General features: G+C 47.2%; 2 protein-coding genes across 4 annotated transcripts in view; one reads left to right on the top strand and one right to left on the bottom strand.

The window, feature by feature from the left end:
- Window positions 1-28,074, bottom strand: part of uhmk1 (U2AF homology motif (UHM) kinase 1) — a 36,723-nt gene extending 8,649 nt beyond the window's left edge. The window contains exons 1-8 of the mRNA XM_038794906.1: window positions 27,648-28,074; window positions 17,322-17,614; window positions 16,021-16,212; window positions 12,331-12,425; window positions 10,063-10,139; window positions 9,314-9,409; window positions 9,064-9,152; window positions 1-25 (exon numbers count right to left, since the gene is read on the bottom strand). The exon at window positions 1-25 is cut by the window's left edge and continues 8,649 nt beyond it. Coding sequence (XP_038650834.1) covers window positions 1-25; window positions 9,064-9,152; window positions 9,314-9,409; window positions 10,063-10,139; window positions 12,331-12,425; window positions 16,021-16,212; window positions 17,322-17,614; window positions 27,648-28,053 — 1,273 coding nt within the window. The 5' untranslated portion in view covers window positions 28,054-28,074. The remainder of the gene's footprint in view (window positions 26-9,063; window positions 9,153-9,313; window positions 9,410-10,062; window positions 10,140-12,330; window positions 12,426-16,020; window positions 16,213-17,321; window positions 17,615-27,647) is intronic.
- A 24,352-nt stretch (window positions 28,075-52,426) lies between these two features.
- nuf2 (UF2 component of NDC80 kinetochore complex) lies at window positions 52,427-127,617 on the top strand. Of its 3 annotated transcripts, none has more exons than XM_038794903.1 (14): window positions 52,427-52,544; window positions 63,413-63,540; window positions 65,665-65,739; window positions 74,363-74,439; window positions 82,658-82,719; window positions 85,952-86,049; window positions 95,222-95,295; window positions 100,523-100,619; window positions 111,694-111,756; window positions 113,324-113,461; window positions 115,706-115,849; window positions 118,742-118,917; window positions 122,087-122,222; window positions 127,158-127,617. In XM_038794903.1, exons 2-14 carry the CDS (start codon window positions 63,418-63,420, stop codon window positions 127,287-127,289), a joined length of 1,395 nt encoding a protein of 464 aa, XP_038650831.1. In that variant the 5' UTR covers window positions 52,427-52,544; window positions 63,413-63,417; the 3' UTR covers window positions 127,290-127,617. The 3 variants fall into 3 exon arrangements, with proteins under 3 accessions (XP_038650831.1, XP_038650832.1, XP_038650833.1); XM_038794904.1 differs by lacking the exon at window positions 52,427-52,544 and adding an exon at window positions 52,892-53,245; XM_038794905.1 differs by lacking the exon at window positions 52,427-52,544 and adding an exon at window positions 52,992-53,010.
- Window positions 127,618-144,179: the final 16,562 nt, after the last annotated feature.

The raw sequence follows: 144,179 nt of genomic DNA, 5'->3' as shown, positions 1-144,179 counted from the left end.
CAGCACTTCTGAATTCAACAAAAACCTAGTTTTTAAAGAAGAAAGAGAAAAATAGTCCAACATTTCATATGAAAAAAAATCATGTATTTCTCACAGCATAGACAGGAGCTTCACAGCCAAATATTCTTAAGAAATGGCTTTCAACTGAAACTGAATATTGAGGCTTTGTCTTTCTGTTAACCTAGAGAACCTAGTAGTGTGGTGTAACGACAACAATCTGTCCTTCAACATCAGCAAAACGAAAGAGCTGTTCATTGACTTCAGGAAGCAAAGCATCATACACACCTCTGTCTGCATCAATAGTGCTGAGAGCAACACAGTAGCTAGCACAGTTGCTTCACAGCTCCAGGGTCCCGGCTTGGATCACTCTCTGTGCGGAGTCTGCACATTCTCCTCGGGTCTGCATGGGTTTCCTCCGGGTGCTCCTTTCCCACAGGCCAAAGATGTGCAGGTTAGGTGGATTGGCCATGCTAAATTGCCCTTAAGTGTTCAAAACGGTTAGGTTGGGTTACGGGGATAGGATGGAGGCGTGGGTTTAAGTAGGGTTTGCTTTCAAGGGCCAGTGCAGACTCGATGGGCCCAATTCTATGATTTGATGGAGAGGTTGACAGCTTCAAATTTCTAGGTGTGCACAACACCAATAATCTGTCCTGGTCCACTCATGCGATGCTACGACCAAGAAAGCACAGCAATGCCTACACTTCTTCAGGAAACTAAGGAAATATGACATGTCCACATTGACTCTTACCAATTTTTACAGATGCACCATAGAAAGTACCCTATTTGGCTGCACCACATCCTGGTATGGCAAATGCTTGGCCCAAGACCGTAAGAAGCTACAGAATCATGAACACAGCCCTGTCACACAAAACCGCTTTCCATCCATTGACTGTGTCTACACCTCCCGCTACCTTGGGAATGCGGGCAGCATAATCAAAGACCTCTCCCACCCGGGCTATTCGCTCTCCAATCGGGCAGGAGATACAAAAGTCTGAGAATATCCACAAACAGTTCAAAAACAGCTTCTTCCCCACCGTTACCAGACTCCTGAATGACACTCTGATCTCTTCACACATCTTCTGTACTGATTAATATTACACTCCGTATGTATCATCCGATGCACTGTGTATTTATGTGTGTCCTATGTTTTTTCATGTCTGGAGCGATCTGCCTGGAATTTACGCAGAACAATACTTTTCCCTGTACCTCGGTACACGCGACAATAAATCAAATCTAATCCAAATGGGTGGGTTTACAATGCATGTTATTCATCATCTTGTTGACAAACTTGATTGGGAGTTAAATTGTTCAAGTTATTTTATATTAAGTATGGTAACTGGAAAACATCACAAATCATTACAAGCCAATACAATTTTTTGCAGTCATGGAGTAAATGTGACAGCAAAACGTAACCCATAAGTATTATCCATCTAAAGTAACATCAATCCTGATTCTCTAACAAACGTGTTCCTTCTGGCTTAAGAAGGACCATGCGTCATATTTCATAAAACCTGAAATGCATATATTGATTTTTAAATGAACATGCAGTTGAGATTATCTATAATGAACCGCTGCCCCCTATTTTCTTGACCAGAATTGGTAGAAAACATTATCAGGGCACTCAGCATATTAAAGTTTAACAATTTACTTTATTGTCTACTTTATTGACTAACCAATTTTCTTTTAAAGCTGCAGTGAGAAATTATTCATAATATTAGTACTGTTCTCAATGCACATCATTTCTATGTTGTTTAAGTGCAAAAAGATCCTCTATTCCAGGAAATAATGCTTAAAGGATATGCAGGTGTGGTTGCCTTTTGGAACTAATTCTATGGATAACTGGCTTTGTGCTGTCCATATCCCTGGTATCCTCAAGTTCTCCTTGATTAAAGTTGAATGATTAATGACTATCCAGAATGCCCATGTGGATTTTTAAAAAGTGCTGTCCATGTACCATCATCTCTCCTACTAAGTTTCTGTACAAAAGATGTGAAGTACTGAATAACAGCTGCTCCATTGCCTGCAGAACATTTGGTTACATTAGTGGGGAAGAATGTGCATACAAACTGTTTCAGGTCATTAACTATGGATAGACAGGGGCACTGTAGGTAGAAGCATACTGCATTAGCCTCAGTTTAAATTCCATTGTTGTCCTCGGCCAGTTCCTGCTTTTTAAAAAAAATCTAATTAAGCGACAATTTAAAGTGGTCAATCCATCTACCTACACATCTTTAGTTCCTGCTTTATATGTAGTGTTCTGATTCCATGAGGTTAAAAAAAACACAGATCTGACAGCTGTATTGCAAGCTGGGTTTGTTAGGTGAAGTAATACTTCACTGCTTTGATTGCGTAGAGCGGAAATTCCTTCCCTTGCCCCAGGCTATTCCAATTTCACACCTATGCTCAGAATTCAAGATAACAAAAGAGGATTGTTGAACTGATTGGGTAATACCATGGCATATGGAGGCTCCTTCCATTGTAATAATGAAGATACAATAAATTAACTGTTTTAACTTCAAACATATTCAATATATTGTAGACCTACAGTAAATGTAAGATCGTGTTCTTTGGTCTACACAAAATCCTTAATTCCAAGAACAATAAATTCTGTTCAATAAATCAGAAGAACAGTCCTTTTTCAAACGGCACATTAAAAATGGATGCAGGAACAGAGATCTGGGGGATTATGTACATAAATGTTTGAAGGAGGCAGAGCAAATTAAGAACTTTTTTTAAAAAACAAAACGATACGTGATTGATCATTGGCTTGAGAATCAGAGGCATAAACTACAAAAGCAAAGAAGTTATGCCAAACCGTCAAAAATCACTGGTTTTTCACTAGATGGAATACGGTTTAATTTGCACCACTGTAATTTAGGGTGGATGGCAAGGCCTAAAAGAGGGTAAAAATCATTCTTTACTGGAATGGTATCAGGGTTGGGGTACTTCAGCTACATGGGATGACTAGAAGGGCTGGACTTAATTTAGATTTAGATTTATTGTCACATGTACTGAGGTACAGTGAATTATTGTTCTGCTTGCAGTCCAGGCAGATCGCTCCATACACGAAAAACATAGGCCATATAATAAATACATTATATAAATACAAAGACACCTGGTGAAGCAGAAGAAATATAGTGTTACAACTCAAGAGAAGATGCGGAGTGAGGTCAGTTGAGTCTATAAGAGGGCCATTCAGGAGTCTGGTAACAGTGGGGAAGAAGCGGTTTTTGAATCTGTTGGTGCGCGTTCTCAGATTTCCTCCATGGAGCACTGAAGGTTTAGGAGAGATTTCATCAAATTATTCTAAATCATGAAGGGTTCAAAAACTATTGGTAGTGTCCGAAGGCTCAGTAACCAATGGACAGATACTTAAGATAATTGGCAAAAGAAAAAGGGGGAAGGTGAGAATTTTTTAATGCAGCGAGTTATGATATGGAATGCACTGCCTGAGCGTAGTGGAAGGAAATTCAATAATTTTCAAAAGGGAACTGGAGAGCTCTGGTACAATGGGCCAAATGGTCATCTCCTGTGTTATCTAATTCTGCTCACTTATTGCAAAGAGCTCATGTTGTAAATATAGAATTAATAGAGCACCTCCTAAGTTTAAAGTTTTGTACCAATCTAATACAAAATACATTACTCTAATCCTACTGCCAATCTGCATTTTGATATGGTCATTTCTTGTCGGTCTGTATTTATTTCTGTGGTATGTGAAGGATACCAGAATTTTTTTTAAAAACGTTTTCATGGAACGGGGGTGTCACTGGAAAAGCCAGCATTTGTTTCCCATCCCTAACTGCCCTTGAGAAGGTGGTCATGAGCCACCTTGCACTACTGCAGTGCATCTGATGTAGTTACACCTACGAGTGTTGTTTAGAAGGGAGTTCCAGGTTTATCTCACATAGAGACAGTGAAGGAATGGTGATATTGATTTAAATCAGGATGGTGTGTGGCTTGGAGAGGAACATGCAGGTGGTGGTGCCTGCTGCCCTTACCCCACTAGGTGGTAGAAGTCACGGGTTGGAAGGTACTGTCAAAGGAACCTTGGTGAGCTGCTGAAATGCATCTGGGACGCTAAAGTTGTACAAGACATTAGTACGGCTACACTTGGAAAACTGTGTTCAGTTCTGGCCACCCTATTATAGAAAGGATATTACTAAAAAAGGAAGAGTGCAGAAAAGATTTACTAGGATGCTACCAGGACTTGACGGTTTTAGTTATAAAGAGGGGCTGGATAAACTGGGACTTTTTTCCCTGGAGCGTGGGAGGCTATAAAATAATAAGGGGCACAGATCAGATGGATTGTCAACATCTTTTCCCAAAGGTAGGGGAGTCTAAAACTAGAGAGCATAGGTTTAAGGTAAGAGGGGAGTTTCACACAGAGGGTGGTGAGTGTCTGGAACATGCTGCCAGAGGCAGTAGTAGAGGCGGGTACAATTTTGTCATTTAAAAAGCATTGAGACAGTTATATGGGAAAGATGGGTGCAGAGAGATATGGACCAAATGTGGGCAATTAGAACAAGCTTAGTTGTAAAAACTGGGTGGCATGGACAAGTTGGACCGAAGGACCTGTAATCCTCTATGACTTTATCTTGCATATAGTAAACATTACTGCCACTATGTGTTGGTGATGGAGGGAATTAATGCTTAAGGTGATGTATGGGGTGTAAATATAAGCGCTCTGCTGTTTCCTGACTGGTGTTGAGTTTTGAGAGTGTGCTTGGAACCATATTCATTCAGGCAAGTGAAGAGCATTCCATCACACTCCTGACCTGTAGGAGGTGGGCAAGCTTTGGGCGAGTTATCCTCTACACAACTCCCAGCCTCTGACCTGCACTTGTAGCCCCAGCATTTATATGGCTGGTCCAATTCAGTTTCTGGTGAATGGTAACCCATGGGATATGAATGGTGGGGGATTCAGCAATAATAAGGCTGTGGAATGTCAATGAGAGATGGTTAAATTATCTCATGTCGGAGATGGGTCATTGTCTAGCACTTGCGTGGAGTGAATGTGACTTGCCACTTCCAGCCCAAGCCCGAACTTTGTCCGGGTCTTGCTGCATTTTTAAATAGACCGCTTCAGTATCTGGGGAGTTGCAAATTGTACTGAACAACATCCCCACTTCTGACCTTGGAGTGAACTTATTGATGAAACAGCTGAAGATCGTTGGGCCTAGGACACTACCCTGAGTAACTCCTGCACTGATGTCCTGGAACAGAGATGATCGACCTCTAATAACCATAAGAATCTTCCTTTGTGCTAGCTATGACTCCAACCAGCAGAGTTTTCCCAGATTCCCATTGACATCTGTTTTGCTAGGATTCCTGGATGCCACACTCCCATCAAAAGTTGCCTTGATGTCATAGGGCAGTCACTCACTCCTCACAAATTTAGCTCTTTTGTTCATTTTTGCACTAAGACTCTAATGAGGTCAGGAGTCGAGTGGTTCTGGTGACAAACTGAGTCTAGGTGAGCAGGTTACTGCAGATTAAGTGCCACTTTATAGCGCCATGGAAGCACCTTCCATCACTTCTTGCTGATGCTAGAAAGTAGACTCATGGGCTGCTCATCAGTTGAATTAAGTTTGTCCTGCATTTGTGGAGACACATACCTGGGCATATTTCCACATTGTTGGGTAGGTTCCAAATGCTGTAATTGAACTGGAACAGCTTGGTTTGGATTTGTTTTATTGTCATGTGTACGGAGGTACAGTGTAAAGCATTGTTCTGCGTACAGTCCAGACAGATCATTCCATACATGAAAAAGAACATAGGGCATACATAAATACACGATGAAAATACATAGTCACAGGCAACGGGTGAGCATGCAGAGTGCAGTACTACTCAGTGGGAAGGTGTGTGAAGATATCAGATCAGTCCATAAGAAAGTCAGTCATTTAGGAGTCTGGTAACAGCGGGGGAAAAACTGTTTTTAAACTTGTTTATGAGTGTTCTCAGACTTTTGTATCTCCTGCCCGATGGAAGAAGTTGGAAGAGTAAATAACCCGGGTGGGAGAAGTCTTTGAATATGCTGCTCACTTTCTCAAAGTAGCAGGAGGTGTAGACAGAATCAATGGATGGAAGGCAGGTTCGCGTGATGGACTGGACTGTGTTCAAAACTATAATTTCTTATGGTCCTGGGCCGGGCAGTTGCCATGCCAGGCTGTAATGCAGCCAGATAGGATGGTTTCTATGGTGCATCTGTAAAAATTGGTAAGAGGCATTGTGGACATGCCGAATTCCCTTACGTTTCCTGAGGAAGTGTAGACGCTGTTGTGCTTTCTTGGTCGTAGCGTCGACGTGGGTGGACTAGGACAGATTATTGGTTATGTGCACACCTAGGAATTTGAAGCTGTCAACCATCTCCACCTCGGCATCATTGATGCAGAAAGGGGTGTGCATGATACTTTGCTTCCTGAAGTCAATGACCAGTTCTTTAATTTTGCAGACATTGTTGTTGTTACACCACTCCACTAGGTTCTATATTTCCCTCCTGTACTCTAACTCATCGTTGTTTGAGATCCAACCCACTACAGACGTGTCATTAGCAAACTTGTAGATGGAGTTGGAGCCAAATTTTGCCAAGCAGTCACCTGTGTATAAGGAGTATAGTAGGGGGCCAAGCATACAGCCTTGCGGGCCCAGTATTGAGGACTATCATGGAGGTGGTATTGTTGTGTATCCTCACTGATTGTAGTCGATGGATCAGATGTTGAGGATCCAGTTGCAGAGGGAGGAGCCAAGTCAGAGGTTTTGGATATGAGCTTGGCTGGGATTATGGGGTTGAAGGCGGAGCTGTAGTCAATGAATAGGAGTCTGGCATAGGAGTCCTTAATGCCGAGATGCTCTAGGGAGGAGTGTAGGGCTAGGGAGATGGTATCTGCTGTGGACCGGTTACGGCGGTATGCGAATTGCAGTAGATCAAAGCATTCTGGGAATATGAAGTTGTGTCTCATGACCAACCTCTCAAAGCACTTCATAATGATCAATGTAAAGGTCACCAGACGGTAGTCATGATTTAAAAAAAAAAAATTTTGAGTGCCCAATTAATTTTTTCCAATTAAGGGGCAATTTAGCATGGCCAATCCACCTAGCATGCACATCTTTGGGTTGTGGGGGTGAAACCCACGCAAACACAGGGAGACTGTGCAAACTCCACACGGACAGTGACCCAGAGCCAGGATTGAACCTGGGACCTCAGCGCCATGAGTCAGCAGTGCTAACAATTGCGCCACCATGCTGCTCGACGGTAGCCATTGATGCACATTGGCTGGTTCTTCTTTGGCACCAGTATGATGGTGGTCCTCTTGAAGCAGTTGGGAACCTCGAAATGGAGTAGGGAGAGGTTGAAGTCGTCCGTGAACACATCCGCCAGTTGGTCCGCACAGGATCAGAGTGCACGACCAGGGGCCCTGCCAGGACCCGGCTTTCCAAGGGTTCTCTTTCAAGAATGCCGAACTGACTTGTGATCCGAGGGTGTGTCTGAGGCTGCTGGGGCAAGTGACAACAGTTTGATGGTTTCCTGCTCAAACCGAGCATAGAATGCATTGAATTCATCGGGGAGGGGTACGCTACTGCCAGAAATAGTGCTCGGCTGTGCTTTGTAGCCCATTCTGTTGTTATCTTGGTTAGGGACACGGCAAGTTCTTAAGACTTGCGCTCTAGTGTAGATAGCACTGTTACTTAACAGATCCAGGGTCTCAGGTTCGATTCCTGACTTGGATCACTGTCTGTGTGAAGTCTTCATGTTCTCTCCTCAGTGGGTTTGCTCTGGGTGCTCCGGTTTCCTCCCATACGTCCCGAAAGACGTGCTGTTAGGAAATTTGGACATTCTGAATTCTCCCTCTGTGTACCCGAACAGGCGCCGGAATGTGGCGAATAGGGACTTTTCACAGTAACTTCACTGTGTAATGCAAGTCTATTGTGACAATAAAGATTATTATAACCAGTGCCTTCAACCACTTCTTGAATCCATGTGGACTGAACATGGGATTGTGTGGGCTCCTGAAGAGGCCCAAAGCCAGAATGAAGAGTAGGAAAATGCACACTGCTGAACGTAGGGCATACTATTTTCTTTGAGATTCATTCTATACAAGTGCTGACTTTAATAAACACAAAAATACATGAGGAGGAGGAAGAAATAAAAATCAAAGCTTTTTTAAAAATAAATTTAGTGTACCCAATTCATTTTTTTTCCAATTAAGGGGCAATTTAGCGCGTTCAATCCACCTACCTTGCACATCTTTGGGTTGTGGGGTGAAACCCATGCAAACATGGGGAGAATGTGCAAACTCCACACGGACAGTGGCCCAGAGCCGGGATCGAACCTGGGACCGTGAGGCAACAGGGATAACCCACTGCGCCACCGTGCTGCCCATAAAATCAAAGCTGAATTAATTTAATGGAGGAATGAAATAAACATCCAAAGATTAACATCCCACAGGTCCAGTTCGCTATTTAAACCTAACAAGTCACCTGCCTGAAGCGATAGAAAGTATCAAGGAAAACTGCTACAGTTTGCTCATTATACATCTCTTCTCATTCAAGAGTCACCTGTGACCTAGCTGCCTTTGAGTCACGTGGTTGCGGGTTCAAGTTTCACTCCAGGGTTTGAGCACAAACATCAAGGCTGACAGTCCAGTGTGGAACTAAGGGAGTGTGGAATTCTCAAAGGATTTTGGATGAGATGTTAAACCGTGGCCCTCTCGGGTGGATGTAAAAGGTCTCACGGCAGTGTTTTCTCCAATAATTATCCCTCAATCAACACCACAAAAAAGATTATTTGGTCATTATCACATTGCTGCTTTTGGGAGCTTGTTGTCCACAAATTGGTTGCCATGTTTCCTACATTACAGAAGTACTTCATAGGGTATAAAATGCCTGTGAAAGGTGCTATATTAATGCAGGTATTTTAAGTCCTCAACAAAACCTGTGCTGTTTTCATTAGTCTCTGGATCAAGCTGCTCTGATGTCTGATCAGATTACATTTTCCCCAAGGAAATAATACTACCTTACTTTGGAAATCAAGGAAAGACATATCAAAAATGAGGAAATGTTTACCTGGCCTTTACCAGGATTCTCCTTTGGGACAAGCAGAGATATAACTGGTCCAAACTTCTGGCATTCCTCTCTCACATCTTCCACAACATCTGTTTGAAAAAGCAAACTGAATTTTAAGTTAAATTCAAATTCTGTAATGTGTTTAAAAACAACACCTAGTCAAGCTATCCAAGCCAAACTTGCTTCCTTCCCAATAGTTAATTGCTTAGAAAATACAAGCCCTGAAGTGAAAAAGGTAACACCAACTGACCTTCATATTCCTCACACTGAAGATGGCTGTCATCGATAACATTAAGCAGTCTCAGCACTGGGGTTGGTAACATAACCAAATCTTCAATATGGGGTGCTGTTAGAGTAAATGAATGCAGTGAGCACTTCATTTCAATTGTCACAGTTTTAATTAAAAATGCAAGCATATGAAAACGTTATGTTTTTCTGACACGTCACATGTAAATAAGGAGTTATACTGCAGCTGAACAACGTTGGGTTTTGAGGGCTCTTCCCAAAAACAAAAAGGAAGGAATGCAAAATTCTCTCAAACACCAATGAAACTTTGCAAAGGAACTGGATGTTGATTTTTAGTGAGGGATGGTAGAGTTTTACATTTTTGCAGTAATATACTGATGTATATTGCATATGTTAAATATGTCAAATCAGTTCAGTACACTTTAGCCAGAAAATCTACTTATTTTATGTTTGGCATAGCATAGACGAACCAAATACATTTTTTGGCATCTGTTAACAGGAACAGATTTTCACATTCACTTTGCCACCGTTGTTCAATATTCCCATCAGGGCTAACTGTGGATAGTTAAGTTGCATACCCAAAACAAAAGAACAAGAAAGAGCAGATCCTCCAAGTCTCTTGGCTCCAATATAATTCACAATATAGTCATATTAAATGTAAACTAGAACACCATATCCCTCTCTAGAACATTGTAAAGTTTTGGACATTGTGCTCTTTATGACATGAAATAATATTTAGGATATTGAACTCACCAAAGGGAATGCTGAAGAAAGGGTTGTATAAAGCATGTTCTGCTGTAGTTCTTTGTGCTGGATCATCATGAAGCATGCTATAATTTAAATATCGGGAGAAAATATTGGCAAGTATTATAAAAGAGTGTAAATAATTTAATATGCAACCATCTACATATTTTTCAACTGGCAAGATTAAGTTGTATCCATAATGATATACTCATACAGATTTCTAATATCTCTTGTTTCATTACAAATGTCAGGACTGAAATATCTTCTTTAATATAGCACAATTACTCGAGGAGTATTGCTATATTGAATCACACTACATTAAGATTAAAATGCATTGGAAAGTTTTGCAGTTCAGACACATTGTCGAGTGAGCAGTGCTGTTGTTTCCAAGAAATATTTAAATGTGTGGTTTGCAGGGCAGCCCGGTGGCGCAGTGGTTAGCATTGCTGCCTCACGGCACCAAGGATCCAGGTTCAATCCCGGCCCTGGGTCACTGTCCATGTGGACTTTGCATATTCTCCCCATGTCTGAGTGGGTCTCACCCCCACTACCAAAATATGTTTGCAGGTTAAGTGGATTGACCACATTAAATTGCCCCTTAATTGGAAAAAAATAATTGGGTTTTTTTTTTTTTAAAAGTGTGGTTCGCTTACAACCGATAACACATCTTTTTTGTAAGGGATCTATTTTGATAATAAAAATATCTGCCAGAAGTCATATTTTAATGGTATATTACACATCAACGGCATATTACACATTCAAAACAAGTTGTTAATCAGTTGCTTTTGAAAATACCAGCAATTTGAAGTCTTCTGTTGCTTCATTAAATAATCACAACTGTAAAATTCATATATAAACCACTTTGAAGTGCAGTTAAATAACCAAATTTTTCAATAACTTGAGCCAATTTAAGGTGTAATAAAGGTGTCAAGCTCAGCAGTAGTACTCCTGACTTAGAGTTCGAAGTTTGTGGATTAAAGGCTCACTCCAGTGTAATGAGCACATAGTCTAAGCTGACAAGTGTAATACAGACAATGGTCCACCTTTCAAACAAGTTCATTTGAAGAGCAGGGAAGTTCTCCTCATAAAAAGCCAACACTTTGCATCGAGCTATTTTTTTTTTCATTAATGTTGATCATCTAGTAGTTATCTTACTGTTGTTTGTAGGAGCCTGCTCCGTACAAATTGATTGATACATTTACCTACATACAGCAATGAGTGTGCATCAAAATATTTTACTTGGGAAGCACTAGGATATTTTGTGGACAGGAAAAGGATACTTAAATAGCACTTTTAAAACTCCTATATTGTGGCACTTTTTTGCCCAACAATGAATGCCTGTAAATATTAACACTGGTTGGGACAAAGATCAGTAGTCATTCCATTAGGCTTTAGCACCCCGTTTACACAGCCATGTATAAGAATCCTAATGTAAGAATTAGAAGGAGTAGGCTATTTGGCTGCTCAAGCCTGATCTGCCATTCAATTATATTGTGGCTGATCGGATTCAGATCTACTTTCCTTCCTGTCCCTCCCAATAACCCTAGACTCACTTGTCAATCAAAAATCTGTCTAACTCAACTCATGTTCAATGACCCAGTTGCTACTGCTTGTCGGGAAGAGAATGCAAAAGACTAATGACCCCAAGAAGAAATTACTCATCTGTCTTAAGTGGGAGACACCGTATTTTTAAACTGTGCCTCTTACTTCTAGGTTTCCCCAGGAGACAACATCTACTGGCAAGCCCCTTCAGAATCTTGTGTTTCAATAAGATCACATCTCATTCTTCTAAACCACATTAAATGCAGGCCCATTCTGCTCAGCCTTTCCAGTGATAAAAATAGTGAACTTTTACTGAACTGCTCCATTGCAATTATATCCCTCCTTAAGGCAATCAAAACTGTTTACAGGACTCCAGTTGCTCATGTCCTCAGTTAGTCTAAAAATAGGGGGTCAGTTCGCTCAGATGGCTGGACGGCAGGTTCGTGATGTGGAGCGACGCCAAGAGCGCTGGTTCAATTCCTGTACTGAGTTTATTCACGAGTCTTCTCAACTTTGCCCCTCACCCAAGCTGCGGCACCCTCAGGTTAAATCATGACCAGTCAGCTCTCTCAAAGGAGAGAGTAGCCTATGGCCCCCTGGGACTGCAACGGCACTCAGTCTAAAAATAAATGCGCATACATTTATGTGCCTGTGAAGTGTAAGTCCATAACAAATATCAGATTTCAGACAGAACGCAAGCTGTAATGTTCAAGATGCTTAATGCGTATAATTAACCTTTTGATAACATCTCTGAGGTGATACACTGGGATAGCCGAGTAAACCATATCTTTACTTGCAAAAATGGAATCGATGATGGCAGAACTGTTTGCCTAGGTAGAATAAAATGGAAACATTTAGATCAGAGCAAAAATATCAAGTGCAATCAAAACGGTAAAGATTTAGATCGTTAATCTTTTTAAAATTGTGGAAGAATTTTTCTGGTCCCACATTTTGAGCTACAGAGATCACTTGACTTAAGTGTAGAAAAAGCCAATTTTGAGCGGTTTTGTAGGAAATGCAGAACACTGGCAGAATTAAATTTTGGATAATCCCCAAACAACATGAAATGTCAATCTAAACTTTATAGCCCAAAACTGAAAGTGCAAAATTGTCACATCAATGCTTGGCCACATATTCTTCAACTCTATCCCATAACATAATTAATTTTCTCTCCTCCATTCCAACCCTACCCTACGTGAGTCTCCCAATCGAATATAGTATTATGATGCAAGCCAATACAATTCGCCTTCAGCAGGTGAAAAGACTTTGCAGATAGCTCTGCTGAGCAAAATACACTTGTTACTAGAAAATAAATAACTTACAGTGCCATTTTCTAGCACGGAGGAGTGGGTTCGTTTACTTGCTCTGACACGGCATAAATGCAATTCTTTAGCACTGCTGCCTCACGGCACCGAGGACCCGGGTTTGATCCCAGCCCCGGGTCACTGTCCGTGTGGAGTTTGCACATTCTCCCCGTGTCTGCGTGGGTCTCACTCCCACAACCCAAAAGATGTGCAGGATAGGTGGAGTTGCCAGGCTAATTTGCCCCTTAATTGGAAAAATTAAAAAGGAGAAATTTTTTAATTCTAACAAGCTGCCAGCTTGGTGAATAGCAACAGTGACTTCTGCCTTTCTGGTAGAAGTATTTCAGTTCCCACGATGGTGGCACTGAGTTCAACAACTGGAGTAAATTTGGGGATACAAACTCCTTGCCTTAACACTTTGTCATATAGTGCAGGAGGGGATGTTATAGTTTGTAATGTTTGTTCAACATTAAAATGTACCTCAGGGATAGTGCTAGGGCGCCAGCTATTCACAACATATATTAATGATTTATATGAGGGAACTAAAGTAATATCGCCAACTTTGCAGATGACAAAATTAGGTGGAAGGGTGAGCTGTGAGGAGGGTGCAGAGATGCTTCAGGGGTGATTAGGACAAGTTGAGCGGACAAACTCATGGCAGATGCAGTTTCAATGTGTATAAATGTAAGGTTACCCACTTTTGGTAGCAAAAACAGGAAGGCAGATTATCTGAATAGCTATAGATTGACAGAGGGAAATGTGCAATGAGACCTGCATGTCCATGCATACCAGTCGCTGAAAGTAAGCAGGCAGGTGCAGCAGATGGTAAGAAGGCAAAATTACATGTTGGCCTTCACAGCGAGAGGATTCACGTACAGGAGCAGGGATGTCTTGCTGCAATTATACAGGGCCTTGGTGAGACCATACCTGCAATATTGTGCACAGTTTTGGTCTCCTTATCTCAGGAAGGATGTTCTTGCTATAGAGGGAGTGCAGCAAAGGTTTACCAGATTGATTCCTGGGATGGCGGGATGGACATATGCAGAGATTCAGTCGAATAGGATTAATATGCCAGAGATTAGAAGAATGGGGAAGGAGGGGAATCTCATAAAACCTGTAAAATTCTAACAGGATTACACAGGGTAGATGCAGGAAGGGTAGTCCCAATATCAGGGAGCCCAGAAAGTGCAGTCACAATCTAAGGATATGGGGTAGACCACTTAGACTGAGACGAGGAGAAATGTCTTCATCCAGAGAGTGTGGTACACCTGTGGAATTCACTACCACGGAAAACAGTTGAGGTCAAAACATTGTATGTTTTCAAGAATTAGTTAGATATAGCTCATGGGGCTAAAGGGATCAATTGGGGGATAGCAGCAACAGGTTACTGAGTTGGATGATCAGCCATGACCATAATGAATGGGGGAGCAGGCTCGAAGGGCTGAAAGCCCTACTCCTGCTCCTATTTTCTATATAAAATAAATGTGCTGGTAATGAGGAACGAATGCTATGGCCTGGATTTCAGAGCCAGACAAAGACCTAGCAATCATCATAACATGGATTTCTCCTTTCCCCATGCCAATTTGAATCATATGCCAAGTCAAGGGAACCTTTATATATCCACCAGGTAGTCAAAGAGCCAATTACACTGACATATTTTCTCCCAGACTGCAAACTAGGAGGTAAAATGCACCTAAATGTTTTAAATGAAACATTTTAAACAGATAAAAATGATTGGGGGATTTATTTGGCATTAACATACAAATTGAAATAGCATAAACTTAAAACTGACATCTCAATTTTTATAATGGAGAAATTTGAAATTCAAATACAATTAGTTTTTTATGGAGTAATGAGGCTATTCATTGATTTTATGTAATTCGAGATTAAAAACACTGTTTAACTTCACTGAATGAGGTATAACGTTTTCAAGGCTTGTTACATTGAGATCAATAGTACAAATAAGAAGATTTTAGTAATTTCAGTGATTTTTCTTTGATTGCAATCTGGCAGTCTTCAATAATGCACCCTATGCAGGCGCACATGAGTGCCAATGGCAACTGCTGGATTTTTGTGTTTAACTGAATATGTGGACTGTTTCAGAGAAGTTGGAATGGCAAATGCTGACAGTTAACCCCCACCCGACAACAAAATCCAGCCATTATTTTGAGGGAAGGAAAAGTGGTCTGTGCTGCAAAAGTGGGAGAATGAGATCCATGCTCGAATCCCTGACATAATTTTGTAGATCTCTAATTTTACAGCAGGACTATGTGTCACACTTTTCTGTATTTAGTGGATTCTTGGATGTTCTATTCCGTCTCAGCCTGGTGGATCATAAATTTTAATTCTGCAACTCTGATCAAGACTGCATTTCTTGATAGAGGTTTCTGGACGTAATGTTGAATTAGGTCACTTTGTAAACAAAGGTGCAAGGAAACATACTATTTTGCATCATTAAAATGAATAAGATCCATGTCTGTACAAAACATGCTTTTTATTTTGGTGGGGACCTGGATTGGATAAAGCACTTGCTTTTCTCTCCCGTCAAGCCATCAATTTTTCGCAATCACCCACTGCCTATTTTTGACATTAGAACAGTAAGGTCAATTTACTCAGGAAAACAACAGGATCACCTGTTAACGTTTAATGGGATCACCGGGAGAAAAAGCACTTAGATGGACGCTACGGCGGAGATTTTCTTTAAACGTACCCGAGTATGGAGCCAAAAGGAATGGACGTGCTCCTCGTAACTCCATATTCAAACAGCTGCTGCCCACAACTATTCACATAAATACGCCTCATCTGTTAACTTGTGGACATGTGCACAAAGGTGGCATGAAGTTACTTAAGGAAAATAAAGTACTTTCTCCCACCCAATTCCTAAATTTTCAATTAATCTATCCCTTGCTTTGTAAACTTAGCACACAATGGTAGATGAAGTTCCCCTTTTTGCATAAAATTTACCACATAAAAACTGGCTGTTTGATCCAACTGGCCTTTGCTGGTTTCTTTTCAATTTCGGAATGTATGTAAAGCACTATGATTTCAAAAATTGATATTTTCCCGCTTATTTTAAATGTTATCGCTTAATTACTTTCCCAGTAAATGTTTTGGTTCTTACCTTCCATTGTGGAGATTTGATTGTCTCCTTCAGTTTTATTCCTGAGAACATTTCCAGCAAAATTATTCCAAGGCTCCAAACATCAACTGCTGTTGTGCATTCCGTATTACTTTCCAAGCCCATCTGTGCTAAGATATTATGTAACTCTGCTTCGGGAGCTCTGTAGCCATCTGTCTGAATATATTTAACATCCTGTATGGAGTAGACAAAAGAGTGAATTTCTAAGAATTTTGATTGTCAGTTTAATTTCTTACCCTCAAGAAAGCAATGTCCAACCCTTTACTCATGTTATTACATTTATGCATTTTGATAATGATCCTTTGAAGCATCTTAGAACTTTTTCCTACGTTAAGGTGGTAATTAAATACAAGGTGGCATTGGAGGGTTTTCTTGGGGGGAAAAACGTATTGCGTCAGCAATTTCTATGGCACATGGACAATTACATTTTTGCAGGAAAAAAACATTTACTGGCTTCGGACCGACGTCCGCAACTTAAAGTTTAAACTGTGTTTGTATATTACAATTTATTTGGAGGATGCATTAGATCACATTTGCTGCATAATTGATTTGTAATTACTTAAAATATCTAGCCAGCAGAAGCCAAGTTGCTCACATTTTACCATTTAATTCATCGTGATGTCAAGTGATACAGTTTTAAGGGGAAATAATTTCTCAAATGATTAGTGCAGCAAACACCTGAAATCTCAGAATCTCATGCAATAACGTGAACACTGAATATTCTTGTTGAAACTTATTCAGTGCGCACACAGTTCTAAGTTCACACTGTTGAGTTGCTAAGTTCTAGAAATGTCAGCTCCTAACACCCTCCTCCTCTAGATAAATGCACATAGAAAAAACAACTTTTGTACCTGTCATTATCCCCACTATAAAATACTAAAATCATTGCTCAAAACATTTTTGGAGCTGCAACCTGATTTCTGACTTATACATGGCTTAAGATGCTACAGAAATGTAAAGTGCAATTCCGGAAATTCTACATTTTTCCTCATTGCTTATCATTTTGAAACTACGGATATTCCTGCATATCAGAGTAACATGTTCCCTGACATCCTGTAAATCAGTTCCTAAACCTCGTCCTACGTCGGCAGAAATGGAAACGACAGATCAGGCAGTTATCAGAAGTTACATGGAAATGAAGGCATTTTGTTTTTAATCAGTCTGGTAAGGTATTTGGTGTCAAGAGAACTGGAAAGTGATTTTTTTTCCCAATTATGTTTTTAGCACAAGTTCATACATTTATGCTCCATACCTACAGTAATGAATCTGGCCATACAATTTACCTGATTTCCTTCTTGAAAACTGAGCCCAAAGTCAATGAGTTTAAAGCATTCATCTTCCGCACTCCAGAGGATATTACATGGTTTGAGGTCTGCATGTACGTAACCCTCTCGATGAATAAAAGCTAGTGCATTCAGAACATCCCGAGCACAGTGCTGGATCATCCACATTGAGTGGCCTCGATTAATGGAGTGTAGCAGCAGCTCAGAGACACTGACGTCCAATAATTCCAGCAAAATGCAGTTAGAACGTTGATTCGTATAGGACACGTTAGAAAATCTCCCATATAAAGTCACTGAAAGTATAAAGAGGAAAATATAAATTAAATTTCATGGAACATCAGAAAATACAATTATGGCTTGTTGTTTGCAACTTGTGTTACAAGCTTTCTACTCATTAGAGCCAACATTGAGCATGTGAAATGTGAAACAACTCCAAAGCACCATTTACTCTGTACACTATCTGGAGATTAAAGCACGAGGCCTTTAGGTCTATGGTTACTTTGCCATGGTTTGGTAGCATGCTTGCTAACATCTGCATGAACTGGCAACATGATAAATATTTTATTTTTGTATGCCATGATTAATCTTGAACAATTAATATTTCATAGCAATCTTCCAAATTGAGTTTCTAAATAGGTGCACAATTATTAAGCTGCAAATCTTTCCAGAGTACTAGAAGGTCAGCCACTGAGCTGTCGGCAGGCGGCTGTGAGAGATTGTTCGGGTTCGGGATGGGGCAGGGGAGTTGGTGGTGGCACTGGAGCAGGTGAACGAGGCATTTCAGGAGTTTTATAAAAAATTATATAAATCAGTCTCTGGAAGATAAATCAGATATGAGGGAAGTTTGGGACAGTTGGAGTGTCCTAAAGTAGGAGAGGACACGATTGGAAGAGCCAGTGGGGATGGAAGAAATGCGGGCGGCGATAGGGAGGATGCAGACGGGTAAGGCACAGCGGCCAGATGGTTTCCCGGTGGAGTTTTAGAAGTTTTTGGGTAAGCTGGTGCCGCTGTTGGTGGAGATGTTTGAGGATACAGTGGCTAAAGGGGTGCTGCCAGAGACAATGGGACAGAGTGAGTTTATTTTTTAAAATAAATTTAGAGTACCCAATTCATTTTTTCGAATTAAGGGGCAATTTAGCATGTCCAATCCACCTACCTGCACATCGTTGGGTTGTGGGAGTGAAAGCCACACAAACATGGAGAGAATGTGCAAACTCCAGGGACAGAGTGAATTTTGCTGTCTATAGTACTTGCTTAAAAAATTTAACAGGTGAGTGCAGTTATGTATCCAATGAAGAATTGCTTGAAGAAAATGCTGAGCTACCGTGGGGCAGCACGGTAGCATGGTGGTTAGCATAAATGCTTCACAGCTCCAGGGTCCCAGGTTCGATTCCCGGCTGGGTCACTGTTTGTGCGGAGTCTGCACGTCCTCCCCGTGTGTGCGTGGGTTCCCTCCGGGTGCTCCGGTTTCCTCCCACAGTCCAAAGATGTGCGGGTTAGGTGGATTGGCCATGCTAAATTGCCCGTAGTGTCCTAAAAAAAGTAAGGTTGGGGGGGGCTGTTGGGTTACGGGTATAGGGTCGATACGTGGGTTTGAGTAGGGTGATCATTGCTCGGCTCAACATCGAGGGCCGAAGGGCCTGTTCTGTGCTGTACTGTTCTATATTCTATAATTATGCTGGGGAGATGAACTAATCGGAAAAGACCATAGTTGATTTAGGTTACTTCAATACTCTTAGTTATTTGCATTGTCTCTCTCAAAAGCTTTGACCCTATTTGAAGTGAGCAGAACAGTGGAGAAAGGCAACTAGCCATGCGTCTGCATGGTCCCAAGTCCAAGTAGAAAGAATTTTTTTTAAACAAAGCTCAACAAATCCACAATAGTCAGTGTTGTTGCTGGTTAAAATCAATAGTGAAGTTGGCACTTGGAGATTGCAATAAAAAAAATAAACCGCTCCCACATTTATCTATAAAAGTACATCTCCAATTCAGAGAGAAAAATAAATAGCCTTTAGTGCACTTTCATGTCCCTTGACCATCCCACATCATTTCAATTTGTTGGCAAATCCCGCAGCCAATTTGTACCAGGCAATGAGCTGAATACCAATTAATCTGTCAATGGATTCTGCAATGAGGATAGATTGTTGACCAACACAACTGTCCTGTGTCCTCTTCAATAGCACTGTGGAATCTTTTATACCCACCTAAATAGGTGTTAAATATCTTTGATGATGTAGCAATGCATCTGGACTGCTCAGGTTTCAATTCTGCAATGAGGTATTAACTAGGAACCTTTTGACTTCAAAGTAAGGGTATCACTGAGCTGATGTCCATTCCTTTTAATAAGTTCATTTATGAAAAATCTAAATATAAAAGTTATTACTAAGAATACTCATTTTGCAACCAAAATATGGTCATATCATCGGACCCCCTCTCATTTTAGAATTTCCATATCACATATTTAAAAATCAGATGGGTTTGAATAGGCACCAGAGAGGGTCGACTAGTGGATTTTCGCAGTAGCTTCATTGCAGTGTTAATATAAGCCTACTTGTGACACTAATAAAGATTATTATTAAATGTTGTCTGGTCATCTTTGAAATGATGAAATAGACCTATTCAAATCAGTACAATCTGGAGGCGATCAAGTCGTCCTCCTGATATCAGTCTCTCAACCAACATTTTGTTTTCTATATTATTTCATGGCATATGGATGTTGCTGGCTAGACCAGCATTTAATGCCCAACCGTGGGACGGTACCACCACCTTCCTGAACTGCTGCTGGAACACGCAAGTGCTGTTCGGAAGGTAGTTCCAGGATCTGACCCAGCAACAGGGACGGTATGGCAGTGATAAATAGTTCCAGGTTCAGGATGGTGCATGACTTGGAGGTGAACCCGGTGTTGACATGCATCTGCTGCCCATGACCTTCCAAGGTGGTGGAGGTCACAGGTCTGGAAGATGCTGTCAAAGGTGCCTTGGTGAGGTTCTGCAGCACATCTTGTACACACTGCTGTTACTGTGCGTCAATGGTGGAGTGAGTGAATGTTTATGATTGTTGACATACCAATAAACAGGCTGCTTTGTCCTGAATGTTGTCAAGCTTCTTGAGTGTTGTTGGAGCAGCACACAATCAGGCAAGTACAGAGTATGCAATCATTAATCAACGTTTGGTCCCTACTACTCTTGGATACATAATTACTTAGCATCCCTTGTGTTTTATGAACAATATCCAGTTGGCCCTATGTCTCAATTATGTTCCATTGCTTATTACTAAGTTCAACAGAGGTATAGATCAAGCAGTTTCTCATGCAGGGAGATGGCACAGATACAGCGGGCCAAATGGCTGCCTCCTGCGCTGTAACCATTCTATGATTCTATTCTATTGTGGTTTGAATACAGACCTATGGCAAGTCAGTGAAAGCTATTGTGCCATGATTATGACCATTGTGTAAATGCAACAGTATTTCATAGATTATAGAATTTAGTGAAGAAAGAGGCCATTCAGCCCATCGAGTCTGTACCAGCCCTTGGAAAGAGCACCCTACTTAAGCCCACGCCTCCACCATATCCCCGTAACACCACCTGACCTTTTGGACAGTAAGGGGCAATTTAACACAGCCAACCCACTTACTTAATCTGCAGTGCTGGGGACCCAGGTTCGACTCCCGGCCCTGGGTAACTGTCCGTGTGGAGTTTGCACATTCTCCCCATATCTGCATGGGTTTCACTCCCACAACCCAAAAAGATGTGGTTAGGTGGATTGGCCATACTAAATTGCCCCTTAATTGGAAAAACAAAATAATTGAGTACTCCAAATTTAAAAAAAAAATCTTTTGACTGTGGGAGGAAACCGGAGCACCCAGAGGTATCCCACACAGACACATAGAACATTACAGCACAGTACAGGCCCTTTGGCCCTCGATGTTGCGCCGACCTGTGAAACCACTCTAAAGCTCATCTAGACTATTCCCTTATCATCCATATGTTTATCCAATGACCATTTAAATGCCCTTAATGTTGGCGAGTCCACTACTGTTGCAGGCAGGTTATTCCACGCCCGTACTACTCTCTGAGTAAAGAACCCTCTGACATCTGTCGTATATCTATCTCCCCTCAATTTAAAGCTATGTCCCCTCGTGCGAGCCATCACCATCCGAAGAAAAAGGCTCTCACTGTCCACCCTATCTAATCCTCTGAGTGCAAAGTCCACACAGTCACTCGAGGCCAGAATTGAACCCAGGTCCCTGGAGCTGTGATGCAGCAGTGCTAACAGCTGTGTCACCGTGCCACTGTCTTACTACACTTGAAGTCTGCTGCAATTAGCTCAGTTTTTTTTAAAAAGGGATACGTAATCTGCATTCAGCTCAGTCTTGTAATAAAAGCCAAAGGACAAGTAGATGACCCTTTATTAAGAATACATTTAACATTTAATTGCAGTGTTTTCAGTTGTAAAGATTGGATATATTTATGAGAAAGTTGCTGTGAATAAGTGCTTGACTATCACCACAAACAGAGGTTGGTTTTCATTGCAAGTTTGACTGGAATTGCTTTCATAGATTGCCCTGCTATACTCTGTGAAAATGCGACTAATGCTCAAACTATCCCTGCTGCTGCCACCATGTGCTAAACTACACATATTGATGTGGTGTACCCACCAGACAAGGTCAGCACTCCAAGAACACTCAGCAACAGTCTGGAGACTAACACTGGCACCAACACTTTTTAACATCTATAACAGGGGCAGCACTGCAGCACAATGATTAGCACAGTTCAATTCCCAGTCCAAAGATGTGCAGGTTAGGTGGATTGGCCATGATAAATTGCCCTTAATGTCCAAAAAAGATTAAGCGGCGTTCCGGGGATAGGGTGGTGGAATGGGCTTAAATGAGATGCTCTTTCCAAGGGCCAGTGCAGACTCAATGGGCCGAATGGTCTCCTCCTTCCACACTGTAAATTCTATGATTCTATAAACGACTTACCCACCACATCATCACCAAAGTTTATTTACACTGACAATATTCCCATGACAACTTAGGCAAATTTTTTCTAGGATATGGAAGCCACGTCAAAGTTGGCAAAATGGCTGAATATTTCTACAAGTAGAGTACTGCCTAATGCATTGTTTCTCCGTTCCATATTAAATGATTTGGCACACAACATCGCAAATGACACCTCAGTGGAGAAAAACTACGACATGGCCCAGGTCCTACCCATCTTGGTTAGAGCCTTTCCCACTTCCCTAACTTTCCCTCACCACCTCTGAACGATGGCTGAAAAGAGTAAGACACAAGTGAATATTAACCCCAGCACTCTGGCACAAGCTGGGTGCAAAAAACAACTTTGTTCGCACTTCAGCTGCAGTTCTGGTCTGCGACAGTGGTGTACTGTGCATCTGTATGGGCCTCAAGTCTTCACACACAACTTTGTCAGTAATGAGGATAATTGTAGGACTCCAAGATCTGCTTCAGTTCAGTGGTTACCAACCCTCCCTCCATTTTACAGGGCACAGCAACACACCGTGAAATAACTCAACAGCAGCAACTTAAGATCTCTCCATCCATGGAGACCTTTAAGACCCCCCCCCCCCCCAACTTACCATGTGGTTCTACCAAACACGCCCTGGACACAAATTGAACATCTCCAATCCATAACATTGATCAAACCTGGAAAAAAGCTTGTACAGAAAATATCTTTCCAAATAAAATCACTGGGCTGGATTCTCCAATTTTGCAGCTAAGTGCCGACGCTGGCATGGGAACAATGGTGTTTTACGATGCCAAAATTGGCGCCAAACCCTCACCGATTCGGGACCAGTTAGGGGCTAGCAGCAGCACTGGGTAAAACTCCTGGCTCCCGCGCCAAAAGTGGTCAGAGAGTGGTCAGGTCCGTGGCTGCGTCTGCAAATGACCAGCAGCGGTTGCGCCGTACAACACAGTGCCAGCCGCGCGCGGACCCGACTTGCCAGATAGTGCCCCCCTGGACCACCCCCTACCAGTGCCCCCTTGGACCCACCCCCCAACCAGTGCCCCCCTGGGCCACCCTCCACCAGTGCCCCCCCCACAGTCCTTGCCAAATCCACCCCCCCCCCCCCCCCCGGCCAGCTGTACGTCACCCCCCCGCCCCTCGACTATGGTGGCTCTGGGAAGAATCCGCAGCCGCCACGTGAGGTTAACGAAAACTGAGAGCACAAGTTATCTGTGTACTCGACCCATCGGGTCGGAGCATCGCGGAGGGCCTCCAGGTGACATCCCGAGGTCATCCCAACAGCGTGCGATGTACTACCGATTATGCCGTTTTGGAGGGGGCAGAGGATACAAAAACAGGCGCCACCCCCCGATTCGGTAGTGAAAAGGAATTCTCCGCCCGATTGCCAATTACAATATCGTCGTTGGGCAACGGAGAATCCCGCCCAACGTCTCCAACTCAATATCTCAACAAGCAGGCTTCAATCTCCCTTGGGAATATGTGAACTCTGAATAAACTTCAGACCAGACATGACCTATGTGACACCTGATATACAAGTGGAACCTCAAATGCTCGACTAGCTACAACTGCACAAACTTGAACCAAACTACGGAGCATATAACACCTTATTCCCAAATCAAATTTAAGGGTGCCCTGGAGTTATACTTGCTCTCCAGTAGGGCATTGGACTGGTTAGGAACTTGACATTAAAACTGTGACAACAGCTTCTGCTCCAAAGAGCCATACGAAAGGGTAAGTAGGTGAATATGCACAATGGCCCTTGATGCAATTTACTATTCGATGTGAGAAAACTTAGCTTCAAGTATTTTACAACATGTGATAAAGGCAGCTTGAGCTCTTGCGTTACACCAGGGACAGGTTGGAAAGGGAATGTGCTAATTGGAAATTTTTTACCGGAATACGGTTCACCGGTAAGAATATATATCTTGCATTCAGAATGCAGAATCATAGGTTCTAAGTGGAAGTGCGGGGACCTGAATTCACTGTACATTTTTGAAAAAGTCAAATAAGAATGGGATTTGTACAATAGGGAGAGAGATTTCACTGAAATGCTGTTAGGTATCTGTGGTAAATCTAGATGCCAGTCCCCACACATTCAATTATTTAGGTAGCAGGAAAAAATATTTTTTTCACCATTACAGCTGCTGACTTCATTCTTTTAACTTTGAGTAAGCCTTTTAGACACGTCTACCACTTGTATGGGTACAATCCAAGTTCCCTGACTCACTAAGGATATTGGAGTTGTGTTCGCAAAACTCTTTTACAGCAAAAATATTTCTTTTACTTGACCTTGCATAGTTGCTTGGTATCATTGCTGCACAATTTGAAACATAGAAGATTAGAATATAATAGGCAACTTGTTACATTGAGCTTTCGTACAGGACTGCACAATTTTAGCGTTTTAGAAGTAGAGCAAAGATGCATTTTTTGGCTTGTATACTATTGGGAAGAAAAATCACGATTGCACAAATCAAGATGCAGTGTAGCAGTGGCTAGCACTGTTGCTTCAATGCCAGAGACCCGGGTTCAATTCCCAGCTTGGGTCACTGTCTGTGTGGAGTTTGCACATTCTCCCCGTGTCCCAGTAGGTTTCCCCCTGGTGCTCCGGTTTCCTCGCAGAAGTCCCGAAAGACGTGCTTGTTAGGTGAAATAGACATTCTGAATTCTCCCTCGGTGCACCTGAACAGGCACCATAGTGTGGTGACTAGGGATTTTCACAGTAACCCCATTGCAGTGTTAATGTAAGCCTACTTGTGATACTAATAAAGATTATTGAATTGGGTGAGTGAAGAGGTGGGCTCCACAACCACATATATAGACAGTCAATGATGCAAGATGATTCTTTGACTGCGAGTCTTCACAGGTAATTAAGTATTTAAAGGTCCAGACAAAGCGACTGGAGAGAAGAGGGATCTCTCTCTCCAGTCACTCCATCTGGACCTACAAAGACGTAATTACCTGTGAAGACTCGCATTCAAAGTATCATCTTGCATCATTGACTTTGTCTATATACGTGGTTGTGGAACCCACCTCTTCACTCAGCTGATGAAGGAGATGCACTCTGAAAGCTAGTGATTCGAAACAAACCTGTTGCACTTTAACCTGGTGTTGTAAGACTTCTTACTGTGCCCACCCGAGTCCAATGCCAGCATCTCCACATCATGATTATTGAATGTTCCAGGGCAAAGCAATTGCTAGTACAGTGTGGGCTGAATGTTAATTCATCTAATTACAAGTTAATTGTGAGACACCTCTGTGAAGAGTGGTACATTTGAATGACCAAACACCAAATTGTTCTTGTCCTAATCCTGACTTTCAGATGATGTGCTAAATTCAGGCTCAATTTGCCCTGCAGATGATGTGAAAGATTGTATGGCAGTATTCAAAGAGTAATGTAGTTCTCCCTGGTGTCCTGACCAACACAACTGACGATCTTTATAAAAGGAACAAATCGGTTTGCTTACCAGATTTACAGATTGCAAGACCGGTTTCCTGCATTACAACTGTGACTCCACTTGGAAAAGCATTTCATTGACTGTAAAGCACTTTGAGGGCATGAAAGGTGCTCTAAATATGCAGGTTCTTTATCTTTTCAAGGAACTGGCTACATATCCTGCCAAAACCTCCCCAACCCAAAGGCCCAGAATTTACACTAAGGCTTGTGGTGTGGCAAAGCAGTTGCGCCTTCCCTAAGTTTGCCTGTAGAAATTTACATCAAAACAATGCACAGCTTTACTTCATTACTTCCACAATCCTGTGTCACGTCTGCAAAAGCCCCATTTAACTCAACACTGCTTCCACAACACAAGTTTCTTCCATTTGCGTCAATTTTGAGTAGCTGTAAACCGATGCCTAAAATGTTAGGTTCAACTGAACCGGATGATATTCTTCTGGTATTTGATATATTTGTCTTTACTAAGATCTGCACTGTATCTTCCAGATCTTTGAATGTTGTTACTAGCATCTGAAACTGCTTCATTTAAAAATGAAAAGCAGACACAATAATAATATGAACATTTAAGTTGGGGAACATTAAAAAGATAAGAGATTTACAAAATTCATGATAGTATGTAACCTCCTCCTTTACTGGGGACATGACTGGTTTTGAAATGTGGCCATATGCTGATTGGATACACAAGGCATTTTGGCAAAAGTTGCATGGGCCAAAATCAGCATAGAAAGTATCAATTTTTTGCATTGTTGGATCAAGGAAATTACAGCCTTTCAATTTAACCTAGAAGAATCATCAAAGAGCAGTATTATGGACCACCAAGCATTGCCAGAGAAAACCGGCTGAATGCTATTAACCAATTCACCCATTTAGGGAGCACATCTCTGTTGATGCCACCATAGAAAAGGAAGTGGACTTGATGCCACCATCGAAAAGGAAGTGGACAAGAGGCTGTTGAAAGCATACAGTGCATTTGACAGGCTCAAGATTAGCTGACAGGACCACACTTCAATCATGGAAAAAGCCAACATCCACAGCATTGCGGCCACCTTCTGCAAAATCTACTGCGTCAGGCAGGTCACATTGCCCAGATGGATGACAGCTGGCTGCCCACGACTGTGTGGCACAAGAGCTGACAATTGGCCCCATGCATACATGTCAAGGGCTCACTCAAAGTCTCTATGTGCTACGTCGACTATTGGTGGCAAGTGCAGGCCCTAAATTTGATGCCTGGAGACACTATGTCCAGTGCTACAGACACCTTAGCGATCGACTGAAAAACTAGCATGGAAGAGAAGGAAAGATCAAACTACTCCCAACAGCGACTGCATCTTCACTTCTACCAATGTGGGAGAATCTGGTCATGGTTTGGCCTAACTAGCTGCCAGCAGGCCTGCAGTTGTTGAATATAAACCTTCCTAAAATCTTTGTCTGAGAAGAAAAACAGAGATAGAGAGAATAATGGAATTGCAACTGTAATTTGAATTTCCATGCATCAAATACCCACTGAAACAGGTCAAAATTAAACAAAGCTATGCTCTACTCCAAAATCCAAATGCACCGGAACCCTTCAGTTTACTGCCCATATAATCCAATATCAGTAGTGCATTGCACAAATTACACATCTCAAGGCCCTGAAGTCTGTTCTGCCATTCTCAGATATCCGCGCTAAGATTTAATTCACACAAAATGATCTCAAATAAAAACAAGTGCCGGAAAAAAACACAGCGCCTCTGGTAGCATTTCTGGAGGAAACAGTTAATGTTTTGAGTCAAACGTGACTCTTCTTCGGCATGGAAAGAAATCCCAACAGGGTTTTCATTCGAGTAGTTCAGAATCAGGAACGCTGTCGCCACTCGGCCCCGTCCACCGCCCTCTATATTTACCGATATTTCGGTGGCCTTGCAGGTCCTCCAAAACGCCGCTCTCGGTCAGGAAGCCGTAGTCCGACTTGGTGTCGTGGACGAACTGCTTGACAGCGGCCCGGGCCGCCCCCGATGTCACCCGATAGACGGCGGCCGATGACCCTTTGCCGAGGCAGCGGTGCGCCCGCCACATCCGCCCAGTGGGCCTGGAAGACGCCCAGCGGCGGCAGGTTGAAACCGTGCCGCTCGGGCTCCGGGTACCAGCCGCCTGCGTGGTACCGCGGTCTGGGTCTCGGGGGCCTGGATCTCGCCCCGATGTAGGTCGCCATGACAGGAGGCCGGCTCGGCAGGCCGACTGCCTGTAAACAAGGCCGCAGACTCTGTGTGTCGGCTGCCGCTTGATGGACAGGAAAGGAACCGCACGCATGCGTGCCGCCGCTCCCGGCCCCGCCCCTTCCTGACGTCTGATAAACAAACACTGACGCATGCACATTCTCCGCGATCTTGATTGGACAATGCGACGTCCGTCAAACAAATAGGCCCGCCCACACGAACAAGGACGTCACAGAGTCCCATAATTCACAGTGCAGAAGGAGGCCATTTGGCCCATCGACTTTGCACCGGCCCTTGGAAAGAGCACCCTACTCAAGCCCACACATCTACCCTATCCCCGTAACCCCACCCAACCTCTTTTTTTTGGGCACTAAGACCAATCCACCTAACCTGCACATCTTTGGACTGTGGGAGGAAACCAGAGCACCCAGCGGAAACCCATGCAGACATAGAACATAGAACGATACAGCGCAGTACAGGCCCTTCGGCCCTCGATGTTGCACCGACATGGAAAAAAAAAACTAAAGGCCATCTAACCTACACTATGCCCTTATCATCCATATGCTTATCCAATAAACTTTTAAATGCCCTCAATGTTGGCGAGTTCACTACTGTTGCAGGTAGGGCATTCCACGGCCTCACCACTCTTTGCGTAAAAAACCCACCTCTGACCTCTGTCCTATATCTATTACCCCTCAATTTAAGGCTATGTCCCCTCGTGATAGCCACCTCCATCCGCGGGAGAAGGCTCTCGCTGTCCACCCTATCTAACCCTCTGATCATTTTGTATGCCTCTATTAAGTCACCTCTTAACCTTCTTCTCTCTAACGAAAACAACCTCAAGTCCATCAGCCTTTCCTCATAAGATTTTCCCTCCATACTAGGCAACATCCTGGTAAATCTCCTCTGCACCCGTTCCAAAGCTTCCACGTCCTTCCTATAATGAGGCGACCAGAACTGTACGCAATACTCCAAATGCGGCCGTACTAGAGTTTTGTACAACTGCAACATGACCTCATGGCTCCGGAACTCAATCCCTCTACCAATAAAGGCCAACACACCATAGGCCTTCTTCACAACCCTATCAACCTGGGTGGCAACTTTCAGGGATCTATGTACATGGACACCGAGATCCCTCTGCTCATCCACACTACCAAGAATTTTACCATTAGCCAAATATTCCGCATTCCTGTTATTCTTTCCAAAGTGAATCACCTCACACTTCTCCACATTAAACTCCATTTGCCACCTCTCAGCCCAGCTCTGCAGCTTATCTATGTCCCTCTGTAACCTGCAACATCCTTCCGCACTGTCTACAACTCCACCGACTTTAGTGTCGTCTGCAAATTTACTCACCCATCCTTCTGCGCCCTCCTCTAGGTCATTTATAAAAATGACAAACAGCAACGGCCCCAGAACAGATCCTTGTGGTACGCCACTCGTAACTGAACTCCATTCTGAACATTTCCCATCAACTACCACTCTCTGTCTTCTTTCAACTAGCCAATTTCTGATCCACATCTCTAAATCACCCTCAATCCCCAGCCTCCGTATTTTCTGCAATAGCCGACCGTGGGGTACCTTATCAAACGCTTTACTGAAATCCATATACACCACAACAACTGCTCTACCCTCGTCTACCTGTTCAGTCACCTTCTCAAAGAACTCGATAAGGTTTGTGAGGCATGACCTACCCTTCACAAAACCATGCTGACTATCCCTAATCATATTATTCCTATCTAGATGATTATAAATCGTATCTTTTATAATCCTCTCCAAGACCTTATCCACCACAGACGTTAGGCTCACCGGCCTATAGTTACCGGGGTTATCTCTACTCCCCTTCTTGAACAAAGGGACCACATTTGCTATCCTCCAGTCCTCTGGCACTATTCCTGTAGCCAATGATGACCTAAAAATCAAAGCCAAAGGCTCAGCAATCTCTTCCCTGGCTTCCCAGAGAATCCTAGGATAAATCCCATCCGGCCCCGGGGACTGATCTATTTTCACCTTGTCCAGAATTGCCAACACTTCTTCCCTACGCACCTCAATGCCATCTATTCTAATAGCCTGGGTCTCAGCATTCTCCTCCACAATATTATCTTTTTCTTGAGTGAATACTGACGAAAAGTATTCATTTAGTATCTCGCTTATCTCCTCAGCCTCCACATACAACTTCCCACCACTGTCCTTGACTGGCCCTACTCTTACCCTAGTCATTCTTTTATTCCTGACATACCTATAGAAAGTTTTTTGGTTTTCCTTGATCCTACCTGCCAAAGACTTCTCATGTCCCCTCCTTGCTCGTCTCAGCTCTCTCTTTAGATCCTTCCTCGCTTCCTTGTAACTATCAAGCGCCCCAACTGAAACTTCATGCCTCATCTTCACATAGGCCTCCTTCTTCCTCTTAACAAGATATTCCACTTCTTTGGTAAACCACGGTTCCCTCGCTCGACCCCTTCCTCCCTGCCTGACTGGTACGTACTTATCAAGAACATGCAATAGCTGTTCCTTGAACAAGCTCCACATATCCAGTGTGCCCAACCCTTGCAGCCTACTTCTCCAACCAACACATCCTAAGTCATGTCTAATGGCATCATAATTGCCCTTCCCCCAGCTATAACTCTTGCCCTGCGGGGTATACTTATCCCTTTCCATCACTAACGTAAAGGTCACTGAATTGTGGTCACTGTTTCCAAAGTGCTCACCTACCTCCAGATCTAACACCTGGCCTGGTTCATTACCCAAAACCAAATCCAATGTGGCCTCGCCTCTTGTTGGCCTGTCAACATATTGTGTCAGGAAACCCTCCTGCACACATTGTACAAAGAACGACCCATCTAATGTACTCGAACTATATCTTTTCCAGTCAATATTTGGAAAGTTAAAGTCTCCCATAACAACTACCCTGTTACTTTCGCTCTTTTCCAGAATCATCTTCGCCATCCTTTCCTCTACATCCCTAGAACTATTAGGTGGCCTATAGAAAACTCCCAACAGGGTGACCTCTCCTTTCCTGTTTCTAACCTCAGCCCATACTACCTCAGAAGAAGAGTCCCCATCTAGCATCCTTTCCGCCACCGTAATACTGTCCTTGACTAACAGCGCCACACCTCCCCCTCTTTTGCCCCCTTCTCTGAGCTTACTAAAACACCTAAACCCCGGAACCTGCAACAACCATTCCTGTCCCTGCTCTATCCATGTCTCTGAAATGGCCACAACGTCGAAGTCCCAGGTACCCACCCATGCTGCCAGTTCCCCTACCTTATTTTGTATACTCCTGGCATTGAAGTAGACACACTTCAAACCACCTACCTGAACACTGGCACCCTCCTGCGAAGTCAAATCTGTGCTCCTGACCTCTATACTCTCAATCTCCTGTACCCCAAAACTACAATCCAGGTTCCCATGCCCCTGCTGAATTAGTTTAAACCTCCCCAAAGAGCACTAACAAATCTCCCCCCCAGGATATTGGTGCCCCTCAGGTTCAGATGTAGACCATCCTGTCTATAGAGGTCCCACCTTCCCCAGAAAGAGCCCCAGTTATCCAGAAATCTGAATCCCTCCCGCCTGCACCATCCCTGTAGCCACGTGTTTAATTGCTCTCTCTCCCTATTCCTCATCTCACTATCACGTGGCACGGGCAACAACCCAGAGATAACAACTCTGTTTGTTCTCGCTCTGAGCTTCCATCCTAGCTCTCTAAAGGCCTGCCTGACATCCTTGTCCCCTTTCCTACCTATGTCGTTAGTGCCAATGTGGACTACGACTTGGGGCTGCTCCCCCTCCCCCTTAAGGACCCGGAAAACACGATCCGAGACATCACTTACCCTTGCACCTGGGAGGCAACATACCAAACGTGAGTCTCTCTCGCTCCCACAAAATCTCCTATCTGTGCCCCTGACTATTGAGTCCCCAATTACTAATGTTCTACTCCTTTGCCCCCTTCCCTTCTGAGCAACAGGGACAGACTCCGTGCCAGAGGCCCATACCCCATGGCTTACCCCTGGTAAGTCCCCCCCCCCCCACATGTATCCAAAACGGTATACTTGTTACTCAGGGGAACGACCGCAGGGGGTCCCTGCACTGACTGCTTCTTCCCAGTCCCTCTTACAGTTACCCATCTATCTCCAGTCTTTGGTGTAACTACTTCCCTGAAGCTCCTATCTATGACCCCCTCTGCCTCCCGAATGATCCGAAGTTCATCCAGCTCAAGCTCCAGGTCCCTAACACGGTTTTTGAGGAGCTGGTGTTGGGTGCACTTCCCACAGATTAAATCAGCAGGGACACTGACGGCGTCCCTCACCTCAAACATTCTGCAGGAGGAGCATTGTACTGCCTTCCCTGACATCACCTCTAGATTTGAAAAAAAAACAAGAAAAAGAAAAAGAAAGGAAGAGCTTACCTGATATTCCCTCAAACCCTGCTCCCGCTGAAAGGTAAGCAAATTTAAAGGCACTCACTCACCTTCACGACAGGCCCCTGCTCCCGCTTCCCAACCACCGTGGGGTGGGGGAGTTGGTTAGAGGAGGAGGTAGGGTGGGAAACACTCACGAAGGAAACACACAGGGAGAATGTGCAGACTCTGCATAGACAGCGTCTCAAGCCGGGACTCGAACCTGGGACCCTGGAGTCGTGAAGCAACTGTGCTAACTACGGTGCTACCCTGCCGCCAGGAGGCCATTCAGCCTATCTTGTCTGCGCCAGCTGCCCAAATGAGCAATTTGCTTAATGCTATTTTTCCTTAAACCTGCATATCTTCCTTTTCAGTTAACAGTCTAATTTCCTTTTTAATGCTTCAGTTGAACCTGCCTCCCCCACACCGACAGGGAGTGCATTCCACTCCCTAACCACCCACTTTTCCTCATGTCGCTTTTGCTTCTTTTACCATTTACTTTAAACTTATGCCCACTCATTCTCAATCTTGTGGGAACTGTTTCTCCCTATATGTCCAGACCCTTCATGATTTTGTGTAGCCCTCTCAAAGTGGGCTAGAAAGCTGGATTGTTATGCAGAACAAGGCTAGCAGCGCGGGTTCAATTCCCATACCAGCTTACCCGAACAGGTGCTGGAATGTGGCGACTAGGGGCTTTTAACAGTAACTTCATACTTGTGACAATAAAAAATTATTATATGGGGCTGGTTTAGCACAGTGGGCTAAACAGCTGGCTTGTAATGCAAAACAAGGCAGCAGCGCAGGTTCAATTCCCATACCGGCCTCCCGTACAGGCACCGGAATGTGGCAACTAGGCTTTTCACAGTAACTTCATTGAAGCCTACTTGTGGCAATAAGCGATTATTATTATTAATCTCCTCTCAGCCTTCTTTTCTCCAGGGACAACAGCCTCAGCCTTGCCAATTGATCTTCATAACTGAAGTTTCCCATCACAGAACCATTTGGCCCATGGAGCCTGCACCAACCCTCCGAAAGAGCACTCTACCCAGGTCCACTCCCCTGCCCACTCTAACCTATCCCTGTAACCTAACTTGCATATCTTTGGACATGAAGGGGCATTTCCAGTCCACCTAACCTGCACATCTTTGGACTGTGTGAGGAAAAACCGGCGCACCCGGAGGAAGCCCAAGCAGATACAGGAAGAATGAAAGCTCCACACAGTCACTACCCAAGGTCAGAATTGAACCAGGGGCTGATTTAGCTCACTGGGCTAAATCGCTGGCTTTTAAAGCAGACCAAGCAGGCTAGCAGCACGGTTCGATTCCCGTATCAGCCTCCCCAGACTAGGGGCTTTTCACAGTAACTTAATTGAAGCCTACTCGTGACAATAAGCGATTTTCATTTTTCATTTTCATTCTTGTAAATATTTTCTGCACCCCCTCTAATGCCTTCACATCCTTCCTGAAGTGTGGGCACCCATGACAGGATGCAATATATTAGCTGAGGTTAAACCTGCACCTTCAAATTTTTTACAATTTTCACAAAATATCAATAACAAAAATTACTAAGAAAAAAAAGAACTAAATTAACGCCCATCATTAGCAAAGAACAAATATACACGTCCCTTCAGCCAAAACAAAGAGACAACCCTCCCCCACCTCCCTCCCCCTCCCCCCCTTCCCCCCCTTCCGCCCTCCCCCCCTTCCGCCCTCCCCCCCCTTCCGCCCTCCCCCCCCCTTCCGCCCTCCCCCCTCTTCCGCCCTCCCCCCTTCCGCCCTCCCCCCCCTTCCGCCCCCCCTTCCGCCCCCCCTTCCGCCCTCCCCCCTTCCGCCCCCCCCCCTTCCGCCCTCCCCCCCCTTCCGCCCTCCCCCCCCTTCCGCCCTCCCCCCCATCCGCCCTCACCCCCCCTTCCGCCCTCCCCCCCTTCCGCCCTCCACCCCCCTTCCGCCCTCCTCCCCCCCCCCTTCCGCCCTCCCCCCCTTCCGCCCTCACCCCCATCCGCCCTCCCCCCCATCCGCCCTCCCCCCCCTCCGCCCTCCCCCCCCTCCGCCCTCCCCCCCATCCGCCCTCCCTCCCCCCCTTCCGCCCTCCCCCCCCCTTTCCACCCTTCCCCCCCCTTCCGCCCTCCCCCCCTTTCCACCCTTCCCCCCCCCTCTTCCGCCCTCCCCCCCATCCGCCCTCCCCCCCCCTTTCCACCCTTCCCCCCCCCTTCCGCCCTCCCCCCCTTTCCACCCTTCCCCCCCCCCCCCCCCCCCCTTCCGCCCTCCCCCCCTCTCTTCCCCCCCGGGTTGCTGCTGCTGCTGGCCTTTTTCTACCGTTCTGCCAGGAAATCTAGGAATGGTTGCCACCTCCAGAAGAACCCCGGCACTGATCCCCTTAGGGCAAATTTCACCCTCTCCAATTTAATAAACCCCACCATATCGTTGATCCAGGCCTCCATGCTTGGGGGCCTTGCATCCTTCCACTGGAGAAGAATCCTACGTCGGGCTACTAGGGACGCAAAGGCCAGAATACTGGCCTCTTTCGCCTCCTGCACTCCCGGCTCCTTTGCAACCCCAAATATTGCGAGCCCCCAGCCCGGTTTGACCCTGGATCCTACCACCCTCGACACCGTCCTTGCTACGCCCTTCCAAAATTCCCCCAGTGCTGGGCAGGCCCAGAACATATGGGCATGGTCTGCTGGGCTCCCTGAGCACCTAATACACCTGTCCTCGCTCCCAAAGAACTGGCTCATCCTTGTCCCGTACATGTGTGCCCTATGCAGCACCTTAAACTGTATGAGGCTAAGCCTCGCTCAAGAGGAGGAGGAGTTCACCCTTCCTAGGGCGTCCGCTCACGTCCCCTCCTCAATCTCCTCACCCAGCTACTCCTCCCATTTACCCTTCAGCTCCTCCACCGAGGCCTCGTCTACCTCCTGCATCACTTGGTACGTTGCCGCGATCCTCCCCTCTCCAACCACACCCCAGAGAGCACCCTGTCCTGGACCCCACGCGGCGGCAACAGAGGGAACTCCACCACCTGCCGCCTGACAAACACCCTTACCTGCATGTACCTGAAGGTGTTCCCCAGGGGGCGCCCGAACTTCCCTTCCAGCTCACCCAGGCTCGCAACCTTCCCGTCTACAAACAGGTCCCCCAACCTACTAACACCTGCCCTGTGCCAACTGAGGAACCCGCCGTCAATTCGCATAGAGCGACACTCGGTGTTCCTCCCCACCCCGCACCAGACCCCTCCAGTTCCTCGACTCCCTCAGTGCCATGGCCAGGGGTTCAATTGCCAGCGCAAAAAGCAGGGGCGACAAGGGACACCCCTGCCTCGTCCCTCGGTATAACCGAAAATACTCTGACCTGCTCCTAATCGTAGCCACGCTCGCCATCAGGGCCTCATATAACAGCCTCACCCACCTGACAAACCCCTCCCCAAACCCGAACCTTTCCAGCACCTCACAGAAGTACCCCCACTCAACCCTACTAAAGGTCTTCTCCGCGTCCAACGCCACCACTATCTCCGCCTCCCCTTCTAACACCGGCATCATTATAACATTCAAGAGCCTCTGTATGTTAGTATTCAGCTGCCTCCCCTTTCACAAACCCCGTTTGATCCTCGTGGATAACCTGCGGCACGCAGTCCTCTATCCTCGTGGCTAAAATCTTCGCCAACAGCTTGGCGTCTACATTTAAGAGCGAGATCGGCCTGTATGACCCACAGTGCAGGGGATCCTTGTCCCGCTTAAGGATCAAGGAAATCAGCGCCCGAGACATTGTCAGAGGCAGAGCCCCCCTTCCCTTGCCTCGTTGAATGTCCTAACCAACAGGGGGCCCAACAGGTCTGCATACATCTTATAGAATTCGACCGGGAACCCATCCGGCCCCGGCGTCTTCCCCGACTGCATGCTCCCTATCCCTTTGTCCAGCTCAACCGGCGCCCCCAGTCCCTCCACCTGTCCCTCCTCGGGAATCTCAGCCGGTCCAAAACGCGCCCCATCCTCCCCTCCTCCGCTGGGGGTTCGGACCGAAACAGTTCCTCATAAAAGTCCCTGAAGACCCCATTAATGTCTACCCCCCTTCGTACCCCATTCCCTCCCCTATCCTTAACTCCACCAATCTACCTGACTGCATCCCGCTTACGGAGCTGGTGCGCCAGCATCATGCTCGCCTTCTCCCCATATTCATACACCGCTCCCTGTGCCTTCCTCCACTGAGCTTCTGCCTTTCTGGTGGTCAACAAGTCAAACTCAGTCTGGAGACTACGCCGCTCCCTCAGCAATCCCTCCTCCGGAGCCTGTCCACCCTCACCATCTCCCCCACCAGTCTCTCCCTCTCTCTCTGCTCTCTCCTCTCCTTGTGGGCTCGAATGGAGATCAACTCCCCCACGAACCACCGCCTTCAGCGCCTCCCAGACTGTCCCCATTCGGACCTCCCGATTGTCATTGGCCTCCAGGTGCCTCTCAATACATCCTCAAACCCGTCCCCCCACCTCCTCATCCGCCAGCAGCCCCACCTCCATGCGCCAAAGCTGATGCTGGTCTCTCTCCTCCCCCAGCTCGAGGTCCACCCAGTGCGAGGCATGGTCAGAAATGGCTATCGCCGAATACTCAGCATCCTCCACCCTCGCAACCAGCGCCCTGCTCATAATGAAAAAATCAATCCGGGGATAGGCCTTATGCACATGAGAGAAGTATGAATATTCCCTGGCCCTCGGCCTCGCAAACCACCATGGATCCACCCCTCCCATCTGGTCCATAAACCCCTTGAACACCTTAGCCGCCGCTGGCCTCCTACCCGTCCTGGATCTGGATCGATCCAGTGCCGGATCCAGCGCCGTGTTAAAATCCCCCCCCCCCCCCCCCCCCCCCGCATTATCAGGCCCCCCGCCTCCAAATCTGGAATCCGGCCCAACATGCGCCGCATGAAACCTGCATCGCCCAATTCGGGGCGTATACATTGACCAGTACCACCCGCTCCCCCTGCAGCTTGCCGCTTACCATCACATACCTCCTGCCGTTGTCTGCCACCACATTCGACGCCTCAGACGACACCCTCCTCACCACCAGGATCGCCATCCCCCTATTTTTTGTATCCAGCCCCGAATGAAACACCTGGCCTACCCATCCCTTCCTCAATCTAACCTGATCCGCCACCTTCAGATGTGTCTCCTGAAGCATGGCCACATCCGCCTTCAGCCCTTCAGGTGCGCAAACACGCGGGCCCGTTTGACCGGCCCATTCAGTCACCTCACATTCCAGGTCATCAGCCGGATCAGGGGGCTACCTCCCCCCCTCCCCCGCCGACTAGCCATTACCCTTCCTCAGCCCACCACGTGCCCGCCCCCCCCACCCCCGCTCAGCCTGTTCCCCACGGCGGCAAACCCCCTCTACATACTGTAGCTCCTTTTTGGCCATTGCAGCAGACCCCGGTACACCCCCCCCCCCAAAGCTAGGACCCCCCTAGCTGCGTTGCTCCCTCCATTGCACTCCCGCAAGTCAGCTGACTCCTGCTGACCCCGGACACTCCCGCCACCCCCCCCCCCCCCCCCCCCCCCCCCGGCGTGGGGCTTCCCCTCCTCCCCAGTGTCCACCAATAGGCTTTCCTCCTCCCCCTCCCGCTCTCAAGCGGGAAAAAGACCACGCTTCCCATCTCCGGCCCCACCCCTTCAACCCTCAGCATGGGAAAAAGCCCGCGCTTTCCACCTGCCCAACCCCACCTCCTCTAAAGCGGCCCGGTCTCCTCGCGGGGCCCCAACCCCTCTTCACACCATCAGCCCCCCACACTGCAGGTCTGCCCCCCTCCTCGAGCCCATCCACCAAACCTAAGCAGAAAACAGTGCCCCACCCGCCCTGAAAACAACAAAGAACCAACATTAAACAGAGAACCCCCCCTCAAAATATAACACAGTTACATGCAGACCCCCGCACCCGACCCTCAGTTGGAGTCCAACTTCTCGGCCTGCACAAAGGCCCACGCCTCCTCCGGGGACTCAAAGTAAAAGTGTTGGTCCTTGTAGATGACCCACAAACGCGCCGGCTGCAGCATGCCAAACTTCACCCTCTTTCTGTGGAGCACCGCCTTCGTCCGATTGTACCCGGACCTCTTCTTTGCCACCTCCGCACTCCAGTCCTGGTAGATCTGTACCACCGCGTTCTCCCACCTGCTGCTCCACTCCTTCTTGGCCCACCTGAGCACATACTCCCGGTCAGCAAACCGGTGGAACCGCACCGGCACCGCCCGTGGCGGCTCATTCGGCTTGGGCCTCCTGGCCAATATTCTATGGGCCCCCTCCAGCTCCAGGGGCCCCTGAAAGGACCAAGCTCCCATCAGCAAATTTAGCATGATGACCACGTAGGCCCCCATGTCTGACCCCACCAGCCCTTCCAAAAGGCCCAGGATCCGCAGATTTTTCCGCCTCGACCGGTTCTCCATCTCCTCGATCCTCTCCTGCCATTTTTGATGGAGCGCCTCGTGCATCTCCACCTTCACCGCGAGACCTAAGGTCTCGTCCTCTCTTTCGGAGGCCTTTTGTCGGATCTCTCGGATCGCCACCCCCTGGGCCGTCTGGGTCTCCAGCAACTTATCAATTGAAGCCTTCAACGGCTCCAGCAGCTCCGCTTTAAGCTCCCTGAAGCAGGGCTGGAGAGTCTCCTGCTGCTCCTGCGCCCAGTGCCTCCATGCCTCCCGATCTCCGCCCGCCGCCATCTTGTGCTTCTTCCCTCGCTTCTGCTTTGGCGTTGCAACCACTTTCTTACTCGCCCTACTCCTGGTCCAGGCCATATACTGCTGGGGAAATGTTGCTGAGTCCTTCCCACATCGGGAAACATCGAAAAAGTACCGCAGGGGGCCCTAAAAAGAGCCCAAAAGTTCGTTCCTGGCGGGAGCTGCCGAACGTGCGGCTTAGCTCCGCATAGCCGCAACCGGAAGTCCAAAATGTTTTTATTAAAGTTTTTGTTTATGGCAAGGCAATCTAATAAACATATAATTCAATGACATACTTGCCTCAATCATAACAGACATTATAAATAAACTTTACCATTTTACTACACATATCCAAGGTGTGGTCGAAATTTACACTTGTGTTAAAAAAAAGAAATTACGAAAAAAGGGACAACTGGCCTATTTACATTGTTATAAAGATTTCACTTTCTCCTCGCTGTAGTTGGTGTTGCCTCCTCCCTACCCCAGTCTAACCTCCCCCATCCTCCTTGTCCCCTCTCTGACTATTTCTTCCCTCCCTCCCACCATGCATCCTGTACCCCCCCCCCCCCCCCCCCTCACCCCCTAGTTGCTGGTCATGAACAGGTCTTCAAAGAGGCTGCTGAATTGCTTCCACGTATGGGGGAACCCTTCCTCTGATCCCCTGATGGTGAATTTTATATTTTCTAGCTTTAGGAACTCAACTAAGTCGGATAGCCAGTCTGTAACTCTGGGGGGCACTGCCAACCTCCATCCAAGCAGGAGTATCTGCCGGGCAAGCAGGGTGCAGGCCCCTCTCCCCACAAAGAGCTCTGGATGCGAAGGGGTAGAGGGTGGTCAGTCTAAGCAGCAACCTTGGGGGATGGAGGGGGGGGGGGGGTTCGGGGCTGGTTAAGGTGGTTTGTTTTTGCGACGGTGGGCTTGTTATTTTCTTCTTTCTTGTATTGTTGTTTGTTATTATTTATTATTCTGTTTGGGGGGGGGGGGCGGGGGAGTTCTTGTTTCGGTGTAGAACCACACCTTGTCTACTTTAACTGTGGGGAGAAAATTTGTTGTTGAAAAACCTGAATAAAAATTATTTTTTTTTAAAAAGAGCTCTGGATGCTCCGAAACCTCAAAGACTGCCACTATGGTGCATGGCTGCATCTTCACCCCCGCTGATCATGGCCTTGAAGAAGGAGATCCAGCACCTGCTCAGCTTGGGGCAGGACCAGAACATATGGGTATGGTTGGCTATTTGCCCCCCCCCCCCCCCCCCCCCCCACAGAACATATGGGTATGGTTGGCTGGACATCCCCCCCCGACACTGCATACGTTCATTCTCCACCTCCAGGAAGAACCCACTCATGCGTGTCCTGGTCAGGTGCACCCTGTGCACCACCTTTAATTGCATTAGGCTTTGCCCTGTGCAGAGTTTCGATCCAGAGTCATCCCCCTGTCTCCATACCCAGTTCCTCCTCCGATTTTTCTTGTATTTCATCCAGTGGGGCCCTTACCTCATCTATGCCGGCACAGGTACTGTCCCCTGGTTCGCCCTGAGCAAGTTGTTACAGTTGGGTATCTGGGGGAATGTAGTGGTCTCCTTGTGTTGGAAGTTCCATAGCTGCAGGTAGCGAAGGTTGTTCCCTTTCAGGAGTTGAAGCTTCTCCACTAATTCCCCCAGAGTTGCCATTATCCACATTCAGATCCCCCAACATCAGCCTCCCTTCATCCTTTCTCCACGCTTTGTAGGTATCTTCGCTGGAACAAATCCATGCTTTCTGCAGATGGGGACTGTGGTAGTATGACTAGGGGTATTACGGTACCTGGGAGTATGAGCTGCCATTGGTGCAGAGGGCTCGCTGCCCATTGGCCCAAGTATCGTGTTTTCTATATGTTCATTGGTCAAGAGGAAGGTAGCTCCGTCTACGAGGCGGGGTATAAGAACCCGTGTTCCCCATCAGCCAGGCCATTTCTGTACTCCTGCTGCAGGGCTCACTTCTTGCTGATTAAAGCCTTTCGATTCGGACTTCAGCCACGTTTCGTGTCCATTGATTGTGCATCAATTTAATAAGTAAGATTTTTAAAGGATGGAGCTCCGCATCAAGCCGTAGTGTCTTCGACTCAGCCCACACGCGGCAAATGCAACAGCCACCTTTAAGCACTGGCAGGCTTGCTTCAACAGCTACCTTAGCACGGCGGAAAACATCCCGACGAAGGAGAAAAAGCACCGCCATATACACGCTCATAGAGGACACGACAGACTACGACGCGGTTATGGACCTGCTCAAAGGACACTTCATACGGCCGGTAAACCAAGTCTACGCTCGGCACTTACTAGCCACAAGGCAGCAGATACCTGGTGAGTCACTGGACGATTTTTACCTTGCCCTCCTTGTGCTGGGGAGGAACTGCGCTGCCCACAGGTGTCTGCTGCTGAGCATACTGAACTCCTAATCCGAGACGCCTTTGTTGCAGGCATGCAGTCCTCGCAGATCCGCCAGAGACTGTTGAAAAGAGAAACCTTAAGCCTCACGGAGGCACGGGCCCTCGCCACCTCCTTAGATGTCGCAAACCAAAACGCACGCTCATACGCCCCCGACCGCGTGGCGGACCCCTGGGCAGCGTAGAACTCAGCTCTATCTCTCCCACGGACTTGGACTCCCCCCAAGCCTGCGCCGCAGGGCGCCACGAAAAACCCGTGGGGCACCGTTGCTATTTTTGAGGCCAGGCAAAGCACCACCGACAACGTTGCCCAGCCCGTTCCGCAACCTGCAAGGGCTGCGGGAAGAAAGGCCACTTTGTGGCCGTCTGTCAGACAAAGGCAGTCGCTATGATCCCAGGCAGCGACCGCGGGACTCCCCCTTCACTCTCTACAGGGGCCCCGTGCAGCCCGCAGACCTTGCTACCCCCATCCCCCAACGCCACGTGCGACCCCTGGGCGCCGCCATTTTACGCTCCCGATGCAACGCGCGACCCCCGGGCGCCGCCATTTTGGACCTCCGACTCCACGTGTGGGGAACGAGCGCTGACATTTTGTCCACCCCCCACCGTGTGCGACCGACGGGCGCTGCCATCTTGGGTCGGCTCCGAGGACCCCGCGGGTGACTACTCCCTGCCTGAAGACTCCGACTATCTGCCATGACTCGCTTCACTCACGCTGGGCCAGTCTCGATTCCGCACCCTCTCTACAGCAACAACGAAGATTTTACTCAATGGCCACAAGATGAACTGCCTGCTGGACTCCGGGAGCCCGGAGAGTTCGTCCGCCCCACCATGGTAAGACGCTGCACTCTCCCTGTCTACCCGGTTAAGCAAAAATTCACCCTGGCCTCCGGCTCTCACTCAGTACAGATCACGGAGTGCTGCATAGCAGACCTCACTGTCCAGGGGAGGGAGTTTAAAAACTACAGGCTATACGTCCTCCCTCACCTCTGCGCGGCAGCACTCCTGGGGTTAGACTTCCAGTGTAACCTCCAGATCCTAACATTTAAATTCGGCGGCCCAATGCCCCCCCTCACTGTCTGCAGCCTCGCGACCCTCAAGGCCGATCCCCCGTCCTTGTTTGCGAACCTGTCGCCACCAGGAGTCGATGGTACAGTGCCCAGGACCGGACTTTCATCAGGTCCGAGGTTCAACGACTTCTGAAAGAAGGGGTCATCGAGGCCAGCAACAGCCCCTGGAGAGCACAGGTTCTGGTGGTAAAGTGCGGGGAGAAGAATAGGATGGTCATAGACTACAGTCAGACCATCAACAGGTTTACGCAGCTGGACGCGTACCCTCTCCCCCGTATATCCGACCTGGTCAACAGGATCGCGCAGTACAAGGTCTTCTCCATGGTGGATCTCAAGCCGCCTACCATCAGCTCCCCATCCGCGCGAGTGATCGCAAGTACACTGCGTTTGAAGCGGACAGGCGGCTCTACCACTTTTTAAGGGTTCCCTTCGGTGTCACAAACGGGGTCTCGGTCTTCCAAAGGGAGATAGATCGAATGGTCGACTAATACGGTTTACGGGCAACCTTCCCGTATCTCGATAATGTCACCATCTGTGGCCATGATCAGCAGGACCACGACACCAAGCTCCGTAAATTCCTCCAAACCGCAAAACTCCTGAACCTGACCTACAACAAGAACAAATGTGTGTTTAGCACCGACCGTCTAGCCATCCTCGGCTACATAGTGTGAAATGGAATGATAGGCCCCGACCCGGAACGCATGCGCCCCCTGATGGAGCTCCCCCACCCCCAATGCCCCAAAGCCCTCAAGCGCTGTCTTGGCTTTTTCTCCTATTACGCCCAGTGGGTCCTCAATTACGCCGACAAAGCCCATCCCCTCATCGAATCAGCTACGTTCCCCCTATTGATGGAAGCCCGCGAGGCCTTCAGCCGCATCAAAGCAGATATTGCAAAGGCCACGATGCGAGCTATCGGCGAGTCCCTCCCCTTCCAGGTCGTCCAAGGCCGATGTAGCTCTGGCAGCCACCCTCAACCAAACGGGCAGACCCATGCCCTTCTTCTCTCGTACCCTCTGTGCTTCTGAAATCCGCCACTCCTCGGTTGAGAAGGAAGCACAGGCCATAGTAGAAGCTGTGCGACACTGGAGGCACTATCTGGCCGGCAGGAGGTTCACCCTCCTCACAGACCAACGGTCAGTGGCCTTCATGTTCGGCAACGCACAAAGGGGCAAGATAAAGAACGGCAAGATCTTGCGATGGAGGATCGAATTGTCCACCTATAATTACGACATATTGTATCGTCCTGGGAAGCTGAACGAGCCTCCCAATGCCCTGTCCCGCGGCACCTGTGCCAACGCACAAGTGGACCGTCTTCGATCCCTCCATGCGGACCTCTGCCACCCGGGGGTCGCCCGCTTCTTTCACTTTGTAAAGACCCGCAACCTGCCCGCCTCCATCGAGGAGGTCAGGACAGTCGCTAGGAACTGCCACATCTGCGCGGAGTGCAAGACGCACTTCTACCGCCCCGAAAAAACGCATCTGATAAAGGCTTCCCACCCCTTTGAACGCCTCAGCATGGACTTCAAAGGTCCTCTCCCCTCTACCAACCGCAACACGTACTTCCTCAACGTGATTGACGAGTACTCCCGCTTCCCGTTCGCCATCCCCTGCCCCAACATGACCACACCCACCATCATTAAAGCCCTTCACACCATTTTCTCCCTGTTCGGATTCCCCGCTTACATTCACAGCGATCGGGGGTCCTCCTTTATGAGTGACGAACTGCATCAATTCCTGCTCAGCAGGGGCATTGCCTCCAGCAGGACGACCAGTTACAACCCCCGGGGTAACGGACATGTCGAGAGGGAGAATGGTACGGTCTGGAAGACGGTCCTGCTGGCCCTACGGTCCAGAAATCTCCCAGTCTCCCACTGGCAAGAGGCCCTCCCAGACGCCCTCCACTCAATCCGGTCACTACTTTGCACATCCACGAATCAAACGCCTCACAAACGCCTTCTTGATTTTCCCAGGAAATCTTCCTCAGGGACCCCGCTCCCGACCTGGCTGGCTACCCCCGGGCCCATCCTGCTCCGGAAACACGTGCGGGTCGAGAGGGTCCAGCTGCTCCACGCGAACCTGCAGTACGCGTATGTGGAGTATCCCGACGGCCGACAGGACACGGTCTCCCTACGGGACCTGGCACCCGCCGGATCCCCGCCATTGCCCCCGGTGCCAGCCCCCCCAACCACAACTGCTTCCGGCAGGCGCTCCCCTCCCTGGCCCGCCAACCCCCTTACCCGCGCTGCCTAGAGGACCGGACGCCCCTTCCCCGGACCAGCCCCCGCCAGCTCTGACTAGGGGTACAGACGCAGCCACAAGGACCGGATCATCGCTCCCGGAGTCACGGACGCCCGCAACTCCAACGTCTCCAGCGAAGCTCCGCAGGTCGCAAAGGACGTCCAAGGCCCCCGATTGGCTGAGCGAGTCTATGTGAACTGTTGTTTTTTTTTTTCTTGCTCTCTCGTCTCTTTTTCTCTCAAACCTGTATATAGTTACTGTGTTCTGACACGAACCTGTACATAGTTTTCGGGCCAGTGGGCAGCCACCGTTGGAGAGGTACGATCCAACATCACTAGTCATACTACCAGTCTCTTACCCACTCGGGACACCCCACCCCCTTCAATTTCCTCATCCCCCCCGTACACGCCCCCCCCCCCCCCCGCCCCCGGTTCCTTTCTCAACAAGGGGTGAATGTGGTAGTATGACTATGGGTATTATGGTACCTGGGAGTGTGAGCTGCCATTGGTGCAGAGGGCTCGCTGCCCATTGGCCCAAGTATCATGTTCTCTGTATGTTCATTGGTCAAGAGGAATGTAACTGGGTATAAGAACCCATGTTCCCCAGCAACCAGGTCATTTCTGTACTCCTGCTGCCGGGCTCACTTCTTGCTGATTAAAACCTTTCGATTCGGACTTCACCCACGTTTCGTGTCCATTGATTGTGCATCAGGGACCGCATCAGACATGCCACTGCGTTTGAAGTGGTGTCTGACTTGGTTCCAGGTCTATAGTCTAGCAATTACCACGGGCTCCTCGAGTACTCGGGCTGGGGGCAATGGGAATGGGGCAGTGGCCAATGCCCGAAGCGACGTCCCAACTTAGGACGCCCCCTCCATCTCCTTTGGCTCTCCCAGCAACCCCAACACCTTTTCTCATTTTCTGCCTAGTGGTAGAATAGGAGGTTCAGCAGAGCCAAGTTCCCATGTGCCACCCTCTTTGTAGGACGGTTTTACGTATCCTAGGGTTCTTTCCTGCCCAGACAAGGGGCTTGATCAGTTTTTCCACCCTAGTGAAGAAGGATTTGAAGATGAAGATCGGGAGTGATCTGAATATGAAAAGGAATTTTGGCAGCACTTTCATTTTTATTGTCTGCACTCTTCCCGCCAGGAGAGTGGGAGCAAGTCCCATCTCGGCAGGTCCATCTTCACCTTCTCCTCCAGGCTGGACAGGTTCCGCTTATGGAGCCATGCAGCGCCGGCCCGAGGGTTGCTGGCGCCCCGGGCAAGCTGAACTTCGGCGCCCTTCGGGGGGGGCGGGGCTGGGGGGGGGGGGCGGCGGGGCCGGGGGGGTAGGGGGGGCGGGGCCGGGGTGCCGAGGGGGGGGCGGGGCTGGGGGGGCGGGGCCGAGGGGGGGGCGGAGGGCACCGGCCCAACTGCGCATGCGCGGGACCCGAGTCTGGCGCCCCCTAGCACATGGCTCCCCGGGCGACTGCCCGAGTTGCCGGTGCCTTGGGCCGGCCCTGGAGCCATGCCCAGTTGTGAGCAATCTGGATCCCCAGTTATCTGATCTTGGTTTGGGGTAGTTTGAACGGCAGCGTCCTCAGGTCTGCTCCTCCCCCCTGGGGTTTCACCAGGAAGATTTTGCTCTTCCTCAGGTTTAATTTGTATCCAAGCTCCCTTAGGTGTTCCATTGGGTGGTGGCTCAATTGCCAGAGCGAACATCAGCAGGGACAATGGGCATCCCTGCCTCATGCCTCTATGCAGCCGGAAATATTCAGAGTTGGTGGTTTTGTCCATACGCTCACCATGCGTTTCACCCAAGAGGTGAACACTAGCCCAAACCTAAACCGTTCAAGCACATCCATGAGGTACTTCCATTCTACTCAAGTGAAAGCCTTCTCAGCGTACAGGGAGATGATCACCTCTGGTGTCCTCTCCAGGCTTGGGTTATAATCATGTTCAGCAGGTGTCTGACATTTGCCATTAGCTGTTTGCCGTTGACAAACCTGTCATTCCAGTTTGGAGCATATATACACACAAGTACCAGAGGGGCCCCACCATTACATATCGTCCTCCTGAGTCCATCACCGAGTTTGTCGCTGTGAATGCTACTTTTTTGGTGAACAGTATGGCCAGCCCTTGCCCTTGTGTTGAAGCGCTCATGATAAGTCTGTCCTATCCAGCTTTCCTTAACCTCAGTCGGTCTTTCTCTCTTAAATGCGCCTCTTGTAGAAAGGTTTTGTCAACCCTCAGGCTTTTTAGATGGGCGAAGACTCTGGATCTTTTCTCCGCCCCGTTGAGTCCCTTCACATTCCAGGTGACTATTCTGACGCCCTGTGGGGTCAGCCATACTTACCTCATGGGTGCGCCCCTGCAATGTTGTTTCTCTTTGTTAATGGGCCATCCAAGATGGCCACCATCATTCTCTTGTTCCAGTCCTCTCCATGTGTGTAAACAGTGTTCCACCACCCCTCCCCCATCCCGGGCCCATTTGCTTGTGCGGTGTCACCCTTCCCTCTCCTTCAATGTCTTTCTCCCCACCTTTTGTCCACCCCCTTCCCTTGCCTCTTGCCCTACACCCCCCAGCTTGCTGTTGTACCCTCTCCTCCTGCTAGGCACCCCATCCCTCTCTAGAGGTGTAATGAACCCCCCCCCCCCCTTCTTCCCGTGCACTAGCCTGTGGTGGCTCCCCCCTGGAAAAACTGTTTCTTCTGTTTTGTACCTGTCTGATTCCACCCCCACACCCCCCTCACCCCCTGCATAGTTACCCCCCCCCCCCCACCCCCCCCGCCCCTTCTCCCTTGGTTCTTGTGTATCCACATTGGCCTTGTTCTCCTTTCACTGCTTTTTCCTGAATCCGTTCTTTTGGATGAACTCGTTCGCTGGCTCCATCATGTTGAAGTAATGTTCATTGTTGTTAAATGTAACCCATAGTCACTGCTGCCTCACGGTGCCGAGGTCCCAGGTTCGATCCTGGCTCTGGGTCACTGTCCGTGTGGAGTTTGCACATTCTCCCCGTGTTTGCATGGGTTTTTCCCCCACAACCAAAGATGTACAGGTTAGGTGGATTGACCATGCTAAATTGCCCCTTATTTGGAAAAAATGAATTGGGTACTCTAAATTTATTTTTAAAAATGTAACCCGCAGTCTTGCTGGATACAACATTTGGAATCTCACTTTGCTTTCAAACAGGTGGTTTTGGCCCCATTATATTCTGCCCGGTCTTGGCCAGGTCGCCTCCTGATGTATGCGCATTGTATATTCTTCCCACTTGCACGACTGTGCGCTTCAGCTCAGAGCCGTTCCTTATCTTGAAACTTGAGTATTTTCGCAATTATTGCCCATGGTGGTTCTCCCGATTTGGGCTTTTGGAGGAGCAACCTGTGGGCCCGGTCCACTTCTGAGGGCTTGGTGAGTCTTTCCTCCCCGACCAGTTTCCCGAGCACCTTTGAGACAAATTCTGTCAGGTTCTTACGCTTTGCACCCTCTGGTAGTCCAACAATCCACAGGTTAAGCTGGTGGGACCTGTTGTCAAACCAGTTTTACACAATTCCCCTGCTTTTGTACTCTATGTCCCATTGATAAAGCTTTGTATGCTTTATTAACTGCTCTTTCAACCTGTTGTGTCACTTTCAGTGACTTGTGCATAGGTACACCCAGGTCTCTCTGCTCACTTTAGGGTTGTACCTTTTATTTTATATTTTGTCTCTCCATGTTTTCTTAACAAGGTTAATCACTTCATGTTTCTCTACATTGACCTTGTCCTTAGAGTTCCATTTTTATAGCACCTTTCACCAGCTACAGGCATCCCACAGCATGTCACAGCAACTAAAGTACATTTTTTGGAGTGTAGTCATTGTTATAAGATATGAAATGCAGCCAATTCACTCATCGCAAACTCCCACAAATGGCAATGTGATAACGACCAGATAATTTGTTTCTGGTCATCTTGACTGAGGAGTAATTATTGGCCAGGATAATCACTGGAACATGCCTGAGGCAAGTCAGTTGAGTGCCGTGGTCACCTTCATCATCACAGATAATGGATGACCACTATATCCCAGTGGCCATAACTGTTCCTCCAGCATTCCACATAGGCCCACTGTCTCCTGCTTGGACAGACATAGTCTTTGGACTCATGAGTTTCGACATGTCCATGAAGCTAAGCAATTATTTGTAAAGCCTCTCAGCTGGATTATGCTTCCATGAACATTAGAATCCCAACAGTGTAGAAGGAGGCCATTCGGCCAATTGAGTCTGCACTGACCCTCCGAAAGACCATCCAACCTAGGCCCACACTTCCCCATCCCGAAACCTCACAACCCCACCTAACCTGCACATCTTTTGGACACTAAGGGGCAATTTAACGTGGCCAATACACCTAACCTGCACATCTTCATACTTGTCGGAGGAAACAGAAGCACCCGGAGGAAATTCACACAGATATGGGGAGAACTGCAAACTCCACCCAGACAATCACCCAAGGCCGGAATTGAATCCTGGCCACTCTTATTGCCCCCTCATTCATGGTCGATCACAGCTTCATTACACTGGTGCTCCACTGACCCCTGCAACCCTGGGCAAGAGGCAGGAACACCCCAGTAGAAAGCACAGGGTGCCTCCTGGCACATTTATGGCATTCTTGTGATCACACAGGTGCTTGAATATGTAGTGGAAGTGGGATATATTCCAGTTAAACAGTAAATGCTGCCAATACTCGGGTGCGGTAACCGAAGAGGAAAGAGTCGAATTGGACCCCTCTGGAAGGCCGCTGCCCTGGACTCGATATGTGTGCTCAAGCCTTCAGGAGTCACGTCAATGCCCCGCATTGGAGATCTCTACTGCCTCCCGAAAATACACAAGGCCAACACACCAGGCCATCCTATCATTTCAGGCAATGGGACCCTGTGTGAGAACCTCTCTGGCTACATCGAGGGCATCTTGAAACCGATCGTACAAGGTACGCCCAGCTTCTGTCGCGACACGAACGACTTCCCACAGAAACTCAGCACCCATGGAGCAGTTAAACCAGGAACATTCCTCGTCACAATGGACGTCTCGGCACTCTACACCAGCATCCCCCATGACGACGGCATTGCTGCAACAGCCTTAGTACTCAACACCGACTGCCAATCTCCAGACGCAATTCTGCAACTCATCCGCTTCATTCTGAATCACAACATCTTCACTTTCGACAACAAGTTCTTCATCCAGACGCATGGAAGAGCCATGATGACCAAATTCGTACCTCAATACGCCAACATCTTCATGCACAACTTTGAACAAGACCTCCTCACCGTACAGGACCTTCAACTGACGTTATACACCAGATACATCGATAACATTTTTTTCCTTTGGACCCATGGTGAAGAATCACTGAAACGACTACACAATGACATCAATAAGTTCCATGCCACCATCAGACTCATCATGGACTACTCTCCAAAATCAGTTGCATTCTTGGACACACACGTCTCCATCAAGGACGGTCACCTCAGCACTTTGCTTTACCGCAAGCCCACGGATAACCTCACGATACTCCACTTCTCCAGCTTCCACCCTAAACACATTAAAGAAGCCATCCCCTATGGACAAGCCCTTCATATACACAGGATCTGCTCAGACGAGGAGGAGCGTAACAGACATCTACAGACGCTGAAAGATGCCCTCATACGAACGGGATATGGCGCTCGACTCATCGATCGACAGTTCCAACGCGCCACAGCAAAAAAACCACACCGACCTCCTCAGAAGACAAACACGAGACACAACCGACAGAGTACCCTTCGTCATCCAGTACTTTCCCGGAGCGGAGAAACTAAGACATCTTCTTCACAGCCTTCTTTTTTTTTAAATTTATTTTTATTCAAAATGTTTCAATAATTTACCAGCCACTACAAAAAGAAAAACAACAAAAAGAAAACATAACAGTAAAACAAAAAAACAACTTAACCATTTAACAGTTTAACCATTTAACAAAATAAGGTGGGGTATTTGCCCTTTACAAATGACATCCATCTACCGCCCAAGCCAACCCCCCACCTCCCCCCCCCCCCCACTCTGGTTTGCTGCTGCTGCTGACCTCCACCTAACGTTCCGTGAGAAAGTCAAGGAACGGTTGCCACCGCCTGGAGATCCCCTGCAAGGACCCTCGCAAGGCAAACTTTATCCTCTCTAACTTGAGAAATCCCGCCATATCACTGACCCAAGCCTCTATGCTTGGGGGTTTCGCGTCCCTCCACATTAACAAGAGCCTTCTCTGGGCTACCAAGGAGGCAAAGGCCAGAATTCCGGCCTCTTTCGACTCTTCACTCCAAGATCATCTGGTACCCCGAACATCGCTATCCCCAGCTCGGTTTTACCCGAGTGTCCAAGACCTTTCTTCACAGCCTTCAACACGTCTTCGATGAAGATGAACATCTTGCCAAGGTCATCCCCACACCCTCACTACTTGCCTTCAAACAACCGCGCAACCTCAAACAAACCATTGTTTGCAGCAACCTACCCAGCTTTCAGAACAGAGACCACAACATCACACAGCCCTGCCATGGCAATCTCTGCAAGACGTGCCAGATCATCGACGTGGATACCACCATTACACATGAGAACACCACCCACCAGGTACGCGGTACATACTCGTGTGACTCGGTCAACATTGTCTACCTCATACGCTGCAGGAAAGGATGTCACGAAGCGTGGTACATTGGAGAGACCATGCAGATGCTGCAACAACGAATGAACGCACATCGCGCGACAATCACCAGGCAGGAATGTTCCCTTCCAGTCGGGGAACACTTCAGCAGTCAAGGGCATTCAGCCTCTGATCTCCGGGTAAGCGTTCTCCAAGGTGGCCTTCAGGACGCGCGACAAGATGAACATCTTGCCTGGGGCTGGTTTAGCTCACTGGGCTAAATTGCTGGCTTTTAAAGCAGGCCAGCAGCACGGTTCGATTCCCATACCAGCCTCCCCGTACAGGCGCCGGAATGTGGCGACTAGGGGCTTTTCACAGTAACTTCATTGAAGCCTACTCGTGACAATAAGCGATTTTCATTTCAACCCAGAATCGCCAAGCAGAAACTTATAGCCAAGTTCCGCACACGTGAGTGTGGCCTCAACTGGGTCCTGGGATTCATGTCGCATTACATTCACCCCCCCCCCCCCCCCCCCCATCTGGCCTGGGCTTGCGAAATCCTACCAACTGTCCTGGCTTGAGACAATTCACACCTCTTTAACCTGGGGTTACCTCTATCTCTGGATCTGTAAAGGCATAATTACCTGCAAATGCTCGCATTCTATGGATTGTCTGGCATCTTTGAATTTGTCTATATGTTTCTGTAACCTACCTCTTCATTCACCTGACGAAGGAGCAGTGCTCCGAAAGCTAGTGTTTGAAACAAACCTGTTGGGCTTTAACCTGGTGTTGTAAGACTTCTTATTGTGCTCACCCCAGTCCAACGTCGGCATCTCCACATCAATATTCAGGGAGCCATTTTTATTTCAGACTTCCAGCACCCACAACATTTCACTTTTATTATTTATTTTGGGATATATTAGTTGTTGCAATTTAAACACTTTATTATAGAGGATTGTTGTATTCTGATAGATGGGGGGGGGGGGGGTTAATACAGCGCCTCCTCGTGCTCGGGCCAGTGAACAGCAGCCTGATGGCCGCGCCTGCGCCATGAGCTCATCACGTTGGCAGTTGATGCTGGACGCGCCAAGGTTGAATTTCTGAGTGCTTGGAGCAGCAGGTTGGAGCAGGGAAATTCAGCAACTTCGGGATTGCCGGTGGTATGTTCCCTGTCAATTCGGTACCCCGCCCCTCTCTCTGGAAGTTTTAGACGATCTTTTATTTAGGCGTGGGATGTGTTTGAATGTGACTTAACTCTGTCAACTGCGTCAGTACGCTGACGGATCTTACTCTTTTGCGCAGGGTTCCGTTATGTCGCCTTACTTTTTGCAATTAACTTTTGTTCAACTGCGATTTTAGCAATCTTTACATATAAAAATACAGTTTTCTTTCGGGAGGGTAAAGGGAGGGCGGGGTTGTCGAGCAGACGTCTGTGGCGCATGCTCGGTTGGGTTGGAGTCACCGGCCGGGAGCCTGCTCAGGCGCATGCTCGGTTAGTGACATGATGTCAACATCCAGCTGCACAATTCTTGTTGGAGTTATGTCTGTTGAACAGGGTTGCAGCTCAAAACCACCTGCCTTATAAACCGCATTGTTTTTTTTGTGGGATAAAACTCGAATGCAGAAGTAAGGGGAACAATTTTGCTAACAGACAAACTTGGTTTGCTCGGCTCCTGACCTCATTACAGCCTTTGTTCAAATATGGTCAAAAGAGTTGAATTCCAGTGACTGCCCTTGACATCAAGGCAGCATTTGACTGAGTGTGACACCGAGGAGTCTAAGCAAAACTGGAATCAAAGGGAGTCAGAGGAAAAACTGCTGGTTGGAGCCATACCTGGCACAAATGCTGTGGTGGTTGGAGGTCAGTCATCTCAGCTTCAGGACATCACTGCAGGATTTTTTTAATAAGGTTAATTGGGGGGGGGGGGGCTGTTGGGTTACTGGTATAGGGTGGATACGTTGACTTGAGTAGGGTGATCATTGCTCGGCACAACATCGAGGGCCGAAGGGCCTGTTCTGTGCTGTACTGTTCTATGTTCTATATGAGGCGCCCAGAATCATAACCGGGTGAAGCGCCATTTTTGAAAAGTAGAGAAAAAGAGGGCTAAAGGCAGGATGCCGCCGGGGAAGTGCTGAGGTATATGCCGCGCGCTAATTGGTTACAACCGGGACTATTAATTAATATACTATGCGGCCCTTTAAAACTGTGAATTTCTGAATGTGGCCCTTGCACGGAAAAGTTTGCCCACCCCTGATCTAGAAGGACCAGGGCAGCAGACACATGGGAACATCATCACCTGGAAGTTCCCCTCCAAGTCACACACCAACATGACCTGTCCTTCACTGTTGCCAGGTCAAAATCCTGGTACTCCCTCTTTATTTTTTTATAAACATATTATTGAGGTATGTCTGGTTTTATAACAATGACAGTGTACTTACAAATATAAACATAGTGCAAAAGTCGTCTCCCTCGCAGGTCCCACCTTTTCTAACACCCTACTCTAAACTAACCCTCAACCCCCCCCCCCCCCCCCCTTTCTGCTGACTGTTAATTTTCCCCAAGAAGTCGACGAATGGCTGCCACCTCCGGATGAACCCTAACATTGACCCTCTCCGGACGAACCCTAACATTGACCCTCTCCGGGCAAACTTGATTTTCTCCAGACAGAGAAAGCTAGCCATGTCAGTTAGCCAGGCCTCTGACTTCAGGGGCTTTGAGTCCCTCCATGCTAATAATATCCGTCTCCGGGCTACCAGAGAGGCAAAGGCCAAGAACATCTGCCTCTTTCTCCTCCTGAATTCCCGGGTCTTCCGACACTCCGAAAATCGCCACCTCTGGACTCGGTCCCACGCTCGTTTTGAACACCTTGGACATGACCTCCGCAAACTCCTGCCAGAATCCCCTGAGCTTCGTGCATGCCCAGTACATATAGACATGGTTCGCTGGCCCTCCCGCACACCTTGCGCACCTATCTTCTACCCCAAAGAACCTGCTCATCCGGGCCACTGTCATGTGAGCCCGGTGAACGACCATGAGCCTGGCACATGATGCGGACGCGTTAACTCTGCTTAACGCGTCCGCCCAGAGACCGTCCTCTATCTCTCCTCCTAACTCCTCTTCCCATTTGTGTTTCAGTTCCTCGATCTGTGTTTCCCCTGACCCCATGAATTCCTTATAAATGTCCGAAACCCTCTCTCCCACCCACATTCTGGAAACTGTCCTGTTCTATATCCCCCTTCCTGGTAGGAACGGGAAGGTTGAGACCTGCCTGTGTAAGAAGTCCTGCGCCTGTAGGTACCTAAACCCGTTCCCTCCCAACCCCCTCAGGCTGGGAAAGCTCCCCTCTATAAACATATCTCCCATCCTCTCGATCCCTGCTCTCTGCCATCTCCGGAACCCACCATCTAGCCTCCCCGGAGCAAACTGGTGATTATTGGAGACCTGACCAATGCTCCCTCTGCTCCCACATGTCTCCTCCATTGTCCCCAGACTCTCAGGGCCGCTACCACCACGGGGCGGGTGGAGTACCATGCCGGCGGGAAGGCAGAGGCGCCGTTATCAATGCCCCCAAACTAGTGCCCTTGCATGATGCCGCCTCTACACGCTCCCACATTGATCCCCCGCCCACTTCCTAATCATGGCTATGTTCGCCACCCAATAATAATTACTAAAGTTCGGCAGCGCCAGCCCGCCCTCCCCCCGGCTGCGCTCCAGCATCCCCTTTTTAACTCGTGGGGTCTTACCTGCCCATACAAAGCCAGAGATCACCTTATTGACTCATTTAAAGAAGGACCGTGGAATAAAGATGGGGAGACACTGAAACACAAACAGGAATCTCTGGAAGACCGTAATTTTCACTGTCTGCACCCTCCCAGCAAGTGACAGTGGGAGCATGTCCCACCTTTGGAAATCTTCCTTCATTTGGTCTACTCGTCGGGCCAGATTTAGCTAGTGCAGCCGTTTCCATTCCTGCGCCACCTGGATGCCAAGGTACCGAAAGCTACCCCCTACCACTCTAAACGGCAGCTCCTCCAATTACCCCTCCTGCCCCCTTGCCTGGATCGCGAACTTCTCACTTTCCCCCATGTTCAATATATAATCCGAAAACTGGCCAAAATCCCCCAGAGTCCTCATAATTTCTTCCATCCCTTCTAATGGGTCCGAAACATATACGAGCAGGCCGATGATACAAAGATAGGTGGAGGGGCAGGTAGTATTGAGGAGGTGGGGAGGCTGCAGAAAGATTTAGACAGTTTAGGAGAATGGTCCAAGAAGTGGCTGATGAAATTCAACGTGGGCAAGTGCGAGGTCTTGCACTTTGGAAAAAAGAATAGAGGCATGGACTATTTTCTAAACGGTGACAAAATTCATAATGCTAAAGTGCAAAGGGACTTGGGAGTCCTAGTCCAGGATTCTCTAAAGGTAAACTTGCAGGTTGAGTCCGTAATTAAGAAAGCAAATGTAATGTTGTCATTTATCTCAAGAGGCGTGGAATATAAAAGCAGGGATGTACTTCTGAGGCTTTATAAAGCACTAGTTAGGCCCCATTTAGAATACTGTGAGCAATTTTGGGCCCCACACCTTAGGAAGGACATACTGGCACTGGAGCGGGTCCAGCGGAGATTCACACGGATGATCCCAGGAATGGTAGGCCTAACATACGATGAACGTCTGAGGATCGTGGGATTATATTCATTGGAGTTTAGGAGGTTGAGGGGAGATCTAATAGAAACTTACAAGATAATGAATGGCTTGGATAGGATGGACGTAGGGAAGTTGTTTCCATTAGCAGGGGAGACTAGGACGCGGGGGCACAGCCTTAGAATAAAAGGGAGTCACTTTAGAACAGAGATGAGGAGAAATTTCTTCAGCCAGAGAGTGGTAGGTCTGTGGAATTCATTGCCACAGAGGGCCGTGGAGGCCGGGACGTTGTGTGTCTTTAAGACAGAAATTGATAAATTCTTGATTTCTCGAGGAATTAAGGGCTATGGGGAGAGAGCGGGTAAATGGAGTTGAAATCAACCATGATTGAATGGTGGAGTGGACTCGATGGGCCGAATGGCCTTACTTCCGCTCCTATGTCTTATGGTCTGTGTATCATGAGACTCTGTGTTCCCCCCGCCCCGGACCAGCCCTTTCCAGCCTCTTGAGGCTCTCAACGCAATTGCCAGTGGCTCTATGGCCAACGCGAACAGCAGTGGGAAGAGGGGACATCCCTGCCTCGTCCCCTGGTGAAGCCTAAAATAGTCCGATGTCAACTTGTTCGTCCAAACACTTGCCACGGGCACCTGATACAGCAGTCTAACCCAGTCGATGAAGCCCCGTCCAAATCTAAACCGCCCCAGTATCTCCCACAGATAATCCCATTCCCTTCTCTGCGTCCATTGCGACCACTACCTTCACGTCCCTACACCCTGGGGGCATCATAATTACATTCAGCAGCCTTCTTACATTGGCCGCCAACTGCCTACCCGTAACAAATCCCGTCTGGTCCTCCCCAATCACGTCGGGAACGCAGTATTCAATCCTTGAGGACAAGATCTTGGCCAATAGTTTGCCGTCTACATTTAGTAGGGAGAGCGGTCTGTCGAACCCGCATAACTCCGGGTCCTTATCCTGCTTCAGGAACAATGAGATAGTGGCCTGTGACATCGTCGGGGGAAGCCCCCCTCTCTCCCTTGCCTCAATAAATGTCCGCATCAGCAGTGACCCCAGTATCCCAGACAACTTCTTATAAAACTCCACTGGGTACCCGTCCTGTCCTCGGGGCTTTACCCGACTGCAGGGTCTTCAGCCTATCTGCTATTTCTTCCAACCCAATCGGGACACCCAGCCCTTCAACCAATCCTTCGGCAACCTTCGGGAACTACAGCCCCCCCTAAGAATTGCCTCATCCCGTCTGGTCCAGCGGGTGGTTCCGACTCATGCGGCCTGCTATAAAACTCCTTAAGTGCCTTTTTAACCCCTGCTGAATCTCCGACCAGGTTCCCATCCCTGTCCCTTACTTTCCCAATCTCCCTGGTTGCCTCCCTCTTTCTAAGCTGCTGCGCAAGCATCCTGCTGGCCTTCTCCCCATATTCATACATCCCCCCCATCTGCTCCAAAAACCCTTTAGCTCCTCTGCCTTTGCCGGCACCCTGCCTGTGCTTGAGCTAGACCGGTCTAGCCCTGGGTCAATGACTGTTGAAGTCTCGTCCTCCCCCTCCCACTTTCCATAACACTGTCTTTGTAACTGGAAGATTAACGCATGGTAGAGTCAAAGAGGTTTTACAGCATGGAAGGAGGCCCTTCAACGTATCGTGTCCATGCCAGTCATGGAGCACCGATCTGCTCTAGTCCTGTTTTCCTGCACTTGGTTCGTATGCTATGGCATTTCAAGTGCTCATCTAAATACTACTTAAATGTTGTGAGAGTTCATACCACTACCACCCTTTCAGGCAGTGAGTTTCAGATTCCCGCCACCCTCTGGGTTAAAACATTTTTCCTCACATCCCCTTGTGGTGAATGTAATATATGTTAATATATATGTTAATTCACACTGTTGTTGTAAGCGCAGTAGCGCTGTCCTACCACTAGGGGGAGTAGCGCTGGGAGCACCTAGGAACTTGTGCTGGGTTCCGCCCACGACTCCTCCCCTTAGTGCAGCTGTATAAGTACCCGTGTCCAGAGTCAGCCTGGGTCACTACGAGTTCATCGACAGGTAACAGGCTGGCTCTGAAGTAAGTCGATTAAAGCCTAGATTCACATCGGAAACACGTGTCTGGTGAATTGATGGTTCCATCAATTTAATCGACTTAAGAACAGTAAAGATCGATTATGGAATCGGCCCTCAAGCCTGGACGCCTGGAACTCAACCCGCAGGATGCAGAGGCTAAAGAAATCTTCTCCCACCGGATCCGATGCTTCAAGGCCTACCTGGTCAAAGCGAGCACAGCTGAAACTACAGAGGATCAGAAGCTGAGTCTACTGCATGCGAGGGTGAGCCATAGAATCTCGATGCAACTAAACTCGGCCAGTTCATAAACTGTGGCGCTAGAAGTTCTCGAAAAAATGTATGTAAGGCCCATTAATGAAGTTTACGCTCGCCATGTGTTTACGACTCGCCGTCAGCAGCCTACGGAATCACTCGCCGAATTCCTAAGAGAACTTAACAATTTATCCAATGACTGTAATTACCAAGTGGTTACCGCGGCTGAACACAGGGAATTGGCGGTACGCGATGTTTTTGTAGCGGGCCTCAGGTCTAACTATGTGCGCCAACGACTGCTGGAAAAGGGGGCCAGGACTTAGAAACGACTGTGGAAGCTGCGACCACGATGGAGGTCTCCTTCCGCAGCCTTAACTCGTTCCCCGCGGACCCTGCGACCCAATCATGGGCCCCCGACCAGCGACTCCCCCAGGCCTGTGCTACGCGGCCGCCCAGCCACCATGCTGCCCCAGCCAGCCACTCTGCTGTTCCAGCCAGCCACTATGCTGCTCCAGCCTGCCATTTCTGCGGCCAGAACCAGCACCCGCGGCAACACTGCCCGGCCCGCAACGTGACCTGCAGCAGCTGCGGGCGAAAAGGGCATTACGCAAGAGTGTGCCTCGCTAAAAGGGCCCCAGCTTCGAACTCCCCATCGACACGCAGTAACCCCTCCCCTCACTCGCAGCCCCGCGGGGCCCGAAACGCTGCGGCCTATGCCCCGACTCCGCCCCCTCCAGCCATGTGCGAACCATGGGGGACGCCATCTTGGAAAACCTCCACCACGCGGCCGGCCACGTCTGACTCATGGGGCCGCCATCTTGGACGCCATCTTCCTCGCTGCCCGCCACGTGCGACTCATGGGGGCCGCCATCTTGGATGCCATCTTCCTCGCCGCCCGCCACGTGCGGTCCACGGGCCCGATCGGCATCTCTGCGCTCGGACAACTCAGCGGAGGAATTCGAACTAAACTAAGAACTCAGAGGGCAGTCATCACGGGGCCACTCCAGCACAGCTGATCGAGCCGCCTACTACCCGCATCTCAGTGCGGTCACCCTGGACGAATCACAACCAAAGAATGTACGAAACTTGATGGCAGAGGTCCATATCAACGGGTACAAAACGCCATGCCTCTTCGACTTCGGGAGCACAGAGAGCTTCATACATCCAGACCTGGTAAGACGCTGTTCGCTCCCCGTTTTCCCCGCGCAGCAAACTATCGCGCTCGCTTCAGGCTCCCACTTGGTCCAGATCCAGGGGCGCACCACCGCGACACTCACAATCCGAGGCGCTAGTTACTCGAAGTTCAAACTCACCCTCAGCTTCGGAGGGCCCCTGCCCCCACTCACGATCTGCAGCCTCGCTAAGCTGCAAATTCCCCCCCATCTCTCTTCGCAATCTCACTAAGGACTGTAAACCCGTAGCCACTCGTAGCAGGCGGTATAGCCTGCAGGATAGGGTATTTGTCAGAGCAGAGGTCCGAAGGCTACTCAGTGAGGGGGTTATAGAGGCCAGCAATAGTCCCTGAAGAGCTCAGGTGGTGGTCGTTAAGACCAGGGAAAAATTCCGTATGGTGGTCGACTACAGTCAGACTATGAATAGATTTACGCTCCTCGACGCGTATCCCCTCCCCAGAATTGCAGACATGGTTAACCAGATCGCCCAATATCGGCTATTTTCCACGGTGGATCTGAAGTCTGCATGCCACCAGCTCCCAATCCGCCCGGAGGACCGCCACTACACGGCATTCGAGGCCGATGGCCGCCTCTTCCATTTCCTCCGGGTCCCTTTCGGCGTCACCAATGGGGTCTTGGTGTTCCAACGAGCAATGGACTGAATGGTGGACCAGTACGGGCTGTGGGCCACGTTTCCGTACTTGGACAATGTCACCATCTGCGGCTATGACCAGCAGGACCACGACGCCAACCTCCACCGTTTTCTCCAGACGGCACAGAAACTGAATCTCGCGTACAACAAGGAGAAATGCGTTTTCCGCACATCCAGACTAGCCATCCTCAGCTATGTCGTGGAAAATGGAGTCCTGGGCCCCGACCCAGACCTGCGCCTCCTCTTAGAACTCCCTCCCCCTCATTGTCCCAAGGCCCTCAAAAGGTGCTTGGGATTTTTTTCCTACTACGTCCAGTGGGTCCCTCAATATGCGGACAAAGCCCACCCACTCTTTAGGACCACACGATTTCCCCTGTCAGCCGAGGCACGCCAGGCCTTCGACGGCATCAAGGAGGGCATCGCCAAAGCGGCCATGCGGGCGGTCGATGAATCCACTCCATTCCAGGTAGAGAGCGACGCCTCAGAGGTAGCTCTTGCAGCCACATTAAATCAGGCAGGGAGACCAGTCGCATTCTTCTCCCGTACCCTCGCCGCTTCAGAACTCCGACACTCTTCAGTCGAGAAAGAAGCACAAGCCATTGTGGAGGCTATCCGTCACTGGAGGCACTACCTGGCAGGTAGGAGGTTCATCCTCATCACTGACCAAAGATCGGTTGCCTTCATGTTTGACAACTCGCAAAGGGGCAAAATAACAAACGATAAAATTCTGAGGTGGAGGATCGAACTCTCCACCTACAATTACGATATCAAATATCGACCCGGGAAGCTCAACGATCGATGCCCTATCCCGCGGGACATGCGCCAGCGCGCAGATTGACCGATTAAAAAGCATCCACAACGACCTCTGCCACCCCAGGGGTCACCCAGCTCGCCCACTACATTACATTAGGGCCCGAAACCTGCCTTTCTCCAATGAGGAGGTAAAAGCAGTCACCAGGGACTGCCCGATCTGTGCGGAGTGCAAACCGCACTTCTATAGATCAGACAGGGCTCACCTGGTCAAGGCTTCTAGGCCCTTTGAACGCCTCGCGATTGATTTCAAAGGGCCACTCCTCTCGACAAACAAGAACGTTTACTTCTTAAACGTCGTAGACGAGTTCTCCCGTTTTCCATTCGCTATCCCGTGCCCCGTCATGACCTCCCACACAGTCATTAGGGCCCTGCATAGCATCTTCACCCTGTTTGGTTTCCCCAGCTACGTACACAGCGACCGGGGTTCGTCCTTCATGAGCGACGAGCTGCGTCAGTACCTGCTCGAAAAGGGCATTGCCTTGAGCAGGACTACCAGCTACAACCCCAGGGGGAACGGGCAGGTGGAAAGGAAGAACGCGATGGTCTGGAAGACCGTCCTGCTGACCCTCCGGTCTAGAAAGCTCCAAGTCTCCCAGACGTGCTCCACGCTATTAGGTCCCTTTTGTGTACGGCGACCAACCAGACCCCTCACGCGAGGCTCTTCATTTTTTCCAGGGGCACTACCACGGGGGTCTCACTTCCAGCATGGCTGAGGACGCCGGGCTCCGCACTCCTGAGGAAACACGTCAGGGCGCACAAAACCGACTCCCTTGTTGAGAAGGTGCGCCTGCTCCACTCCAACCCCCAGTATGCATTCATCGAGTTCCCTGACGGCCGTCAGGACACTGTATCCCTCCGGGATCTGGCACCCGCCGGATCCAGTGCCCCCCCTACCCCCACAGAAGGATCTCTCACCCTACACCCCATGCTGCCGCCCCCTTGTGCTCCCGAACCCACGAGCTCGCTCCACCAGTTCCGCGCCCCCGCGCTGGCCAGCCCCCAGTCCCCGGTCGAACCAGGGGAATATGAAGCTCGGATACAACCCTCCCTGGAGTCCCCCATCGTACCCCAGCACACCACACCCATCCAGCCACCGCAAGAGGCTTCAACCCCAATGCTCCGCAGATCTCAGCGGAGAATTCGACCGCCGGACAGACTGACTTTATAGACTAGACCACCACCCCCGCCGGACTTGATTTTTTTGAAGGGGGTGCATGTGGTGAATGTAATATATGTTAATATATATATGTTAATTCACACTGTTGTTGTAAGCGCAGTAGCACTGTCCTACCACTAGGGGGAGTAGCTCTGGGAGCACCTAGGAACTTGTACTGGGCTCCACCCTTGGTTCCGCCCACGACGACTCCCCCTAGTGCAGCTGTATAAGTACCCGTGTCCAGAGTCAGCCTGGGTCACTACGAGTTCATCGGCAGGTAACAGGCTGGCTCTGAAGTAAGTCGATTAAAGCCTAGATTCACATCGGAAACACATGTCTGGTGAATTGATGGTTCCATCACCCCTCTTAAACTTTTAAATTAAATCCTGGTTAATGACCTCTCCACTAAGGCAAAAAGTTCCTTTCCATAATTTTATACACCTCAATCAGGTCCCCTCTCAGCCTTCTCTTCTCCAAGGAAAACAACCCCAGCCTATCCATTCTCTCTTGATAGCTGAAAGGCTCCTGCCCAGGCATCATCCTGGTGAATCTCCTCTGTACCCTCTCTAGTGAAATCACTTCCTTCCGACAGTGTAATTGACCAGAAGTCCAGACAGTATTCCAGCTGTGGTAATTAACTTTTAGAATTCTTCAGCTAAACCATGAGACCCTCGTAGCAAATGAGAAATGCTTGTCATTGCAGAGTGCTGTTGTTACCTGCTATGCACAACTTTCTACATTGCATACTGTCCAGCTCCTGAAAACAGTCATTCTTAAAGTTTATCTCAAATGCAGGGTAATTAACATAGAAGAGAGCACTGCCGAATCTAATGCACTCACTGGTTGAAATCTCAAGACACTAATCCATGGTTGGTGAATAAATAGGGAGACGGTTAGCTTAACCATCAGTATGATTTTCCTCTTCATCCTTCACTGGGCTGCTTGGACCTCAGAGGGTTAAATAGCTCATAACTCTGCCAAAGATAACAAAATAGAGTCTACAAGCCCTCTTGTGGTGTCAGAGAACTCGGGAATGTGAACCTCTCTTCTGCGGTGATGAAAGTCTTTGATGATTTGTGAGTCTGCCTTTTGGATACTGCTGTTTTTGTGTAGAGGTGATGTTGTATGCTCAAAGAATGAACAGCGTTATAACATGTAAATGTTGGTAACTCATACATTGAGAGAACAATTATGATTTCTTATTCAGCTGCAGTGCACATATTATGTATACTTCTGATTTCTAAAATATAGCTTTTTTTTTTAATAGCTCAAATGGAGGGGGACAACAGACTTCCATATCCCATTTGCAAAATGGACTCTATTGTAAATTTTTGTCGCAGACACATTTTAAGTGGATCAGAAGCGAACAACTTCACAAAAGCTGACCTATCAAAGGTAAATATTTTACTATTTTTAACGGTGTAAAGCTGCCCTTTCGTGGTGTTATTTGCAACCAAATATGCATTGTTTTGTGAGGACAGGAGTGTTAAACAATGTTCTTCACGTTATATTGGTGGACCTATGGCCCTTTTGGTCTAAAAGGTCTGATCTCTAGAAATACACCCCTGAAGGCCAATTACAAGCTCTTAATGCCAGTTTCAGGTCATTGTACTCTTCAAAGAAAGTTTGAAAAGGTTAAAAAACCTAGTTAAATTATTATTTTTCTCTTTAAGACATTTGTGCATTTATAAAATATGCTTGAACTGTCATATGTAACATTTTATATATATCCTACTAAATGGGTGAGAGATTTAGTTTTCCAGAGAGATTCTAGACTGGCATTTGGGAAGAGGTACAAATTTAGAAATAAGTTCGTTGAGATTTCTGAGAGTGAAGTATGTGTGTTTTGATTAGAACCTAGAAAATTGTTTGTCTTTTTTAATTATGATCCCGCAAGTTAATAAATAGCAGCCACCATTACATACCATTTGTGTTCTCTGTATGCTAAAAAGATAGCTGTTGGAGCTATTTGAATTTAACTTAATTATAAAACTCTGTTATGACCACGTGAGGAGGGGTGAAATTACTATCTTATTTGACCACTCTAGGTCTGACTAGAACAGGATTTTTTTTGTTGTGAATTTGGGGGGATGTGCTTTGCCAATACCATACGAGTCCCGCTATTTACATTTTCATTTGTAAAGTATTAGTGAGACAGGCATTCTTAGATGAAATAAAGAACAAGATGAGTTTATTGAAACTATTTCACAAATTAAACAAAAAAGGTAAACCAATCATACGTCACACACATTCGTCTGGGCCCACACACATACAGAGGGCAGTATCAGAGGACAGGCTTAAGGATTTTTACAGTTGGGGCAGCACGGTGGTGCAGTGGGTTAGCCCTACAGCCTCACAGCTCAAGGGTCCCAGGTTCGATCCCGGCTCTGGGTCACTGTCTGTGTGGAGTTTGCATATTCTCCCCGTATTTGCGTGGGTTTCGCCCCCACAACACAAAGATGTGCAGGCTAGGTGGATTGGTCACGCTAAATTGCCCCTTAATTGGAAAAAATGAATTGTGTCCACTAAATTAAAAAAAAAAGGATTTTTACAATTCATGAAGTAGATAACACAAAGGAGCATACGGTTAGTTGTTCTTTGCCCAATCTCAATGTGGTGATTCCATGTAGCGGCCATTTTGTTCAGCTTTCCTCCTCGATGTAGTTGAATGGAGCGGATTTCCATGCTTTGTTCCCAAAAGACCTTGGTTTGCAGTAGATTTCTCTTCTCATGTTACTTTACAAATCTGGGCATAATATTTCAAGAGCGAGGGAGACCAAACAGCTTTTGAAGCCTGTTTTTGTACAGCCTCTTGTTCTCTGATCTCGCTTCTGCTTGGTAACAGTCCCATAGTGTACTCTGCTGGCTGTCTGGCAGTCTCCATTGTCTTTTAGAGAGTTTCAGTTTTTAAAATCCAGTCAGAAGAGAATTTCCTTTTTAAAAAACACATCCTTGTAACAATACAAATATGCCAATAGTTTAAAGTATAGGTATGCTCTGTGAACGTGCAGTTTGGTATCCGTTTATAAACATTTTCTACAGTGTCTTACCACAGGAGTTTCTGAATGGGAAGTTGAGCTTGTGCAGCTAGATTACCCAAAATTGAATCACTATCCTGATAGAAACTATTAGATTGAATGAAGAGCGGAGAAAGTTTGTTGATGAAACACTGAATAAATGCAGGGTGACTACTGTGGTGTTATCATAAATGGAAGAACTGCAAGGGTTAATGAAATGTATAACTCAACCACTAGAGGGAGATAGATGTGCAAGTATATAAGACATTAATGCTCAGCCTTATGGGTGAGAGGTTGAGGAAAAGGCTAGACAGCAGACTGAAGGAAAGAGTGTATGAATGAGAGCAGATCATAGTTAATGTTATGGTGTAGCGATTAGTAGTTGATGAGTGTAGATTATATGTTTATTATCAACTGTATTATCTAGGAGTAAGTGTTGAAAATGAAACATTTGAGCTTAACTAGTCTGCCACGTTGATGACGCCTTTAATTTTTTCAACAGCCGGATTCTGTACAGCGATTGTACATGAGATGTCTACAGATTATCTTTGATGCACGACCAGATTGCCTTTACATGGTTAGTCAGACCTTATAATAAGCTTTATTAGTGTCATAAGTAGGCTTACATTTACACTGCAATGAAGTTACTGTGAAAATCCCCAAGTTGCCACATTCCGGCGCTTGTTTGGGTACACAGAGGGAGAATGTAGAATGTCCAAATTACCTAACAAGCACGTCTTTCGTGACTTGTGGGAGGAAACTGGAACACCCGATGGAAACCCACGCAGACACAGGGAGAACGTGCAGACTCCACACAGACATTGACCCAAGACGCTAATCTAACCTGGGACTCTGGAGCTGTGAAGCAACAGTGCTAACCACTGTGGTACCGTGCTGCTCTCTGGGAAGACTGTTGGGAAAATGATGAGTGTAGTGGATGGGACTTACCGATCACCTCGCTCTGTATTTTTCGGTGGAGGAGGCGGCCCGCCAGCAGGATCTACCAGTCCTGTCGTTGTCAAAGAAATTTCCTGTTCACTGCATCCATTGTCGTTAGCAAACCTGTGCATCAGGGTGGGGCCTGGATTTCCCGCAGGTACGAACAGGCAGTAAATTCTGCCCGGTTTTTGTTTCGATTCTGCACACACACCAACTGTAGTATGATGGTAGGATTAGTTGTAACGTGGGTTCCCAATATAACACATGATAATTGACAATTATACACGAGTACAGCTTTCTTTAATTCCTACTGCTTAACTGTGGATTTCAATACATTCATTGCCTCCTGCAAAGTGCATTCCTTGGCTTTATTTCCAGAATCACTATAATTGGTCTTTCTGATTAATGTACAGTCGATCCGGGAATACCAGGGGACTAACTCACAAATTCCACAAAATCACTCACTTTTGAACAGTTCTTTGCATGTTCGTTTAAGGGTGCTTCTGATGTATTCGATCACAGTTGATCTGTTGGTATTCAAAGCTAGAATAATATCTAGAAATAAAATTTAGATTAAAGTAAGCGCACGTGGAAGTGTTTTGATGTTATCAAATTCATAGAATATTTGAGTTGCATGAAATAATGTTTTTCTTTGTAATGTTATGGTCCAGGTTTTTAGAAAACTCCAAAGTATATCATAAAGTTTACTTGACCTACAACTTTTAATAGATTTTGGTTATGAGGAGCACAAGGGCTTACTTTCCAGTTGTTATGCAACAGAGACTAAGTATTTTTAAACAAAAGAATGTTTATTCTATGAATTCAGTTAACATTTATAAACACACAGTAAACATTTCATCAACTGCCAACACAACTACCCCCCAAAGATACAGTACTCTATATGTAACCCTTAATACCTTTCCCAACAACATCCATAAGCCAAACACCCTTTTTAACAAAGCAGTAGGTATAAATTCTTTATACAAGACAGTTATCACTTTAAAATTATCAAGTGATCTGGACACCCTTTAACATACAGAGAGAGAAATAAATGAACCTTCCTTGCCTGAATTCAGCTTTCAACTGCCGAAAACACGGATGAACAGACTCAAAAACAGCTTCTTCCCCACTGTCACCAGACTCCTAAATGACCCTCTTATGGACTGACCTTATTAACACTACACCCATGTCTGCTTCATCCGATGCCAATGCTTATGTAGTACATTGTATATATTGTGTTGCCCTATTATGTATTCTCATGTATTTTCTTGAATTCTGTTTAATTCCCTTTTCTTCCCATGTACTGAATGATCTGTTGAGCTGCTTGCAGAAAAATACTTTTCACTGTACCTCGGTACACGTGACAATAAACAAATCCAATCCAATCCAATCCAAACGAACATAAAACACAAAGCCATAAACAGATTCCAGGTCAAAACGAAAGTAAAAGCCAGAAACACAACCCAGCTCCACCCACACGATGATATCATTGCAGCTTTTTGATAAACACCCATTTCTTAAAGGTATACTCCATGACACCTCCCCCCCCCCCCACCCCGAAAAGAAAAGAAACCATCAACTTCAAGATGGTTTCATTTTTCACCTTTTCACATTCTTTCAAGAAATATTGACAGTAAATATACTTTTTTTTAACAAAACAAATCACGCAATCATTTATAGTAACATAGTCCATTTTAGTTCTTCTTCCTCCATCGAACCTGCTTCTCTTCATCACATTCGTGGCAAAGCATCGGCTACCACGTTTTCTCGTCCTGCCACATGTATTATTTTTAAATGAAATGGCTGTAACAATAAACTCTATCGAAACAGCCTGGCATTGTTATTCCTGAATCGCTCCATAAAGGTCAGTGGATTATGATCAGTATATATAATTGTTTCAGGTGAATTATTGGTCACATATATGTAAAAATGTTGCAAAGCCAGCACCAAGCTCAAAGTCTCCTCAATCGTTGAATACTTCTTCTGGTGCTTATTCAATTTCTTTAACAAATAATCAGTAGGCCGCTCTATTCCTTCGTCATCTTCTTGTAAGAGCACCACACCTACGTCCACATCACTTGCATCAGCAGCCACTTTGAATGGTTTTGTGTAATTTGGGTGGTCAACACAGGAACAGTGGTTAACACAGCCTTCAGGCAGTCAAATGTCTGATGACACTCCACTGTCCACTGAAAGATGCTACACTTCTTGAGTACGTCCGTCAGTGGAGCGACCACACAGCTGAAATTCAGCACAAATTTCCAGTAAAATCCACTCATGCCAAGAAATCGCATTATTTCCCTTTGTGTCGAGAGTATTGGAAACTCCCCAATGACTTTTCTTTTCACATCCCGTGAAACCATTCGTCCCTGTCCAATTGTATGACCAAGGAAAGTGACTAGGGCTTTTCCAAATTCACTTTGGCTAGGTTTACCACCAAACCCACCTCCTGAAGTCGATCGAATAACTCCCATCAGATGCTTCAAATGTTCTTTCCATGTCAGACTAAAAATTACCAGATCGTCGATGTGTACCGCACAATTGGGTAACCCTGAAACAACTTTGTTAGTTAACTGTTGAAATGTGGCTGGGGCGTTTTTCATGCCAAATGGCATAACTTTGAATTGGTATCTACCATCTGGAGTTACAAAAGCTGAAATCTCCTTCGTCCTTTTGGATAAAGGTACCTTCCAGTAACCTTTAAGTAAATCTAGTTTGGAAATAAAAGCTGATTGTCCCACCTTCTCAATGCAATCCTCCAAGCGTGGGATAGGATAAGAGTGCGTTCTTGTAACTGCATTAACCTTTCTATAGGTTACCATCTGGATTCGGTCCCATCACTATGGATGAGCTCCATTGGCTGCAACCCACTTCAATTATGCCGCTTTTAAGCATACTCTCAATCTCTTTGTTAACCTGTGCCAATTTTAAAGGGTAAGTCTATATGGATGTTGTTTAATTGGAACAGCATTTCCCACATTTACATCATGCATTGCCATTTTAGTACGTCCCAACTTATCTCCACAAATGTGCCCATGTGATATCAATAACTCTTTCAGGTCAGTCCGTTTTCCTCTGGACAGTAACTCAACAATTTATCCCAATTTTTAAGAACATCCTCGTTTTCCAATTTAATTTGAGGGATGTCAAATTCAGAGACATCTGGATTTGGTTCTTCCCTTTGAGCTAGAATTATTAAAACCTCCTCCTTTTGCTCCCTTCCCTTTCAAAGTACCGTTTAAGCATATTCACATGACACACTCGGTGAGTTTTCCTTCTATCTGGTGTTCTTAGCACATAATTCACCTCATTAATTTCCTTTCAATCTGATAAGGTCCATAAAACCTTGCTTTTAAAGGTTGACCTGCCACTGGTAACAATACTAAAACTTTATCTCCACTGGCAAAATCACAAACTTTTGCTTTCTTGTCCGCTACCCGTTTCATCACGTTGTGCAACTTTTAAATGCTGTCCAGCCAATTCACCTGCTCTATTTATTCATTCCCTAAAATTTGACACGTAATCCAATATTGTAAGTTCCGAATGCTCACTCACCAATTTTTCCTTAATCAATTTAGTGGTCCTCTTACCTCATGACCAAAATTAGTTCAAAAAGACTGAATTTGGTTGACTCATTAGGTGCATCTTAATTGCAAACAGTACAAATGGAATTCCTTTATCCCAATCCTTTAATCTTTAATGTCAAATGCCACCTTTCTAACGCTCCCTGTGATTCTGGATGGTATGCAGTTGATTTAAATTGTTTCATTCCTGAGCTATCCATAACTTCTTTGAATAACCTTGAGGTGAAATTTGATCCTTGATCCGATTATTTCTGTGGGTAGTTCATATCTAGTAAAGAATTTAAGTAACTCCTCCACAATCTTTTTACCTGTAATATTGCGTACTGCAGTGGCCTCTGGAAACCTAGTCTACATATCCATTATAGTCAAAAGGTATTGATTCCCACTTTTTGTTTTAGGAAGTGGTCCTACGCAATCAATTCGGACCCTTGTAAAAGGTTCCTCAAATGCTGGAATGGGTATTAAGAGCGCTGGTTTTATCACTGCTTGAGGTTTCCCTATCACTTGACATGTGTGACATGATCGACAAAATTTAACTCCATCTTTATGTAGTCCAGGCCAATAAAAATATTTTTGTATTTTAGCTTGAGTTTTCCTTACTCCCAAATGACCTCCCACTGGTACCTCGTGCTACTCGCAACACCTCCTTTCTATACCCTACCGGCAATATCACTTGATGAACTTCTACCCACTTTTCATCCGCCTGCATATGTAAAGGTCTCCATTTTCTCATTAGGCCATTACTTTTACAGTAATAACATTCTGGTATACACTCAGATTCCTCTTCTGTGTATGCTTTCTGATTCATCTGTTTTGTTTCTATATCTTTGGGGCAGCACGGTAGCACAAGTGGGTAGCACTATGGCTTCACACCACCCAGGTTGAATTCCCCGCTGGGTCACTGTCTGTGCAGAGTCTGCACATTCTCCCCGTATCTGCGTGGGTTTCCTCTGGGAGCTCTGATTCCCTCCCACAGTCCAAAGACGTGCAGGTTAGGTGAATTGGCCATGATAAATTGCCCTTAGTGATCAAAGACGTTAGGAGGGATCATTGGGTTTCGGGGTTAGGATAGAAGTGAGGGCTTAAGTGGGTCGGTGCAGACCCGATGGGCCGAATGGCCTCCTTCTGCACTGCATGTTCTATGCTCTATACTTTCTGTGATAACTCCGCCAATTTTCCTGAACTAAAAATATCCGCCTCATCCTGCACCTGTTCTTGATCTTTTCCAACTATCTGATCGCAAATCGTTTCTGATAATTGAACTTCATCTTCTCTCTTTAATTTCTCCTCTTGCCTTAACCTGTGACTTTGCGAACTTGTTACTACACAATCCGGAAAAATCCCAGGATATTCGTCCTTCAACACTTCAGTTGTCTGATTTTCCACTGGCTTATGAACCACAGTCGGCATCACTCCCACCTGTGATCCAGCTATATCATTACCCAAGATAAACTGTATTCCTGGACAAGGTAGTTTCTCGATTACTCCTACTACCACTTCACCACTCTTCACTGGACCTTTCAACCTTATATAATGGAACACTACTCTTCTCGCCCTGAATTCCACATATTACTACCTTTTCTGGCAATATTCCTCCCAAACAACATAACTCCTCATCTCTTACCATCAAAGATTGACGAGCTCCCGTATCACTTAAAATTGTGACTTCTTTACCTACTCCTCCTGGTACACATGAGTAAATTTTCCCCACACAAGTAAATTCTTTAAAGAGATCTGACACATTTTTATTAATCACCTCTTGATCAGGCTGTACAATCTTTTGCACCTCCTTCGTTTCACTTGGGCTTTCCTGCACCACTTTAACAAATCCCACTGGCTCATCCTGATTTACCACATCAGCCTTTCCAGTGCTTTTCTTCAACCACCAACACTGTGACTTTACATGCCTAGTTTATTACAGTGAAAACATTTGAAACTTTTCATTTATCTTCCTCCCTCCTGGATTTCTTTTGTAATCTGAGGTATGCTCTCCTTATTATCTCCCATCAGACCCCCTTTAGCTTTACCACTCTTTTCCCCAGTTTCTATCCCTCACGGGCTGAAACTGATGTCGGAAACCAGACTTCGATTTATGAAGTAATTCATAATCATTTCTATTTCTGCTGCTAGTTTCACAGTTTTAACCCTCTGCTCTTCTACACAATTTCTCACTATGTCAGGAATTGAATTTTTAAACACCTCCAAAAGTAGAATTTCTCGGAGAGCTTCATACGTTTGGTCTATTTTCAAAGCCCTTATTCACCTACCAAAATTACTGTTTGATCCTTTCAATCTCCATGTATGTTTGACCAGGATCTTTCTTAAAATTTCTAAACCTTTGTCTGTAGGCTTCAGGCACTAGTTCATATGCACCTAAGATGGATTTTTTCACCTCCTCATCCGTCCCAGATATCTCCTCCGATAGTGATGCAAACACTTCACTAGCTCTACCTACCAATTTTGTTTGAATCAGTAATACCCACATATCCTGTGGCCATTTCATTTGTTTGGCTACCTTCTCAAATGAAATGAAAAAGGCTTCTACCTCCTTCTCATCAAACCGTGGCAATGTTTGCACATATTGAAATAGATCCCTACCAAGCCTTCGACTATGACGCTCATGCTCATTATCCTCATCACTCTCCTCAGACCGTATGTTTTTCTTTACATCCGACAATTTTAACTGACTGTCATATTTCATGCCATTTTCTGAAGTTCAAACTCTTTTTCCCTTTCCTCTCTCTCATTTTCTTTTTCCTCTCTATCTATTTCTCTTTTTCTTTTTCCCTGATCTGTACCATTTTTCTTTCTTTTTGTTCTGCTAGGACTTTTCTTTCTTCTCTTTTGTTTTCTTTTTCCCTGATCTGTATCTCCATTTCTCTTTTTCCCTTATTTCGTATTCAAGCTGCTTTAATTCTTTCTCATGATCAAGTTGCTTGATCTGTAACTGAATTTTTGCCATCTCCAATGAGTCGGATTGTATCTCAGGCAATTTTAAATGCTCAGCTACCACCGTAAGTACCTCTTTTCATATTCTGTCAGGTAATGTTACTGCAGTGTTTTTGCCCAATCTAAAATCCTGTTTTTAGTGTCTGTTCGTAAGGTATTGCGTGTGACCTTCTCTACCACCAAAAACTTCTGAGCATCTGAAAAAGCCATTGTCCACAACACACTCCCTACATAAACTGGAATACCTCACCTGTAAAGCAAACACAAATATGCTCAACCTTCACAGTCTTTAAGTTCACTAAGCCAACCCAAACACAAATGATATATTTTTATTCCGGACGAGCCCCAAATTTGTTATGGGCCAGGGTTTAGAAAACTCCAAAGTATATCATGGAGTTTACCTGACCTACAACTTTCAATAGATTTTGGTTATGAGGAGTTCAAGGGTCTACTTTCCAGGTGCCATGCAACAGAGACCATGGGCGGGATTCTCCGGGAATTGGCAGGGCAGGCAGAAACGGTGCAGTGGAGTGGCGGGAACCACTGGCATTGGGCCGCGTCAGGGGCTAAGACGGTGCCGGAGTGATTTGCGGCGGCCGGCCGGCGTTGGAGGCCTTTGGCGCCACGCCAGCCGGGGGTGAAGGGACTCCAGCTTCTGCTGACGTCATCCTCGCGCATGCGCAGGGGGGGTTCACCTTCGCTCCGGCCATTGCGGTGGCTTACATGGCCGGCGCATAGGAATAGAGTGCCCCCATGGCACAGGCCCGCCCGCGGATCGGTGGGCTTCGACCACGGGCCAGGCCACCATGGGGGCAGCCCCCGGGGCTAGATCGCCCCATGCCCCCGCGAGGACCCCGGAGGCAGGCCACGGAGCTGGGTCCCGCCGGTAGCGACCTGCCTTGATTTACGCCGGCGGGACCTGGCAGAAACAGGTGGGAATTCGGCCCATCGCGGGCCGGAGAATCGCTGGGGGGAGGCTGCCGACTGATGTGGCTAAATTCCCGCCCCCGCCAAATCTCCTCCGGCGCCGGAGAATTCACGCCGCTCCCGGCGATTCTCCGATCCGGCGGGGGATCGGAGAATCCCACCCCTTAAGTATTTTTAAACAAAACAATGTTTATTCTATGCATTTATAAAGACACAGTAAACATTTTATCAGCTGCCAACACAACTACCCCCCCAAAGATACAGTACTCTATATGTAACCCTTAATACCTTTCCCAACAACATCCATAAGCCAAACACCCTTTTTAACAAAGCAGTAGGTATAAATTCTTTACACAAGACCGTTATCACTTTCAAATTATCAAGTGATCTGGACACCTTTTAACAGAGAGAGAGACAAAATGAACATTCCTTGCCTGAAATCAGCTTTCAACTGCCTAAAACAAAAGTAAAACACAAAGCCATAAACAGATTCCAGCTCAAAACGAAAGTAAAAGCCAGAGACACAACCCAGCTCCACCCACACAATGACATCACTGCAGCTTTTTGAAAACACCCATTTCTTAAAGGTACACTCCCATGACAGTAACATGAAAAATATTAATTCATTGTGCTCTTGGCAATGTTGGATAATGTGCCCAAAAGTATTTTACTTGAACACTACAGGACATTTATTGTTGCCGATAACCTCCTGTCAGCCAACTTCTGAAAGGCCTGTTTTGAAAATGGAATGTTTTTAAGCCTTTCAAATGTCGTAAATAAATCTGTCTGGTTTATATATAGATGCCCATGAGTGAAAATATGCCATATCCTCAACTTTCTGAAGGCTTTATCCCAATTATGAATCTGAATGTTTGCATGTAAGTATCAGAGTAGCCTTGTAGAACAATACATCTTTGATATTTGATAATCAAAGATGAAGATTTTGGAGCATTGATACATAAGAGAACTGTTAGTTTCTCTGTTACCAGCATTTATTCACTATGTATTTTTAACTTTATTCACTCCAGTTTATCATAAAAGCCCTGCAGCGCAGGAGACCATTCGGCCCATCGAGTCTGCACCAACCCTCTGAAAGAGCACCCACCCTATCCCTGTACCCCACCTAGCCTTTTGGACACTTAAGGGGCAATTTAGCATGGTCAATCTACCCAATCACATCTTTGGACTGTGGGAGGAAACTGGAGCACCTGCAGGACTCCCACACAGACACTGGGAGAACGTACAAACTCCACACAGACCGTCACTCAAGGCTGGAATTTAACCCAGGCCCCTGCCACTGTGAGACACCAGTGCTAACCATCATTTAAATATTCCTCACTGATCAATTTTTAATCTTTTTTGAAGAATACTGGAGAAACCTAATACCAACCGTAATGCAGGTCGCAGCATTTGATCTTTATCAGATTAGTGATTGAATTGAAGTTACTGAACATATTTAAGAAGGAAATACATCTCTTGACTCTGAAGGCATCAAGGGGTATGGGGAGAGAGTGGTGGTATGAGTTGAGTTAGAGGATCAGCCATGATCACATTGAATGGCGAAGCAGGCTCGAGGGGCTGAATGGCCCCCTGCTCCTATTTTCTATGCTTCTCTGATAAGTGGAAATTATATAAATACTTCTGTCAGAGATTTGGTGCTATCTCCAATGCAAACAGCTTGAATCAATTAGTACAAATAAGTTGTGTTAGTGTACTTGGGTCTTACATTTGTAATTAGTTTTAATGCAATCCAAAATCTGAACATTGACAATGCGTTTGTATAGATAATAGGAAAAGTTTTAAATGGGTGTGCATTACAAATTTTGAGTCAGCCCCATGTACTCCTCTGATTTGGTGATACTGACTAGTGACTCCTGTGATCCGAAAAGTACTTTTATTTCCCAGAATCTAGTATCCAGTTAAAATGCTCCCGGTCTGACTTTACCCTTCAAGGGTGCTGATTTATTTTTCATTTTTAAAGTGCTTTTCATTTTTAAAGTGCTCAATTTTTTTTTTTCCAATTAAGGGGCAATTTAGCATGGCCAATCCACCTGCCTTGCCCATATTTGGGCTGTAGGGAGTGAGACCCCCTGTAGACACGGGAGAATGTGTAAACTCCATACGGACAGTGACCTGGGGCCTGGATCGAACCCAGATCCTTGAAGGCGTGAGGCAGCAGTGCTAGCTACTGTTTGATCGCGCCGCACCTGCTGATTTTTTTTCACTACTTCCTGAAACATGCTAACTATATCATAAACAATTCTAAGATTGCTTAATTTGAAAAATTCTGAGAAGTAAAAATTTATAATGTTAATCCCATAAACACCTGAGATGAATAAGCAGTTATTGCTTTTAATTGCAGCCCACTCTTTTAAGATGGTTCCCATTATTTAATTTCTTCTTTTTTTATTTTTTTATTTTTATTTATTTAAAAAAAATATATAATTTTTATTGATATTTTTTGAAAAATGTATAACAACAGAACAATAATAATATAAATATAAACACCACCCGGACCCGTAACACCGCATATCACGAACCCTCCCAAACCCAATGAACAACAAAATAAATTTAAAATAAATTAAATTAACATAAACAATGCCCCCCTGAAACCCCCCCCCCCCCCGGGTTGCTGCTGCTGCTGACCTAGTTCCCTATCGTTGAGCCAGAAAGTCGAGGAAAGGCTGCCACCGCCTAAAGAACCCTTGTACCGACCCCCTTAGGGCGAATTTGACCTTCTCCAGCTTAATGAATCCCGCCATGTCATTAATCCAGGTCTCCACACTTGGGGGTCTCACATCTTTCCATTGCAACAAGATCCTCCGCCGGGCTACTAGGGACGCAAAGGCCAAAACACCGGCCTCTTTCGCCTCCTGCACTCCCGGCTCCACCCCAACCCCAAATATCGCGAGTCCCCAGCCTGGCTTGACCCTGGACCTACCACCCACGACACCGTCCTCGCCACCCCCTGCCAGAATTCCCCCAGTGCCGGGCATGCCCAAAACATATGGGCATGGTTCGCTGGGCTCCCCGAAAACCTAATGCACCTGTCCTCACCCCCAAAAAACCTGATCATCCTCGTCCCGGACATACGAGCCCTGTGCAGTACCTTGAACTGGATGAGGCTAAGCCTCGCACATGAAGAGGAGGAGTTCACCCTCTCCAGGGCATTCACCCATGTCCCCATCTCAATCTGCTCCCCGAGCTCCGCTTCCCACTTAGACTTCAGCTCCTCTACTGACACCTCCTCCACCTCCTGCATCACCTGGTAGATGTCAGACACCTTCCCATCCCCGACCCACACCCCCGAAAGCACCCTATCCCTTACCCCCCGCGGGGGCAGCAAAGGGAACCCCTCCACCTGCCGCCTAGCAAACGCCTTGACCTGAAGGTACCTGAACATATTCCCCGGGTGGAGCTCAAACTTCTCCTCCAGCTCATCCAGGCTCGCAAACCTCCCGTCAATGAACAGGTCTCCCAACTTCCTTATGCCCACCCTGTGCCATCCCAGGAACCTGCCATCAATGTTCCCTGGGACAAACCGGTGGTTCCCCCGCAGCGGGTCCTCCACTGAGCCCCCCCACTTCCCCCCTGTGTCGCCTCCACTGCCCCCAAATCTTGAGGCTAGCCGCCACCACCGGGCTCGTAGTGTACATCGTTGACGGGAGCGGCAACGGCGCCGTTACCAGTGCCTTCAAGCTCGTGCCTCCACAGGACGCCATCTCCATCCGTTTCCATGCTGCCCCCTCCCCGTCCATTACCCACTTGCGTACCATCGAGACATTAGCCGCCCAATAGTACCCAGAGAGGTTGGGCAGCGCCAGCCCCCCTCTATCCCTGCCCCGCTCCAAAAAGACCCTCCTCACCCTCGGAGTCCCGTGCGCCCAAACAAATCCAGTGATGCTGCTGCTCACCCTCCTAAAAAAGGCCCTCGGAATAAAAATGGGGAGGCACTGAAACAAAAACCTCGGGAGTACCGTCATTTTAAACGGACTGTATTCTACACGCCAACGACAGCGGCAGCATGTCCCAACATTTAAACTCCTCCTCCATCTGCTCCACCAACCTAGTAAAATTAAGCTTATGCAAAGTCCCCCAACTCCTAGCCACCTGAACCCCCAGGTACCTAAAACTCCTCACTGCCCTTTTTAGCGGGAGCCGACCAATCCCCTCCTCCTGATCTCCCGGGTGTACAACAAACAGCTCGTTCTTGCCCAGGTTCAACTTGTAGCCCGAGAAACTCCCAAACTCAGCAAGAATCTCCATCACCTCCGGCATTCCCCCCCCCACCGGGTCTGCTACATACAGCAGCAAGTCATCTGCATAAAGTGACACTCAGTGCTCCTCCCCACCTTGCACCAGACCCTCCACCTCCCCGACTCCCTGAGCGCCATGGCCAGAGGCTCAATTGCCAACGCAAAAAGCAAGGGGGACAGGGGGCACCCCTGCCTCGTCCCACGGTAGAGCCTGAAGTACTCTGACCTCCTCCTATTTGTCGCTACACTCGCCATCGGGGCCTCGTACAACAACCTCACCCATTTAATAAACCCCATCCCAAACCCGAACCTCTCTAACACCTCCCACAAGTACCCCCACTCAACCCTATCAAAGGCCTTCTCCGCATCTACCACAATCTCCGCCTCTTCTTCTGCCGCCGGCATCATTATCACATTTAGCAGCCTTCGCACGTTAGTGTTCAGCTGCCTCCCCTTCACAAAACCCGTCTGATCTTCATGTATCACTCCCGGCACACAGTCCTCTATTCTAGTGGCCAAGACCTTCGCCAGCAACTTGGTGTCCACATTCAACAGTGAAATTGGCCTATATGATCCACACTGCAAGGGGTCCTTATCTCACTTTAGGATCAGGGAAATCAGCGCCCGTGACATCGCCGGGTGCAAAACTCCCCCCTCTCATGCCTCATTAAAGGTCCGAACCAGCAGGGGGCCCAACAGGCGCGCATATTTTTTATAAAATTAAACCTGGAACCCATCCGGTCCCGGCGCCTCCCCGACTGCACGTGGCCAATCCCTCTAACCAGCTCCTCCACCTCGATCGGCGCTCCCAGTCCCTCCACCTGCTCCTCCTGCACCCTTGGAAATCGCAGCCTGTTCAAAAAGCTCCCCCCCCCCACCACCACCGGCGGCTCCGACCAGTACAGTTCCCTGTAGAAGTCCCTGAAGACCCCTACCCCCTTCCGCACCACATTCCCACCCTATCCTTCACTCCACCAATCTCCCTAGCCGCGTCCCGCTTGCGGAGCTGATGCGCCAGCATCCTGCTCGTCTTCTCTCCATATTCGTAGACCGCTCCCTGCGCCTTCCTCCACTGAGTCTCCGCCTTTCTGGTGGTCAATAAATCAAACTTGGCCTGCAGGCTACGCCCTTCCCCAACAATCCCACCTCCGGGGCCCCGCATACCTCCTATCTACACTCAGCAGCTCCCCACCAGTCTCTCCCTCTCCCTCCTTTCCCCCCGCTTCCTATGGGCTTGGATGGAAATCAGCTCGCCCCTAATCACTGCCTTCAGAGCCTCCCACACCATCCCCACCCGGACCTCCCCAGTATCATTGGCCTCGAGGTACCTCTCAATACATCCCCGGACCCTCCTGCACACCTCCTCATCAGCCAACAACCCCACGTTCAGACACCAAAGCGGGCGCTGGTCCCGCACCTCCCCCATCTCCAGATCCACCCAATGCGGAGCATGGTCCGAAATCGCTATAGCCGAATATTCGGCATGCTCCACCCTCGGGACCAGCCCCCTACTCAGGACAAAAAAAATCAATACGGGAATAAACCCTGTGCACGTGGGAGAAAAAAGAGTACTCCCGAGCCCTCGGCCTCCCAAACCTCCAGGGATCCACCCCTCCCATCTGGTCCATAAACCCCCTCAACACCTTGGCCGCCGCCGGCCTCCTGCCTGTCCTAGAACTAGAACGATCCAGTGGGGGATCCAGCACCGTATTGAAATCCCCCCCCCCCCCCCATTATCAAGCCCCCCCGCCTCCAGTCAGGAATGCGGCCCAACATACGCCTCATGAAACCGGCATCATCCCAATTTGGGGCATATACATTTACCAACCACCCTCTCCCTCTGCAGCTTACCGCTCACCATCACCTATCTGCCGCCACTATCAGCCACCGCCTCAAACGCCACCCTCTTCCCCACCAGGATCGCCACCCCCCGGTTCTTTGCATTGAGCCCTGAGTGGAAAACTTGCCCCACACACCCCTTCCTCAGACGAACCTGGTCCGCCACCTTCAGGTGAGTCTCCTGAAGCATGGCCACGTCCGCCTTCAGCCCCTTCAGATGCGAAAACACCCGTGCCCGCTTAACCGGCCCATTCAATCCCCTCACGTGCCACGTGATCAGCTGGATCAGGGGGCACCCCATCCCCCTCCCCCTTCGACTAGCCATAGCCCATCGACTGCTCGCCCCTGGCCAGCACCCCCCACTCAGCCCGTTTCCCATGGCGATAGAACTTCACCCCGACCCCCCCCCCCCCCCCCCCCCCCCCCCCCCCCGACCCGCACAGCTCCTCCCTGGCCAATCCAGCAGCAACCCGGTATCTCCCCCCCCCCCCCCCCCCCCCCCCCCCCCCCCAACAAGGTTAGGACCCCTCCTAGCTGCGATGCTCCCTCCATAGTACTTCCGTGAGTCAGCTGACTTCTGCTGACCCCGGCAGCTCCCACCCTAACTCCGACCCCTCCCGATATGGGGACACCCCCACCCTGCAGCAGCTCCTTGGCACCGCTCCAGCACGGGAAAACGGAACTGATATCCACGCACCTTGCCTCTAGCTCCACCCCCCTGGTCCCGCAGCGCGAGAAGCCAGAGGAAAGCCCGCGCTTTCCCACTGCCCCACCCCACCCCCTCAACGGAGCTCCCAGAAAGCAGTCCCAACCCATCCACCAACCCCGTACAAACAAACAAAAAACAACCACAGACCCCAACACCCCCCCTTAAAACACAAAACCATAACCAACACCATCCGAAAGCAGAAAAAAACCCAGAATAGCCAGCAACAGCATAAACAGTGATACACAAAACCCCCACAGTCCCCAATCCCCAGTTCGAGTCCAACTTTTCGGCCTGCACAAAGGCCCACGCCTCCTCCGGGGACTCAAAATAGTGATGGCGGTCCTTGTAGGTGACCCACAAGCGCGCAGGCGGCAGCATGCCGAATTTCACCTGCCTGCTGTGGAGCACCGCCTTCGTCCGGTTGAACCCGGCCCTCCGCTTGGCCACCTCCGCACTCCAGTCCTGGTAGATGCGCACGACCGAATTCTCCCACTTGCTGCTCCTCACCTTCTTGGCCCATCGCAGCACACACTCCCGGTCACTGAACCGATGGAACCGAACCAGCACCGCCCGCGGGGGTTCCATCGCCTTAAGCCTCCTGGCCAGTACTCTGTGGGCCCCCTCCAGCTCCAGGGGCAGATGGAAAGATCCTGCCCCAAACCAGCGAGTTCAGCATCGCGGCCACATAAGCCGGCAGGTCCGACCCCTCCAGCCCCTCCGCGAGGCCCAGGATCCGCAAGTTCTTCCTCCTTGACCGAAACTCCATCTCCTCAAACCGATCTTGCCACTTTTTGTGGAGCGCCTCGTGCATCTCCACCTTCCCCACGAGGGCCGAAACCTCATCCTCGCGCTCAGAGGCCTGTTGCTGCAACTCAAGGATCGCTGCACCCTGGGTTGTCTGGGTCTCCAGCAACTTACTTGTCATAACCTTCAGAGAGTCCAGCAACTCCACTTTCAGCTCCGTAAAGTAGCTGCTGCTCCACCGCCCACTGCCTCCACTCCTTGGGGGCTCCACCGGCCGCCATTTTGTCCACCTTCCCCCGCTTTTCCAGAGGAGCTGCTGCCGTTTTTTTCCCCGCCCCACTCCGGGTCCGCACCATAAATCCCGGGGGGTATTGCTCCAGACCCCTTTACACACCGGGAATCGTCGAATCAGCGCCATTTGGGGCCCTTAAAAGAGCCCACAAGTCCTACGAAAGCGAGAGCTGCCGAACGTGCGGCTTAGCTCCGCATTGCCGCCACCGGAACTATTTCATTTGTTCTTAATGTAGGACTGCATTACCTGATTGACATTTTGTGCACACTTTTTAACTATAGATGTTCTGTCTGCTTATTCTAGTTCCAAGGAACTTCATCTGATCTCAAGTGATTCTTTCTTTTTCAAAGGAATTTGTGCTCCATATAGTTCCTCTGTTCTTATTCAACGCTATTATGATGTGTGCTATCTGGTGTGAAATAATTGTTAGTATCCAATGGTTTTGACTGTTAGGCTGACTGGAAAATTATTGCAAATTTATCAGATTTGAGTCTTTACATCAATTTAACTTTATGCCCTATGACCTGATGATTCTGCTTGCAGAGTGTTTCAGTTTTATGTTCCCTATACTGTTAATATTTTGTACGCTTTAACAAGGTCACAAATTAACCATCTTTCTGGCCTGCAGAGTTTGAGATTAATTAAAATTTTCCTCCAAGCTCATCCCATTTATTTTAAAAAGTGTTTTTGCAGTGGCAACTGACTACTATATTGCACATATGCAGGAAATTTTGTCACAGCTTCCCCCACTTCTTCACCATGACTTTGGTTGAAGACTGGCAGAAGCACCCACGTATTATGCATATAATTTGGGTTTCTGGTGATGTCACATTGACAAAGTAGGTAAAAGCCCGTAAGAAATTCTCAGTGATAATATTGGTCTTGGCTTTTCACTTCTTGGATCCTGGTAGTCATTTATCATGTTGATTGAACTCTTTATGTTACTACACAAATCCCTGTTACTGATGTAATCCAAACACTTGGCTGACTTTTTAAAACTTGGCTGACTTTTTAAAGATGATACATGAGACATGGTTATTTACTGATAAGTAAGTTATGACAAGCATGAATTGTATTTTAAAAGGCTATGCTGTATTTAGTTAAATAATGTTTTTTTACTAAGTAGATTTTAACTTTCATGGAATTTTAATCACATTTGCATTGCAGCCAACATATACTGTTAAATAATGTGTGCTGGATTTTTATTTGTGAGATCCTATAACGTTGTCTGAACTAATATTTTATATCTCTCTCAGGCAGAATTTAATATTACTGTGCTCAATTCCCTATTTTGAGATGAGTGACCTCTTGAACCCAAGTAAGTTTTAAACATTTCCAAATTAATTTGAGTTCTAGATTCTAACAAATATGCAAAGTGCAAGTTGTTATAAACGTATATACAAAATTAGGAAAATAATCAACTTAATTAAAATAGTTTATTTTTCAAGAACTGTTCTTGAGATTTTCCCGAGCTGCTTTTTGATTTTCACAGGCTTCCTTTTCATTCTCACAACTTCTTCATTTTGTGATGCAGTCACAGTGACATTACCTTCTTCATTGTGTTGATTTCTTTCTTTGGATTGATACAGTAGCACAAATACCAAAGACTGTAAGATAAATGACAAGCGAATCAATCGTATTGATTGAGAGATCAGCGTCGGCCAGGACACACAGAAATTCCTTACACCTCTTTAGAACTGTTGTTGGTCATTTTGGTCCACTTGAGAAGGAGATGAAGTTTTGATTCAACATCTCATCTGAAAAAACAGTTCCTGGAATGGTGAATCTTCCCTCAGTTTTGCACTGAATTGCCACCCCAGATTACGTACTCAAATCTTGCGATTTGAATAGACATCCTTCCCACTCAGAATGAAAAGTGCTACAAGAAGAGTTGAGTGTGTACTCCTGTGAATTGTTCCTCACTGACATTGTTTTGGAAGCAAATGTAAGCACATGACATTTGTTGACAACATTAAAATAGGGAGCAGTAATAAGGAAACATCATGTAGAAAAGGTTTAGGATGTGTTTTGAAAATGGCAAAATTAATTTCACCATGGAAAATTTAAAGCTCTTTAAACTTCACGAACAATATATCGCATCCTGTGCTTGTCATCCTACTTTGTGGTCTAATTAACTTTACACAGTTTAGCAGTATCTTCATTCTCACATCCATTTAGACTCTCATCTGATCTCCAGGGTCCCAGGTTCGATTCCTGGCTTGGGTCACTTTCTGTGGGGAGTCTGCACATTCTTCCTGTGTCTGCGTGGGTTTCCTCCGGGTGCTCCAGTTTCCTCCCACAAGTCCCGAAAGATGTGCTGTTAGGTAATTTGGGCATTCTGAATTCTCCCTCTGTGTACCCGAACAGGCGCTGGAATGTGGTGACTAGGGGCTTTACACAGTAACTTTATTGCAGTGTTAATGTAAGCCGACTTGTGACAATAAAGATTATTTTTAAAAAATGTTTTAAAACCTATTTTGAATCTCTTAACATTTCTGATAATTAATTGACTGAGATTATCTATTATATTATGCCACTGTTAAACCTCTCTGATTTTGTCTCTTTTATATATTACTTTCCTTGCACGTTTTTCTGAATGTTTCTTTTTCTCCCTCCAACCTGCTTTCTGATTCTGTTAATATGTTAATATGCTTCTTTCTCACTTATTTCTCTGTTGCGAAGAAAGACCCAACCTGAAACGTTGACATGTTTGTCCTCTCCACATATTCCCACATATCCTATTTCATCATTATTTAATACTTCCGGCTTTTAAAAAATAATTTGTTTCAGTTCTCCCATAATGGTGTTCATACTGAGTTGAAAAATAGCTGTTTTATGGAAAAGGGACTATTATCAAGAAAGCACCATGATGATTTCTTCCTGGCTGTTGTGGCAGTGGCTCCAGCTCTGGTTCACAGCAGCCGCCAGTGGTGTAACATCATCGCACATGCAGGGAGTTGGGCCTTGCACGTGTGTCATCTGGTCTCTCTCACATGGAGGTGACCATTCTCTCATTTATGCCCATGTCATTGATTTTTCAAGGGTTTTGGGGAAACTCAGGGCAAATTTGCCCACTGCTCTCATGTATTTTGAACGCTGTCCCAATATCAGTGTTAAGTATTTAATCCAGTAGAGTATATTACTAACATTACCTAAACAAGCAAACAATTATTCACTGCGTCTAGTTTGCTGCCCTTTTGGTTTATGTATGAAATTCCTCATTTTTGCTGAACCTGTCGTCATGAATGCCTGTAATAGGTGAAAGGGTCAATTTTGAACCAACTGCGAAACTAACTGCTCTATTGAGCCCTTTCTGTGATTGCCCGCAAAGCACTATAATACAATCTTGCATGCTTTGAAACTCCTTGGTGGTGTGGGCAGCTATGTGCTGCCCATAGAAGTATCACTGACTTTGCCAGCAGAAATGCTCCAGCTCCTGGCAATGCTTCTGTTCCCTTAATACCTTCAGTATTGTGAATTCTTGAGGCATGTTAAAACTGACTAATAGAAGTGACACTGGGCTGTATTTTTCCTAACCTGTAGTATTTTTAAATGTGCGCTAACATATTGGCATATCAACTGTTTCTGATGAGAAATCAAAGGGGGATAAAATTATGAAATGGGACTGATTTAGCCAGTGATCAAATAATTCTGGATTGAAGTTCTGCTTGGAATATGGCTTCCTGGGTATTTCTCAGTTCCACTGAATAGCACTTGTTAATCAGCTGTGGACAGAAGCAGCACAAATATATTGAAAACTTTTGTCTAGATTTGGCTGCTGCATCTGATTTGATTTTTAGCTTCTCTACAAGTATCCTCCCCATCCAAATTCTGTCTGACACTGATATAGTCTTGTAATATTGGGGGTGCAAAGGCAAGAATATAGAGCACCTATCTCAAACCACAGCCATCCTCTAAACATCACAGACCTATACAAATACCTTGAGTTTTGTGTGCTGCAAGGTTGATGTATACGTACTCTAGGGTCGCCACAAGGTACCATTGAATCTGATCATTGGCACTTCTGACAGTGTAAAAAAAAATGAAGCTTAGAACGAGTTCCCTCTGACTTGTTGATTCTTGTATGTCCCATTTTACCAACTTCCCACAACATCTCGGAGTGGATTATTAATTCAGAGATTTGTCCTGACCTACAAACATACTATTATTACATTTGCATGGTATGAGAGAAAGTACGATTTTCCATTTTCTGTATTTTATGATAGCAGTAGGTGTTGCTGACAGTTTGTTGATAATTACAATTGATATTGAATGAAGTAAAATGAAGTTAGGAAGTTGAATGGGGGTTAAAGGAAAGAAACAATGCTTTTGAAATCTGATGGGGCAATTGCACTATTTTTTTCAGGTGCATCATTATGATTAATTTTGCTGCATTATTGTTTAACTTGTTTAACCTGGATAACAATTTTGGAAACAACTTCAACGTACCTTCTATGCAATTTTACAGAAGCTATGAGTAGGACTCTTATTTTTTTCCTATCTTCTCCTTTCTCACTTGCTCATTTGATACACCAACGTTTTCAACAAAGAAACAAAATGTACTATTGTCATCTTGAGTGGCATCATCAACTTTCTTCAGTTCAGAAAAGGAGCTCTAGATACCTACCTGAACCAACAAAAAAGTTTTGTAAGTATCAGCTGTAAATCTAAACTAATCCTATTGTTTGTGTGTTGCAAAGTGAATGTAACAAGATTCCTGTAACAATTAGAATGGTTGCTCTTGCACCAAAATATAAGGGAGGATTTAATTAATTATTGTGTGCAGGATTTATATGTTTCCATTTTGTATTTTTTTTTGTCTTGATGTATATTTATCTAATTCTACTTGTGAAGAAGCTAAGGATAGTTACAGTGTCAGTCGATGTAACTACAGGTATATCCCAGAATAGAACCCTGGCTCAACCGTAACTTATTTTAATAAAAGGTGGCGGAACAGAGTCACAGGACCGCTAATTAGTTTTTAACATTTAGAAACATGGAAAGATGGATTATTATGCATTTCCCCATTACTCCTCCCTTAGCTTCACGAATGCATACAGATTTTAAGATTAACATGAATTACAAAGTATATCTTAAACTGATGGTCCCATTAATGCACAGTATCTTTTAAGCACCCAGATTGGCTGTGGTCAAATACACACACTCTGCTCTGAACCCAAGTTAGTGTCTGTGAATTTCTTCTCAGAGTTCCCCTCGATGATTCTTGTACGGTGAGGCACCTTATCTCCCTGAATTCCAACTGAGTGATTTCAAATTCCACTTTCAAATAGGCACACTTTCAAATCTTTTCAATGTTTTTTCTCAACTACTCTCTTCAAAGACTTACTTTCAGGTTTTACACCTTTCATTTTATGTTTTCTTTTGTCTTAAAGGCTTCCACACAATCTCTGAAATCCAGCCACTGATTTTCTCGATTATTCCAAATAATGTCTCTCAGACCTTAGCACTGTTGCAAATATCTGTCTGGCCTCTCCCAATCCAATGTCTTTTCAACTCTTTGTGATTTTACAGAAAAATAATCTGTTCTGGTTCCCAGTTTCACTGTCTTGAAGCCCAGACTTCTTGGAAACTTCTCTATATTTCTCTGGTTTCCTTAACTGCTCTTGAGATCTCTGCACTTGTTTTCTAAACCATTACTCCATGGTATGGTTTTCTTCAAGCAAAGCAGACAGAGACCTTCCCTCTCTAGCTTTCGACCAACTGTTTCTAGCAGAGCTGCGAGAGATGTCTTCTCTCTTACTACCTTAGTTCCAACTGCTAATGAATTCAGCCAAAACTAAGCTCAAAACCTTTTGCCCTTAAAAGGGCCCCAAGTTGCTCAGCAAACATTGAGAGTTTATTTACTCGTCACGCCATGGCCCTTTCTTTTTTTTTAATATAATTTTTATTGGAATTTTTTACAGAAAATATAAAACATGACAAACAATGAAATGCAACAAAATAACCCATAATAACTGTGACACCCCCAGACCGTATCGGCGCATGTATCACATCCCCCCCCCCCCCAATCCCAATGAACAACAAAAGAACTTAAAAATATATTAAAATTAAATAAACAAACATAGTCATTGTCGCCCCCCCCCCCCCCCCGGTTGCTGCTGCTACTGTCCCTGTACCCTACCGTTGAGCCAGAAAGTCGAGAAAAGGCTGCCACCGCCTAAAGAACCCTTGTACCGACCCTCTCAGGGCGAATTTGACCTTCTCTAGCTTAATGAAACCAGCCATGTCATTGATCCAGGTCTCCACGCTTGGGGGCCTCGCATCCTTCCATTGTAGCAAGATCCTTCGCCGGGCTACTAGGGACGCAAAGGCCAGCACACCGGCCTCTTTTGCCTCCTGCACTCCCGGCTCCACCCCAACCCCAAAAATCGCGAGTCCCCATCCTGGCTTGACCCTGGATCCCACCACCCTCGACACCGTCCTCGCCACCCCCTTCCAGAACTCCTCCAGTGCCGGGCATGCCCAGAACATATGGGCATGGTTCGCTGGACTCCCCGAGCACCTGACACACCTGTCCTCACCCCCAAAGAACCTACTCATCCTCGTCCCAGTCATGTGGGCCCTATGCAGCACCTTGAATTGGATGAGGCTAAGCCGCGCACACGAGGAGGAAGAATTAACCCTCTCCAGAGCATCAGCCCATGTCCCGTCTTCGATCTGTTCCCCCAGTTCCCCCTCCCACTTAGCTTTCAGCTCCTCTACTGACGCCTCCTCCGCCTCCTGCATAACCTTGTAGATATCGGATATCTTCCCCTCCCCGACCCAGACCCCTGAAAGCACCCTGTCGCTCACCCCCCTCGCGGGAAGCGAAGGGAATCCCTCCACCTGCTGCCTAGCAAATGCCTTTACCTGCAGATACCTGAACATGTTCCCCGGGGGGAGCCCAAATTTCTCCTCCAACTCCCCCAGGCTCGCAAACCTCCCATCAATAAACAGGTCCCTCAGCTGTCTGATGCCCGCTCTGTGCCAACCCTGAAATCCCCCATCAATGTTCCCCGGGACGAACCTATGGTTCCCCCTTAACGGAGCCTCCATTGAGCCCCCCACTTCTCCCCTATGTCGCCTCCACTGCCCCCAAATCTTGAGGGTAGCCGCCACCACCGGACTTGTGTATACCTCGTAGGAGGGAGCGGCCACGGCGCCGTTACCAGGGCCCCCAGGCTTGTATCCCCACAGGACGTCCTCTCCATCCGTTTCCATGCTGCCCCCTCCCCCTCCATTACCCACTTGCGCACCATCGACACATTGGCCGCCCAATAATACCCCGAGAGATTGGGTAACGCCAGCCCCCCACCATCTCTACCCCGCTCCAAGAAGACCCTCTTCACCCTCGGGGTCCCATGCACCCAAACAAAGCTCATGATGCTGCTAGTCACCCTTCTAAAAAAGGCCCTAGGGATAAAGATGGGCAAACACTGAAAAAGGAACAAGAACCTCGGGAGAACCGTCATTTTGACGGACTGCACTCTACCCGCCAACGATAGCGGCACCATGTCCCACCTTTTAAATTCCTCCTCCATCTGCTCCACCAGCCTGGTAAAATTAAGCTTATGGAGAGTCCCCCAACTCCTGGCCACCTGCACCCCCAGGTATCTGAAACTCTTCACTGCCCTCTTAAATGGGAGTCTCCCGATTCCCTCCTCCTGATCACCCGGGTGTACTACAAATACCTCACTCTTGCCTAAATTTAACTTATAGCCCGAGAAGCCCCCAAATTCCGCTAACAGCTCCATTCCATCACCCCCGGCATTCCACCCTCTGGATCCGCCACATACAACAGCAGGTCGTCCGCATACAGCGATACACGATGTTCCTCCCCACCCCGCACCAGACCCCTCCATCTCCCTGACTCCCTCAACGCCATAGCCAAAGGTTCAATCGCCAGTGCAAAGAGCAAGGGGGACAGGGGGCACCCCTGCCTGGTCCCACAGTAGAGCCTAAAGTACTCCGATCTCCTTCCATTGGTAACTACACTTGCCATCGGAGCCGCGTAGAGCAGCCTCACCCATTTGATGAATCCCTCCCCGAATCCGAACCGCTCCAGCACCTCCCACAGGTACCCCCACTCAACTCTATCAAATGCTTTCTCCGCATCCAGCGCCACCACTATCTCAGCCTCACCCTCCACTGCCGGCATCATAATAACATTTAGTAGTCTCCGCACATTCGTGTTGAGCTGCCGTCCCTTGACAAATCCTGTCTGATCCTCATGTATCACCCCTGGCACACAGTCCTCTATCCTGGTGGCCAGGATCTTCGCCAGCAACTTAGCGTCAACATTGAGGAGCGAGATAGGCCTGTATGATCCACACTGCAAGGGGTCCTTATCCCGCTTCAGGATCAGAGAGATCAGTGCCCGCGACATCGTCGGGGGCAAAGCCCCCCCCTCCCATGCCTCATTGAAGGCTCGCACCAACAGGGGACCCACCAGATCCGCATACTTTTTATAAAATTCCACCGGGAACCCGTCCGGCCCCGGCGCCTTACCTGACTGCATTTGCCCGATCCCCCTGACTAGCTCCTCCAACTCTATCGGCGCCCCCAGCCCCTCTACCAGCTCCTCTTGAACCCTTGGGAAACATAGCCTGTTCATGAAGCTCTCCATCCCCCCTCTCCCCATCGGAGGCTCTGACCGGTACAGTTCCTCGTAGAAGTCCCTAAAGACCCCATTTACTTCTGTCCCCTTCTGCACTACATTCCCACCCCCATCCGTCACTCCACCAATTTCCCTAGCCGCATCCCGCCTGCGGAGCTGATGCGCCAACATCCTGCTCGCCTTCTCCCCATACTCGTATACCGCGCCCTGCGACCTCCTCCACTGTGTCTCTGCCTTTCTGTTGGTCAACAAGTCAAATTTGGCCTGCAAACTACGCCGTTCCCCCAGCAACCCCTCCTCCGGTGCCTCCGCGTATCTCCTGTCCACATCCAGGAGCTCCCCCACCAGTCTCTCCCTCTCCTTCCTCTCCCTCCTTTCCCTATGGGTCCGTATGGAGATCAGCTCCCCCCGGATCACTGCTTTCAGAGCCTCCCAGACCATCCCCACCCGGACCTCCCCCGTGTCGTTGGTATCAAGATACCCCTCAATACTTCCCCGGACCCTCCTACACACCTCCTCATCAGCCAGCATCCCCACATCCAGGCGCCAGAGTGGGCGCTGGTCCCGCGCCTCCCCCATCTCCAGATCAACCCAGTGCGGAGCATGGTCTGAAATTGCTATGGCCGAATACTCTGCATCCTGCACCTTCGGGATCAATCCCCTGCTCAGGATGAAAAAATCTATTCGGGAATAGACCCTATGGACATGGGAGAAAAAGGAATACTCCCGCGCTCTCGGCCTCCCAAACCTCCAGGGATCCACCCCTCCCATCTGGTCCATAAACCCCCTCAGTACTTTGGCCGCCGCCGGTCTACTACCCGTCCTTGAACTGGACCGGTCCAGTGGGGGATCCAGCACTGTGTTAAAGTCTCCCCCCATGATCAGGCCCCCTGCCTCCAGGTCCGGAATGCGGCCCAACAATCGCCTCATGAAGCCGGCATCATCCCAATTCGGGGCATATACATTAACCAGCACCACCTTCTCTCCCTGCAGCCTACCCTTCACCATAATATATCTGCCCTCCTTGTCCGACACCACCTCAGCCGCCTCGAACGCCACCCTCTTCCCCACCAGAATCGCCACCCCCCCGGTTCTTCGCGTCCAATCCTGAGTGAAAAACCTGTCCCACCCACCCCTTCCTCAGACGAACCTGGTCCGCCACCTTCAAGTGGGTCTCCTGGAGCATAGCCACGTCCGCCTTCAGCCCCTTCAGATGAGAAATTACCCTAGTTCTCTTAACCGGCCCATTCAGCCCCCTCACGTTCCAGGTAATCAGACGGATCAGAGGGCAACCCGCCCCCCTCCCCCGCCGGCTAGCCATAGCTTATCGACTGCTCGCCCCAGGCCAGCTCGCCCCGCCTGACCCGTTCCCCATGGCGATAACACCTCTCCTCTACCCCCCCGGCCCACGCCAGCTCCTTCCTGGCCATTCCAGCAGCAACCCGGTATCCCCCCCCACCCCCCCAGGCTAGGACCCCTCCTAGCCGCGACGCACCCTCCATGGTACTTCCGTGAGTCAGCTAACTTCTGCTGACCCGGCTGCTCCTGCCAAAACCCATCTCCTCCCGGCATGGGGTCATCCCCCTCTTGCCACACCTCCTTGGCACCGCTTCAGCGCGGGAAAGAAAACCAGTAGAGGCCACGCCCCCACCTCCAGCTCCGCCCCCCCCCCCCCCGCAGCGCGGACAACCAGAGGAAAGCCCGCGCTTTCACACTGCCACACCCCACCCTTCTGACGCAGCTCCTTAAAATCCAGTTTCACCCCAACCCCCGGCCCCGTACAGAAGAGAACATATAAAGCACATACCCCCAACGTTCCCCACATACCCCACACCCATACCCAACAGACAAACCCACCCGGAAACAGAGCAAAAAGAAAACCAGCATAAAAAAAACACGTGTCAAAATTGAAGTGCAAAAACAGCAACGGCCATAGTGTGTCCCCAGACCCTAGTTCGAGTCCAGCTTCTCCGCCTGTACAAAGGCCCACGCCTCCTCCGGGGACTCGAAGTAGTGGTGCCGGTCCTTATATGTCACCCACAGACGCGCAGGCTGCAGCATTCCAAATCTGACCTGCTTGGCATACAGCACCGCCTTCGTCCGGTTGAACCCGGCCCGCCGCTTTGCCACCTCCGCACTCCAGTCCTGGTAGATTCGCACTATCGAATTCTCCCACTTGCTGCTCCTCTCTTTCTTGGCCCAGCGCAGCACACACTCCCGGTCACTAAATCGATGGAACCGCACCAGCACCGCCCGCGGGGGTTCATTTGCCTTAGGCCTCCTGGCCATCACTCTGTGAGCTCCCTCAAGCTCCAGGGGCAAATGGAAGGACCCCGCTCCCATCAACGAGCTCAACATTGTGGTCACATACGCCGGGAGATCCGACCCCTCCAGCCCCTCCGCCAGGCCCAGGATCCTCAAATTATTTCGCCTCGTGCGAACGTCCAGCTCCTCCAAGCGGTCTTGCCACTTTTTGTGAAGTGCCTCATGCAACTCCACTTTCCCCACAAGGACCACGGCCTCCTCCTCCCTCTCAGCGGCCTGCTGCTGCAATTCCCGAATAGACGCCTCCTGGGCCGCCTGAGCTCCAAGCAGCTTGTTGGTAGTCGCATTCAGGGAGTCCAGCAACTCAGCCTTCAGCTCCGCAAAACAGCGCAGAAGAGAGGCCTGCTGCTCCTGCGCCCACTTCCACCAGTCCTCAGGTGTTCCGCCGGCCGCCATTTTGTCCTGCTTTCCCCGCTTTTCTTGGGGAGCTGCTGCAGCTTTTTCCTTTGCCCCACTCCGGGTGAGCACCATAAATTATGGGGAATGCTCCTCTAGACACCTTCCCCCACCGGGATTCGTTGAGACAGCACTGTTTGAGGCCCTCAAATCGGCCCAAAAGTCCTTAAGTAGCGGGAGCTGCGGTGCCGCACCTACAAAGCCGATTTTCTGACCGCTCCACTCCTAGTCCAGGCCATCCACCGGTGGAGAATCTGAGAAGGAGTGTTCCCCCACAGGGAAAAGTCCAAACAACACCACTGCGAGCCCTTAAAAGAGCCCCAAAGTCCGAAAATAGTGGGAGCCACTGAACGTGCGGCTTAGCTCCGCATCACCGCTACCGGAAGTCCGTCTCCGCTTCTTCAATGGCCTTGATGAGATCTTTTCACAGTTCTTCCCTCTGCTGCTAGAATTCAGCTTTCATAAAGGCCCTCAGGTCAGCTTGAGACCTATAAGCTGGCCCTTCCCCCGCTAGCATGCTTGCTTTTGTTTGTTGCTGCTCAGACAAATCCTGCACTGTTTCTGAGGGTCTGATAACCAAGAAACATCCTATTCCTGGGGGAAAATACTCCTTGAACCTTCACCCACGCCTTTTCATCGAAATTCCAACCCGTGCTGCCCAAAAAAGAGCTCTTTTCTGCAATATTAGGCAGGAGCTGCCTCTGTGTGCACACTCACTCCATAATGCACACCCGGAAGTCCGCCATGGCCCTTTCTAAGCACAATAGAAACACAGTTGTAACTGAACCAATCCCCACAGCTAAAAACACCGTAGTCCAGCATGAATCTAACTTATAGGATTTACCCTTCCTTCCACAAAAACATTAAATTAAACCCACTTAAAACTATGGGCATGATCTACTGGCCACGCTGTGCCCAACTGGGAGCGTGACGTGACCGGTAGATGCCTGGTGAGGTCTCCCGTGGGCTTCCTGGAAGCCACCATGCCTTGCGGGATCTACCCAAGTCCCGCGAGACGGCGCGACAAGAATCCTGCCCACAATGGTCAGGACCAAGTCACGTGTGCTTAAGTAGGTTTTAAACCTACTTAAGTGTATTCACCCGAGATGATTGACCTCCAACCACCACAACCATTTTCCTTTGTGCCAGGTATGACTCCAACCAGTGGAGAGTTTTCCCCTGATTCCCATTGACTCCAGTTTAGCTAGGATTCCTTGATGCCACACTCGGTCAAATGCTGCCTTGATATCAAGGGCAGTCACTCTCACCTCTGCATTCAGCTCTTTTACAAGACTGTAATGAGATCAGAAGCTGAGTGACTCTAGCGGAACACAACCTGAGTATCCGTGAGCACGTTATTGCTGAGTAAGTGCCGCTTGAAAGCACTGTTGATGATCGTGTGTGGTATTGCCCATATGTGTGGGGCTGACATTGCCCATGGATGGGATGTGGGGAACCCACAAGCTCACGTAGAGATCGGGGCATTTAAAAAAAATGACAGCCCACCTCTGAGGAGCCGGTCTGGCCAGTGAGTTCACTCCCCAGTGATGAAAATAATTCTAAGTGTCGGCTAAACCGGTGAGAAACTCCCAAGGCACAAAAACGTGACTAAGTGTGGTTAGATAGCGGTATGGAACTAGCCGACAGTGCTGGCGGGAAACTCCCTGTCAAACGTCATCTGGACTCGAAACGTCATCTCTTTTCTCTCCCTACAGATTTTCTCTTTGGTTTCAGATTCCAGCATCCGCAGTAATTTGCTTTTATCCAACGTATTTTCCCAATTCAGTTCAACCAATTTGCCCCTCATACCGTTATAATTTCCTTTGTTCAAATTTAACACCCTGTCTTCAGATTGAATGATCTCATTTTCAAGCACAGTATAAAATTCTATCATATTATGGCCACTCATTCCTAAAGATTATTTTGCAACAAGGTTATTAATTAGCCTTTTTTCGTTATGTGAGACTAGGTCTAAAATAGCCTCTTCTCTCGTTGGCTACTCAACATGCTGCTGTAGAAAACCATCCTTAACACAACCCAGACATTTGTCCACCAGTGCTGATTAGGTTTATCCAGTCCATATGGAGATTGAAATCACCCATTATTACTGTATTACCCATTCTACATGCTTCTCTAATCTCCTGGTTAATAACATGCATCACAATACCACTACTGTTTGAGGGCTATAAACAACTCCTACCAATGTTTGCTGTATGGAATGGATGGGCTGTTCTTTTTCCTGTACCCTGTACTCCTAGTACACCTCTAAATTTCAAAGGTTTCCCTGCAGATACTGCCTGACCTGCTGAGTATTTGTAGCATTTTATTTTAATTTTACTACATGTGTCACTTATGATGTCTTTGTGATTATTCGGACAAGGGACCAGTACAATAAGTGTTTCTTTAACAAAATAGCCTCTACAACAAGTTGCAAAAGTAAAAGCCTAATAGAAAAGTTGACCTATGTACTTGTTCCCCAAAGAAATTGAATCTGGAGATGATGCAGCAGATGGTTTCATCAAATGAAGAAATGAATTACAAAATTGAAAGTCTTACGTAAGTGCATCCTAATGCAATTCAACCTGTTAAAGGCAAAATAATGTATAATCAGATTCTGCTCTGTAGACGTGTCTCAACGTGTTCCAGTATTGGCATGTGTGTGAACAAAATAAGTTTTGGTAGTGCTTGCATACCGGCTGCATTGGAAGTCTGCAGATATCTTATAGTGACATTCCATGCTGAACAAAATCCAAATGATCATGACTGGAATATTCAATCAGAACAACTAGCAACTGGTGGAAGTTGTTCTGTGTTCCGCCTTAGACAAAAAAGTAACAGAGTTTCTCTGGAAGAATTATCTACATTTAAGATAAGCACACTTAGTATATTCCCTATACCATGATTTAACAAAGAAAGTAACTGCATATACTGTATTATTAGGAAGAAATATTGTATAAGTATCATAGGGATGCATTTTAATAGAAATATCATAGAGATGATACAGACCAAAGGGTACAATACAGACTAAAGGGGATGCAGGAGCAAAGAAATATTGGTGAATACGTGTGTAAATCATTGAATGTGCTAGGATAAATTGATCGAGCAGTTAATAAAGCTTATAGTATCCTCGGTTTTGTCAATGGGTCATAGAGTACAAAAGCAAGGAAATTATGTGAAACTTGTATGAAACACTGATTTGTCCTCAACTGGTGTGTCTAATTCTGGATACCACACTCGGAAGGATGTAAAAGTGTTCAGAGAGGGTGCAAAAAATATACTTGGGAGAAAAGAAGGTTGAGAGGAGATTTGATAGAAGTATTTAAAATCACGAGATATCTGGGCTGAGTAGATGGGGAGAATTCTTCCCAGTGGGAAGAATTGAGAACCCAAGGCAAAGATTTAAGGTAATTGGCAAAAGAAGTAATGACATGAGGAAAGTCATTTTCATGCAGTGAATGGATCTATCTGAGTGAGGTTTAATCGAAGCATTCAAGAGGGAATTGGTTTATTACCTGAAAAGGAAGAATGTGCAGGGCTATGGGAGAAGTTTGGGGAGTGGCACTAGGCTAACTACTTCAGAGGGCCAGCACAGTGGGCCAATTGACCTCCTACTGTGCTCTAATCATTCAATTAATTGATGAAAATACTGCTGTCCTTGTACATTGACTGAAATACCATGGGCAGGATTCTCAGTTGGCTGATGCTGGAATTGGGAAATGCAATTGGGTGGAGAATCACGCGACAGGCGAAAATTGAGGCCAGCGCCAGGCGCCCTGCTGAATGACATGTTCCGGTGCCTCGACAGCGATGTGAATGCATTCTACGCTGCACACACAGTAAACGCCGTTGGCATATCATTAATGAGCCCATCCCGGTATTCTGCTGGGTTCTCGCAATGCACCGCCTCCGTCAGGAGGAATTACTGACTGCAAGGCTCACTTGTGATTTAAAACATCGGGAAACAGGCGCAATGGCTGTTGAGGGAGAGCGTGGAAATAGGTCATGTTCCCAGGGGGGTGGGCTGTTGGTCCTGCCGCTGGCATGGCATGGCAGGAGCTGGGGAGGGGTGTTGGGGTGCGTCTGCCAGGGCCGAGGAGTAACGTGAGGTGGTATGGGTCTTCATATCAGGATGACCCCTCTGGGATCAGGGTGTCCAGCCACGGACCGTCATTGCCATGGCCTGCAAGATAGCCACCTTGCTGTGCACCCCACTGACCGCCCGCTGTGGCCACTGGTTGAGTAGAGCAACACCGGCCATATGGGCCCACTCCCACCCTCCCCACACCCCAAACCCTCCCTTGACCCCATCCAACCCGCAACCATGCGCCAGCCACTGGCAGGGCATCACGCGGCCCTCCCAAGGGCAACACCCATGGTAGCCCCGACAGGAGAATGCGGATGGGATCCATAGAGCCTCCGCTGGCATAGGTAATGTTAGCCACTGGTACCCCTGCTGACAGAGGGGAACTTGCTAGAGGAGGGGGGTGAACGGTTGGCATAGGCCGATGAGGAAGATGTGGGGAAACCAGAATGGTCAGGGCATGGGGCCCGGCAGCCAGAGGAGGCCACACAACGTGTGCACCCGGGCCGGCGCACATTGGACGCTCTAATCACCACCAGGTTGGGTGACTAGGGGTCCTGGCAAACAGCGGTGCGACCCTCTTACCCCGGTAGCCTTGACATCGATCGTAATGAAGTGCTTCGAGAGGTTGGTCATGTGGCACATGAACTTCATACTCCCAGAATGCCTAGATCCACTGCAATTCACATAACGCCACAACCGGTCCATAGCAGACGCCTTGCCCCTGGCCCTACACACATCCCTGGAACATCTCGACGACAAAGACTCCTACATCAGACTCCTATTTACTGACTACAGCTCTGCCTTCAACATCATAATCCCAGTCAAGCTCATATCAAAGCTCCAAAACCTAGGACTTGGCTCCTCACTCTGCAACTGGATCCTCGACTTTCTGATACATTGACCACAATCAGTAAGGATGAACAACAACACCTCCACGATAGTGGGGCAGCACGGTAGCATAGTGGTTAGCACAATTACTTCACAGCTCCAGGGACCCTAGTTCGATTCCCGGCTTGGCTCACTGTCTGTGCGGAGTCTGCATGTTCTCCCCGTGTGTGCGTGGGTTTCCTCCGGGTGCTACGGTTTCCTCCCACAGTCTAAAGCTGTGGAGGTTAGGTGGATTGGCCATGCTAAATTGCCCTTAGTGTCCAAAATTGCCCTTAGTGTTGGGTGGGGTTATGGGTGAAGGGTGCTCTTTCCAAGAGCTGGTGCAGGGCCAAATGGCCTCCTGTACTGTAAATTCTATGATTCTATGATAGTCCTCAATACCGAGGCCTCACAAGGCTGCTTACTTAGCCCCCTACTATACTCCCTATACACACACGACAGCATGGCAAAATCTGGCTCCAACTCCATCTACAAGTTTGCTGGCGACACGACCGTAGTCGGTCAGATCTCAAACACCAATGAGTCAGAATACAGGAGGGAGATAGCGAACCTAGTGGAGTGGGGTAATGACAACAATTTCTCCCTCAATGTCAGCAAAACTAAAGTGCGGGTCATTGACTTCAGGAAGCAAAGTATCGTACAAACCCCTGTCTGCATCAATGGGGCCGAGGTGGAGATGGTTGACAGCTTCAAATTCCTAGGTGTGCGCATCACCAACCATCTGTCCTGGTCCCCCAACGTTGACGCTACAACCAAGAAAGCACAACAGCGCCTACTATACTTCCTCAGGAAACTAAGGAAATTTGGCATGTCCACATTGACTCTTGCCAACTTTTACAGATGCAACATAGAAAGCATCCTATCTGGCTGCATTACAGACTGGTCTGGCAATTGCTTGGCTTAAGACCGTAAGAAACTACAGAGAGTCTTGAACACCTCCCAGTCCATCACGTGAATCCGCCACCCATCCACTGACTCTGTCTACAATTTTTGCTGCGTTGGGAAAGAGGGCAGCATAATCAAAGGCTTCTCCCAACCGGTTTATTCACTCTTCCAACTTCTTCTATCGGGCAGGAGATACAAAAGTCTGAGAACATTCACTAACAGATTCAAAAACAGCTTCTTCCCCGCTGTTACCACACTCCGAAACGACCCTCTTATGGACTGACCTGTATCTTCACACATCTTCTCTACTGAGTAGTGCTACACTCCTGTCTGCTTCACCCGATGCATGTGTCTATGTATTTGAAAAGACTTCGAATTTACAGTGCAGAAGGAGGCCATTCAGCCCATCGAGTCTGCACCGGCCCTTGGAAAGAGCACCCGATTTAAGCCCAAACTTGCACCCCATACCTGTAACGCAGCAACATCACCCAACCCCTTTGGGCACTAAGGGCAATTTAGCATGGCCAATTCACCTAACCCGCACGTCTTTGGACTGTGGGAGGAAACCGGAGCACCCGAAGGAAACCCACGCAGACACGGAAAACGTGCAGACTCCGCACAGACAGTGACCCAAGCCGGGAATCAAACCTGGGACCCTGGAGCTGTGAAGCGACAGTGCTACCCACTGCTACCGTGCCACCATTTGCCTTGTGTATTTCAGGTTTTCTCCATGTATTTTCTTTTCATGTATGGAATGATCTGTCTGAAACTGTGCGCAGAACAATACTTTTCACTGTATTTCGGTACACGTGACAATAAACAAATCCAATCCATTGCCAGCTGACTATTCCATCAGACGATCCCACCCAACCCCTGGGGTGGCGTGGGTGGGGAGTGGAATGAGGGGGGCGGTGGGTACTGGGGCTGTGCACCGTGGCTGACCTGGGGGCCCTGGCATGTGCCCACCTTCAGCGGGGCTGGAGCGGGGGAAACCAGAATGGCCTGCTTCTTCGCCACGTGGTATAGGGACACTGAAACTCAGTGGAGGCTCATTTTGTTCCCTGATACCGATCTCCGCCTCAGTGACTGCCCTCTCTCTAATTGGCACCCAGAGGAGGTCATGGAGCTTTTTCTGGCAATGCTGTCCAGTTCTGGCCGTGGGGCTCACAGCCTCTGTCATCTGTGCCCATGCCTGGTGTACGGCATCGGGTGGCATCCTCCTTCCCACTCTGGTGCTGCTCTTCTTGCTGCCATCTTGTTGGCTGGAATGAGTGTGTGTGGGGAGTGGAGTGCTTATATGCGGCTGCAGCTTGTCAGCCTCTCCAGTATCAATCCCGACCTTGGCGAATTGGACACTATTTTTCATTGGAACTGCTCTGGTTCCACATGGCATCTTGAATTGCTTCAGGACTGGTGCCGCTTCAGTGGTCGTAGAACATCACCAATTCAGTCCGGGCGTCAGTACTTTGTCTCTTAAATGGTGAATCCGTCCCCACATCTTCTCAGCATATTGCTATTTTTTATTTTACTTTTTTTGAAAAAATCTGCATTTACAAATATTATTTCAGTAATTATACTGTTGTTGATATCCTACAGGTATCTGGTTATGTAAATTAATTTCTATCCTATGTTTTAATGTAAAGTATTAATTGGCTCTTCAAGTATGGCATTGCAAAACTGAGCAATTTGGTGGCATCATATTTAAACTGGTAAATTTGTATTTTAATCCAGCATTTTATGAAAACTGTTTTTAACTGAAGAACTGCCACTTGAGCCATCTATTTTTAAAAGTACAGTGAAATAGATTGGTACCTACTGTATTACTTCTGTGTACTCTGAATTTGGTTTCTATGATATGATAAAAGTATGTGTAAATTTCATAGAGATATAAAACCAATTCATGTCAGAAACCATTAATTTTGGCAGTACCATACCACCTGAACAAAAGGCAAAGATTGACTTGCTGTCTGCGGACATTTCAGAATTGCAACAAGTCCTAAACCATGAATATCGTCTCAAACAAGTAAGTATGCTTGTGTTCAATAAGGTATGTGCAGATTCTCCCTCTGTACTAATACGCAGAAATAACTTGAATTAATACTGCTAGAATCCTAAAATGCTCTATAACCAATTAATTTTAAGAGAATAATTATTATTCTGTAGAATACCGCAGCCAGGTGCACACCAAATCTCCACAGGCAGAAAATAGCTGAATCAGGGGCAGCACGCGGCACAGTGGTTAGCACTGTTGCTTCATGGCGCCCAGCACCTGGGTTCGATCCCGGCCCTGGATTACTGTCCGTGTGAAGTTTGCACATTCTCTCATGTCTGCGTGGGTCTCACCCCCACAACCCAAAAAGATGTGCAGGGTAGGTGAATTGGCCACGCTAAATTGCCCTTTAATTGGGAAAAAAAGAATTGGGTACTCAAAATTCATATAAAAACAGAAGAAAATAGCTGAATCTAAGGGAAGGGTGGCCTAAAAATGTGGTATGAAATTTAATGTTTTTTTTGGGAAAATATTTTAAAATTTTTTTAACATTTTAAATGTACAACACAACAAAGTAAAACAACAAACTAAAAAACCCAAACCACCATCCCCCTTCCTTCAACACCCCAATACCTCAGAGCAAACGCAACCCCTCAACCACACACCTCAGCAGCTGATGGAAAACAGTTCTTTAAAGTGTCATACAAACAGACCCCATCTCTTGTGGAACCGCTCACCACCCCCCCCCCCCCCCCCTGCAAAATGAACTTTAAAAAAAAAAAATTTAGATTACCCAATAATTTTTTCTATTAAGGGGCAATTTAGCGTGGCCAATCCACCTACTCTGCACATTTTTGGGTTGTGGGGGCGAAACCCACGCAGACACGGGGAGAATGTGCAAACTCCACACGGACAGTGACCCAGAGCCGGGATCGAACCTGGGACCTCAGCGCCGTGAGGCGGTTGTGCTAACCACTAGGCCACCGTGCTGCCCCGCAAAATGAACTTAACCTTCTAAAAGTACAGGAGTTCCATCAAGTCCCCCAGCCATACTGAGGCACAGGTCAGAGAGACTGACCTCCAACCTAAAAATATCCGCTTGCGAGTAATCATCGAGTTGAAGGCTAAAATATCTGCACCCGCTCCCATCTGAAGCTCTGGCAAGTCTGACACCCCAATTGTGGCCTCAAAGGGACTGGGCTCCAAATCCACATGAGGGATTACTGACATGGTGCTGGAAAACGACCTCCAGAATTTCTCCAACTTTGGGCAGAACCAGAACAAATGTACATGATTGGCCGGGCCCTCCCAGACTGCTCACAAATGCCCTCCACCCCCTCAAACTACTGGCTCATCCTCAGCTTCATCAGGCGTGCTGTATGTGCTACCTTTAGCTGTACCTACCCCAGCTTCACATACGAGGTTGAGGCATTCACCCTCCATAGCACCTCACACCACATCTCCTTCTCCAGCACCATCCCCAGCACCTCCTCAAACTTGGCCTTAATCCCCTCCAGAGAGAACAATCCTCCTCCAAAATCCTCCCGTAGATCACCAAGATAACCGCACACGCCCTACCCGCCAACCCCACCACTGACAGCACCCCTTTCAACAACAAATAGGATGATGCACCGGAAAAGTCGGGAAATCCCGCACCTGCATATACCGAAAGGCCTCCGACTCGGAATCCCAAACCTCCCCATCAGCTCCTCCAAACGTGAGAATCGCTATTATAGAAATAAGTCTTTCATTTCCATCACCCCCACCCCGCTGCTCCCAGTCTGGAAACCTAGCATCCGGCCACGCCGGCTCAAGCCCATGATTCTCTTGGATTGGCATCAACTTTGTCCCTGCCCCTAACCTAAAGTGGTGCGAAAATCGTCTCCATATCTTCAACATGGCCACCACCACCGGACTCCCCGAAACCAACCGGGGCTGGTTTAGCACACTGGGCTAAATCACTGGCTTTTAAAGCAGACCAAGGCAGGCCGTACCAGCCTTCCAAAACAGGCGCCGCAATGTGGCGACTAGGGGCTTTTCACAGTAACTTCATTGAAGCCTACTCGTGACAATAAGCGATTTTCATTTCATTTCATATTTCCCTGGGGCAAACAGGAGTGGCGCCACTGCCAACGTCCACAACTTCGACCCATTAAAAGAGCCTGCCACCATCTTCACACACACAGCCTCCGACTCCCTACTCCAACACTGCATTTTCTCAGCATTTGCCACCCAATAATAATACATCAGGTTCAGAGGGGCCAGGCCTCTGACTGCTGCCCTCTCTGAAGCACCGTTTTCCGAATCACCTGTACACGGCTCCGTAAATTTAATTTCATGAGCCCGGTGGGCAGGGTCAAGACTGATTTGCTGTAATTCAATTTATGGAGCCGGCCCAGTTTTGAGCTGCCTGCAGCTCCAAATACTAAAAGTGGCTAGTCACCATCCGAAATAGCAAACCCTACCCCTCCAATTCAGCTTATAACCTGAAAAAGCCTGAGTCTCCTGAGCAGTCCCATTATATAGAATCATAGAATTTATAGTGCAGAAGGAGGCCATTTGGCCCATCGAGTCTGCACCGGCTCTTGGAAAGAGCACCCGACCCAAGCCCACACCTCCACCCTATCCCAGTAACCCCATCAATCCTTTTTTGGACATTAAGGGCAATTTAGCACGGCCAATCCACCTAACCTGCATATCTTTGGATTGTGGGAGGAAACCGGAGCACCTGGAGGAAACCCACGCAGACACGGTGAAAACATGCAGACTCCGCACAGACAGTGACCCAAGCTGGGAATGGAATCTGGGACTCTGGAGCTGTGAAGCAACTGTGCTAACCACTGTGCTACTGCGCTGCCCACCCAAGAACCCAGGTTGAAGATGTACAGCAAATCATCCGCATACAAGACACCCTATGCTCCATACCCCCCTCACTATTCCCTTCCACTTATCCAAGCACATCAACGCAATGGCCAAAGGCTCTTTCGCCAGTGCAAACAGGAGGGAGGACATGGGACACCCCTGCCTTGTTCCCCTATGTTACCGAAAGTACCCCTAATTCGCCTCATTTATGCGCACACTCGCCTTTGGTTCCCTTTCTAACAATTTGACCCACGGCACAAACCTAGCCCCAATCCCAAACCTCTCCAACACTGCAAACAAATAACTCCACGCAACACGGTTAAATGCCTTCTCCGTGTCCTTCCCTTCTGCTGGAGAAAGCACCATATTTAACAAACGTGAAATGAAATTAAATGAATAAAAATCGCTTATTGTCACAAGTAGGCTTCAACTGAAGTTACTGTGAAAAGCCCCTAGTCGCCACATTTCGGCGCCTGTTCGGGGAGGCTGTTACGGAAACGTTTGAGGATAACTGCCTATTTTCACAAACCCTGGGCTGGATTCTCCCCTACCCGGCGTGACGGAGGGTGCCGGCGTAGGGGAGTGGCGCCAACCACTCAGGGGTCGCGCCTCCCCAAAGGTGGGGAATTCTCCCTACCTTTGGGGGCCAGCCCCGCGCCGGAGCAGTTTGCACCAGAAGACTGGCGCAAACACCCGGCGCAGTCGGAAGCGGGGCTGGCCGAAAGGCTTTCGGCGGTCGGCGCATGCGCCGGCAGTGACGTCAGCGGCAGCTGGCCGCTGACGTCACTGCCGGCACATGCGCGATTCGGGGTTCTCCTCCGCGTCCGCCATGGCGGAGGCCGTGGCGGCGCGGAAGGAGAAAGAGTGCCCCCACGGCACTGCCCCGCGGAGTGAGCGGGGGGCCCCGATCGCGAGCCAGGCCTCCGTGGGGGCACCCCCCCGGGTCCGATCGCCCCCCGCCCCCCCAGGACCCCGGGGGCCTGCTCGCGCCGCTGAGCCCGCCGTTCCAGAGGTGGTGTAAACCTCGGCGGCGGGAGAAGGCCTCCCAGCGGCGGGACTTCGGCCCATCCGGGCCGGAGATTTGAGGTAAGTTTTAAAAAAATGAAATCCCGCCGGCGCCAGTTGTTTTCACAGGCTGCCGGCGGGATTTGCACAACGCCGGTTTATGACCGGCGGGAGAATTCAAAAACCTGCGGGAGCGGAAATAACGCCGCTTCCCGCCTATTCTCCGACCCTGCGTGGGGTCGGAGAATTTCGCCCCCTATCTGATTTGCCCAATCACCTGCAGGAGACACTCTTCCAACCTAAGCATCAACACCGTGGCAAGAATCTTGGCATTCACATTTAGCAGAGATATTGGCCTCCACTACCCAACACTCTATCGGGTCCTTATTCCTTTTTTAGAAGAAAGAGAAGTGGATGCATGCCCCATCATCTCTGGGAGTGCTCCTTTAGCCACAGCATCTTTAAGCATCTCCACCAGCAGCGGCGCCAGTCTATCCAAAACTTTTTATAAAACTCAGGAATCCATTTGACCCCGGCGCCTTGCCTGTTTGCATCTTCCCTATCACCTCCCGAACCTCCTCAATCTCAGCCCTGTCCTCTCCTACTCTTGGACACCACAACCCGCCCCACCAAAAAAAAATCGCTCACATCCGATTCGTCTCCTGGGGGCCGACTACACAGCGTTTTAGAAAATTCCTCTTTTTCCCGCTGCAGTGCCACCACCAACTCCCCTGCCCCATCTCGAACCGGAACAATCTCTTGTGCAGTCGCCTGCCGGCGCATCTGGCCCACCAGCAAGTGACTCACCATCTCCCCATATTCATACAGTAGTCCCCCGTTATACCGCGCTCCGCAATACCGCGGTTCGCGATATACCGCGGGGGGGCTGATGGACCCCAACTGTCAGTTGTGTCAATTTCAGCGGCCGGCTCCGGAGAGGGAAGCTGCTCTCACTGAAATAATCAGCCCGCCGCTGAAATTGACACTGCCCGTTGCTCTCTCCCTCCAATCCAACTTTTAAGTTTTAATGTTTCTGATTGGAGGGAGAGAGCAGCCGGCAGTGTCAATTTCAGCGGCCAGCTGATTGTTTCAGTGAGAGCAGCTTCCCTCTCCGGATCAAAGTGAGCCGGCCGCTGAAATTGACACTGCCCGCTGCTCTCTCCCTCCAATCAGAAACATTAAAACTTAAAAGTTGGATTGGAGGGAGAGAGCAGCGGGCAGTGTCAATTTCAGCGGCCGGCTCACTTTGATCCAGAGAGGGAAGCTGCTCTCACTGAAACAATCAGCTGGCCGCTGAAATTGACACTGCCGAGGGGGGGGGCGGGTGTTTGGGGGGGGGGAGAAGGGAGGGGCGGATGTTGGGGGGGGGGAGAAGGGAGGGGGCGGGTGTTGGGGGGGGGGAGAAGGGGGGGGAGAAGAGGGGGGGAGAAGGGGGGGGGAGAAGAGGGGGGGGAGAAGAGGGGGGGAGAAGGGGGGAGGAGAGGAGGGGGGGCGGGTGTTGGGGGGGAGAGGAGGTGGGCGGGTGTTGGGGGGGAGAGGAGGGCGGCGGGTGTTGGGGGGAGAGGAGGGGGGGGCGGGTGTTGGGGGGGAGAGGAGGGGGGCGGGTGTTGGGGGGGAGGGGAGAGGAGGGGAGGCGGGGTGTGGGGGGGAGAGGAGGGCGGCGGGTGTTGGGGGGGAGAGGAGGGGGGGCGGGTGTTGGGGGGAGAGGAGGGCGGCGGGTGTTGGGGGAGAGGAGGGGGGCGGGTGTTGGGGGGGAGAGGAGGGGGGGCGGGTGTTGGGCGGGAGAGGAGGGGGGCGGGTGTTGGGGGGGGGGAGAAGAGGGGGGGCGGGTGTGGGGGGGACCCCCCTGCGGGTGTGGGGGGGAACCCCCCTGCGGGTGTGGGGGAGACCCCCCTGCGGGTGTGGGGGAGACCCCCCTGCGGGGGCGAACCGGAGGGTGTTGGGGGGGTAGAGGGGGCGAGCCGGAGGGTGTGGGGGGAGAGGGGTCTAGTGGGAGGATGTGGGGGGAGAGGGGGCAAGCCGGAGGAAAAAAAAGAAATTGACACTGCCGGCTGCTCTCTCCCTCCAATCAGAAACATTAAAACTTAAAAGTTGGATTGGAGGGAGAGAGCAGCCGGCAGTGTCAATTTCAGCGGCCGGCTGATTTCAGTGAGAGCAGCTTCCCTCTCCGGATCAAAGTGAGCCGGCCGCTGAAATTTTAATTGGATCCACGATGGGGGTTTTAAATTTATTTAAAATCTATGCTAGCGCTTCCCATTGTGAGTCTACGGGGGTCTGACCTCTTCCCCCCCCCCCCTAGACTCACAATGGGAAGCGCTAGCATAGATTTTTAAATAAATTTAAAACCCCCATCATGGATTTCCGCGGCTCGGTTACAACGCGGGTGGGGGTCTTGGACCCCAACACCCGCGTTATAAAGGGGGGCTACTGTATACAACCCCCTTCACCTGACTTAACTGTCGGAACGACTTTCGTGTGGACAGAAGGTCAACCGTGCCTGCAGTTCCTTTCTCCTCCTAGAAGTTCTGGAATGGGATCCTCCACATACTTCCCATTCACTTCCAAGATTTCCTCCAGCAGCCGCTGCGCTCCTCTCTTGCCTCCCTGTCCATTTGAGCCTTAAATGAGATGATCTCGCCCCTTACCACCGTCTTCAGTGCCTCCCAGACCACTGACGGCGAGACTTCCCCGTTCCTATTGAACCCCACTGCCATCAATCACCTTTCCCACCTTTACACAAGAATTCAGGTCTGCAAGCAGCCTCACATCCAACCTCCACGCTCTCATCCTCTCAAGATCACATCCACCAAATGCGGAACATGATCCAAAATAACAATCGCCGACAATGATGTCCCCCTAATAAACAAGTAGATCCCTGAGTACACATTATGCACCAGTGAAAAGAAGGAATACTCCCTACTCCGTGGATGCAGAAACTGCCATGGTTAGACCGATCCGACTTCGGATAAGTTCCCACCCAGAATTAACTGGTGTGTATCCAAATTTGTATTGGCAGCCACTATCCTCTTCATAAATCCTATGTCATCCCAATTTGGGGCATACACGCTGACCAACACCACCCGCCTCCCTCCAAAGCACCCGTTACTGTAACGTACCTGCCCCCTTGTTCTGCCGCCTCGTGCTCCATCTGAAACCTAATTCCTCTTAGCCACCGTATCAATTACTCCCTCTCCTGGAGCCCTGCTATTAAAGCCCGAGAGGAACAACTGACCCAGCCCAGCTGAATCCCCACTTGGTCCTTCACCCTCAAGTGGGTCTCCTGCGATTGCACCGTGTTGACTCTCAAGCTCTTCAAATGCGAGGGGACTCCCACTTGCATTAGCGGTCCACCCAACCCCTGCACGTTCCATGTTACCATTCGGACCTTGGATACTACCCCCCTGTTTTCTGGCCCTTTTCATCCAGATTTGAGGGGAAGTATTATATGATTGATCTCAAGGAAAGATGTGGCAACTAAAGGGTGTCAGAAAAGCAACAGAAAAATACGGATTGAAAAGGCCCATCGAAACTTGTCCACACAGGTTCCGATGGCCGTGGCCCCACACCCACCAACAGCACCACCTCGCTCCCATTCACGAGCCAACTTGCATTCGTTAGCGAGATGGCCCCTGGCAGAGCCCCTCCCATGCCAACGCACACACACATACCCAATACCGAAAAACCAACATAACGACCCCCACACTTAGTCTTTCCAAACAATCAAACATAATGGACCCCCAAACAAAGAGAAACAAATTCCAACACATTACCCCAATATTCCAAAACCATCCCCTCCCAACCACAACATGAAGAAAAATAAAGTCCAAATTCCGTTGAGTCCCAGTCCTTCAGCCTTCACAAACGTCTCCCCTGTCTCAGAGTACTAGTCCTGGAGTTGTGTGTATGTCATAACTTCACCGAGTAGACCACCCCAAACCGCACGGTTGCTCTTGTGCAGTGCCTCCTTCGTCCTGTTGAAGGCCACCCACCATCTTGCCAGCTCCACCATGACATCTTCGTATTTACGAATACCACTGGCTTCCCACTTCACCTCTCGATTCTGCTTCGCCCATCTCAGCACTTTCTCCTTCACCTGGTAGCTATGAAAGCAGATTATCACAGCTCTTGGTTTGGCCTTTGGTTTGGTCTGGAGCGACCGGTTAACCCTATCCAGCTCATAGAGGGAGGGGTCCTCTTCCTTACCCAACAACTTGGCGAACATCTCCGCAAAGTACTCAGTCGGCCTCCAGTCCTCCAACCCCTCAGATCTGCAGATTCTGCCTTTGTGACCTGTTCGCCAGGTCCCCCACTTGCTCTCAGCCCTTTATTATTCTCCTCCACCTTCCACAGCTCCTTTCCATTGAGGTGAACTTGTTGCTGTGCCGTGACAATGCCTCCACCACCCCCTTCAACACCTCTCCTTGCTCCTGCACCACCATTTATGTCTTCCCAAGTGCCTCCTTTATCGGGGTCAGCGTATCATCTACCAACTCCTTGAGCGAAGCCGTCATCTCCTGATGCCTATTGAAATGCCTGGTGAACTGCCGTTCAAATTCCAGCGGCATCACCTCAGCCAGCTTGTCCATTGTAATGGATGCAGCTCCACCCGGCAAGCTTGCTCCCACCATCTTTCCTCCCACAGAACTCCACACCGAATTCGAGCTCTTAGGCGAACTATCGCTCACACCTTTTCAATCCGTATTTTTCTGTTGCTTTTCCGACACCCTTTCGTTGCCGCATCTTTCCTTGAGACCAATCATATAAAACTTCCCCTCAAATCTGGGTGAAAAGGGCCAAAAACGAAAGCTCTAGCTGGAGCCACCCAATGTGCGACCTCCACCTACATGTCGCCACCGGAAGTCCCCTATGAAATCTAAGGGTGGGAGGTTAGGTTAGGTTCGGGATCAGGCAGCAATGTTCTGTTTTAGAATTTGAACTTCAGTATGATTAAATCACCTGATTTACTGGAGTTGTTTTAAGAGGTAATACTCCAGAACTAATAGTAGAGAAAATGTAACCTAAACTTAATTTCATAAATACCACAATGAGGAATACATCTTGTAGCATCTTCTGATTAGCAGACTTACCACAAAACTATGGATACTGCATCCTCATTTCCATGATCTGATTGGCATCTTAATTCATTTGTACATAACCGTCACTTAATTCCTCCCCTCATGTTGCTATCTATATTTAGGACTGCTGCTAGAACCTGCTGTCTAAGCTCATGTGGTACATAAACATCAGCATTAACTAATTATGCCAAATGGCCTGTTTCTGCACTTAGTTCTTTTTAATATTTGCCATATATAATGGATCTAAATTTTGCTGCCAGGTTTTCTGTAGTTAATCAGTTTCGTTAAATAAGAAAGTAAATAAATCTGAAGGAAAAGGGAGAGGATAGTTGTAACAAATGACCTGCAATTACTACAGAAATAACAAAGACGAGCAAATTAAGTATTGGATTCTCAAAAGGGATTGGTCAATGATTTCAAAATGATTAATTGCTTTCTGAAGCTACTGCTGTTTCCTGCCACTACTGAGTGTCTGCAATGTTTTGAGTAGTCACTCAAGTTGGTACCAAAGAGCACTTATTCAAAATTCCCATTTGATTCTTGTTTATGTGCAAATAACGTTATGGTACACACAGTGATCACCGAAAGCATCTCTGATTATGACTAATATTACTGTCCCTACAACTGACACCAAAGTAAATGGCTTATAATCTTATGGTCTGATTTACCCTATGTGTACTAGCTAGATGGATAAAGAACTGGCTGGGCAACAGGAGACAGAGAGTAGTGGTGGAAGGGAGTGTCTCAAAATGGAGAAGGGTGACTAGTGGTGTTCCACAGGGATCCGTGCTCGGACGACTGTTGTTTGTGATCTACATAAACGACCTGGAGGAAGGTATAGGTGGTCTGATTAGCAAATTTGCAGATGATACTAAGATTGGTGGAGTTGCAGATAGTGAGGAGGACTGTCAGAGAATACAACAAAATATAGATAGATTGGAGAGTTGGGCAGAGAATTGGCAGATGGAGTTCAATCTAGGCAAATGCGAGGTGATGCATTTTGGAAGATCAAATTCAAGAGCGGACTATATGGTCAATGGAAGGGTCTTGGGGAAAATTGATGTACAGAGAGATCTGGGAGTTCAGGTCCATTGTACCCTAAAGGTGGCAACGTGGTCAAGAAGGCATACAGCATGCTTGCCTTCATCGGACGGGGTATTGAGTACAAGAGTCGGCAGGTCATGTTACAGTTGTATAGGACTTTGGTTAGGCCACATTTGGAATACTGTGTGCAGTTCTGGTCGCCACATTACCAGAAGGATGTGGATGCTTTGGAGAAGGTGCAGAGGAGGTTCACCAGGATGTTGCCTGGTATGGAGGGTGCTAGCTATGAAGAAAGGTTGAGTAGATTAGGATTGTTTTCGTTGGAAAGACGGAGGTTGAGGGGGGACCTGATTGAGGTCTACAAAATTATGAGAGGTATGGACAGGGTGGATAGCAACAAGCTTTTCCCAAGAGTGGGGGTGTCAGTTACAAGGGGTCACGATTTCAAGGTGAGAGGGGGAAAGTTAAGGGAGATGTGCGTGGAAAGTTTTTTACGCAGAGGGTGATGGGTGCCTGGAACGCTTTACCAGCGGAGGTGGTAGAGGCGGGCACAATAGCATCATTTCAGATGCACCTGGACAGGTATATGAACAGGTGGGAACAGAGGGAAGTAGACCTTGGAAAATAGGAGACAGGTTTAGATAAAGGATCTGGATCGGCGCAGGCTGGGAGGGCCGAAGGGCCTGTTCCAGTGCTGTAATTGTCTTTGTTCTTTGTCCTATGGGGCCACGTGGACTTCCTGCCAATTCATTGGAATGACTACAGGCCAAAGTTGTTTTAAAGGAAAATAAATTTAGAGTACCCAATTATTTATTTATACAATTAAGGGCAATTTAGCGCAGCCAATTCACCTACTCTGCACATCTTTGGGTTATGGGGGTGAGACCCTCAAACACGGGGAGAATGTGCAAACTCTACTCGGACAGTGACCCGGGGCCATGATCGAACCCGGGTCCTCAACGCCGTGAGGCAGCTGAGCTAATCATGGTGCCGGATTTCCACAAAGAGCTGACTGAATCAGTGTATTCAAGCCCCATTTGACCTACGGGCTGCATCTTGGAAATAGCCCTGTTATAAACCATGCAAATGAAATTGTATCACTGTTCTTATGTTTTGTTCAGAATTCCATTCAAGATGCAACCACACAACTGAAAGCTGAAATCGCAGAACGAAACAAAATGCTAGTAAGCCCATCCTAATTTATTTTTAATTTTGGTCAAGTATTGAAAAATTAGTATTTAAATTATGTTTTTATTCTATATGTAGATATGTGGAATATGATTGTAAGAAGTTTCCCAAGCAAGGCACTAACAATTTGAAGATTTTGCATCACACCAAAATCACTTGTATGTGACATTGATTTGCCTTCAAAGTTTCATATTTTTCAAGTGAAATGGAAATCCTTACCTGCAGGTGAAGCTGAATGACCCCAATAAAGAACATGGCAACGTCATCTGCCAGTTCACTGTGATGTTCAGATGAGCTATTTTGTTTGGCTAGAATTACTTGAGTGCAAGAAGAACAGATAAACACATGCTTATGAGTAAATTTAACTAGTTTTTAAATTATCTTCTATGTAAGTGATTACTTGTATGTAAGCAAATGGAAGTCATAGTCTTCTTTCCTTATATTTTATCTGATTTGAGTTTAAAAATGAATTGTTTTTTGAAGTATTTAAAACCAACACACACACCCCCAAACACGTCCGCCTGAAACCCAACCAGTCAACTCCCCCTTACCCCCTCCCCGTCCCTCTAGCTGCTGACAGTAACCAGCTCCTTGAAATGTAGTATAAACAAACCCCATCTCTTATGAAACTCATCATGCCTCTCTCAGAACAAATTTCACCTTTTTCAAGTGCAAGAACTCCATTAAATCCCCCAGCCGCACCGAGGCACAGGGTGGGGAAACTGACCTCCACCCCAACAGGACCAGCCGCGAGTGATCAACGAGGCAAAGGTGAAGACATATACCCCTGTTCCCGCCTGCAAGTCCAGCACCCAGAATATGCCCCCCTAGGGGACTGGGCTCTAAATCCACATGCAAATTCCATCAGTTAGGCAGGACATAATTTTTACCAGCAAATTGTGAGCTTTTCCAGGATTTTAGACATTCGTCCCGATGCATTCAAATCTCTACCGGCAGCCTCCCCGAGGTGTGGCTGCTTGGTTTTGGCTCGATCCTAGCTAGCAACCCCAGAATGCGGCATGCCAAAATTATTCGCTGAAAATCGTTCTCCTCTTTCTGGGTTGTAGGTTGGCCAGGCAGCAAACTGCCAGCAGGCCACAGTAACCAATCCCTAGTAGACAGCGAGCTGCTTAACCAGCTGGTGATTGCCTGTCGTTCCAGCCTTGAGTTACGGTCTGATGAATGGAGGGTGCAGGGAGCACATTTCACAACGTTTTGGGCATTTTCAGAGTCAGCGACCCCATATGTACTGCTGTATGTTGGATTGTTTGACTATTTAAGACAAGACTGCATTTAAGAATATAAGCAGTAGTGTATATAGAGAATAAAATTATTAAAGGTGGGCTTGTGTGGAGTTGTAACGTCAGAACCAATGTCATAAATTTAAAATGGTGTGAATTTATAAATGCCGTAAGTGCCATTCATCCTAACTCGAACGCCATAAAGTCGAGGACTGCCTGTAGTATTGAGATTGTTCCGTACAATGCCTTTACCAAAATCTGAATTGTTGTACAAATGTAAGTGTTTTTTTGTTCCTAATCCAGTTTTATTTGTTAATAAAAGGGCCAGATAAAATTGGACATGGCTAATGCAAAAGAAATCCAAGCACATCTCAAGCCTCTGATTGTGGAATGCCCAGAACAACTGAACACAGAAATACAGACAATGAGGGAGACGGTAGAAAAGAAGAAGGAGGCCATGGTAAAATGTTTCTTCCCCCCACCCCCCCAATCTCCCAAAATTGTTAATAGTAGCTTTCATACAACCACATGGTGCTGGTGCTGTCACTTGTTTTGTCACTGTAAGGTTCTGGTGTAAAGGTTATCTTCAGACAGTGGATTTTGGTAAGCTTTTTGAGACATTGCATTTTATGAAATTCTGTCAGTGTCTGATATTCATTTTCCAAATGTATGAGTTACTGGTTAAGACACAGGGTTCCAGGCTTATAAATCATCATTCATCCTAAAGATATATTCTAGACTGCTTAGTTTTTAGAATGCCATTCCATTCTTTTTTTTTAAATGTATTACAAAGTAAATTGCTTTAAATTTCTAATTTGTTTTAAACATTAAGGAGAGCTTCTGAACCATGCATTGTCGTTAATCCAGTACTGAATTATTCCCTTATCCGTTGTAACAATTACTTGCTACCTTTATGCTGAAAGTTTTTAAATGTAATAATCAGAAGTGCATGTAGTATTCTTATCCAATCTCAGTAAAACTCTTGAAAAGCATCAAATTGCTCCCACTTCTTTAACCAGATTTTTTCCTCCTGCACAGCTCCTATCTTCAAAATTCGCATTCCACCGATCTCTCTCCCTCTGACCTCTTACTCTCTCTAGATCTTATAATTTCTGGTGTTAATTTTTTATTCGTTCCGGGGATGTAAGCATCACTGGCTGGGCCAGCACTTATTTGCTCATCCCTAATTGGCCTTGAACCTAGTGGTTTGCTAGACCATTTCAGAGTCAACCACATTGCTGTGGATTGAGTCACATGAAGACCGGACCAGGTAAGTTTCCTTCCCTATTGGACATTAGTTTTTACGACAATCAACAATGGTTTTTAAAAGACATTAAATTCCAGATGGTGGGATTTGAACTCAGAGGATTATGCTGGGTCACGGTCACTAGATTTCTAGCCCATTGACCATACCCCTACGCTACTGACTCCCCTGTGAAATAGACTGCCTCAATTTCCCTACCTCTCTCTGATTTTGCAGCTCTTTGTTCACTTTTTTTTTGTTGATCTCATTTTTATTAATCCTGCTGACGTGGTCTGCACTGTTATTTGGTGCACAGGCCTTGATCTTACAGAGCCTGAATGCCAATGGTCTGATACCTCCTCTTGACCATGATCCCGCCACCAAACATCAAACCATTGTTTTCCCATCTGTTAGTAAATTAATCTCTTTTGGTGATCTTGCTCTTTCCTGCACCCCCACCCCAATGGCTCCCAATCTCATTGTCCTCCAATCCCACACAGCCTGCTTCTACATCCTTCCCAAGGTCACAAACAGGACTACCCTGCTAGATCTGTTGTTTGAGCCTGTTCTTGCCCATAGAACTTACTTTTTCCTAGCTCGATTGACTTTTTCTTTTCTCCTTCTTCAGTCTCGTCTAACGTACATCTGTGACTTTTCCAACGCCGCCTGCTTTACAGTTTCCAGTTTCCTAGCCCATACTATCTTTTTTACACCATGGATGTCCAGTGCCCCTTGGATTATGCATGTTCAGGATATACATGAGAGTGTTATGATAATTGATAGTGGTACATTTGATATTGAACACAGTCTATGAAAACCACTGGACTTGTGTTATTGATGCATTTTTGTTTTTTTTTCTGCCTAAACTGTTTCCTGATCTTTAAGTTGCAGTTGTGCTTTCAAAACAGGCCAAAACCTAAAATCTGTCTAAAAGATTAGATTACATTAGGTCATTAAGGCAGTTTTACAAGTGTATTTGTCTTCGAATAGACCTATTTCAGTTTTTTTCTTTTTAAATCATCGAAATTGCTGCATTGGCAGCAATTAACTGACACATTTCCAGAATTAATAACAATAGGAATAATATGGTCCTCATTAGCAAAGAAAAATCAAATTGAATTATAACTAATCAATTTACAAACTATGCCTTCCTAGATTATATGGTAGCATAACTGATCAATATTCTTGGTGCCTAAATGTATATCCCACATTATGTAGGAGGAACAAAGTGCAGAGAGCCCTGGTCTGAACCATGTGCTGCCAAACTTTGTGTGCCTGTATTGTCCGGATTGGAAATTGTTGGAGTAGAGAAAATGCTGCAGCTTGTTATCATCAGTCCCTGGTCCTGAACAATGCCAGTAAATACTTGGCAGGGGCAATACTAGCCGATATGTCTCACATTGACGTAGCAGACCGAGTTCACGTAGCCCATTGTAATGCAATTTTGTGTGTATTTAATAGCAAAAGAAAAATGATAGAACAATGGAACTTCAGGACAAGTTGGCAAGCTTTACCACTTTCCAAAACAAAGAACTAGAAACTTACTGCAGTTTATTGCAACAATCCCAGGCTGGCTCTGATTTTATATGCAACATGAACACTGAGGTAAGTGGATTCCAAAATATTTTTTCAATATAATGTATTGCAAAGATTTTGCTAACTCCTTAGAATGATTTGAAAATTATTATATTCAAATTGTATGCGAAGAATGTGCTGTTGAGTTTCCAGATTGCCCCATTTTCTCCTGCTTAAGATTGATGGAGAATTTCGACTGGGTCAGCACGGTAGCACACGTGGCTAGCACTGTGGCTTCACAGCGCCAGGGTCCTTGGTTCAATTACCCGCTGGGTCACTGTCTGTGCGGAGTCTGCACATTCTCCCCGTATCTGCGTGGGTTTCCTCCGGGTGCTCCGGTTTCCTCCCACAGTCCAAAGATGTGCAGGTTAGGTGGATTGGCCATGCTAAATTTCCCTTAGTATCCAAAAAGTTTAGGAGGGGTTAGTGGGTTATGGGGATAGGGTGGAAGTGAGGGCTTAAGGGGTCGTTACAGACTCGATGGGCCGAATGGCCTCCTTCTGCACTGTATGTTCTATGTATCTATGTATTGTAAAGGCTTTTTGAGAGGCAGACATACAAGCCTTAATTATATATAATTTATAGGTACAATTCTGGGCTCCTATTATTAAACGAATATAGAAGTGCTGGAAAAGGTACAAGGATGAAACTAGAATGGAAAAGTTGCAACTCTTAGGAAAGATTAGAAAGGCTGGAGGTTCTTTCACACAAAGAGAAGACTGAAGAGTGGCTTTTACATTGATGGGTTGGATGTAGAGAAGGTGTTTCTACTGAAGCGGGAGTTGAGAACTTAAGGGACATAAATATCAGATTGTCACCAATAAATCCAAAATGGAATTTATAAGAATATTTCTTTCATGTGAGAATGTGAAACTTGCTGCAAGGGTCATTGTGGCAAATAGCATAGATGCAGTTAAGGGGATTCTTGATTTGCACAGACGTGCAAAAAGATTAGAAGGTTATTCTGTTGAGGTAAGATGAAGAGGGACAGGAGGAGAATCAAAGGGAAAATAAACACTGGCATGGACTCGTTAGTCTGTGCCTGTTTCTGTGGTGTAAATTCTATGTGGGGCAGCACAGTGGTTAGTACTGCTGCCTACGGCGCAGAGGACCCTGGTTTGATCCCGGCCCAGGGTCACTGTCTGTGTGGAGTTTGCACATTCTCCACATTTCTGTGGGTATCACCCCCACAACCCAAAGATGTGCAGGATAGGTGGATTGGTCACACTAAAATGTCGCTTAATTGGAAAATAATAATTGGGTACTCTAAATTTACAAATAAAAGTACATTTTATGTAATAAACTTAATAGTACGGGGGGGGGGGGGGGTCGTCGTAGAATCAGTTGGTAGGTGGTGGTTGGATGTTTTTGTTTGCCAGGCGATTTTGATGAATAATAGTTTTTCTTACATGACGATATTGACAAAATCAGCATGGTCAATAAACAAGTATTGGTCATAAGTCAATCGGCTCCCCGCCACCCACCATTTTTCTGCATATACCTTTGGTGAGACCCGTGCTCATTTTCAAACTTTTGTTATATAGATATACTTTTCCTAATAAGTGTTTTCTCCAATCAAATTCCAGAATGACCCAAATCTTACTTGTAAAGTAGACTAACTGCTGGATGATGAGTTCCAAAATTTCCTCTCACTTAAAGGAAATTCACCGTACCTTCCGATATCACTGTTTTGGTACAATTATTACGGGGCTTTATTCTACGCTTCAAATCCTGCACACTTGTTTACTGATTACCTTGAAATTGAGGTTGCAACATAAGAACCAACCATTTAGGCCAAATGCCTTGGTGTTCATTCTCCATGTGAGCAAATAGTTGTGATCATGTTTACTCACCCTGTACCTATAGCTCTTCAACCCGTTTTAGATCATGCACCTGTCCAATCTAATCGTGAGTATTGGCAACTTCTGTTTCCACTCTGGATGTGAATTCCACTTCTCACAACTCTGAAGACATTTCTCCTTGCTCCTGTTCTAAACTTCTTCCATTTATTCTTGTACTGGCGTCATCTTGTTCTTGATCCCATAAATACCAGAAACAGTTGCTTTACCTGTCCTGCTATATCCTCTCATTAAAAATATTCTTTAAATATTTCTATTGTATTGCTCCATAATATGCATTGTTCAAATGAAAGAGCATTAATTTTTCAGGTTAGACTTCATATTTGTATTTCTCTACCCTAGCATCCTAACAAACCTTTGTTGGACCTGCTCTAAAAACTTAATATCCTTCCTGTACCTTAGATCTCAGTTTGCCCCCTGTACACTTAAATGAGATCTTATTCAGCTTTTCCGTAGTTAGAACTGGAGCTGACCTTGTGAGGGCACTCCTGGAGGTTGCGTGGAAAATGTGCCAAGTAATAGTACTATTAGTGCTTCAAAGGGCCACGCTATTATTTGGTTCCTATGTTTCTAGCATTAGACATGTTCATGGTATCCTCGAGAAAATTACCCACTATTGGCGGCATGGTGGCACAATGGTTAGCACTGCTGCCTCACAGCGGCAGAGACCTGGGTTCAATTCCGGCCTTGGGTAACTGCGTGGAGTTTTCACATTCTCCCTGTGTCTGAGTGGGTTTCCTCCATGTGCTCTTGTTTCGTGCCACAGCCCAAAGATTTAAAGATTAGGTGGTGTTATGCGATTGCGCAGATAGCGTGAGGGTGCTCTTTCAGCGGATCGGTGCCGACTCTGTGGCCGAATGATCTCCTTCTGCACTGCAGTGCTTCTATGAAAATTCTTCACATACTAGTACTGTACGTGAAAGGTAATATTTTAATATACTTTTAATGCTTATTACAATCAGCTATCTTGTCTACTTCAATTAAAGAGCTGAAAAACTTTGTGCATTTATATCTCAAAAGTGAAACCTTCTACAGGAATATATTTTTTTCTTGACTTCTATAGATTTGGAATGAAGAAAATGAGCAAGAGAGAAAGCAAATGGAATTGAGAAATTTGCAGACAGAAGAAACTCGGTTGAAAAGGATTCTGGGTTCAAAGTTTGAGAAACATGATAAGCTACAGATGCAGAGGCAGAAGAAACAGGAAACCAGGGCGCATGATCTAGATTCAGTAGCCACGTGTGTATATTTAACTACTGATTGTCTCAGATTTTGCTTTGTAACTGGCGATTATTCACACCGTTCAAAATTCACAATTGCAATTTATTGACAGGTCTAAACCGAGTGCTCAGAATAATGATAGTCCTCTCTTTTTAATTGTTAAACTTTTTTTCCAATTAAGGGGCAATTTAGCGTGGCCAATCCACATACCCTGCACATCTTTGGATTTTAGCATTAAGACCCACACAGACACGGGGAGAATGTGCAAACTCCACGTGTACAGTGACCCAGGGCCGGGATCGAACCCGGGTCCTCACGCCGTTAGGCAGCAGTGCTAACCACTGCGCCACTGTGCCGCCCTATGAACGTCCTCTTGTAATCTGTTTTGAAGTTATGCAAACTGAAAACTTAAGGATTCCAAATTTAAAGTTTTTTCATGTTCTAATTGTGTTTCTCTATCCGTTATATGCCCTCAAGTGTCACTACTTGTTGTTAACTATTATTGCTACCTGTTTTTCACAAATATCCTTTTGTATTTCTGTATGTGTATTTATAATTCCTTGTCAACATATACACAGAAGAAATTCTTGGGTCTAAAAGGGGTGTGAAATTTCTGCCTTTTGCCTTGGAAATTATGTTCTGACCTCCACCATGGATGTTGGTGGGCTTAACCTTGATCTCATGCTTTCAGCTGATCCCTGAAGTCCGAGCTGTCCAGGGTGCAGTCAGTGAACTTGAGAGTGGGGAGCCCCATTGTAGCTCACACCTGGAGCCAAATCTCAACTACTGCCCCTCAGATCTGCATCAGCCGAGACCCGGCTGTTGTCACTCATCTCACTGGAAGGACATGCTCTGCTGCATCGAGCCATGGAGTTGGCAGGTGGTGAGGGATGGGGAGGAGAGGGAAGCCCAAGCTGAATCAGCACCGGTTTTCAATCACTGGCCTGGCCATGAAGGGGCCTATGGGGTCCCAGGACAGCTCAATGTTGCTGTAAAGCTGTTGAAATATCAGGTTGCTAATTTTGAGTGAGTGGTGGGGTAGGGGTTTTAGGTGTGTATGTGTCAGCAGTTTGAGAGTAGGGGCTGCTGAGTGAATAAGTGGATGGGGGAAAGATTTGGGAAAAAGATGTGGGGGGAAAGAAACTAATTGCAATGGGTCTCTGGAGAGAGAGAGAGAGAGAGAGAGAGTCAGAGTCAGAGACTTCTGAAGTCTAATAATCCCATCCATTTGAAGTGGCCAAGAAGCATTTGCCTTTTGCCACAGATTGTGAATGCCATAATGACATGATTCCTTGTCGAATCATAGAATGGTTACAACACAGAAGGAGACAAGTCAGCATTATGTCTGTGCAGGCCCTCTGAAGGAACAACTGATTTAATGCCTCCCCCTGCCTTTTATTCTTGACCCTGCAATTCTTTCCTTTTCAAATAATTTTTTTTTTTTTTTAAATTTTAGAGTACCCAATTATTTTTTTCCAATTAAGGGGCAATTTAGCGTGGCCAATTCACCTAACCTGCACATCTTTGGGTTGTGGGGGCGAAACCCACGCAGACACGGGGAGAATGTGCAAACTCCACACGGACAGTGACCCAGGGCCGGGATTCGAACCCGGGTCCTCAGCGCCGTAGGCAGCAATGCTAACCACTGTGCCACCGTGCTGCCCCCTCCTTTTCAAATAATGATCAACTCCCTCTTGAAAACCTCAATTGACCCTGCCTCCCCCAGAGTCTCAGGCAATGCAATTCGTTCCAGATCCGAACCACTTGTGTGAAAATATTTTTCCCCACATCGATGTTGCTTCTTTTGCCAATTTATTTAAGTCAGTGCCCTCTGGTTTTTGATCCTTCCACCAATGGGAACAGTTGCTCACTACCCACTCTGACCAGAACCCTTCATGATTTTGAATACCTCTATCAATTGCCAGAAAATATCTTCAAACATAGAACATAGAACGATACAGCGCAGTACAGGCCCTTCGGCCCTCGATGTTGCACCGACATGGAAAAAAAACTAAAGGCCATCTAACCTACACTATGCCCTTATCATCCATATGCTTATCCAATAAATTTTTAAATGCCCTCAATGTTGGCGAGTTCACTACTGCTGCAGGTAGGGCATTCCACGGCCTCACCACTCTTTGCGTAAAAAACCCACCTCTGACCTCTGTCCTATATCTATTACCCCTCAATTTAAGGCTATGTCCCCTCGTGCTAGCCACCTCCATCCGCGGGAGAAGGCTCTCGCTGTCCACCCTATCTAACCCTCTGATCATTTTGTATGCCTCTATTAAGTCACCTCTTAACCTTCTTCTCTCTAACGAAAACAACCTCAAGTCCATCAGCCTTTCCTCATAAGATTTTCCCTCCATACCAGGCAACATCCTGGTAAATCTCCTCTGCACCCGTTCCAAAGCTTCCATGTCCTTCCTATAATGAGGCGACCAGAACTGTACGCAATACTCCAAATGCGGCCGTACTAGAGTTTTGTACAACTGCAACATGACCTCATGGCTCCGGAACTCAATCCCTCTACCAATAAAGGCCAACACACCATAGGCCTTCTTCACAACCCTATCAACCTGGGCGGCAACTTTCAGGGATCTATGTACATGGACACCGAGATCCCTCTGCTCATCCACACTACCAAGAATTTTACCATTAGCCAAATATTCTGCATTCCTGTTATTCTTTCCAGAGTGAATCACCTCACACTTCTCCACATTAAACTCCATTTGCCACCTCTCAGCCCAGGTCTGCAGCTTATCTATGTCCCTCTGTAACCTGCAACATCCTTCCGCACTGTCTACAACTCCACCGACTTTAGTGTCGTCTGCAAATTTACTCACCCATCCTTCTGCGCCCTCCTCTAGGTCATTTATAAAAATGACAAACAGCAACGGCCCCAGAACAGAATACCTTTGGCTTTGGCCACTGATTTCAGACCTTTATAATATTGAAGTAATTTTTAGTTTTAAAATGAATTTCATACAGAATAGATGATTATTTTCCACATTTGATGATAATGTTACAAGAAATGCAACATTGAACTTGGGCTACCGGCTTTAATTTTATAAATCAAATTCTGGATTATTAAAAATGAATGCTTATTTGCTTTGTTTTAAGATATATTGCATTGTAAAATCCAAAAGCATTTAAAATTATTTTTCTTTGTACTTTTTTTGAATAGTGAGTTTGATCAGTTTAAGCAGCGAAGCCAGGAGGTATCTGAGCAGATTGCACAAATAAACAGTGGACGGCAACAATATCTGGCAAAAAGCCAGGCATTACAGGAGAGCTGTGCTAAAGATGAATCGGAATGTCAGGTATGTCTTTGCAATATGAAGAAGAGGCTGTAATCTACAACGTAGCCTTATTGTAACAAGCCACCCAGGCTGTTTTTTTAGCTTTAAATTACTTGGGACGTTTGACCACCTAAACCTGAAGTGATTTGCATTAGCCTAAGCCACTGGCAGACTTGCTGAATGCCTCCCTTTTTAAAAATAAATTGAGAGTACCCGATTCTTTTTTTTCAATTAAGGAGCAATTTAGCGTGGCCAATTCATCTACCCTGCATATTTAGTTTGGGGCTGTGGGGGTGAGACCCACGCAGACACGGGAAGAATGTGCAAATTCCACACGGATAGTGGTCTGGGGGCTGGGATCGAATCTGGGTCTTCGGTGGCGTGAGGCAGCAGTGCTAACTGTGCTGCCCCGCTGAATGCCTTCCTTTAGCAAAAATTGCAATTGGCCACTTGAGAGAGAAATTATACAGTGCAGGTGGGGAGTAACCCACATAGCCCAAAATGCCTGTTTCAGCTGTAAGGATTAGAGTTAGAACGTAAGAACTAGGAGCAGGAGTAGGCCATCTGGCCCTTTGAGCCTGCTCTGCCATTCAATAAGATCATGGCTGATCTTTTGTGGACTCAGCTCCACCTTCCCGCCCGAACACCATAACCTTTTATCCTTTATTCTTCAAAAACCTATCTATCTTTATCTTGAAAACATTTAATGAAGGAGCTTCAACTGCTTCACTGGGCAACGCATTCCATAGATCCACAACCCTTTGGGTGAAGAAGTTCCTCCTAAATTCAGTCCTAAATCTACTTCCCCTTATTTTGCGGCTATGTCCCCTAGTTCTGCTTTCACCCGCCAGTGGAAACAACCTCCCCTCATCTATCCTATCCCCTTCATAAATTTTATATGTTTCTATAAGATCCCCCCGCATCCTTCCAAAATGCCAACAAATACAGCCCCAGTCTATTTAACCTCTCCTCGTAATCCAACCCCCTCAACTCTGGATTAACCTCGTGAATCTCCTCTGCACACCCTCCAGCTCTAGTACGTCCTTTCTCAGGTAAGTAGACCAAAACTGGACAGAATACTCCAGGTGTGGCCTCACTAACACCTTATTCAGTTGCAGCATAACCTCCCTAGTCATAAACTCCATCCTTCCGGCAATGAAGGACAAAGCTCCATTCGCCATCTTGATCACCTGTAAACCAACTTTTTGCGATTCATGCACTAGGACACCCAGTTCCCTCGACACAGCAGCATGTTTTAATATTTTACCATTTAAATAATAATCCCGTTTGCTGTTATTCCTACCAAAATGGATAACCTCACATTTATCAATATTGTATTCCATCTCCAGACCCTAGCCCATTCACTTAAACTATCCAAATCCCTCTGCAGACTTCCAGTATCCGCTGCAGGTTTTGCTTTACCGCTCATCTTGGTGTCGTCTGCAAACTTGGACACATTGCACTTAGTCCCCAACTCCAAATCATCTATGTGAATTGTGAACAATTGTGGCCCAACACTGATCCCTGAGGGACATGACGAGCTACTGATTGCCAATGAGAGAAACACCCATTAATCCCCACTCTTTGCTTTCTATTAATTAACCAATCCTCTATCAATGCTACTAATTTACCCTTCACACCATGCATCTTTATCTTATGCAGCAATCTTTTGTGTGGCACCTTGTCAAAAGCTTTCTGGAAATCCAGATATACCACATCCATTGGCTCCCCGTTGTCTACCGCACTGGTAATGTCCTCAAAAAATTCCACTAAATTAATTAAGCACGACCTGCCCTTTATGAACCCATGCTGTGTCTGTCCAATGGGACAATTTCCATCCAGCTGCCTCGTTATTTCTTCCTTGATGATAGATTCCAGCATCTTCCCTACTACCGAAGTTAAGCTAACTGACCTATAATTACCCGCTTTGTATTTTTCTTTCCTACTTTGATAGAGTGTCAGAAGTAAGTGGAATGTAAAGTGGAATTTTGAGCCTGCGGATGCCATCAGTGAGATAGCCCCAAAGTATTAACAAGAAGTGGGAAATTCCCGATGCCTGTGCTGTGGTTATATTGGGGGGACGTTGCGTGCTTGTATCCTCTGTATCTGGACACGTTTATTTTCTATGTTGATTGGCACAACCTGATCAATGTGTAGCTGGCCTTGTGACCTCTTAGACCCCGCCCTGCCACATTGACAGCGGAAAACATGGCCACTGCTTTTTCTAAAAATTTGGCTGTGCAGCTGGAGAGCCACATACCAGTTTTCAATCAGAACCAGACACTTTGGGAAAAAATATTGGAAAAGTGAGCCCATAGTTTTAAATGAAGAATGATTGTTACGAAGTGTATGATGTCGTAGATTGAGATTTGAGAGGATTTTGGTAAATTAAACTTGTTAGCAAGTCTTTCAGCATTGTACAAAATGTAAACTGTCTCAAATCTTTCCAGATTTAGCTTTTTAATTGTAGCTGGACAATCCAGTCCCTATGAAGCCCGTAGCTGAGCTAATGTTAGAATCAAAGCTTTTCCTAAACTAATAAACTTGCTATGTTGATCAATGTTTTTAGCAGAAGTGACATATCCATATTTAATGGGCCATAGCATCCGGGCTCCAGGGCAATGCACCTGTGGAGTACCTCACTGGATGTTCCCAGGTAAGGATTGCATGACAATTGCTCAGGAAGTTCAAAGTTCCTTTGGACAATTGCTCTGCACTGGGAACTACCTGAAATGCGATTTAAATCACAACTTTGGGTGGCTCTGACTGTGTTACGACACTAGTTACCTAGAAACACTTAGAAGAATGAAAACCAGTTCTAACTATAGCACTGATCCTCCCACCGGCCCAACCCAACTCTTCCCCCTCCACCTGCAACCCCATTAGGCCCCAGGAACATGGTGCACTCAGCCAACTTGAGTTGGAAGGTTGGGCAAGATAGAAATGGCTGGATTTTAAGGTAGTAACGACGAGTGAAGTGGCAATTTGACTCCATTGTCACTACATCTGATTATTTTATTTTGAAAACCGAGCTCTAAAATTGAGGCTTCATTTCAGTTTTATTCATGTAGATGAGAGTGTGCAGTCGTTGCAGACAAGAAGACTTGCAAATTCTTACTGTCATCAGTCCTCCAATATGTGCGATGCGCCAATTCTGGTCCTTGAAGCGTTACGGATTTTTGTTCGGTCACTGGCAGCCCTGCCTTTAGCTGCCATGACCCTAAGCGCCATAATTCAGCTGCTAAATTTCATATGGCTTGATGTCAAATTTTTGTTCGATAGGCATATTAGAAATAGGAATAAGACTAGACCATTTGGCCCCGCGAGCCTGCTCTGTCAGTGAGGAAGATCATGGCTGATCTGATATGGTCTTTACTTTTCTGCTGTCCCCCATAACCTTTGACTCCCTTTTCTATCAAAAATCTGTTCTTTTTTTAGAATACCTAATTCCTTATTTTCCAATTAAGGGGCAATTTAGCGTGGCCAATCCACCTACCCTGCACATCTTTGAGTTGTGGAGGCTAAACCCACGCAAACACGGGGAGAATGTGCAAACTCCACACGGACAGTGACCCAGAGCCGGGATCGAATCTGGGACCTCGGTGCTGTGAGGCAGCAGTGCTTACAACTGCGCCACCTTACTGTCCCAAAAATCTGTCTTAACTCTGTCTTGTATCTGCTCCCTCACGGCGCTGAGGGCCTGGGTTTGACCCTGGCCCCAGGTCACTGTCTGTGTGGAGTTTGCACATTCTCCACGTGACCACGTGGGTTTCACCCCACAATCCAAAGATGTGCAGGGTAGTTGGATTGGCCAATTCCAAACACTAATAACCCTCAGAGAAGAATTTCCTCCTCAACTCCATCTCAAATGGGAGACCTTTCATTTTGAAACTCTGATCCCTGTTCTCGATTCTTCCACAAGGGGAAAATTCCTCTCAGTATCTACACTGAAAAGCCCCCTCGAAATCTTGCATGTTTCTATAAGATCATCTCTCATCCTTCTAAACTCCGATGAGCATAGGCCCAACTTGTTCAACCTTTCCTCATAAGACAACCCTTCCATCCCAGGAATCAGCCGAATGAATCTTCTCTGAACTGCTTTAAATGCAAGTATATCCCTCCTTAACTCAGGTGACTAAAACTGCACTCGGTACTCTTGATGTTGTTTCATAAATGTCCTGTATAGTTATAGCAAGACTTTCTTACTTTTATAATCTAATCCCTTGCAATAAAGGCCAACATTCTTAGTTACTGGTACCTGCATGCTCGCTTTGTGATTCGCAAACAATGACATCCAGGATCCTCTGTATTGCTGCATTCTTGAAGTTTCCATACATTTAAAAAATGTCCTGCTTTTCTACTCTTCCTGCCAAAGTGGACAATGTGACATTTTCTCACATTATACTTCTCATCTGCCAGATTTTAGCCACTCACACAACCTATCTACATCCCTTTGCACCCTCCTCACAACTTACTTTTTTACCTAGCTTTGTTTTGGCAGCATCCAAGTCATTAGTGTAGATTGTAATTAGTCGAGGCCCAGCACTGATCCCTGTGGCACTCCACTAGTTACAGTTTGCCAGCCTAAAAATGAGCCTTCTCTCCCCACTTCGTGTTTCTTGTTAGTTAGCCCCTATCCATGCTAATATATGACTTACTAATATATGACCACTTTCATGCTCCATCTTATCAACTACCTTTTTGAAATTGAAATACACTGTGTCGACTGGTTCCCCTTTATTCACTCTGTTACATTCTCAAAGAACTAACAAATCTATCTAACGTGATTTCCCTTTCTCAAAGCCATGTTGACTGGTTATATTATTTTCTATATGTCCTGCTGCTACCTTTTTAATAATAGCTTTTTGCTTGCTAAAGCAATAACATGAATAAAAGAAGAATATTCTGAAGGAGAGAATGAGGATACACATTTTTGTTCTTGATTTATCTACTCAGAATCTGTATTCCAAATTGCTGGCTCACCTGGAACAATACCATGAACGCTTGGCCATAGTGACGCAGAAGGCTACATATGAAGGACACAAGCAAATGGCAGAAATAGAGAGAGCCATTAATGAAAGAATTTGAAGCATTGCCTGCATTTACTTCAAATCTTACTCTGTTTAAGTCTACTGTCCCTTTATTTATCCTTAACAAATGACAATTATTCTTGAGCACGTTTCATTTTATTTTGAGTTTTAGCCAGCATATTTTTCACTGTTTGAACTATTTTATATATAGCTTTCTTAAAAGTGCACTAACTGAGGAAACTATAATTTCCTACAGTGCAAAATTTAATTTACATTTTCATGTATTTCTGTGTGTTTTATAGTGTGTGACCTTTGATTTACAACTGTGGAATAAATGTAAAAATAAACTATTGAAGTTAATAAGAACTGTCCCAGTTCATAAGCAACTGCTGCCAGTAGTGTCTTAAGAATTATATTTTATTGGAACAGCACCTGGGGGGCGGGTCTCCCAGGACATGGGGTTTGGGGGGGTGGGAGTCTCCCAGGCTATCGAACGCTCCTGAGTGGTCATGGAGAGGGCTGGGTGGCTCCCTGTTCTTCCCACTGAAACACGGGCACGCAGGAGAAAGAATGTTTATTCAGGAAGATTCTTTGCTCTTCGTCTCTTTAATTGTACCTGAAGAACTGTTTCATTCTCATTCACTTTTTAAAAAATGCAACACACTTTATTAAAGAGAGTTAACCCGTAAATTACCTACTATATATACACAAAACACCCAGGATTCGACTATACTACCCGCAAAGGTCGTTTGATATGCTGTAGATCCGACCCGAGTCCCTCTGGTTCCTCTTTGCAAAGGTGATTCTCGCTGGCTGTTTCTTCCTTGCTTCCTTCCGGTCTGGTCAAGGTCTTCACACACCCATTCTCATTCACTTCTAATAATGAATAGTTGGACTATTTTTGAATTCAAAAAGACAAATGCGGCTCAGTAAGGAATTTTGGGGAAGGAAATGCAACATAAACCAGTACTTGAACTCTGAATTTTTACATGGAATCTACAGCAGAGGAACTATTCAGCCTAATTGGTCCATGCCACCATTTATACCCATCAAGAACCTCTTCCTGATCTAATTATCTCCCCTGCCCACCACCACCATCTTGTATTCCTTTTTCGTTTATGTATGTATCAAACCCCCTCTTTAAATGCTTCACTGTTATCCACTTCAACCATTCTTTGGGGAAGCGAGCTCCGCATTCATCCACTGTACAGAAATAAATTACTCTTGAATTCTTTGTTAATAGTATCTTGTATTATGCCCTCTTGTTCTGAACTCACCCTTATGTTCTGAACTCGCCCACAAGTGGAAACTGTTGATTCATATCAACCTCCTAATTCTTTTAGACCTGTGAGGATCCTCTGTATTTTTATCCCCATAGAATATAGCCACAGCCTTCACTATCTTTTCTGATAGTTGCATTCAATTCTGTTAACATCCCTGTAAATCTTTTCTGTGCTTTCTCCTGTGCTTCAATATTGTTTTTGTAGCATAGAGACCAGAACTACACTTTTCCGAGCGAATAGACACCTGAGTACAGCAGCAACAACTTAAGTTTCTATTGCATGTTTAATGTAACAAAATATCCCAAGATGCTTCACAACAGCAGGGTGCAACAAAACTTGTCATACAATCCACACAAGGGGCGCGATCTAATTGCAAAGTTTCTAAGTGTTATTCGTGGGGCGGTTTTGTCAGGAGCTATCTGTCGGTGAGTTCCGCACAGCTATCTAGAGACACTTTAACGAGCGTGGCTTGGTCATGCCCATTATGGGGGGATCCTGATTCCTATCCCAATGCCTCATGATGTCTGGGTAGATCTCACGAGGCATACTGGCTGCTGGGAAGCCCGTGCGAGGCTTCACCCGGCATCTACTGGTCACGCTGCACTCCTGTTCGAGCGTGAAGTGGCCAGTAGATTGCGCCCAAGGAGTTTTTACATCGAGCAAAGAAACTGAAACAGGCCATTTGGGAAAAGTGGTCTCTGTCACTAGCTTCCTCCAACCCACTTCATTGATCCCTATCAGTATAATATGCTGTTTTCCTTTCTTTCTCTGTTGAAAGCATCATTGTTATTCACATTAACTACTTCCTAATAAAAGCAAGCTCAATATTTGACAGGCTCACACCCATTTGTTTTGATATAAATTCCATCAGCTCTCCAAAGATCAAAGTCAGTCAAGCAGTAGTTCTCATGATTTCCCAGGGTTACGAGGCCACGTAATGCAGTGAGATGCAATTCATCTTAGCAGCTTAAGGCCTATCTGCAACATAAAGTGACAGGACAAGATCTCTTAACACCGAAGATCTTGCAAGGTGCCGCACACCTTGCATCGAGGACATGTTCATCAGAGTTCAATTTCGCTGCTTAAGCCATGAGGTTACCTTGAAGGAGTTCCACATACAAAAGCTATGCTACAGCCATCTGAGCAGAAGAGCTCACAGGATGTCACAAACTGGCTTTTAAATTATCTTTGTATCAATCACCAGAGCCTGTAAGTTGGAACCCAAATGGAGAATTTTCTACCAGCAACCAATTCAACATTTGAAGATATCAGTCAGATCCCTACAGGATAAATGAGCACATTGCAGTTCCTTCGTTATCGCTCCATACTATTTTCAATTGAATCTGTAAATCAAGAGTTTTTTTCATCACATGTAAGATGACACCAAACTAGACCGTGAACAATGGGTCTCCTTGCTTAACACTCACCATTCAAAGTGGCGATGACTCCATCACTCCATATGATTGAAAATTCCATGGACGGGATTTTCCGTTGGCTGACGCTGAAATTGCAAAACATGATTGGGCGGCGAATAGGTTCCAATGCCAAAATCGTGGTTGGGGCGCTGATTTGACACCTAATTGCAATTCTCTGTCATTTCGAAAGTGGCCTCAATGCGTTCCAGAATGCATGTACAGTAAACACTTTGCATGTCATTAACGGGCTTGACCCGGTATTCACTGTGAGTCTCCGTCTCCGATAGGCTGTGTTCCCGACGGCGCGTTTCACTTGTGCTTTTAAAAATCGTGAAAGCTGCGTTGTGTCTGATGAGGGAGAGAGAGGAAGTAGGACACAGAGAAGCGCGACTGTGAGCTGCCGGGCCAGACACTGGCTGGAGTGGGACGGGCCCTGCTAGGGCTGGGGGAGGGGGGGGCGGACGGGGGAAACAGGGAGAGTGGCCGGGGTGACCCCAAATGGAACTGGGGCGGTGTCCACGTACTGACCATTATCGTGGCCTGCAAGGCAACCATCTTGCTGCGCACACCACTAACCACCCACCTTGGCTCCTGGTTCTGCAAAGTGACACCGTATGGGTGCCCCGACCCTCCACAATACCCCTACCATCCAACCAGCTGCCACCTGGGGCATTAGCTGGCCGACCCAAGGGCAATGCCCACAGTAGTCCCTACGGCGGGGGCAGGGACCATGGAGTGCACCGCTGGCAATGGCAATGCAAACTGATGGTACCCCTAGCATCAGGGCAGGCACCATGGCCAGAGATTCCTATGGTATTGACCACCCAAGGGGCCAGAGATTCGAGGATGGGGGGAGGTGACATGTGGGGGCAGTGCAGAGCCTGCAGTGCCAACGGGGGCCACCATGTATGTAGTGGACATGGTTGGGCATCGGGGTACACACCATGCTGATATGTTGGTCTTTCACCCTTGTAGACAATGGGTCTTGGAATTCAACCAGCAATGGTAGTCTTCCTGCTAGTTGCAGTCCTGGCAGCTGCCCTGCGGCTGTGCGAGCTAGAGCTGTTTGAGGAGGAGGAAGCTGCAGCAGCGGAGCACGAAGCAGTGGAGCGCGCAGCAACGGAGCGTGAAGCAGTGGAGTGTGCAGCACAGGAACAGAAGGCAGCTGCCCAGGATGGAGAGCCCGCCGCCCAACAGGCCAAGGAGGAAGAGATGCCAAGAGGCACCGCATGAGGCCTCGTGTGTACTGGCAGTGCCTATTATTCAAGGACCTACCAGACCGGGCATACCGTCGAAGACTCCGGCTGAGCAGGGAGACAGTGTGCCAAATCATGGCACACCTGTTACCGCGGGGATATGGAGGAGGACACCCGGTCCCAGTGGCCGTCAAGATGACGGTCGCCCTGAACTTGTCCACAACGGAATCCTTCCAGGTTCCGAGTGGAGGCCTATCTGGGATCTCACAAACCTCGATGCACAGGTACATCCGTGCCGCCACGGAGGCCCTATATGCCAAGGCAGCTCAATGCATCCACTTCAATGTGGACCAAGCCCACCAAGTTGCCCGGACAGCAGGGTTCGCCGCTATCACCGACATGCCCCGGGTCCAGGGGGTGATTGATGGGGTAAATGCCCCTACGACCACCTGTGGATATCAGGCCATTCTACACTCACCGGAAGGGGTTCCACTCGATGAACATGGAGCTGATAAGTGAACATCAGAGGTGTACATCATTCACCTGCATCAGATACCCGGGCAGTGTGCACAATGCCTTCATACTGGCACACTCGACGATTCCTGACATGCTCAAGATACCCCCTCACACCCACCTGACAGAGCACCGAGGCAGGTTGTAACATTGTGAACAGGTGTTTAATGTGCAAACGTGTACACAGATTTGTGCCCTAGCCCCTATAACGAAACTGTGCCCCGCACCCATGCCAGCTTAACTGGTGTCTACTTTCTGGCCTTATGAGCCCTAACACTACGTCTTGGTGGATACCCAGGCAGCACAGCAGGAATATAGGCAGGCTGCTGTGATCCCTATCCTGCGACTTAGGTGGCCGTTGGTGTCCATCTTATCGGCTGACCAGGCCTAGATGGACCCGGCAGCTGCTCGAGAGTTCCAGGCACTGTGGTGCTGTCCTGTTCTATCTGCTGCCCACCAGATGCACGAGCGGGTTGTCCAGGGTGCTGAGGTGTTCCGGCACCTCCCCTGCGGGAGTCACCGGCATGGGCCCCATCACCTCCACCTCCCTCGGGGTGCCCGATGGTCCCTGGGGTACTCCGCGTGACTGGGTCGCAAGTGGAGCAATCCGCTGAGCCTCCCCTGCCACCTGATGTTGCCAGTCCTGGAGGCCCGCTCTGGTTTCGACCAGGGTCTACATGCTCACAGCCATGGAGCACAGCGAGTGGACCACCTCCCACTGGGGCTGCGCCACATCATGCTGCCACTGTGCCACCATCTTCTGGGTTCGTGTCACATCAGCCAGTGACTGTGACTGCTCCCTCTAGGACCAGGCCACCTCCCTCTGTGTCTGCTTCACGCCGGTCAGCACCTGGGTAATGCCGCCAACGTTCCCAGCCATGGCCTACTGTAACTGGCAACGCTCAGAAGCACCACTGCAATTTCCAGGTGGCTCTGGCACATGGTTGCCTGTGAGGCGGCAACCATGTGCCAGAGCACAGAATCCCCAGGCCTTGGACATGCTGATCCATAGCCAAAACCGTCCTCCCCCAATGCTTCCACCGTGGATGCCACCCGTGCGGTGTTGGCCTAGGTGACATGCATGGTCGGCACCACCTCCTGCTGCTGCACGTGGTTGGAGTCCTCCACTGCACCTGCAGGTGCTGCATACTCGCCGACAACCCCTTGTAGTCCCTGGCTGTCTGACTGCAGCTCCACAATCTATGGGACTGTCTGTTCCGGAAGCCCCAAACCTGTCTGGACGACAGCTAGTTCATGGGGTCGGCCTGCCAACCGAGGTACACCTCCTCGGGTGTTCCTATCTCCACCTGCTATACCGGATCAGCTGTGTGGTGCGCACCAGATAGTGTCCCAGGAGCCTCTTCACTAACGTGCCCAACTGAGGTGAGTCTCCAGGATGGTGGAGGATGTTGGAGGGAGTTGTGACCGGAAGTCAGTACCATCCTCAGACTCGATCTCCGAGGTGTCCTGCATCTCGGGTGGAGGGCTGAAGTCCGAGCTGCTCTTATCGTCCATGCCCAGCTTACCGGGGGCTATGGCTATGGCACAGGCTGGGGTCAGGAGACACCTGTGTGCCCATCCCATCTCTAGCAGCTCCTGTAAGACAGGACACATGATTAGATTGCGGGCTGGGTTGATGTGGGAGTGGTGGGGATGAGCGTGTGGGTGGGGTAATGGGGTGGTGAGGGTGGGGGGGTGTAGGGTGGGGTGTATGAGGATGATGTGGGGGTGAGGGTGGTGTGGGAGTGAGCGTGGGGGTAAAGGTAGTATGGGAGTGAGAGTGGTGGAGGGTGAGGGTGGTGTTGGGGCTGTTGACACATGTGTCACGGGGAACCGCAACCCAGCAGGTTCTCACGTCCTCGCCCGCGGGCAAATTCCATCCCAGAGATCTCGCTTTTGTCCGGGCCACTGACCATGTCCAGATCTGCCATGGCTACAAGTCTTCTCCCACTCCCGGCAGTTATTGCCGGCCTTTTCCTATTGCAAGGGGGGTGGGGGGCAAACAGAAAACAACAGCGTTAGACAGTCCTATGCATGCAACCCGGGGGATGGGTAGCTGGTGGCCTCAGTGGCCAGGGTATCTGGCAGTGTGGACGGTATGCGTACCGGCATGTGGTGCAGGGAGGGGTTCAGCCGCCATCTGGGTTGTGGGGCTAGGATTACTAATGTGTGAGACGGGTTTGGTGCCAGAGGCTCAGTGCTACCTACTCACCCTGGACATCCTGAGGAGGTTGTGAAATATTTTCAGGCACTGCTGGCTGGTCCGGCCAGTGTTACCCACGGCGCCGACCACCTCTGCCATCTGCGCCCAGGCACGCCGAACGGCGGTAGTTGGCAGTCTGTTTCCCGGGCCAGGATGCAGTGTCATCCGCCTCTCCTCCACTGCATCCAGGAGGGTCTCAGCTCGGCATCGATGAAACATAGAGTTGTTCTCCTTGCTGCCATCTTGTTGGCTGGGATAGTGTGTGTGGGGAGTGAAGTGTGTATATGCGGGTGGCCTCCCTCTCCTCCACCGCGTCCAGGAGGGTCTCGAGCTCGGCGTCGATGAAGCATAGTTTATGAAGAAACAAGGAAGACAGTAGAGCAAAAATGGCAGGAGTTTGTATGCGTAATTGAGGACACCGTACAGAGGTTCATCCCCAAGAAAAGAAAGATTATCCGGGGAGGGATTAGACAGCCATGGCTGACAAAGGAGGTCAGGAAATGTATCAAAGAAAAAGAGAGATCCTATAAAGTGGCCAAAAGCACTGGGAAATCAGAAGATTGGGAAGGCTACAAAAACAAACAGAGGTTAACAAAGAGACAAATAAGGAAGGAGAGGATCAAATATGAAGGCAGGCTAGCCAGTAATATAAGAAATGATAGTAAAAGTTTCTTTCAATACATAAGAAACAAACGACAGGCCAAAGTAGACATTGGGCCAATTCAAACTGATTCTGGAAAGCTAGTGATGGGAGACGAGGAAATGGCTGGAGAACTTAATAAGTACTTTGCGTCTGTCTTCACAGTGGAAGACATGAGTAATATCCCAAAAATTATAAAGGGTCAGGGGGCTGAGTTGAGTATGATTGCCATTACAAAAGAGATGGTGCTAAAAAAGCTAAAAGGTCTTAAAATTGACAAATCTCCTGGCCCCGATGGGCTACATCCTAGAGTTCTGAGGGAGGTGGCTGAAGAAATAGCGGAAGCGTTGGTTGAGATCTTTCAAAAATCACTGGAGTCAGGGAAAGTCCCGGACGATTGGAAGATCGCTGTTGTAACCCCCTTGTTCAAGAAAGGATCAAGACAAAAGATGGAAACTTATAGGCCAATTAGCCTAACATCGGTTGTTGGTAAAATTCTAGAATCGATCGTTAAGGATGAGATTTCTAAATTCTTGGAAGAGCAGGGTCGGATTAGAACAAGTCAACATGGATTTAGTAAGGGGAGGTCGTGCCTGACAAACCTGTTAGAATTCTTTGAGGAGGTGACAAGTAGGTTAGACCAGGGAAACCCAGTGGATGTGGTCTATCTGGATTTCCAAAAGGCCTTTGATAAGGTGCCACACAGGAGGCTGCTGAGTAAGGTGAGGGCCCATGGTGTTCGAGGTGAGCTACTGGCATGGGTTGAGGATTGGCTGTCTGACAGAAGGCAGAGAGTTGGGATAAAAGGTTCTTTTTCGGAATGGCAGCCGGTGACCAGCGGTGTCCCACAGGGTTCAGTGTTGGGGCCGCAGCTGTTCACCATATATATTAATGATCTGGATGAAGGGACTGGGGGCATTCTAGCGAAGTTTGCCGATGATACGAAGTTAGGTGGTCAGGCAGGTAGTGCTGAGGAAGTGGGGAGGCTGCAGAAGGATCTAGACAGTTTGGGAGAGTGGTGCAGGAAATGGCTGATGCAATTCAACGTGAGAAAATGTGAGGTCTTGCACTTTGGAAAAAAGAATCCAAGCATAGACTACTTTCTAAACGGTGAGAAAATTCATAATGCCAAAGTACAAAGGGATCTGGGAGTGCTAGTCGAGGATTCCCTAACGGTAAACATGCAGGTTGAATCCGTGATTAAGAAAGCGAATGCAATGTTGTCATTTATCTCAAGAGGGTTGGAATATAAAAGCAGCGATGTGCTACTGAGCCTTTATAAGGCTCTGGTTAGGCCTCATTTGGAGTACTGTGTCCAGTTTTGGGCCCCACATCTCAGGAAGGACATACTGGCACTGGAGCGTGTCCAGCGGAGATTCACACGGATGATCCCTGGAATGGCGGGTCTAACATATGAGGAATGGCTGAGGATCCTGGGATTGTATTCATTGGAGTTTAGAAGGTTAAGGGGAGATCTAATAGAAACTTACAAGATAATACATGGCTTAGAAAGGGTGGACGCAAAGAAACTGTTTCCGTTAGGCGAGGAGACGAGGACCCTGGGCACAGCCTTAGAATTAGAGGGGGTAAATTCAGAACAGAAATGCGGAGACATTTCTTCAGCCAGTGAGTGGTGGGCCTGTGGAATTCATTGCCGTGGAGTGCAGTGGAGGCCGGGACGCTAAATGGTTTCAAGGCAGAGATAGATAAATTCTTGATGTCGTGAGGAATTAAGGGCTACGGGGAGAAAGCTGGTAGGTGGAGTTGAAATGCCCATCAGCCATGATTGAATGGCGGAGTGGACTTGATGGGCCGAATGGCCTTACTTCCACTCCTATGTCTTATGTCTTATGGTCTAACAGTTTGGATATGATACATTAACTAATTAGACAGAAAATGTATGCGACATATATAGTCGAGAGCAGTTTACTGATCAAGGAGGACACTTGGACAGTGTGTTGATCTAGGTCGTTTGTGGTTGTGGTGATATGCTTGCAGATGGTGCTGTATATAGTTGGTGGTGCGACCTTCAACCAGCAGGTGGCAGTACAGATCCACCATGTGGTCTTGAGACAATGGTCATGTGACAAGGCACTCAGATATAAGTCAGGGCAGATCCCGTGATCCTCAGAAGGTTGTAAGACGTACATGAGGACAGTTGTGCATAGCGGGTAGTTCCAGGGGAGTCTAAAGAAACTCCATGCTAACTTGCTCTGTATCTAATCGTTATCCTACCACATGTACATTAATAAGAATCCTGGTTTGAACAAGTCGGCGGCAGGTCTGTAAATTCATTTCTAGACAACAAACACCGAACACAACAGTGGTAACAGCATTCAAAGCATTACACCTTCCCAACCCCTCGTCCATCTTCCATCTAAAGGCAGCTTTCTAATGAGCATTGCCACCTGACCAGCACCTCAGCTCCTACCACCAGTATAATACCTATATACGTATATACATAAACCTCTTTCGGGGCCTGGTAGCGTAACCAGTGTCATCACCTATTCAAACTCTGACCAATGGATTCAGGGCAGGCACTCCCCTATTTGTCACCCTGAGATCAACTTTTTAGTTTACATCTTGCTGAGGATTATATCATGGTTCTTTCTAAAGAATTGCATAGATAAGAGGGTACACAGGACGCAGTCTGAACAACGTGGAATGTCAACATGTTAGTCTGAACTAAGAGACCGTGCCTGTTTCCACTGATTTTTCACGAGCTGCTATATTATGCAGAAAATATCTATTTATTCAAGACCCCAATTTCTTCCAACTTGTTTAAATGCAAATTTCATTTTTCTTCGTAGTTACATTTTGGAACAGAGTACATGAGTAATCTGAGACATGTTCTGTGGTAAGTGTAGAGAGAAAAAACGGTGACCTTGAACCATGGTTCCGTAACTTCTCCATCATTGAGGTTTTTCCTCATGTCTTTTGTGTCTAAATTAAATTGATGGAGATTGATTGCTATGACTAGTCAACAACTCCTTTATTGTTGTGTCATGTTCCCAAGGTGGGTGGTCGCGGAACTAAGTAGACTTTGATCTTTTTCAGCCTTTTGATTCTTGAGATGTGCAATGCTGTAACTACTGGGTTTTCCACTGTTGTGTACATTTTGCATGCCTACCTTACCATTCATTCATTAACTTCTCATGGACTGAAATAAAACTGGGTCACAATCCCCACTTGTTTGTCCTGTTCAATATTTTTGCTACTTTTTGTCTCTCACAATCTATTCTTTCTATCTCTGTTCTTTTCATATATCAATCTTTTGTTTGACTCTAATTCACCCTATTTCCTTCTCTGTCGTGTTTTGTTTCTCTCCACCCTTTTCTTCCATTGCTAAGGAGATAAGTCATTGGGCAAACTGTTCATGAGATCCCAGGTGTAATACTGACATCACTGCATTATTATCAGATCATCACCCCAGTATTTTGTCGAAGGTGGGCATTAAAGACGATTTGAAGGTCAAAATGGTTTTTCAGAGGGTGTCACGGTGGCACAGTGGCTAGCACTGCTGCCTCATGTCGTTGTGGTCCCAGGTTCGATCCTGGCTCTGGGTAACTGTCTGTGTAGAGTTTGCACATTCTCTCCGTGTCTGCGTGTGTCTCACCCCCACACCCCAAAGATGTGGCGGGTTGGTGAATTCACCAAGCTAAATTGCCCCTTAATTGGGAAAAAAAGAATTGGATACTCTAAATTTTTCAAAAATGGCTTTCCAGGATCCCAAAATTTTCAAGGCTGCAAAGTTTGTACTTAAAAGATGACATTTGTGACGGGATGAACAATCTATCTAAATCTTAAAAATCCAGGATTATATACGATTTCCAGCATCACGCCCAACCAATCCATGGAATCCTGTGAGAAGGAGGCCATTCGGCCCATCCGAGTCTGCACTGATCCTCCAAAAGAGCACCATACCTGGGCCCATTCCCCCGCCCTATCCCCGTAACACCACCTAACCTGTACATCTTTGGACACTAAGAGGCAATTTAGCATGGTCAATCCACCTAACCTGCATATCTTTAGACTGTGGGAGGAAACTGGAGCACCCGGAAGAATCCCACGCAGACACGGAGATCAAACGTGCAAACTTCACCTCCACACAGTCTCCCGAGGTTGGCACTGAACATGGGTCGGGGTCCCTGGCGCTGTGAAGCAGTAGTGCGAACAACTGTGCCACCGTGCAGCCCCATGCTTGTGTTTATGCTCCAATTAAGCCTCTTTCCACTTTTCTCATCTAAATCTGCTATTGTAACCATCTATTTCCTTCTCCTTGTCATAATTCCACTTGGGCATCGCAGCCTGGGCCAGCATTCATTGCCTTGAGGGGGCAATTATTTCCCTTCAGGGGGCAATTAAGAGTATATAGGCTAGACCAGGTAACGATGGCAGATTTCCTTCCCTAAAGGGCCATTAGTGAACCAGATGGGTTTTTATGACAATCGACAATGGGTTCATGGTCATCATTATCATTAGACTTTTAATTCCAGATATTTTATCAAACTCAAATTCCACCATCGGCCTGGTTGGATTTGAACCTGGGTCCCCAGAGCATTACTTTGGATTACTAATCCAGTGAAAATATCACTACACCACTGCCTACCCGTAAATGCAACTATACTCTTCGTTTCAACCACTCTCTATGGCAGCATGTCCCATATTTGCACTGTTCTCCCCGTGTGTGCGTGGGTTTCCTCCAGGTGCTCCGGTTTCCTCCCACAGTCCAAAAATGTGCAGGTTAGGCGGATTGGCCATGTTGAATTGTACTTAGGTTAGATAGGGTTGCTGGGTTACAGGGATAGGGTTTAGGTAGGGTGCTCTTTCCCAGAGCCGGTGCAGACTCGATGGGCTGAATGGCCTCCTTTTGCACTGTACATTCTATGATTCTCTGAACCTTTAGTGTATTTGTACTCAAAGACATCTTTTTTTCTTCTACTTTACTTGAACTTGCACCTTCTGAGTGACCTTGCTTTTCTTCCTACTAAAATGCAGTACCTCACATTTGTTTGCGTTGAACTCCACTGGCAATTATCTACCCAATCTGGAAGATTATTATTATTTTTTCTATAAATTTAGTGTACCGATTTCTATGTTTTTTTTCCAATTAAGGGTCAATTTAGTGTGGCCAATCACCTATCCTACACATCTTTTTTTGGGTTATGGGGGTGAGACCCATGCAAAAATGGGAAGAATGTGCAAATTCCACACGGACAATGACCCGGAGCTGGGATCAAACCTGGGTCCTCGACGCAGCGAGGCAGCAGTGCTAACCACTCTGCCACAGTACTGCCCTTTCTGCAAGATTATTAATGTCCTCCTGCAATTTGTTGCAGTCCTCCTCAATATTCACTGTCTCCCTGCCCCCAACCATCCCTCCAACCACCACCCATTCATTAGCCTATTATGGGGCACTTTCTCAAGTTGAAAATTTAGATAAATTGCATCTACTGCATTATGTCTACTCTCTATCACATGCTCATAAAATTCAAGGAGGTTGGGTAAAGCAAGATTTTCCCTCTTGAAATCCTTGGTGATTGTTCATTGTATCTCTGTGTGCTAGATGTTCTTCTATTCTCTCCTTTACTAAGGAGTCCATTATTTTTCCTGCCACCAATGTTATGCTGACTGGCCTACAATTCACTCGACATGTTCAGTCCCCCTTCTTATATATAATAATGATATTAGCTATCGGCCAGTTTGGCACAACAACTTTTTATAACAAGCTAATAAATATGAGTGGTAATATCTCTGCTATCTCCTCCCTAGATTATTTTAAAATATGTGGATTCAATCCACCTGGGCCAGGGGTTTAGTCTTCTTTGAGTTTGACCAACACATTTACTAAAGTAGCCATGCATGTGTTTTTTTGATCTTTCGGAGAAATACGTCTTCCTAGATATTCCTTGTCTCCTCTCAGGTTTGCATGTTGGGGTTTAAGTGACAATGTCTTTCATCCAACCTCCAACCCCCCCCCCCAACGTTTATTTAATCTGATCAACAATTTAACACTCCCTGCCACCCCTACACCGCTACTGAAAAAGATACAGCAAAAAAATCCTGATTGCCAAAATATTCTAATACAGCTGAGGTGCAAGGCAGCCATGAGGAAGGAAATCAGAAACATGGATGGGTAAATGATGGAGAATTATGGGTCTGGCTTTAAGCCTTTCCTACCTGATGCCAACTCATCCTATGTACATTTTGACTGGCTTGTTCATTCGCTCACTCCAAAGCCCTTGCCAGGCTTCATTTTCAGTCACCTAGTCTGAGTCTCTAATGCTAATCCAAACAAATGTGTTCACACCCCTTACCATATGCTCTCCTTCTCTTTCCTCACCTCTCTTTGAGACTGGCTCACATCTTTGCCCACTCTACTACATCTACCAAGTAGCCATCTACCCTTCCCTTCCAGCCTTTTCTTTTCTTTGAACCGCGGATGTTGAGGTACATTTGACTGCCTCTCCACTCCACTACTCAAACAATCAGAATGCTTTCCATCTCCCTGCATGCTATTTTTTAAAAATCAGAAAAGGGAAACTTCAGAACCCAGTAGACCTCGTGGGAAGATCCAGAACGAAATGGGGAGCGGGATAATAAAAGATTGATCAGTGTTGTATGGACACAATGTGAAGAAAAATACAGGGTGGAAATGATAAAATAATTAGTGTGAAAAAGGGCAGTAAAATGGTAAGAGGAAGAGATTTTTGTCCCAGTCTGTGAACCTGATAACTTGTATGAAGCTTGAGATGGTACTCCTACTAAAAACTCTCAACTGTCACAAGAGATAAAGAAGGACTTGCAATTCTCAAAGCCAATAAAGTACTTTTGAAATGTGGTTATTGTTGATTAGCCGTAACTTCCATTTATCTTTATGCTGGAAACATAATCAAGTTGGAGGTCTGGGAGACAAGGTAGTAAAACTGATTTTGACATTTGACCTTGTGTTAGGATTAAATGGAGATTTAACAATTTAGGGACTGGTGACATTGGAAATGCTCAGCTCATTTGTTTGGTTTTGATCCTGTTAATAAACCATTTCTTAACCAGTATACAAAGCTACGAGGGATTATAAAATACAATCAGAGTTTATTCATCAATCAATAAGTTCAAGGCTGTAACTGAGAAGTTAAATTAAACAACAAACTTTGAGTTGTTAAGTTTATGCGGGCTTGTTTTTTTTAGGCATTGTCATACTACAATGCTTTGTTACTTCCTTCAGAGTCTGAGCTAATCTAACAACTAACAAGTATGGTATCGGATCATCACGAGGCAAAATTAATATAAATCAACACAGAATTCCATTAGTAAGAACTGAGAACACAGATACATCTGAGCTTTTCTTCCCATTAAAGTAAATTGTCCCTCACAGCTGCCTGTTGTGGAAGGAGATAGTGGCTCATCTCATGTAAGCTACTGTTGACATCTGTCAAAAGTGACAAAAGCCATAATATCTCTTGATGTACAAACCGGTGGCTGTCTCAGCCTGAAATTAAGTGATATCTACTGTGAGTAATTTTTATATTTGGCCTTGCAACACCTTAACATCCCTTTGGCAAGCAATTAAAAAGCACCATGAGGGCATCATCTCTGCAACTGCTCACTTTGGGTAGTCTTCTTCGCACATAACTGTCCTTTAAACCTGGCTAGAGGACAAGCGAGTTGGGGTAATGTGAAAAATGTCATAGCCACGTTTCAAAGGTTCTGTTGCTAACTGGCGACTTGTGGCCTATTCTGAGTTAATTGTTCTCAATGGGACAGCAGATTATCTATCATCTGTCGCCATCTGGGATGGCCACTTACAACAAGAAACATGGACGCTTGCAAAGCCGAAAGGGAAATGTGGACAATGTAAGATTCAGGCAGGCACAGAGCCTGAATGTATATTTGTGAGCAAAGAATCCAGACAGCATCGAAACCTCCAATTGATTAGCATTTTAATGGACCATCCCCGTAAAACAAAGGATTGATACTCAGGTAACCGATACAAGTCCAGACATTTTGGCGCCACTCCCTTTACTCAGGAAGCATAACAGGGTCCGTGACTGCATAGGAAACGCTCAGCCATCAAGACACCCATCCCTTTATTGGCTCAGATCGAAGGCAGTGATCGAGAACTGCCCAATTAATGGGGTCCAAACCTAAGGACCGCCCAAATGAGCGCAAAACTTTCCAAGGATAAAGAGACACACTGCCAAATGTTCGACCGCTTTTGGACCTGGCGCTCCGGCAACGTCCATCTCCAATCAATTTAGGGCAGCACGGTAGCATGGTGGTTAGCATAAATGCTTCACAGCTCCAGGGTCCCAGGTTCGATTCCCGGCTGAGTCACTGTCTGTGTGGAGTCTGCACGTCCTCCCCGTGTGTGCGTGGGTTTCCTCCGGGTGCTCCGGTTTCCTCCCACAGTCCAAAGATGTGCGGGTTAGGTGGATTGGCCATACTAAATTGCCCGTAGTGTCCTAAAAAGTAAGGTTAAGGGGGGGGGGGGGGGGGGGGGGGGGGGGGGGGTTGTTGGGTTATGGGTATAGGGTGGATACGTGGGTTTGAGTAGGGTGATCATTGCTCGGCACAACATCGAGGGCCGAAGGGCCTGTTCTGTGCTGTACTGTTCTATGTTCTAATCGTAGCACCGCCAGAAGCAAGTTCAAGTTCAACGCTCGCTACCAGATGGATGAGCTCAGCTGAGCAGCAGTTACTTCTCCAGACCCAGTAAATCCAGATTCGAACAAAGGTCACTGTTCCTCTGACCTAAGCCGGGTGCCTGAAGGTAAGTACAGGTTGTCATAGTTGTTAGGGTGTAGTTTAACTAGTAGTGTTTATGTTGCATGTGTAAGTTAATCTTGTGTGTAAATAACGTACCATTGATCTTGAACTAACTAACTGGTTGTTTGGCTCTTTGATCGATACCCGGTTGAACTTTGTGGCGGTATCATTTGATACCTGGTGACTCTGAGCAATATAATATCAATATCTAAAGAAAGAAGGGCAACCTTATTGATTGCCATATTTATAGCAGGCAGAAAAAGGCAACACACCCTCACATTTAGGGGTGAGAAAGGAAATCAAAATCAGAGTGAGATTGCTTCTCAGCATCTACCCTGTCAAGCCCACTCAGAATTTTATATGTTTTAATAAAATTCCAATGAGTATGAGTCCAACCTGCTTCAACGTTCCTCAGAAGACAACCCTTTTATCCCAGGAATCAGCCTATTGAACTGTCTGTGAACTGCTTCCATTGAGAATATATCACTCCTTAAGTTAAGGAGTCTGCATTCCAGGTGCAGTCTCACCAATGCCCTGTCAGTTGTAGCAAGACCGCCCTACTTTTATATGCCATCCCTATTGCAATAAAGGCCAGCATTCAATTTTCCTTCCGAATTGCTTGCTGTATCTGCATTTTGACCCTTTGTAATTCATGTACAAGGACACCCAGTTCTCTTTGAACTGCAGAATTCTGCCGGCTCCATACATCTAAATAATGTTCTGCTTTTCTATTCTTCCTGCCAAAGTGTATAACCTCACATTTTCACACATTATACTCCATCTGCCAATCCTTAGCTGGCATTCACCTAATCTATCTATATATATATTTGCATTTATCATTTATCCCAACTCTATTTCCTGTTAGTTAGCCAATCCTCTATCCGTGCTAATATATCATCTTCAACACCTGGAACTCTTCGACAGTATCCTTT

This window comes from Scyliorhinus canicula, chromosome 4 (genome assembly GCF_902713615.1).
Source record: "Scyliorhinus canicula chromosome 4, sScyCan1.1, whole genome shotgun sequence".
Lineage (NCBI taxonomy): Eukaryota > Metazoa > Chordata > Chondrichthyes > Carcharhiniformes > Scyliorhinidae > Scyliorhinus > Scyliorhinus canicula.
Note: the sequence above shows the minus strand (reverse complement) of the source record. Positions and strands in the feature narration are given on the sequence as shown.

What these genes read in the sequence shown, in the direction of transcription:
- nuf2 (XM_038794903.1), top strand. Translation starts at nt 63,418, where the DNA reads ATGGAGGGGGACAACAGACTTCCATATCCCATTTGCAAAATGGACTCT. An exon ending in TGAACCAACAAAAAAGTTTT is followed by an intron (nt 86,050 to 95,221) that starts GTAAGTATCAGC and finishes TGTTCCCCAAAG; the next exon opens with AAATTGAATCTGGAGATGAT. An exon ending in ATGAATATCGTCTCAAACAA is followed by an intron (nt 100,620 to 111,693) that starts GTAAGTATGCTT and finishes TGTTTTGTTCAG; the next exon opens with AATTCCATTCAAGATGCAAC.